The sequence below is a fragment of the Jaculus jaculus genome, chromosome 4, assembly GCF_020740685.1.
Source record: "Jaculus jaculus isolate mJacJac1 chromosome 4, mJacJac1.mat.Y.cur, whole genome shotgun sequence".
NCBI classification, from domain to species: domain Eukaryota; kingdom Metazoa; phylum Chordata; class Mammalia; order Rodentia; family Dipodidae; genus Jaculus; species Jaculus jaculus.
This window is the reverse complement of record NC_059105.1, coordinates 82,290,203-82,434,381: the sequence shown is the minus strand read 5'-3', so window position 1 is coordinate 82,434,381 and position 144,179 is coordinate 82,290,203. Positions and strand designations below refer to the sequence as shown.

At 38.6% G+C, this 144,179-nt stretch overlaps 1 protein-coding gene and 1 non-coding gene across 5 annotated transcripts; one reads left to right on the top strand and one right to left on the bottom strand.

Moving 5' to 3' along the window:
- Positions 1 to 5,314: 5,314 nt before the first annotated feature.
- LOC123460303 lies at positions 5,315 to 5,505 on the top strand. The gene has a single exon (XR_006636883.1). It is a non-coding gene; the product is annotated as a U2 spliceosomal RNA (small nuclear RNA).
- Positions 5,506 to 60,814: 55,309 nt separating this feature from the next.
- On the bottom strand, positions 60,815 to 132,138 carry LOC101617089 (cytohesin 1 interacting protein). Of its 4 annotated transcripts, XM_045147901.1 has the most exons (12): positions 132,016 to 132,138; positions 100,139 to 100,262; positions 98,618 to 98,757; positions 90,437 to 90,505; positions 89,993 to 90,152; positions 81,150 to 81,199; positions 80,918 to 80,972; positions 76,920 to 77,022; positions 76,632 to 76,725; positions 73,301 to 73,370; positions 67,290 to 67,356; positions 60,817 to 62,147 (listed from the first exon to the last, which is right to left on the bottom strand). In XM_045147901.1, exons 5-12 carry the CDS (start codon positions 90,146 to 90,148, stop codon positions 61,681 to 61,683), a joined length of 1,062 nt encoding a protein of 353 aa, XP_045003836.1. In that variant the 5' UTR covers positions 90,149 to 90,152; positions 90,437 to 90,505; positions 98,618 to 98,757; positions 100,139 to 100,262; positions 132,016 to 132,138; the 3' UTR covers positions 60,817 to 61,680. The 4 variants fall into 4 exon arrangements, with proteins under 4 accessions (XP_045003838.1, XP_004651913.2, XP_045003836.1 ...); XM_045147902.1 differs by lacking the exon at positions 100,139 to 100,262 and having other exon boundaries at positions 132,016 to 132,104; XM_045147903.1 differs by lacking the exons at positions 90,437 to 90,505; positions 98,618 to 98,757; positions 100,139 to 100,262; positions 132,016 to 132,138 and adding an exon at positions 78,014 to 78,071 and having other exon boundaries at positions 60,815 to 62,147; positions 89,993 to 90,072.
- Positions 132,139 to 144,179: the final 12,041 nt, after the last annotated feature.

The following is a 144,179-nucleotide window of genomic DNA, read 5'->3' as shown; positions in this document are numbered from 1 at the left end:
AGAAAGGAAGGAGGTGGGTACTTAGTAGGTTGGTATTGTATATATGTAAGTACAAAGATTGAGATGAGGAGGTAATATGATGAAGAATGGAATTTCAATGGGGAAAATGTGGGTGGGGGAGTTATTACCATGGGATATTTTTTATAATTATGGAAAATGTTAATAAAAATTGTGAAAATAAAAAATAGATTAATTAATTTAAATAAAACTGACACTAAAAAAAAGAAAAAGGGAGAAGGAAGGAAGAAAAAAAAGGAAGGGAGAAATACAAAAATATTTATATTTCCAGGGCCTTATACTTGGATGATATATTTCAATATTCACAAGAAACATAATGTTATTTACTATTAAAATACCTAAAAGGTGAACCAAAAACTATGGAAGAAGGTAAATCAACAGTAGACATAAATTAATTTGCCCGTGAGGATGGGTTAGTAAAGCTCACACCAGTTTCATTTGATTAGTGGTGTCTTTAAGCCTATGTAATCCTCTCAAATCGTACTATTTCTTTCCTTTATCCATGGCTCTTGGTACTAAGGTCCTCAAAAAAAAATGACATGGGTAACTGTCAAAAAATGAATAAAATAGAAAGAAGAAAGAGAGAAAGAAAGAAAGAAAGAAAGAAAGAAAGAAAGAAGAAAGAAAGAAAGAAAGAAAGGAGAAAAAAATAGAGAAGAGCAAAGAGTGAAAGAAGAAATTGGCTAGGATCCCAAATCCTCCTGTTTGCCTGGCTTTCTGGGCTGTTCATCAGGCCCTAGCTTTCTGAGCCTTCAGAACTCTGGGCTGGCAGACCGCCACTGATGACTCAGCATTGAGCAGCCTTCTGTCTACCCTCAAGCAGACTCTGAGACAGACCCTGCATTTATCATTCTGCTGCAATCTCCCAACTCTCCGACAACATAGGTCTCAATATATATGTATTAAATTAACTGAGGAGTCTAAGCTTATAATGGAAATCAGTAGCCCGTACACGTTGTGGAACTTGTGAAGAGCAGTACAAGTCTATAATCTAAGTCAGGAGAACAACAAAATCCATTTTTTTTTCTATTACTTCCAGTCTGGACTACTTAGTACTGTTCATGCAAGTCCATATCAAGACTCTATTAGAATTTTAAAAGAAGCCTTTCACTTGACTTGCCTCCAATATTAGCTTAACACTTTCAGAAGCAAATACTCTTTGTCATCTGCTCAATGGGAACTTGTTGTTGCTTACTTAATCTGTTCAGAAACTTTATGTGTATGATATCATTTGGTTGTAATAGCTATGAGCAAGCACTTTTTCTATCCTTAGTTTATTGAAGAGGAATCTGTGGACCCATATCCTCAGCTCCTTCTTCATGACTTCTGTTCCATTTCTAAACAGATTTGATTTCAACTCCGTTTTTCTCCCTTTCCTGCTCAGAACTGCTTGGTACTACATTGACTGTCAGTTAAATTGAAACCATATGGAGTAGTTCAACTTTCTGAGAACAAGAATGCTCAAGCCATAGTATTCTCCACAGTCTCCACTTTATCTGGCATCTCCAACATTAGCTCCATTCACTTAGATGTCTCATTCCCAACACAGAAGCCTGCCAGTAGTTCTGCTTCTGCTTGGTGGCCAGCTCCTGGAAGCAAGGCTTCTATAACTTTCCTACCAGTACTCTCTTCCTCCTAGGGTATCACGTGTCCTGGATTGGCTTATATCTGGATTACTTCACCATCCTCTGCTGATCTCTTTTGTGTCCTTCCATTGACTTTATAACCATATATATATATATATATATATATATATATATATATATATATATATTTTTTTTTTTTTTTTTTTTTTTTTTTTTTGGTTTTTCGAGGTAGGGTCTCACTCTGGCTCAGGCTGACCTGGAATTCACTATGTAGTCTCAGGGTGGCCTTGAACTCATGGTGATCCTCCTACCTCTGCCTCCCGAATGCTGGGATTAAAGGCGTGCACCACCACACCCGGCTAACCATATTTTTATAAGTGTATTCCTTGTAAAATAATTTCACTCTGTGCTAAATATTCATAGAATTTTTTTTTTTTCCTGGCTGAACCCTGACTGACTTGGTCTTTAATAAGAAGTAGGACTGAGGACTGTGCTCTGAGGTCCATCTCTGTGTTCAAAGAAATAACTAGCACAGTTCTACACATGGGTACATTTTTTATCATCTTAGATAAATACTCTTAGCAGGTAAATTTTAGTACTACATGGCCCCATAGAAGCCCAGTGCCTATACTTTACAGATGAAAAAAACTGAGGTGCAGAGATATTAAAAGATTTGTCACATGTAGCATAGTCATAACATAAACAAAATCTTTCTAATCACATAACAGGAAATATATTGGAATAACATATTAGCACAATGACAGAGAATTCTGGGAATAGCCATACTATTGAGAAAAGTTGGGACCCTCCTGATAAAATTAGAACAGATCTGGACAAGCATGAACTTCATGGGGCAAATTATGATATATATAAATTATATATATATGAGTAATGCTGTATCCTCTAAAATGTGTCAATATAATACATTTCAGTCTCTGTTGTTCAACATAGAAATGCTATTTACAGGTGTGAACTCACAGGTAGAATACAGCTTTTTTTTTTTTCATTAATACTGACATTATAGGGGCTAGGGAGATGGGTCAGTGGATAAAAAATGATTTCTGCACAAGTATGAGGACCTGAGTTTCCATTCCTAGAACACATGTAGATGTCACACTCCTGCAAGTTCAGCATTGTGAGCTAGAGGCAGGAAATACATGGGGCTTACTGGCTTGATAGTATAGCCAAATCAGTGAACTCTAGATTCAGCAAGAGACCTTGCCTAAAAAAATATAAGATGTATAACAATCAAGTCAGACACCCAACATCAAACTCTGGCCTCCATATGTAGACACATACACACACAAACACACACACATTCATACCACAAATACACATGCAAAAGTAAATTATAGGGCTGAAGGGATGGATGAGCAGATAAGATGTTTGCTCACAAAGCCAGAAGACCCAGGTTCAATTTCCCAGGACCCACGTTAGCCAGATGCACAAGGTGGAGCATGAATCTGGAGTTCGTTTGCAGTGGCTTGAGGCCTTGGCATGACCATTATCTCTTTCTCTCTCCCCCTCCCTCTTTCTCTCTCTCAAGTAAATAAATATTTAAAAATAAATTGTAAAAAGATTGCCATCATAACAGTTGGGAAGATAGCTCAGTAGGCAAGAGCACTTACTGTGCATAAAAAGCTATGCATGGCTGCACACACCTGTAACTAAGCACTGAGGGGAGCAGAGATAGAGAATTGCTAAGGCTCCCTGGACAGCTGGTCTAGCTGAAAAATGGAACAATCTCCAGGTTCAATGAGAAGCCTGTGTGAAAGGAATAAAGTGACAAAGCAATAGAGGAGCCTGCCCAGCATCTTCCTCTGGCCTCTACACAAGTGTGAACTGGGCACTTATGTTAGTGTACACATGTCGGGAGCCATAGAGAAAAAGCCTCTCCATTTTGCCTGGGCCTGATTATAAGCTGACTCATTACTCAGAAAGCTGCTCCATACAGCTTTCTGTTAGGTACTTCTGGAACGTTGGTCAGCAGTCTGCTTACAGAATCTTATCTTTTGCAAAAGGCCAGTTTATGGTCAGGATGTGAAGCCTGGTGAAGTCAGGATGTTAAGCCATTGAAACAAGATTAGATGAACACCTAATTTTAACTCTTCTAGGTTTCCTGACAATTCCAAAGCCCTAAACCACATCAGCCAGCTTACGCCCTGCCCCTCCCCCATTTCTTCCCCTATATAACCACTGTGTAAAAAATAAAGACTCTGAGGCCTTGACAAACATCTAGCATGGTCTCATTCTTGTGTCTGTTTGCCTTTTCTAATTCAGGTTAATTTCCCCTTGTGTCCTTGTTCAACTCCCCGCTGGCAGGGACAAGCAGTGCCCAAATGTGGGACTCGAGGTACGAAGTGTGACCTGGATGGTGCTCAAGTGGACGGCCATCCCAGCCATTGGACCGCCACCCCACCAGGGTGAGTGAAGGTCCACATAGAGGTCACTGCAGGCAGTCTGGACCTGTAATACAGACCTGCACTGTGATCGACGCAGAAAGCCTGCCTGTGATACTGATCCGTTAAGGTAAGCGACGAACTTTAGGCAAACAATTTAAGTAAAGACTGTTTAGTCAGATTTTCAAGACACAAGAACTGTGGGATTTCTTTTTGCACTTCTTTTCCTCCTTTTACTTTCGGTTGGTGCCATCACATGGAATTGCAACACAGTGACAGGGCAACTGAAGCCTCTTGGCTAGGACTACTCTCTGGCATTGGCTGAAGGTTCCTAGCTCCCTGTGCAAATCCCAACAGCCCGTTTGGGCGTTGGCAAAGACCTCCTATCTAGCCTCTCTTCCTACCAATAAACCTGGTTACGCAAACAGCCAGTAAATGTCCTTAGGACGGCTGCCAGTTCTTGAAATTGCTGACAGGCTTGCATCAGGCTCACTGGGGAATCCCCTATGCTGGCCGGGAACATTGCCGTCTGGTCTTGCCATTTCTCGTCTTTCCTTTTCTATCATGGGACAGACCCTAAGTAAGCATAAATTGTTGAAGGGCTTAAAACTTCTCTCAAGACACAAGGAACACGGGTTAAGAAAAAAAAAAAAAAGATTTAGCAAAGAGTAAAAAGGAGCTAATTGCCATAGTAAAAGATATTTTAAAAGCACAAGGAATTGAGATTGCTTCAAGTTCTTCAAGCATTTTTTTTTATTTTATCAGGAGGATATGTTCTTTTTATATGTATGCGTGTATGTGTTTATGTGTGCTCACTGTGCTTGCTAGCTGTGTCGCATTTATGACTGTTTGTGACTAAAGAGGTGAGATGGATGCAGGTGACATTCCTTTCTCTTCTAGAGAACGATTTCAAGGAAATCAAAGACCTAAGCATAGAAATTAAAAAGGAAAAGTTAAATGTCTTTTACAGAGTGAATTTGCCAGATATTTGTTCTAGGTCAAGTTCACCTTATGTAGAGGATTATTAAAAACAGCAAAACTTCCTCTAAAAAGGTAACTTATAATTTGTCAGATATTTTAAAAAAGATTGTAATGTCCTGTTACTTAAAAGGAGGAGACAACTGATCTGAATTCTAAGCCAGCCTGCCTCAAGATAACAACACAATTTGCCTTAGTTACTTCTAATAAAATCATTTCTAAGTGTGTTATTGGTATTAATGACATAAAATTGTGTTAAGACTACTTTCTTGTTAGTAATAGGATTAATCAATTTGATGTAATTTTTTAATAGCCTTATAAGAAAGATAATTAATCGTTTCTCGGCCTTTTGGCTAAGATCAAGTGTAGTATTCTTTCTTATCAGTTTAATATCTGATATGCACTCTATCTCAGGACAACATATTAAATGGATTTTTGGAGCTTGGAGTTGGAATAGGAGCTTGCTCCGTCCACTCCACGCATCGACCTGGTACTGCAGTACCTCTAGGAACAGTGCACGCCCTTGGGGGAATAAAAAAAAAAAAAGGAAAGATAATTAATGATGGGGTGACATGAATTGATTGAAGGAACTGGAAAGGAATTTTTCAATGATTACTTGTTAAAAATGCCTTTTGAGTGGTACTTTGATCAGAATGTTAAAGTTGTTTAAGTATGTAAATAAAGGTGTGCAGATGTAAAAAAAAAAAAAAAAGAAAATTTCAGGCTAAACTTAAACACCATGCCAAAAGTTAATGGCGTTTAAACAGTTTACAAACTTTAAGAAACAAAAAACTAATTTTCAGGCTAAAATATATTGGGATAGCTTCCTTAAGTTTTATCAAATTTAAGTCATGGGTAAAACATAAAATTGTTTTATGTTTATAAAAATTTCTACAGTACATAAAATCAATAGCTATCAAGTTTAATCCAAAATCATTGGTTGTCAAATAATGTTTTTTCTTTCAAAAAATTTTTTATCAAGGGTTATATTAATATTTAGTTAACTACTTTGGCTCAGAAAAGACCAGATTCTACTCTATTGTATGTAAAGTAACTGTCTCAATTTTTGCATCTTAAGTCCAGGGCTTATAACAAGATTAACTCTTAAGACATATTCCCTACTTTAGGGGACAGCCTCATGCTCAAACAATGGTCCTCATCTGAAATATATATATATATAATTCAAGCTCCATGGTTCTGTTTCCAATGTTCTCTGGGTAATTTGTACCCACATAGGTATCTGAACTAATCAAAGATGTTTTCACATAGGTGCTAAGACCTTATACTGTCTTACTTATTCTTTTCTGATAATTTCTAGGTTAAATTAGTTAAGTTTATAAATCAATGGTACTGTTTACAAGACTGGTAACAGGTTCAGCCTATATTTATAAATGTTAGATATTTAAAATGTGAGATGTGCCTACTTCCTATGCCTCAAATATATGGCTTAAGCTTCCACAGTACAACACAAACTTTAAAGATAGGACAAAATGATTTTAGAAGCCCTTGTGCCATTCTTTAACTAAGTCTATTTCAGTAATCAAATGTGCTCTATATGGACATACATCCAGGCTGGTGTAACTTCCTTTCTGAGTGTGTTAATCACCTATGTAAAAGCCAAAGCCAATTGGAATCATTGGAGTAAAAAGTAAAATATTTTGGCCTGTGCTCCCATGTCATGAGGCCACTGGAGATGATAGGACACTTCCACACTGACCCCCTGGTAAGTCACCTGTCTTCCTGACAGGGAGGATATGGAGACCAAAACAAAACTGGTATACAGTCTAAAACGGGAGAGTCACAATTGAGGATCAGCCCTCCTGACTTCCCAAGGAAAATTACTTGGCCAGCATGGCCCTGACTCATCCTAACAGTCAAGACTCCAGTAAACTATGGGGCTACTCCTGTGTCCCTAAAGTCTCTTTGGAGAACCATTAATGACCTCTAAAAATTAATCCTTAATTAACTTTTGGCTATGTGCATGGTCTTAAACACTCAGAGAGAAATGTGTAACCAAAGATAAAAAAAATAATAATACCTTAAATGTGTAAATGGCCCTTAACTTCTTAAATGAGCTACAGCCACGATGTTAGTGCAGGAACAACTTGCTGCAGGCCATATTGAACCTACCACCTCTCCTTGGAATACTCCTATTTTGTTATAATAAAAAGTCTGGAAAATGGAGATTTCTCCAGAACCTTAGAGAAATTAATAAGGCCATGGTACCTACGGGGGCCCTACAACCAGGCCTTCCCACTCCAGTAGCAATTCCTGAGTGATATTGTAAAATCATTATTGACCTAAAGGATTGCTTTTTTACAATTCCCTTACACCCTGAGGATCATCAGCATTTTGCATTTAGTTTACCTGTGGTAAATTTTAGAGGCCCTGAAGATAGTGGAGGCTGCAATTCCAAGCCAAAGGGTCACTTTTATCTCTTATAAAAAGCCTCTTCTCCTGGTCATTTGTGCCACTGACTTTACATCCACCAGGGTGTTTTGGCAGGATGGGCCCTCTTCTGGGTCTATTTACCATCTTCACCACCCAGAGTACTTACCCCTTACACCTTCTGGGTGGCAGAGTTAATAAAAATTGGACGTGATCAAAGCAAAAAAATATTTGGTAAGGACCCTAATAAAATCATTCTACCCTACTCCACTTCCCAAATACAATGGTTAATACAAAATGATGACGAATGGGCAACATCTTGCACCTCTTTTCAAGGATCCCTTGATAACCACTATCCTGCTAACAAGCTTCTCCACTTTCTAAGAATTCAGCCATTTGTTTTTCCTACATTAACCTCCCCCTCACCCCTTCCTCATGCCCCCCTAGTTTTCACTGATGGCTCCTCTAATGGAGTGGCAGCCTTCACTGTAGACAATCAAACCACTCCCCTACAATCTCCATTCCACTCTGCCCAACTGGTGGAGCTTTTTGCTGTTCCACAGGTTTTTCAACAACTTCCAAATACATCCTTTACTCTGTATACTGATAGTGCTTATATTGCTCAATCCATCGCCCTGTTAGAAACTGTGCCATACATAAAACCCACTACAAACACTACCCCTCTGTTTTTCTCCATTCAGCAGTGCATACATTCTAGACAACATCCCTTTTATATAGGCCATATCCATGCTCATTCTGGACTCCCTGGGCCTCCAGCCACAGTCAATGTCATGACTGATAAAGCCACCCAGCTTGCCTTCCTTCTTGAGCTTGATCCTGTGGCCCAGGTCAAAGCAGTTCACTCTGTACATCACCTTAAGGCTCAAACCTTGCATCTTCTTTTTAAAATCACTAGGGAACAAACTCTCCAGATAGTCAAACAATGCACAAATTGTGTCACTCTCCTACCCGTTCCCTGCTTAGGCGTGAATCCTAGAGGTTTAATTCCCAGTGAGATCTGGCAAATGGATGTAACACATGTTCCCTCATTTGGTAATCTTAAGCTCAGGCAGACCTTAAATTCTCAGGGTGGCCTTGAACTCACAGTAATCCTCCTACCTCTGCCTCCCAAGTGCTGGGATTTACAGGCATGTGCCACCACGCCCTGCTCTTGGCTACCATTTTTTTAAACAATGTGCTGTCTTGACCACATCTTTGATCTCCACTTTGCCTATGTCTGGGTCACTGTGCATCACAGCTGAAGGCAGCAGCTGTCATCTGCCCTTGGAAAGCCCCAGCAGCCTGGGTGAGAGATGCAAGGGAGAAAGAGCCACTTCTGTGTGAGGAGAGGATCATCAAACAGAGAAGTGATGAATATGGTCTGAATTTTCATCTCACTTTCATGTCTTTTTAGAAGTCTTCAATTCTTCTTTCAGTCTCTAGCACAAGAAAAATAGAGACAAAACAAAAATAGCCCTGAAAGCCTTTTGCGAATTCAGCCAGAAAAGCTTCAGCTTTTGTGAAAAATTCCAAAAGGTTCAGAGGCAGTCAGACCACGCAAAGCAGCGGGAACAGGCAAGGTCAACATGCTCCACAAGAGTTCTCAAGAAGCATCTGCTGAAGAAATCTTAATCAAAGATAGCTGACAAAGTGGAACTTTAATTTGAGATTTAAGTGTAAAACTAAAATGACTCTAAACAAAAGTGAATACTGTGAATAATAACAGAGGAACCAGACAGGAACTGATACCTGGCATTCATTGAAAAAAATGAAGACAAACATGAGCCTTTTCATGGACTTACATGACTAAATGTAATAACATATTGAGAAAAATTGGCCAGGCGTGGTGGTGTGCGCCTTTAATCTCAGCACTCGGGAAACAGAGGTAGGAGGATCACTGTGAGTTTGAGGCCACCCTGAGACTACATAGTGAATTCCTAGTGAGCCTGGGCTATAGCAAGACCCCACCTCAAAAAAAAATTTTTTCCTTGGCTGGAGAGATGGCTTAGCAGTTAAGGCACTTGCCTGCAAAGCCAAAGGACCCATGTAAGCCAGATGCACAAGGTGGCACATACATATGGAGTTTTCTTGCAGTGGCTAGAGACACTGGCATGCCCATTTTCTCTCTATATATGTCCCTCCACTCTCTCTCTCTCTCAAATAAGAAAGGAAGGAAGGAAGGAAGGAAGGAAGGAAGGAAGGAAGGAAGGAAGGAAGGAAGGAAGGAAGGAAGGAACTAAAGAAATTTTAGAATGAGAAAACCCAGTGACACTGTGAGCACTCAGAGGTGCTTGAGTGAGAGCACCTTCCTGTGCATTCACGATGGCCTCAGGAGGTGGGCATTATTACCCACTTGAGGGATCTGGAAGCCATGGCTTGCAGACTCATAAGCCTGCAATAAGAAGGGATTCCAGTGAGGGAATCATACAATAAGCATGTCATGTTTAGGGAAGAGATGCCAATGTGAATAATTCATGGGGGCACAACAGACAGGAGTCGGGCCATGTAGACCTATGCCCCCCAGTACAATGAAGTTGTATCTAACCCATGCTCATTTGTGTTAAAGGAGCATTTGGACAGTTCTGCTTTGTGGGATGATATGATCTAATTTATATTTTTAAAAGCTCAACCTGAATATGTGCAGGTGAGTCATTTAGGTATTTGAAGCACTCAGGAGTCTAGACACCAATAGTGGTAATGGCTTGCACTAGGCAGGTGGGTAGCAAAAATAGTAAAAAAAAAAAAAAAGGGGGGGGTCAGATTCAGAATATACTTTGGCCGAATGCTTTTTTAAATTTCATTAACATTGTACTTGAATTAGAAGAAACGAGGCAGCAATACTTCAGTTCATTTTCTGCTGGCTTCTGCATTGCATGGTAGGAATTAAAAGAAAATGTTAAAATTAAAATATATCCACATAACATAGTGTGAGCATAAGGAAGAGTGAATCAGTGGTTATAAAATTATAAAGCAGTCTATTGCAGGACCCCTGTAGAAACAAAAGTCAATGTTGTCTCTAGTTTTTGTAGCCCTTGTAAGAAAACAAGGGATTCTGGGAGTGTGGAATTTTCCATCTCCTTGTAGCATATGTTATTTCACTTCTACCCTTGTATTTTGCATGACAGCATAAGTTCACACTTTCATTAAACCTTCCCACCATGTAGCCTAATCTCAATTAAATATGGTCCATAATAATTATGGACAATGTAACAAGATAAAATTTGTGGAAAACTAAGAAGACCAAAAAAGGGTATAATGAAATAAAGGAGGAGGGGACCTGAAATGTGCCTAGAAAATGTAAAAAAAGTTCATTTCTAATCATCAGCTCTCTTGTGCTTGTGAACTGAGTGAGTTCAAAAGGTGACCAAGACTGATGAAGTGTCTTTGTTAGCAGATAAATTTAAACGAAGTCTCTCAAGAAAGGCATATTTATAAGTGCTCTAATGAGTCTCTCAATGAAAAAATTGAACTATTCTTTTGGTTCACTAAGTAAGTTCTCTTAGAAGAAGGAGTCTAGTAAGCTAACTTTTATGAAATGTTCAAAGAAAATCTCTGCAGAGAATTGGGGCTCTGAATCAGTACCATTGCCTTACAGGCCTTCCCCTCTGTGTCTCTGTCCTCTTTTTAGCTAGTTCTGGAGCTATGTATCAGGCTGCCAGGTCACAAAGATCTGAACTCATGGGAGAATTTGAAATATCAAATTGTCAATTCCTTGAATTTGTGGAGTAAATACTAACACCCAAAAGAAAAGTGTTGTTATCTGTGTTGGTATCACAGGAATGAAGCCCAGGAATCTTGTACTTAGTGAGAACAAAGTGGGATCCCAGGCTAAGTCCTTGAAGTACAAGTAACATTGTACAGGGATTCCCATGGTAGCTTGTACCACAAATTTCATGGTCCATGGCATTTGGTAAACCAAGTTAAAGCCTTATAAATAATAAAAGTGGAATTCAATAAAGATAACACAAAAGTGCATTGTAGAAAATTGTAAAAAATTTCTGGAAAGATGTCCTAGAAGTTAAAGGCAGTTGTTTCCAATGTCTTAAAGGTAGGTTCAATTCCACAGTGCCATGTAAATCCAGATACATAAAGTAGCCCATGCATCTGGAGTTCATCTGCACTTGCAGACAGCCCTAGTACTCTCTCTCTCGCTCTCACTCTTGAGCTCTCTGTCTCTCTCCTTGAAAATAAATAATAAATAATAAAATATTTTTTCAAAAGAAGAAAGGGGTTGGAGAGACTGCTCACTGGTTAAGGTACTTGCCTACAAAGCCTAAGGACAAGAGATCATTTCCGTAGCACCCACATAAAGCCAATGTACAAGGTGGCAAATGCATCTGGAGTTTATTTCTAGTGGGTAAAAACTCTGGTGCACCGATTCTCTCTTTCTCTCCCTTTCTCCTCTCTCAGATAAATAAACAAGCCAGGGCTGGAGGGATGGCTTAGCGGTTAAGGTGTTTGCCCACAAAGCCAAAGGACAGAGGTTCAATTCCCCAGGACCCATGTTATCCAGATGCACAAGGGGTACACACGTCTGGAGTTCATCTGCTGCAGTGGCTGGAGGCCCTGGCACACCTATTCATTCTATCTCCCTCTTTCTCTGTCAAATAAATAAAAATAAAATATTAAAAAAAATAAAAGTGGGCATGGTGGTGCATGCCTTTAATCCCAGCACTTGGGAGGCAGAGGTAGGAGGATTGCTGAGAGTGAGTTTGAGGACACGCTGAGACTACATAGCAAATTCCAGGTGAGCCTGAGCCAGAGTGAGACCCTACCTCAAAAAACCAATAAATAAATAAATAAATAAATAAATTTTAAAGTCAAATATTTTTAAAAATAAAATTGTAGGGCTGGAGGGATGGCTTAGCAGTTAAGGCACTTGCCTGCAAAGATGAAGGACCCTGGTTCCATTCCCCAGGACCTACATAAGCCCTAGGTGCACTAGGTGGTCCATGCATCTGGAGTTGTTTTACACTGGCTGGATACCCTGGTGTACCCATTCTCTCTACCTGCCTCTACCTACCCCCAATAAATAAAAATAAAAAATTGTACAAATCTTTACTTCTCTAAACCTTTGGGTAAATGCAATTATTCTGTTTAACCAACACAATACATCTGGTAAATCCTGAACTCTTTTTAGGCACAATATAGTTAATGGAAGAGACTGAAAAATGCCACACTCATATACTCTTAATTTCTCTCTGAACAGTTACAGAAGCTATGTCAGCAGGAAAAAAGGAAAACGATATGTCAGTTAAGACTGTGGCTATTGCTCTACTAAACAACCGTGAATGTGGAATTTACAATAACAAAACAGCCCAGGGAAATTGTATATTCCAGTTTGGATGGGAGACTTTCATTATATAAAAGTAGACAACAAGTTTTCCTCTGCTTTGATTGTTAGCTAGTACCAAAGTGCTAGTATGGAAATAGTATTTTATATAAACAGAAGAAAAAAGAACTAATATTCATAGATGGATGTAGTAGGCAGCTTCAGATTGCTGAAATGAACTTCCAGACCAGGCACAGTTATGGAGGAAGGGATATTTATTGAAGCTTACAGATCCAGGGGAAGTTCCATAATGGCAGAAGAAGCTGGCTCCCTTTTATAAGCCCCAACAGAGAGAGAAACCAACACCATGGCCAGCACAATCAAGTACACTTCAGCAACTCCAGGCAGACCTCAGGCACTCTGCATGTCTTTAGACTGGAATTCCCAATCTACCACCACACCTTAGAGCTAGAATCTAGGATCCATTCAGTGACACCTCCTCCAGCCAGGTGGCTGAAGATCTAAATTACTTTAATAAAATCCTGAATATAATAGGGACTATCTATTTAAACTACCACGATGGAAAAGGGTGATTTTTTAAAAAATACATATGTTTATATGTATTTGAGGGAGTGTGCATGGGAGAGCACACCAACAGGGCCTCTTGCTTCTGCAAATAAACTCCAGATGCATGTACCACTTTGTACAACTGCCTTTACATGGTGGGTACTGGGGGATTGAACTTGGGCTGCAAAGCTTTACAAGTAAGCACCTCTAACTGCTGAGACATCTCCTCAGCCCAGATAGTGGAGATTTAAAAATATATCATCAAAAGCGAGATTCGTGGCTGGGCAAATGGCTCAGTGGTTAAAAGAATTTTCTTGCAAAGCTGGCTGGTCAAGGTTCAATGCCCTAGCACCCATGGAAAGTCAGACACAAAAAGTGGCAAACATAACTGGTATTTGTCTGCAGCTGCAAGAGATCTTGCATGTACACACACACAAATAAATAAATAAATAAATAAATAAATAAATAGATAGATAGATAGATAGATAGATAGATAGATAGATAGATAGATAGATATTTTAAAAGCAAGATTATGTATTTTATGTATTATGGTTTAACCCATGTGTTTAGGCCACTTGATTGGAAAGAGCTGGGATTGAAATGAGAATTTGGAATGTGCAGTAAGAAAGACATCGCTAATCAATCACCAATCAGGTGACCTGAGGTCAGTTACTTATTCTTAAGGCCTCATTGTTCTTGACTGCAAAGTGAGGACTTGAAATCAACCTCCTAGGGCTGTTGGGCACCACCTTAGCACCTGATGGTTTCACTATGATACCGGGAACATGTTCATTCTCACAACACAGAGCCTTCACTGAAATAGTGAATTTTATGTGTTTAAAGAAAATCAGTACATACCCCAGAAATTACAAAACTGTAAGAATTCCATGTTTTCAGTTTTGTTTAAAATACCATATTGTCCTCTCTAATCATACTTGGAATGCTTTCTCTGTGACAGGAAGTTAACCATCTCTTCATACAAGTGTACTGCCCTTGTTACCTTACACACTCAGAATAGAAGTCAACGGGCTAGTCTTCCCATTTCACACAGCCTGGGAGAAGGAGAGTAAGTTAAAGTCAGAGAAAGCCAAGGCAATTTCTTGTCTCTCTATTTTATTTTCAGAGAAGATATCAGTGTTAGATAAGACAAATGTGGATTTTTAAGGTGGACTTTGTTGATTGGAAAACTAATTGGAATTATAGGAACTGCAGTATCTATAAACAAAGCGAAATTTTAGAACTAGAGAAAACATTTCTCAACATTCATCTCTTCAAAAGAGTTGTATAGGGCTAGGGAGACAGATCAGTGGACACGATGTTTGCCACTCAGACATGAGCATCGGAGTTCAAAGCCAAGCATCCATGTAAAAAGCCAAACACTTTAGCAGGTGATTGTAATCCCATCATACCTGTGGGCCAGAAGTGAGAGGAGACCGGAGGAATCCATGGAAAGCTTGTGGACCAGCCAGCTTAGTGAAAAAACAGCTGTAAACAGCATGAAACCCTGACCTCAAAGGAAGTGGGAGGTGATAATGGACACCCAAAAGTTGTTCTCTGACCTCCACATGTGTGCCATGGCACCTTTGTGCCTACACTCACAGGTACGAATGTATACACGTAAACACACATCACAATAAATAATAGTTGTGGATGCAAATGCCAAAGCATGACGATTTTTAAACATAATTAACCCTTCCTGAGCATTTCAGGGACTGGCACAGTACTGAGACTGATACAGAAAATAACTGAGTAAGTGAGAAAAATCAGGCCAAGATCCACTTCCGAGAGAGGGAGTGAACCTTTATTCATGTGTGGACCTCTGCTAGCTAGCCCCAGAATAAAAGAGAGAGGTCCTGAACTCAGCTTGTTCTGGAGTAATGTACCTTTTACATTCCTTTGAATTTTCTCATGCTTGAAGAGGGGAGGGATTTACATTCATGAGAGTAGGGTTCTGTTAACTAAGAGTAAGTACCAACACCTGTCTCCTGAGATAAGGTAGTTATATATTGTTCAAAGAGGTCAGGCTTGGAGTGACAGAAATTTTGTTAACTACCATCAGAGGAATCTTGCCCGTGGCAGTTTCAGAGGAGGGATGTGCAATATCTATTGTTTCACTGAAAGTCCTAGGTGCATTTACATTTCTTATAGACACATTGGTGATATTCCATCTAAACTAATATAAGCTAGAAACCTTAGATATATGGTATTTCTTCAATAAGACCTCACAGGAATAATATCTTATCATTCAAATATATGACTTAAGTGACAATTTTATCTCCATTTGAAAGATGAGGACATAGGTCATGATCATACAGCTGCTTGAGTATTCTGACATCTGAGTCCAAAGTCCAGGCTCTCTTTGATAATTCAGGAAAAAATCCCATGAGCTTCTGCTTGGCATCTGCTAACCAGATGCAGTCCTGGTAGGGCATAAAATTGAACCCTTCATAAGGAACAGTATGATGTGTGATTTAATCTAACAATTTGTCTTTCTCTTAAAAAAACCATAAAAGTCTTATATTGGACACTTTTGCTCTTTTAAAAAAGTAAACTTACAAGTTAAACCAGTTAACTGTAAGTTAAAGTATTTATAGACACCAGTTTCAGTAAACCTTGACCATTAAACTAACAGGAATTCTCCTGCTTTCAATCAACTATTTATGGAGAGATTAGCTAGCATTTACTTCATGCTTACCATATGCCAGCTTCTTGCACATAACGTGACACTTCATCCTATGAAATCCCTGCATATAATGGCTACTGTTATGTGAATGTCACAGCTGAGGTAATAGGCTCAGAGAATTGTCTCCTCTGATATCACAAAGTTAGCAAAAAATAGGGACAATGGTTTATTTTAGAGCTATGTGACTACAAATCCAAGTTCTTAACCAATAAAAACAAAATTACCATATGTTTTGCTCATTATGTGTTTCTTTGGCAAGACATTGATTGACCTCAATGAGTCATAATCTCTTCACATAAGAAAATAGAAATAGGGCTGGAGAGCTGGGTTAGCTGTTGAGGCACTTTCCTGCAATGTCAAAGAACCTAGGTTCAATTCACCAGGACCCATGTTAACCCAGATGCACAAGGAGGTGCATATAGCTAGAGTTTGTTTGGAGTGGCTGGAGGCCCTGGCACTCCCATTTTTTTTCTCTGTCTGCCTCTTTCTCTCTCTCAAATAAAAAAATACATAAAATATTTTTAAAAATAGAAATAATTCCATCAACTCTATGATTAAGACAAGAAGAAATAATATCTGTTACAGAGTGCTAGAGCATCCATACTGAATGGTAAATAAATGCTGATGAAAATCTCAACATTTCCTAATAATGTGCTTTGAATAGAAATGATAAGCTATAAAACAGAAAATCAAGGCATAACCACATATATAATCTATCAATTTCAGAGAAATATGAACCAAAATAAGGGAGAAAACAATGGACCAGTATGTTTTAAGTAGTCTAGAGAAATTCTGAAGACTATTCCAATGATATTTCATATAAAACCGAGAAGCATAAAGGCACACAAAGTCCCCAAAAGTCTCAAAGGCTAGCCCTAAGGAAGGCAAAGCCAACACTACTCAGAGTCTATGAAAGACTGTGGTTGAGGCTGGGAGACTTGACCTCAACAGCCAGCTGGAGGTAACCTGAGGAGGAGAAAAGTAAGAGAGAACAAAGAGCAGATTACAGTAAGAAATGAATATGCAGTTGAGCATGAACAAATAAAGAATGATCACTTCTAAAACCCGGTAAGCCAACAGGGTCTACTGAAACTAAAGATGGCCTCTTTCTAGTCTACCTGCTCACCCTAGAAGGAAATGTGTGGCACAGTCAAAAACAATGCCAATTGAGGAGGAGTCTTGAGGGAGCATTTTCTGTTCTGTCACTGCCTGCCCTCCACAGGACAACCAGGAATGCTTTCTTCACATTGTTCTTCCACAAAGTATGGGTGCCCATTAACTTCATCCTTCCTAGAACAGTAATGAACATGAATATTTTGGCATGAGATCTTCAACTAGAAGCTACAAAGATTTAAAAATCAACAAAAGGCTAAGAGCAAATAAAACATCTATTAAGAAATGAATGAAATAAAGCTTTTATGAAATTAAATGGATTATGAGCTGCAAAAAGTGATTTTATTTCTCACTATAGGTGATCAAGGAATAGAGAGAAATAATGAAAAGTGAGATTACACAGCTCATAAAAATGCATAAAAATCATAATCAACTAGAGAAATAATTGCCATGTAGAAGCAAGAAAAAATACTGGCTCTGGGCAAATATAGTCAAGAACTTCTGTTTACACCAGGCAGGAAAAACACTGAAAGTTTTAGTTCTGCAATGCTAGGGCATTCTAAGTAAATCCCTTTTATAATGTAGCTGGTGTTAAAAGAAAGCAAATGTAAACAAAAAGAATTTATACAGGAAAACAAGTGACCTGTAAATAAAGGTGAGGGAGACTTCCTGAGGACATATGCTAGTAATAGCCCTAAAAAAATATTTTGTCACTACCAGGAAACCATACTCACAAACATTCTCATTTGGGGACCACTGCCATCCACATGTGTCTCCTGGGAAACATGACTCCTGTCCTGTAGCTCACAGGGAGATTTGGCTTATCAAGCAGACATTGTCAGTTTTTGTTGTTGGTTTTTGGCAATGGTATCATAAAATTCTACATCCTAAAAGACACACTAAATGGTTGAACCTTCATCAGGTCCTTAGAAAGAACACCTGAATCACAGGGCCCTGGAGAATGTATGATAAAGACTAATCTTAATCTTCTCCTCTCTCTCTCTCTTTCTCTCCCTCTTCTCTCTCTTCTTTCTATCTCTTTTATATTACCTATTTTTTTTCTTCCTTCTCTTCTTGGGCACTGACCTGTAACTCCCAGTACTAGCATGTGGTTAACATCCACAATGAACTGTTGATCAAGAAGACCTACAAGGTTTCCCAAAAGTAGACAGATTTCTGTCAGACTATTTGATGACCCACCAAAGGTTAGTGGTAAGACCCTACTGCTGAAGACACCATATGCTCTTTGTACAGAACATGGAGTGACCTGGCTGGAATCTGGAAGATAGTCAGTCCTCAGTTAGTTCATATAGTGTCAGAAGGTGCTACATGAGTGGCTGGAGGAAAATGACCAACATCTGTCCAAGCAACTCATGGTCTAAGCTACTCAGCAGCAAACAAACTGATGTGATGCCCACACAAGTGCAGTAGTGTCACACAGCCATGGTGGGTAACCAGCTGCTCTTGATTTGGCTAACTGATCTGCTCTGTGGAACGGAACCCATAGCTGGAGCTGGGAAACAAGTCAGAACCATATCCAAAAAATGAGTCTGCTTTCCATTATCAAGCTTCCACCAATCATGGGCTTCAAAAGGGCCTACTCCTATTAAAATCTCTCTAAAATAATAATGGGTACCCCATTTATCTGGTGCTGACTTCACTCTCCATTGGAGCATTTGCTTCTTTTTTTCAGATGACCGCAGATCCTGAGGAGAGAATCAGCTCATCACATCACATCAGAGCCCCAGCTGAAATCAAGAGTAATTGCGGAAATGAACAAGAGTGCTGCTCTCTTGGTGAACCTGGTACCAGCACAGGGGTGAAGGAAAGAGACACAGAGAACACTCAACTCCTACAAAACCAGATATCCAGAGACATAGAGGCCCCCAAGACCTCATCACTGAAGTAGACCTAAGATGAGCCAAATATGGCTCAAACAAATTTGCTGAAGAAGGGGTAGAAAGATTGGTAGAGCCACATGTGGGGACATTATGCACAGAGACATTGCCTCTTACACATAATTGATGGCTAACCCCACAATGCATGACCCACAATTCCCAAAGAAAAGGGTCTCTGAGGAGGGGGGAGGACATTGAGGAGGTTAATGATGGTGCCAACTGGTTGTATACACACAGTGTGCATAACTAATAAAAAAATAAATCAAAAAAGAATACTATATGTAATCTAACAAGCGAATAAAAGGCCTGAGTTAATTCAATGACTGAATTGGAGACCTGCTAAGGAAGCCTTGATGCTGCCCAGAATTGTGACATACATGTGGAGAGCAGGCAAAAGGAAGGCTGCAGAAAAAAAGCTATGGCTATGTAGAAAAAATAACTTAGTGCTCTGGTAGGGTTGTTTTCTTTCTCTCTTTCTTCTTTCTTTCTTTCTTTCTTCTTTGGAGGTAGCATTTCACTCAACTAAAGGCAATCCTCCTAACTCTGCCTCCCAAGTGCTGGGACTAAATAATATTTAAATTGAATAATAATTATTAGTCCCACACCCAGAACTGATAAGGTTTTTTGCTTAGTTTTATCAACAATAGAGTACTTTACTCACAAAATGACATGACTTCTTTACTTTGTCCTTAGGAAAGATAGTAATTTAACAACTGTGTGGTGAATTCTGTATTACAAAATGGTCTCTCTTTACCTGGCCCACACTGATCTATGTATTCTCCCTGATGTCCTTGACCATTTTCTCAGCATATCTGAAATACTGAATATATAGGTGGAGACTAAATTAGAATCAGAGAATTATATTACGAGAAAGGAATTCTGGTCTGGGAATGTGTCTGAGGAATATCAGCATGTATTTGACATTGACAATCATATGAAAATGTGTGTAGCAATGAAAATGTAAAGAGAAGAGGACAGAATCTGAAGAGTGGCTCCAGTCTTTGGCAGAAAGGGGAATTGGAAAGGGAATTCTCAAGAATGCAGAAGTAGGATATCTCAGACAAGAAAGCATCTGCTTGAAAATGTAAAACTTTACAAAAAGCCTGAGAAACTCAAAAATAAATAACATTGTGCTCTGGAGATCATTAAGAGAAGTAAAACATTGAAAAATTACATCAGAAGAAAGCAAAGACCATGTATGTTTGGATTACATTTTCAGGAAGATTGGCTGTTAAAGGAAGGGGAAAGACAAGGCATCGGGTTCTAGAGGGAAAACCAATCAAAAGAAGATACATTTAGACATATGTGTACATGTATATACTTACAAGGATGCACACATAGTCATTCCTCAAGGTTTTGGGAAGATATCAAAATCTACAAATGTCCAGGTGCCTTATAGAAAATATTGTCAAATTTAATATAACATGCACATCACCTAATCCTTTAAATCATCTCTATATTATTTGTAACACTTAGTATAATGTGAATGCTCTGTCAAGTAGCTATCATACTGCATCATTTAGGAAGTATTGATAAGAAAATATCTGTATATGTTCAGTGTGATTGCCACTACAATAGGCCTGGCTGCATAGTGTATATCAGCACCAACATAACATTTATATTTTCAAATAATTTTTATCCATAATTATTATCTATGAATATAGAACTCATACATGCAGAAGTGCACATATCTACACACATAATATTTACATGTATGTGTGAATATATGTAAGTAATATACTTCTGCATATATACTGACATATATAAAACATGTAAAATTAAACCAAAAATCTCTACATCTAGAAATGGAAACAATGAGTTACCTTGGTGTGTGATTTTATTACTAAGAGAAGAATAATTATATGGCTCTTCAATTAACTAAATATAGACCAAATTGCAAACTCCTTGCATCAGCTAATGGAGGCCTTCATGGAGGATTATAAGATGCCAGCAAATAAACCATATCCATAATTTTGATTCTAAAATTAGCTACTGAAAAGCTCTGGTAACTTGAGATTTTACCTTAAGGGGTCCACAAAAGGAAGAAACAAACATCACGGAGGAGGAAATTTCATCCCAAGTGAAGAAGAGGTTTTAACATGTAGACTGTTCAATTCCACAAATTTGCTAAGCTTCTCTTAGCAGGGAACTATGGCAGATCCTTCTGACTTTGCCATGCCATCATGACAGGACACATCGATACCAGCACTGCTCATTTGAACAAAAACTTGAACTGCCTGATAACCAAGACCTCATTTTCTCTCATCTGATTTAAATATCAGAAAATGAACCAATCTTGAGTACTCTATGTGAAAAGTGTCTTATTTTGTATAAAGCAGTATAGAAGTTTAGTAATAGCGCTCTGTGAAATCAGAAGAAGCAATTAAAGCTGACTTTGGGCCCGCAAGTGGCTTTTCAGATTCTCTGTTTCTTTTTGCAGGAAGCTTTGAGGCAGAGCCACATAAGACGCCACAGCTCTCAGGGAATATTGGAAGGAAGATGAAGACAAGATCAGTAAATGCCAACATCCCTCTGTTAAATTGACCCAATTAGGGGCTCATGAAATTAAATATGATAGCAAGAGCTACCTCTGAATAAGATGGTGGATTGGGAGCTGCCTCTGTGTGATATATTGAAAGAGATTAATACAGATTAAAAAAAAAAAAAAAGACTGGACTCCAAAGAGAGGGAGACAGTTGGAAATTAGCAAAGGGAGTGATATGAAAACAGAAGATTGTAAAGAAACAACAGGGTGATGGACAAGTCTAGCTGCATGGGTCCCTGGCAGAGGGAGGACAAGAAGACTCATCCAAAAGTAGCTTGTTGCTCCTGTCTGAGGAGTCCCAAGGCCAAAGCCCTCTAGAGTAGGCTGCTCTCCAAATAAAAAATATCCAAATCATCAGATGCAAAAAATTGCAAAGCAGAAACACAAGGAGCATGAAAAGACGAGACAACATGACTGCCAAAACATCCTAATGCCTCAATTACTGAATTCAAAGATAATGAAGTGGAGGAAATGCCAGAGGAAGATTTCAGAAATTTACTTAGAAAAATGATCAATGACCTTAAAGCACACGTGAACAAGCAGCTGAGTAAAGTAAGGAACCAAATAGAAAGTAGACAGGAAAGGCAGCAACAACTATGGTAAATTCACTAAAATGAATGAAAACAGTCAGCAATATGTATAGAAACATTAGCAACATGAAAAAAAAAGAAATTTTGCAAGAAGACGGATATATTGGAAAAGAAAAAACTAAGCACGTTGGAAATTTAAAAAACCCAATGGATTAAATTTAAAACATATTGTGATAGAAGTCATCAGTGATAGGTAACCAAGTAGAAAAAAAAGAGCCTAAGAGACGGAGGACAACATACAGGGGACACTACCTTCAAGCATCAGTAAAGAAGTCAGAAAAGGGAAACCACTGAAATATGTGAATGCTTACATGCACTTCAAAAGCTGAACTCTTTTTTTTTTTTTTTCAAGGTAGGGTCTTGCTCTAGCCTAGGCTGACCTGGCATTCACTATGTTGTCTCAGGGTGACCTTAAACGCACAGCGATCCTCCTACCTATACCTCCCAAGAGTGCTGGGATTAAAGGCATGTGCCACCACGCCTGGCTAAAAGTTGCACTCTTGACTGACTAACACCATGGAAGAAATTAAAATGATCTCTGCAATTTAATGAAAATGAAAGAATTCATCTATTCTGAATTATTTTATATCTAGACGCACAGTTTTCTCATCATAATTTGCTGAACAAGGCCGTGTTTTCTCTAATTCATGCTTTTGACAACTATAAAAGTCTTTAGGTGGCAATGGCTGGATGGATTTGTTTCTGGGTCCTCTGTTCTAGACCATTGTTGCTCATGTCAGTTTTGTGCCAACGTCAGGCAGATTTGTTACTTTGGCTCTATATAAGACTTTGAGATCTTCATGGCACTTTCTCCATGGTAGCTCCTTCTGCTGAGGATTGCCTTGACTCCTAGGTCATGTCTTCTGCAAGCAGGGATAGTTTCACTCCTTTCCCTTGGTGACCTTTTTCTTTCTCTTGCCTTATTTCTCCAAGACTTGAAACAGTTTATGAACAGTAGTGCTCAGAAAAGACCTAGTTATCTTATTCCTGATTTTAGAGCAAATGTCTGAAACTGCTGGAGGAAAATAGGCAAAAGGCTTCAAATTTTGGCATAGGCAAGACAGTTCTGAAGAGGATTCCAATAACAGGAAATAATTTCTAGAATTGACAAGGTGAATAAATGATATTAATCTCCTGTCAGATGTCTAGGTGGCAAAGACTTTCTCTTATTCTTAGCTGCCTTCATTCTGCTCATTGTTTCTTCTGGTGTATGCAGGTTTGCAACTGCTCCTGCCTACTTCCTTCATGGAGCTCTCATCTGGCTTGATAAGGTCATTTATACATATTGCCTCTTGCAAGTATATAAATTGCTATATATATTCTGTTTTCTTTCACTGAGTTGCATTGATGAGTTTTCTAATTTGCTATCTTACACAGAAGTCCATGTCACATTTTTCTTATACTTCCTTGCTAGTCACAGTTTCAATCATTTATCAGTACCAGTCAAAATAGAGAGCAGTACTTTACAAAGTATGGTTCCTGGCTATTCATGTGAGATACTCTTGGGAACCTGTTGAAAATAGACTCTTCCAGGGCCTATTGGGCATAATGTCTGAGACTTAATGCCTGAAAATCTATATTTTAAAAAGGCTGCAAGCCAGTGCTAGTTGATTACTGTGGCTTAAGAGCCCCTAGCTGAGCTCATGTCTAGGCAGCAAGTTTCATATATGACTATTTACCCATATCCTGTTTAGTCAGTGATTCTGTCTACTGTTCACTATCAGAATAAAAGTTTTGCACACTATTGTAAGGACATCATAACTGTTTCTTTACAAAAAGCTAATTGGTAGCAGAATCTTACTAATTATCATCTTGTTTTCCCATATTTTTATTTTTAAATACTACACATTTTTCATTGTCATTATTCATTGATGGACAAAGATACTATATTAAAACTATTATTATAGTAACAGACCGAGTTACCTGACCAATTAGTTTCTTGACTATCCTCTATAGGAATAAGGTTTGGAGGCATATTGATCCATTTAGTTAACTTGTAGATGATTTAAGGCAAAATAATTATAGAATTTTACTTTCCAAACAATACATTGACTATTCTCTTTTATTTCTCCACTGTGCATTTGAATTTAGAGAGTAAGGTAGGAGTCTAATATGGCAAAAACTGGAGGACTCCTCCTCAAATAGCCATTGGAAATAAAAGTGGCTGATCCAGCCCTCTGCTCTGCAATCTGAGATTGTGCTGAGTCATTAGCACAATTTCATTAATGTGGCCAGAATGCATTCATACTATAACCACCAAGTAAACATTGGTGTAATGAATAGAAAGGCACTTCAACATATAGGCGTAGGCAAGGATTTTCTGAATAAAATTTCATTTGCTCAGGAAGTAAGACCAATAATCAATCATTAGGCCTCATAAAATTAAAAGGCTTACATAGAACAAAGGACACGGTCAATAGAGAAGCAAAGAAACAACCTACATATTGGGAGAAAAGATTTGCTAGTTGTAGTAGACAGCTTCAGGTTGCTGGGCTGAACTTTCAAACCAGGCATAGTTTATGGGAGGAATGGCATTTGTATAAGCTTACAGACAGAGGGGAGTTCCAAAATGGCAGAAGAAGCTGCCCATCATCACAGGTCCATGCAGAGAGAAAAGCCACCACCAACACCAACTTCAGGAATCCCATGGAAAGCTCTGGCACTTTGGGTATCTTTGGCTGGAAATTCCACATCTTTCCCCATTAGAACCAGACCCTAGGATCTGCCCACAGTGACACCTCCTTCAGCCAAGCAGCTAGAGATCTAAAGCTTTACTAAACCTAAATCTGTTGGGGGGACATCCATTCAAACCATCACACTAGCTATACATATATCTGACAGAAGATTAATAGTTAGGATATATTAAAATAAACTTTAAAAAACTAAATAATAAGAAATTAAGCAACCTAATAAAAATGGGCTAGAGAACTAAAAAGAGTTATCAAAAGAAAAACTACAGGCCAATAAACATCTAAAAACATGTTCTTCATCTTTAGCCATCAGGAAAATGCAAATTAAAACTACTTTGAAATTACATCTCACCCCTGTCAGAATGGCTATCATCAAGAAATCAAATGACAATAAATGCTTGTGAGGGTATGGAGAAAGAGGAATCCTTCTACATTGTTAGTTGGATGTAAACTGGTACAGCCAGTGTGAAAATTGGCATGCATATTCCTGAGACGACTAAAAATAGATCCACCATGTGACCCAGCTATCCCACTCCTTGGCATATACCCTAAGGACTCTACACATTGCTGTACATATACATGTTCATCTATGTTTATTGCTACTCTATTCAAAATAGCTAGGAAATGGAACCAGGCTAGATGCCCATCAAATGATAAATGGATACTAAAGATGAACTACATTTATACAATGGAGTTTTATTAAGTATAAATACAAATTAAATTGGGAAATTTTTTTTAAATATTTTATTTATTTATTTGAGAGCGACAGAGACAGGGAGAAAGACAGATAGAGGGAGAGAGAGAGAATGGGCGCGCCAGGGCTTCCAGCTTCTGCAAATGAACTCCAGACACGTGCACCCCCTTGTGCATCTGGCTAACGTGGGACCTGGGGAACCGAGCCTCGAACCGGGGTCCTTAGGCTTCACAGGCGAGTGCTTAACCGCTAAGCCATCTCTCCAGCCCTAAATTGGGAAATTTTAAGGACATGGATTAATCTGGAGGTAACCCAGGCTCAGAAAGTCAAACACAGAATGTTCTCTCTCAGATGTGGACCCTAGTTTCAAATGTTTATATTTGTATATAAGTTGGAATAAAAGCCAGTAGCAGAGGCCAAAAAGCTAGAAAGGCCCATGAGAGAGGGAGGAAAGTGGAGAAATACAGTAGACAAGTAGAGGAACAGAATACTGGGGTCAGGGGATAAGATGGAAAAAAAAGGGGTGGGAGGAGGATTTATCAAAATTAAAGACATTATGAATAAGCCATATGGAAACCTATTTCTTTATTAGCTAAAGAACATTTATGTTAAAAAAGACAGACAGCTTGGGCAGAAATACCCCATGGGGTTGGATGGTGCTGTGCCCATAAGCCATAGATTGTTACAGGAAAATTTCAGTGCCATGTATGGGATACCTTTCAGCAAGTTGCTGGTCAGTCTCCTTATGTCCCCCAAACATTGCAGACTAGTTCCAAGGCTCTTGGTTGCCCACCAGAACTGGACTGTAGCACCCTATTTCTGAAGACTCCACATGCTTGGGCTGCAGGTCACTGAGAAATCAATCTGGAGCATAGCTGGAAGCCTCTACCCTATTAACTAACTATCATGATTCTATAAAGAACTATACAGTTTTTTGAGGGAGAAAAGTCATCAATGGTCTTAGCTAGAATTAGACTCTGCAAGCTTTATGGCTAGATAGCCAGGTAAATATGCCATCTGGTACAATAGTGGCATGTCTGCTATGGGAGAAACCAGCTGTTCTATGGTTGGACTTTAGGCCCACTCTAGGGGAGGGAGCTCATGCATGGTATGGAAAATCAAGTCAAAAGCCTAAGGGCTGGGCAGGTTATAAGTTCTAGGAGGAAAACTACTACTATAACAGTCAGCTTCGGTTGCTAGGATGAAGCAGGCACAAGTTATGAGAGTAAGGGATTTATTTAAGCTTACAGATAGAGGGGAAGTTCCATAATGGCCAAAGAAGTAGTCCCTCCCCACTTGCCAAATCCACACAAAAAGAGAAATCACCACCAGCATAAGCAAGCACAGGACATGAACTCTGGACCAAACTCAAGCACCTTGCATACCTTTAGACCACCCCCACACCTTAGGGTTGGAACTTAGGATCTGCCACAGAGACTTCTCCTCCAGCCAAGTGGTTGAAGATCTAAATTACAAGCTTTAATAAACTCCTGAATATATTGGGGGGAACATTCATTCAAATTAATACAACTACTACTATCTGCCCTTTAAATGCTTATACTATGCCCATATATCCATACTACTCTCACTTTTGGTTCAAGAAGCTTCACTTTTCAGCTGGTAATAACCACTAATGAGACTCAAAACTCACCAAAGTCCCGAGAAGAAGTAAAAGTGGAGTGTTCAATTCCCTGCAAGGCTCATCAATCATTGTTGAAAGGGTGGCAGAAAGAATGTAAAAACCAAAAGAAGGGCAGAAGTGCTTCTGAATAGTCTTTCAGATTGACTCACAGTGGCTGATCTACCTACACAAGACCTATGTGACAGGAGGAAAAAATGACATCAAAATAGAGGAAACTACTTAGAAAGAAGAGATCCAGTGGAGGGGGATTCAGGAAGGGTAAAAAGAAACGTGGTCAGAGGTTATGATCATGGTATACTGTTTATATGTGTCAATACTGTAAAACAGTTTCAAAGGAGAGAAGGGTTCATACAAATTCATATGATTGTCTTAGATCAATAGTTTTATAGATTCCTTTATCATGTCTTATTTCATGTTTTAGCATAGATGATGTTCTTTCCAACCTTCATGCAATACTGTTCACATATCTAACTCCAGGCTGTACTGGGCTTATTTTAGGTTTGAACACTATTCCATTGTATGTACATATATTTTAAAACAACTCTGTGTTGATGGGCATTGAGATTATTTCAATATCATGAATATGATAATAATAATGCTAAAATAAAATCAGGCTTGCCCCTATCATATGACTTCGATTTCTACACATAGAGATAAACTCAGCAGTGAGACATCTGAATCAATTCTATGCAATTCTATTTTAATGTACTGAGGAAATTCCATGGTAGTTTCAGGAAGGCTATAGTAACCTACAATACTGCCAGCAGTGTCTATGGAAGGGCTTCCTTTCTCCACATCCTTCCCACACTGGGCATCTTTTTCTTTCTCATAATAGGTACAGTAGCAGGTGTAAGGTAATACTTCACTGTGGTTTTCCTTTACATTTCTCAGATGAGTAGAGAAAAAGTTTTTTGTATCTATGGTTATTTATATGTCTTCTTGGGAAATCTCCATTTGAGTCCTTTGGCCATTTTGAAAAGAGGGATATTTTCTGATTATTGAGAGGTTTGAGTTACTGATACATTTTGGATTTTAGTCCCTTAACCTAATGAATGATTTACAAATATTTTCTCCCAAAGGATGAGTTTTCTCTTCACATTTATTTATTTATTTATTTATTGCTGTGCAAAAGTTCTTTTTGTTTTTTGTTTGTTTTTTTTTTTTCATTTCATCTAATCCTTTTTTGTTTCTATTTTGTTTTCATTGTCTGTGTTTTTGGTGTCACATCCATGAAATTTAAGGACTGAGAAAATTTGTATATATTTAAAAATTGGGCACACTCTCCTGTAGCTATTATCAATCTGATGTTGGCCAGGGGGTGATGTCTACCCTCTGCTGATGCTATCATTTTCCCTTCCATTGTGGAGCTTCCGCTCAAACCTGCAAGCCAAAATAAGCCTCTTTTTCGCACAAGCTGCTCTTGGTTGGGTAATGCAAACCTGACTGCAACAGTAAAGTGGTACCGAGGAGTGAGGTTGCTGCTAAACACCTAACTGTGTGGTTTTGGCCTTTTGGAGCTGATTTGCAAGAGGAATGTGGAAAGACTTGAAACCTTGACCTAAGAGGACCTTGCAGTGTTGTAAGTACAGCTTGATGGACTATTCTGGTCAGAGTTGAAAGACCTGAATGCAGTAAGAACTATGGACTGCAAGGTTTGGCTTATGAGGATGAGAAAGAGCTTTTCTTGGACTGGACTAGAGGCAAGTTGTGTGAAAAGCTTACTGTTATTGCCCATGTCCTGAGAAGTTGTGCAGGGAGGCTTTGCATAGAAATGAACTGGTGTGAGCAGAGGGATATGGCACATAAAAAAATGAAATTTGGGGGCCTAAATTGCTGCCTATTCACCTGCAAATTGTTTGAGAGATCACAATCTTGAGATTGGGCCCACTGACCTGCATTGGAGCAACAGGAAGTACGTCGACTCTTTTGGAGAGGCCTGAGTGCTCAAGGAGTGTCCTGTTCTTCAAAGTCTGCTTTATTCACCACTGGATTAACAAATTAGCACCCTACCTGGTATTGTGGAGTATAATAAGTGTAGGAAAGAGAGGTCATTGAGTTTGCAACATGGTCTTGTGTTTTGGAAATCGCCATGGGCAGTGTGAATGAAGCAGGTTTTCTGGTCGCCTGCATAGAGACACCATGGGGCCATGAGGATGAACCTTGGAGAAGCCAGGACCACAACATGGCTGCTAAGGAAAGCAGGACTTTTCAGGACTATGAGTAGCCTAGCTGGAGAGGTAGAATTGAAATAATAGAGACTTGTTGCTGGTTAGAATTATCAGACTTGGAGATTTGTCACTAAGTAGAGTTGTTGGACTTGAAGCTACAGAGTTTGATGTTTGCCCTGGTTGTTTTAAATCTTGTATTGGTTGAATATTTCTTTGCTATGCCCAATGCCATATTTTGCAGTGTGAATGTTTATTCTCTGCCATTATGAATTTTGGGGGGAATTTTTAGTATTATGGCTCAGTTAAAAGGCCTTGGACTATGGGGATGTATGAACATCCTTGGAATTGATAAAAACTATGGGAACTTTTGGGCTGGAGAGATGGCTTAGCGGTTAAGCGCTTGCCTATGAAGCCTAAGGACCCTGGTTGGAGGCTGAATTCTCCAGGACCCACGTTAGCCAGATGCACAAGGGGGTGCACGAGTCTGGAGATTGTTTGCAGTGGCTGGAGGCCCTGGTGCGCCCATTCCCTCTCTCTCTCTTTCTCTATCTGCCTCTTTCTCTCACTGTCTGTTGCTCTCAAATAAGTAAATAAAAATAAATGAAAAAAACAACTTTTAGTTATAATATAAAAACAATGAATTTATTGGAACATTGTAATCTGAATTGATTAACATATTAATTCCATGGATAAATACTGTGATTATATTGATATAATTATATATCATACAATTAATATGTTAATTTATTTATCATATGCTAATTGGTATATTTTTCTCTCTTTCCCCATGCCTTTCCCTGTCTTGCCCTCTTTTTCTGGTCCCCTCCAGATCCTGAAATATTAAACAATGTATTTTCTCATACACAAAGGTATGCATTTAAATCTAGGTTGTACACATGAAACACTTTGTTTTCTGCATTACCGTCTATTGTTTCCCTTATCCCTGCATTTAGACCAGTTCCTCCCTGCTCATTGTCATTCTTATATTTTCATGCTCTTTGTAGATTGTACATAGGATTAAAATTTGTGGGCTGGAGAGATGGCTTAGCGGTTAAGCGCTTGCCTGTGAAGCCTAAGGACCCCGGTTCGAGGCTCGGTTCCCCAGGTCCCACGTTAGCCAGATGCACAAGGGGGCGCACGCGTCTGGAGTTCGTTTGCAGAGGCTGGAAGCCCTGGCGCGCCCATTCTCTCTCTCTCCCTCTATCTGTCTTTCTGTGTCTGTCACTCTCAAATAAATAAATAAAAAAAAAAGAATTTAAAATTTGTGATATTTCTCTTTCTAAGTTTAAATTATTTCAAACAACATAATGGTCTTCAAGACCCATCCATTTGCCCACAAAGGTCAATTTTTTTTCTTTTTTCCAGGTAGGTAACATTCCATTCTGTATATGTTCCATAGTTCCTTTATCACTCATCTGTTGATAGACATCTAATGTGGCTCTATACTTAGTCCAGCAGTAAACATAGATATACAAGAAACACTGCATGTGGACTATAGTTTATTTGGTAATATATCCAGTAGTTTGCTGGTAGTTCTAGTTGTTTTTTAAGTAACTCCCATACTAAGATTCATGGTGCATATGCCAGTTTGCATTTCTACCAGTAATGTATAAATCTTTTTAACCACATCCTTTCTAGCATTTTTTCTAACTTGTTTTCTTTCTTTTTATAATTAGTTTTGTACTCAGTGAATACAGTCAAGTTGGTACCATTGTTAGCCTGATCTCCCTCCTCCTCCTGGCCCCTCCTTGTTGAGGTATATGGGTCATGCATTGTGGAGTTAGCCCTCAGTTAAATCTCTCTGTGTATCGTGACCCAACATGTGGCTCTCACATTCTTTGCACCCCCTCTTCTGCAAATTTCCCTGAGCCATGTTGGGTTCATTTTAAGTGTGCTTCATTGATGACGTCTTAGGAGCCTCTGTTTCTCAGGATATCTGACTTGGTAAGAGTTGATTGTTCTCTGTGTCAATCTCCTTCACCCTTGTGCTGGTACCAGGTTCACCAAGAAAATGGCACCCATGCTTGTTTCACCACTTATTCTTAGTTTCAGCTGGGGCCCTTTTGAGGTATGATGGGGTGGGTCTCTCCTTAGGATCTGCAGCTATCTGAAAAAGAGAAGCATAATTATCCAAGAGAATAAAGTTAGCACCAGATAAATGGGATAACAGTTAATCTTTTTAGAGAAAATTTAATAGGTGTAGGCCCTCATGTAGCCCACATTTGGTGGTAGCCTGATAATGGAGAGTGGGCTCATTTTTGGATATGGTTCTCACTCTTTCCCAGCTCCAGCTACAGGTCCCATTCCACTGAGGGGATCAGTTAGTCAAATCAAGAGCAGTTGGGTTCCCTCCATGGCTATGTGCCACTATTTCACTTTTGTGAGCATCACAACAGGTTATTTGCTGCTAAGTAGGTTAGACCGTGAGTTGCTTGGACAGATATTGGTCATTTTCCCCCAGTTACCCATGTAGCACCTTCTTGCACTAGACTCACTGTCTGGGGACTGATTCTCTTCCAGATTCCAGCCATGTCACTTCATGTTACATGCCAACCACATATGGTAACTTCAGCAGTAGGGTCTTAACACTAAACTTTGGTGGGTCATCAAGTACTCTGACAGAAATCTGTCATTCTTTTAAGAAACCTTGTAGGTCTCTCTGATCCAAACCTCATGTGGATGATAGCCACCTGCTTGTACTGAGAGTTACAGGTCAGTGTCCATAAAGAGAAGAAAGAAAAAGATAAGTAATATAAAAGTATAAAAGAGAGAAAGAGGGGGGAGAGAGAGAGAGAAAAGCTATAGAAGATTAAGGTCAGTGATCATCATACCCTCTCCAGTGCCTTGTGACTCAGTTGTTCCCTCTAAGGGTCTGGTGAAGGTTCAACCATTTGGTCTGCCTAGTAGGATGTGGAATTTTATGGTACCATTGCCATTGGGGTCCAGATTTGTGTCTCCCACACCCTCCCTTGACCTCCCCTCCCTCCCCACCCACCCTATTGTCCAGTCCTCAGCATCTTTGGTAGATTCAGGTTAGGTGCTGTAGATGAGTAAGACTATGCAGTGATTATCTTTCTGTGATTGGGTAAGTCCATTGAGAATGATCTGTTCCAGGTTCAGCCATTTTTCTTCAAATTTCATTGTGTTGCTTTTTCTTACTGTTGTATGTAATTCCATTGTATAGATATACAACATCTTAGTTATCTATTCTTCTAGTGGGGGACATCTGAGTTGATTCCAGCTCTGAGCATCTATAAACATGGTTGAGCAAATCTGTCTGGGCTGAGGCTTGAAGGTTTTAGGGTAAATGCCCAGTAAGGGAATAATTGGGTCTGTTGGCAACTCTATAGTCAGCTTTTTTAGGAGTCTCCATATTGCTTTCCAAAATGGTTGTACCATCTTATATTCCCACTAACAGTGGATGAGGGTTCCTATTTCTACACATCCATACCAGCATTTATTTTCATTTGATTTTTTTGATGTTTTCTATCTTTACTGGGGTAAGGTAGAATCTCATAGTTGTTTTAACTTGCATTTCCCTGATGATTGGGGATGATGAACTTTTGCTTAAGTGTATGTTTGCCACTTATATTTCATCCTCTGTGAACTGCCTGTTCAGCTCTTTGCCCCATTTTGTGAGTGGGTTGGTTGACTATTTATTGTTTAGGTTTTTGAGTTATTTGTATATTCTAGAGATTAGGCCTCTGTCAGTTGATTATTCAGCAAATATTTTCTCCCATTCTGTGGGTAATCTATTGACTTTGTTTATTGTATGTTTGTCTGCAAAGAAACTCTTCAGCTTCATGTGATCCCATTAGTTGAGTGATTGTTTAAGATCCTGTGCTACTGGGGTTTTGCTCAGGAAGTCTTTTTCCATTCTTATATCATGGAAAGTTCCTCATATATTTTCTTCCCATAGTAGCTGAGTTTCCAGTATTCTATTGAGGTCTTTTACCTATTTGGACTCCAGTATTGTGCATGTGTAAGATGTGTGGATCAAGTTTCAATTTCCTGAATATGGTTATTCAGTTTGTCCAGCACCATTTGTTGAAGATGCTGTCTTTTTTTTCCCCAGCCTATATTGTTAGGGCCTTTGTCAAATATCAAGTAGCTGTAGTTGCTTGACCCAACATTTGGATCCTCAATTCTATTCCATTGGTCTATACTCCTGTTGTTTTGCCAGTACCATGCTGTTTTTTTACTATGGCTTTGTAATATAGCTATAGATCAAGTATGGTGATGCTTCCAGAGGTATTTCTTTTGCTGAGAATAAGCTTGGATATCCAAGGTTTTCTGCCTTTCCCTATGAGTTTTATGATCATTTTTTCTATCTCTGTGAAGAACAATGTTGGGATTTTAATTGGAATTGCATTAAATCTATATGTTGCCTTTGGTAGGATTGCAATTTTCACAATGTTAATTCTGCCTATCTAGGAGCATGGAAGGTCTTCCATTTTCTCAAGTCCTCCTCAATTTCATTTTTGAGTGTTTTTATGTTTAAATTATATAGATCTTTCACTTCCTTGGTTAACATGATTTCAAGGTTTCTTTCTTTCTTTCTTTCTTCCTTTTTTTCTTTCTTTCTTTCTTTCTTTCTTTTTTTCTTTCTTTCTTTTGGTGCTATTGAAAATGGGACCATGTCCATTATTTCTTTCTCTTTATCTTTGTTATTTACATACAGAAAGCTACTGATTTTTATGCATTGATTTTGTATCCTGCTACTTTGCTAAATGAATTAATCACCTTCAAGTGTTTTAGAATGGAGTCTCTCAGGTCTCTTACATATAGAATCACATTGTCTATGAACAGAGATAACTTAACTTCTTCCTTTCCAAATTGTATCCCTTTTATGTCTTTCTCCTATCATATTGCTTGAGCTTGGACTTCTAGTACTGTATTGAAGAGCAGAAGTGAGAGGGGACAACCCTGTCTTCTTCCTGATCTTAATGGCAATTCCTCCAGTCTCTCCATTAAGTATTATTTGGGCCTTAGGAGATTTGTATATTGCCTTTATTATGTTAAGATATGAACCAACCATGCCACTTCTCTCCAATGTTTTGATCATGAAGTGATGTTGTATTTTTCAAAGGCCTTTTCTGCATCTATCAAAATGATCATGTGGTTTTTGTGTTTAGCCATGTTTATTTGGTGTATTACATTGACAGGTTTCCATATGTTGAACGACCCATGCATTCCTGGATGAATCCCACTTGATCAAGGTGGATAATGTTTTTGATGTGTTGTTGGATTCGGTTTGCTAGGATTTTGTTCAGGATCTCTGCATGTAAGTCTATCAGGGAAATAGGCCAACACTTTTCTTTTCTTGTAGCATCTCTGCCTGGTTTTGTAATTAGGGTGATACTAGCTTCATAGAAGGAGTTGGGGAGCTTTCCCTGCTGTCCAATTATGTCACAACTTTGAGAAAGATTTGTTTGAGTTCTTCTATGAAGGTTTGATAGAATTCAGCTGAGAAGCCACCTGCTCCTGGACTCTTCTTTTTGGAAAGGATTTTTATTACCTTTTCATCTTAGTGAGTAGTTTGTTTAGGAGATTAATCTGATCTGAGGTTAGCTTTGGCAGATGATATATGTCCAGGAATTTATCCATTTATCCATTTCCTCCATATTATCCAGTTTTGTGGAGTAGAGGTTTTTGAAATAAGTCCTGATGATTCTCCCAATTTCACTTATGTCTGTTGTGATATCTCCTTTTTCATTTCAAATTTTGTTAATTTGAAGCATCTCTCTTTTTTTTGGCTTAATCAAATTGGCTAGGGGTTTGTCAATCTTGTTTATTTTTTCAAAGAACCAGCTCTTTATTTCATCAGTTTTCTTAATTGTTTCCAATTCATTAATTTCTGCTCTGATCTTAATTATTTCTTTCCATCTGGAGTTTTTTGGGTTGGATTCTTCTTGCTTTTCCAGTACCTTTAGGTGGATGGTTAGGTTATTGATTTGGGATCTTTGTTATGAAGGCAGTTAGTGCTATGAATTTTCCCGTGTCCCATAATATGTTTTGGTATGATGTGTTCTTGTCCTCATTCATTTCTAGAAATTTAACAATTTTTTAAAAATTTTGTCCACTAACTATTTATTGTTTAAAAGTGTGCTCTTCAGTTTCCAGGAGCTAATGGGGTTCTTGTTGGTCTTTTGTTGTTAATTTCTAGCAATATAGCATTGTGATCTGATATCAGGCAGGGAATTATGTCAATGTTCCTGAATATGTGGAGGTAGGCTTTGTGACCCAGCATATGATCTATTTTAGAGAATGTTCCATGGTCTGCTGAGAAGAATGTGTAGTCTGTGGATTTGGGATGGAATGTTATGTAGATGTCCGTTAGGTCTAAGTGATCTATGGTTTTGTTGAGCTCTCTTATTTCCATGTTGTTTGTATTTGGATGATCTGTCTACTACTGATAATGGTGTATTGAAGTCCCCAACTATGAGGGTGATGGTGGTTATTTCTGTCTTATTGTTAAGTAGGTTTTGTTCTATAAACTGTGGTGCCCCTGTGTTTGGTGCATAAAGATTTATGATTGTGATATCCTCATGATGGATTGTTCCCTTGTTAAGTAGAAAATGGTTTTCTTTGTCTTTTTTTATTACTTTTGGTTTGAAGTCTATTTTATCAAATATTGATATAGCTACACCTGCTTGTTTCTTATTCCCATTTACTTGGAATATTGTTTTCCACCCTTTCACCTTGAGGAGGTGGGGTGGGTTTCTTGAAGACAACAGATTAAGGGGTCTAATTTTCTGATCAACCCTGTTACCTTGTGTTTCATTATGGGTGAATTAAGTCCATTAATATTTAGGGTAATGACTGTGAGGTTTGGTTTGATTCCTGCCATATTGTGTTGGTATATGTGGTTTGGTGTTTTCATGGACTTTGAAGTTTTTTGTGCCTTCTCTCAGCTTGGTTATTGTGAAATCCTTCTTGTAGTCATTTGAGGTTGATTATTTGATTCTTCTGTGTGGAGAATTTCTTGAAATACTCTTTGTAAGTTTGGTTTTGTGTTCATATAATTGTAAAGCTGAGTTTTGTCATGGAAATTTTTTCTTTCACCATTTATTATAAGGGATACTTTTGCTGGGTAAAGTAGTTGGGGTTGGAAGCTGTAGATTCTTAGACTTTACAGGGTTCCATTCCAGGCCCTTCTGGCTTTCAGGGTTTCCATTGAGTAGTCTGAAGTAATTCTAATGGGGTTACCTTTAAAAGTGATGTGCTGATTTTTCCTAGCTGCTTTAGGATTTTTTTTTCCTTTGGTGTTAGTGTTTAGAGTCTTAATGACAATATACCTTGGAGTGTTGCTCCTTTGGTCCAATCTGTTTGGAGTTATGTTAGCTTCTTGCATCTTGACGGGCCTTTCTTTTGAGTGAGTGGAAACCTTTTCTTCGATTATTTTGTTCAATAAGTTCTCCATGCCTTTGTTCTGCATTTCTTCCCCTTCTGGTATTACCATGATCTGGATATTAGGGCATTAAATGCATCCCACAATTTCCTCATGTTCTGTTCACAGAAGTTTTTGAACTTATTGAAACTTTTGATTTCTCAAACTGTTTCTTTTTCTTGTCTTCCAGATCAGAGTTTATATCCTGCACATGACTGACTCTAATCTTGAGAGCTTCTAAAGAGTTTTGGGCTTGTTCAATTGGGTTTGCATTTTCTACTACTTTTCTATGTATAGTTTTCATCTCTCTGTCAAGCTCCCTTTTCATATCATTTTCTGATTTTCTTGATGCTTCTTGGAATTCATCCTTGCATTTCTTTATGTCTTCATTTAGCATTGCCAGTTGATTTTTGAGGTCCTCTTTTTTTCACTCTCCTTCTTATCTCTTAACTGTCTTTGAACTCCTTCCATTTTCTTATCTATTAGGTCTAGTCTATTGATGGCAGCATCCACATGATTATCAGTCCTTTGTTGCTTTTATGCAAGTTCTACCATAGGTTGGTCAGCATTGCTCATGGCTTCAATTTGGTGTTCTGATCCTAATGTCTCTTCTATGTTTTGATTAGAGACATTCATTGTAGGACTGGGTGATCTTACTGGATTTGCTTGCATTTGATTTTCCATGTTATTTCTTTTGTGCTGTGGTCTGCACACCACAGTGTATGGGCAGGGAGAGTAGAGCTGTGGTCTCCATGGGAAGTGGTGCCTCTTGGGGGAGCTGGCCTGAGCCAGCAAGCAGGTAAGCAGATGGGCACAGCGGTCCTGAGCTCACATGGGGTGGGCATCTCAGCCTGAAAAGCCTAAAGTTCGTGATTAGTGGGTGACTGAAGCAGTCTGCGCACTCACATGGCTGGACTCTGAAGCAACCTGAGCTCACACACGGCAGATAAGGGATTGGGCCTGAGCTGGCACAGGCAGACGGGCAGAGTGAGCCTGAGCTTGTGTGGGCAGGTGGAATGGACCTGAGTTGGTGCATGGATTGGTGGGTGGCTGGAGCAGCAAGTGGGCAAATGGGAGAAGGCTGAGCTTGCACAGGTAGATGGACAGCACGTGTGCAGATGGAAGATGGATGGATTGAACCTGAGCTTGTGCAGGACAGTGGGCAGAGCCTGCCCTAGGTCACATGTGGATGGAGACAGCTGGGTGATGGCCCCTGCTATGTGAGGCAAGTGGAACTATGCTGGCCTGGGTCCCCTTTCCTACAGTAAGTGTGGGAGTATTCTGAGGCTGGGACTATGGCTATGGTGGCTGCTGGGGGGGACTGGGGGACTGGTGAGATTGAGGGAATCAGCTGATTCCCTTTTATTCCCCTCTGTGTCCTCCCACTGGTGATCTATTAGAGATTGTTCTCTCCAAAAGACCCAATGAACCCTTAATGCCTTGCCTTTCTTTCCCAGGGAGATGCCGCACAGTAAGGCAGTTGCCATCTTGACTGGAAATCTCTGACTTGTTTTCTTAGTATTACCTATTTATATTTACATTTCCCTGGGGGCTCAGTTTGTTTACATTTTTTTTTTCCAAACTTTATCAGTATTCTTTCTTTTTATAAAATGTTCAATTCAGTTGTCCATTTATAGACTGGATGATTTGCTTTGATTTAAAATCCAATTTTTCAATTGCTGGGAATACCCCCTATTTTGTTGGAGCCCTTTTCAGGTATTTCTTTTCTATTCCTCTATAGTGACGTTCTTCCCTGTGATTTCTTCTAACAGTTTCAAAGTTGTTGGTCTTACAATGAGGTTTTTAATTTACTATGAATTTATTTTTGAGCAATGTGTAAAATATGAATATTGAGTCATTTCTTACATTAGGATAGCCAGTGTTTCCAGCACTATTGGTTGAAAAAGATGACTATTCTGTGTTATTTTTGACACCTTTGTAAAAACCTAAATGGCTGAGGCTGTCTGGGGTTTTACCTGTGTTCCATATTATATTCCATTGGTCTACATGTCAGTTTTAGTGTCAGTACCATGCTTATTTAATTGCTGTCTCTATAAAGCACAATTTGAGATCATGTATTATGTTACTTCTAGCAGTGCTCTTTCTGCTTAAAACTTCTCTGCTATTTGAGGTTTTTTTTTTTTCCATAAGAATTCTACAATATTTTTTTAAATCTGAGAAGAATATCAATGGGAGTTTTATGGACATTTCATTGAATTTGAAGGCTAATCGCAACTACATAGCCCTTTTAACAATATTAATTCAGCCAATCCAAAAGAACAGGAGATATCTGCTAGTGCTTTATTGAATTTCTTTCTTTGGCATTTTAATTTTTTTCTTTGTAGATGCCTTTTACCACCTTGGTTAGCATTGTTCCTTGTTTTTTACTTGACCATTATTTCAAAAATATTTATTTTATATATTATAACATGTTTTCCTCTTATCCCTTTACCCCAACTTCCATTACACTAGGGACCCTCCTCAGTAGGCTTATGGTATTCATTATGCAGTCATGAAAGCCTCAGTCAATCCTTGTGGAGTATCAGTTGTGAGGCATGCCTCAGGGTATTCCTATCCATTTTGTGGCTCTTGCAATATTTCTGCAATATTCTCTGAGCAATGATAGGCCTGTTGGAAATCTAATGTAGTGTTGAGTTCTTTGTAGCCTCGGGATTTCTGTTTTGATAGGTTTTGATTGACCATGGTGTCTATGACCATCACCCTGGAGCTGGTTGTCAGGCTTGCAGTAAGAATAGTATTCATGTCTCTGCTTTCTCTGCAGTTTCTATTGAGCCCTGACAGATGTGGTAGAGATGGCAAGCCTCATGGTGAGCAGTTGACTATCTTCTTATCAATAGATCTATGTTCCACTCTGTCTTATATGTCATCTGTAAAATAAAACTGATTCTCCTCCCAAGAGTTAGAACAGCTTGGCTTTAAGGGGGTATACAAAGTTGTTTTGCAACTTTGAAGAAAGTGTTTACTAGTTCTAAGTTTTCTGGTGGCATTCTTAAGGTCTTTAAACTTTAGGATTTTGTTGTGTTTTAAATAGGGGTTTTTAATACTTTTCTATTTGTAGACCTTTTATTCTTTATTTTGCCTTATTGCTGTGTGTAAGACTTTAAAGCATTATGTTGAGCAATAGTGGAGAAAGTTGATATCTTTGTTTATTTCTCAATGTTCAAATAAATGCTTTCACTTTCCCCCATTTTTCTAACATTAACCATAGTCTTTATTATGCTGAGGTATGGTCCTTTTACTTCTAGTTTCTACAAGGCATTCATCATAGAGAAGTTCAGCATTTTTACAGGTCTTTTCTCTATCGAGAAGATCATGTGATTTCTATCCTTAAGTTTATTTATGTGTTATGTTGCATTTATTGATTTATATATCTTTAAACATCTTTGAATCCTTGAAATAAAACCAATTGGTCATGGAGTATGATCTCCTTAATTTGTCTTGCAAATAGTTTCTTGAGAATTCCATCTGTGGTTACCAGGGAAATTTATCTACTATTCTCATTTTGTGTTGTTGAGTGTCTGTCCAATTTTAGTATCTGGGTCATAAGGATTTCCTAGAATAAGTTTTAAAGTATTCTTGCCTTTCCTATCTTGGAGATCAATATAAGAAGTATTGGTGTTAACTCTTCCTTAGAAATTGGTAGAATTAGGAAGTGAGTTCAACCAGGTCTGGGAATTTGTCTGTATACTTTATGACTGCATCAATCTCAGTGCTATTGATCTGCTTAAGTTGTTTATATGACTTGTTTTTAGCACAGCTTATGTACCTAGCATTTATTAATTTCTTCTACATTTTCAAGTTTCTTAGAATATAAGTTTTGGAGGTATTCCCTAATAATCTGAGTTTCATTAGAATCTGTTGTATTGTCCCATGTTTTCATCTTTAATTTAATTTTAGTATTCTTTTGGTTCATTTGGCTAAAGGCTTTTGGATATTTTATGTTCTACAAAGAATTAACTTTTGTTTTAGTTTTAACATTGCTCTTTTTATTTACAGTTCACTAATTACTACTATGATCTTCATTATTTGTTCCCATTGACTCCTCTTAGGCATTGTTTATTCATGTTTTTTTCTGATCTTGCAAGGTTAATTCAATTATTAATGTGATATATTTATGACTTTTTAGTGAACAAATTCACAGGTACAAATTTTCCTCTTACAAAAATAAATAAATAAAGAATTTCCTCTTACAATCATCTTTGCAGTATACCAAAGATTCTGATAGTTCTGCCTTCATTTTCATTTGATTCTAGGAATGATTTCCTCTATAATTTTTAATAATTAATAGGCATCCAAGAATGTACAGTTTAGTCTATAAATTTTTGTATAGTTTCTGTAGCTTCCCTTACTAATTTCTATTATTCTCCACAATGATATGATAAGACACAAAAACATTTTTATTCTTTTGCATTTTAAAAATATTTTTATTTATTTGCAAGCAAAAAGAGAGAGAGAGGAAGAGAAACAGAGAGAGAATGGTTTCACCAGGGCTGCTTGCCACTGTAAACTCCAGATGCATACACCATTTTGTGCATCTGGCTTTATGTGGGTACTGAAAATTTGAACCTGGATTGGCAGGCTTTGTACTAAGTCATCTCTTCCTTTTTTGCATTTCTCAAGACTTTCATTAAAGTCTAAAATGACATCTATTTTTCAGACTGTTTCATGAGCTGTAGATTCCATATTGATTGGATGAAATATTCTGTAGACATATGTTAAGTCCATATGACTCACAGTGTAGTTAAATTTTGAGGTTTCTTTGTTGAATCTTTCATTTTAATGACCTATCTAGAGATGAGAGTGAGCAGCCAAAGTCACCCATTCTTATTGTGTCACAATCTAACTGACCTTTCATACCACTGCTGCTTGCTATGAAATTTGGAGCCCCAATGTTCCCTTACATTTATAATTATTATATTCTTCACAGATTATTCCCTGTATTGATATATTATAGCCTTTATTATCTTTTCTGGTTGCATTTTGAAGTCTAGTTTATCAGACATCCTAAGAGCTATGATGGCTAGTTTGGTCTTTGCTTGCTTGATTAATTGACTTACATCCTTTAACTCTTATACTATGAGTACCTTGCTCATAAGTAGTGTTTTTTGAAGACAACAATTATTTGTAATTTTTTAGTGCAGTAAACTACAGAATGATAAGTGCTAGTATTAAGCTACATAGTATCTTTAAATTGGAAATTTGAGGCATTTAGTACTATAAATTTCCCTTAGAGCTGTGTTCACTGTGTCCCATAAGTTTTGATATTTTTTGTTTTTATTATCATTAAGTTTGATACCTTTATCAATATCCTTTCTGATTTCTGCAGCAACCCATTCATTGTTAACTAGTGAGTTGTTCAGTCTCTAGGAGTTGGTGTATTTTCTGTTATTACTATTGTTGTTGATGCCTAGCTTTAATGAACTGTGGTCAGATATACTGCAGGGGATTGCCAAATTTTCTGAATTTGTGGATAAATGCTTTATGCCCTAATATATGGTCTCTTTTGGAGAAAGCTCCTGGAGCTGCTGAGAAGAATGCTTATTCAGTAGAATTAAAGTGGAATATTCTGGATATATCTGTTAAATCCATTTGATCTATGATGTTGTTTAGCTCTATTCTGATTTTGTTTCTGATTTGAGGAACTGTCTATTGATAATAGTGGGGTACCCTACTATGATTGTATTGGGATATATATCTGTTTTATGGCCTAGTAAATTTTGCATTATAAAGTTAGGTGCATGTGTTTGGCATATAAGTTTATGATTATAATATCCTTTTGTTGGATTACTCCTTTAATGAGTATGATGTAGCCTTCTTTATTGGTTTTTATTACTTTTGGTTTAAAGTCTAGTTTGAAATCAGTATAGCCACTTTTGCTTGTTTCTATTTGCTTGCAATATCTTTGGCCATGCTTTCACCCTTAGATGGTATTTAAGTTTAATTGCAAGGTAGGTTTCTTATAGACAGTAATTGGATATGTTCAGTTTTCTGATGTGGCCTGTTAACCTATGTCTTTTGATTAGACAGTTGAGTCCATTAACATTTAGAGTTATAATTGTGAGGTGTGAGTTAATCCTTGTCATGTTGAAGGTTTTGTGGACTTTGGTGTTTTCTTGGTCTTTGCATGCTTTTATGTTCATTCTAGTTTTGATTTTTCTTTTTCTCTCCTTGTGTGTTTATTGGATTCCATCCTGGGTGGGAGGATTCCACACAGTATTCTCTGTAAGACTGGCTGGGTACTCATGTAATCATATAGCTAGTTGATAACATGAAACATTTCCTTTTCCCCTTCTATTATAAGGGATAATTTTTCTGGGTACAGTAGTTTATGTTGGCAGTCATGATCATGTAACTTTTGTAATATAGTCCATTCCAGGACCTTCTGGCTTTTAAGTGCTCATTGAAAAATTGGAGGTAATTCTGATGGGCTTATCCCTCCCTGTATATAATGAGGTATTTTTCTTTCTTTTTTTTTTGTTTGTTATTATTTAGTTATTTGAGAGTGACAGGGAAAGAGAAAGAGGCATAGAGAGAGAGAAAATGAGACACCAGAGCCTCCAGCCACTGCAAACGAACTCCAGATGCATATGCCCCCTTGTGCATCTGGCTAACATGGGTCCTGGGGAAGCAAGCCTTGTACCAGGATCCTTAGGCTTCACAGGCAAGAGCTTAACTGCTAAGCCATCTCTCCAGCCCTAATGAGGTATTTTTCTTTTATGGCTTTCAGTATTCTCTTATTTTCTGTGTTGAGTGTTTTTGTTTGTTTTTGAGGTAGAGATTCACTCTAGCTTCGGCTGACCTGGAATTCACTATGTAGTCTCAGGGTCTTCTCAAATTCATGGTGATCCTTCTACATCTGCCTCCCAAGTGCTGGGATTAAAGGCATGTGCCACCACACCTGGATTGTATTTAGTGTTTTGATGACTGTGTCATGAAGTGTCTGTTCTCTGGTCTTGTCGATTTGGTGTCCTGTGTATCTTCTGTACCTAAATCAGTCTTTCTTTTTTAAAGCTGGGGAATTTTTCATCAACAGTTTTGTTGAAGTTATTCTCTATGCCCTTGTCCTTTATTTCTTCCCCTTTCTGTATGTCTATAATCAGAATATTTGGTTTGTTTTTTTAAGGTGTCCCAATGTTCCCTCATGTTCTTTTCACACATTTCTTTTTAAATTGATAGTGTTTTTCGGAGTCCTGGTCTAATTCTTCCGTCCTGTCCTCAAGTCCAAAGATTCTGTCCTCCATTTTGTGTACTCTGTGGTGAGGCTTTCTTGGGATCCTGTTATGATGGTTATTTCATTTCTGCATTTCTGTTTTCTTATGTTCTTCTTTAGCCTTTCTATCTCTTCTTTAAATTCCATTTTCATTTCTTGATTTTGCCTTTTTAAAGTTTTTTGGGTTTTTTTGTTTTAAATTTTTTTGTTTGTTTATTTTTATTTATTTGAGAGTGACAGAGAGAGAAAGAGAAAGAGGCACAGAGCGAGAGACAGGATGGGTGCGCCAGGGCTTCCAGCCACTGCAAATGAACTCCAGATGCGTGCACCCCCTTGTGCATCTGGCTAACATGGGTCCTGGGGAACTGAGCCTCAAACTGGGGTTCTTAGGCTTCACAGGCAAGCGCTTAACTGCTACACCATCTCTCCAGGCCTTTATTTTTAATTATTTACTTGAGAGCAAAAGACAGAGAGAGAAAGAGGCAGAGAGAGAGAATGGGCACACCAGGACCTCCAACCTCTGCAAATGAACTCCAGACACATTCATCCCCTTGTGCTTCTGGCTAATGTGGGTCCTGGGGAATCAACCCTCGAACTGAGGTACTTAGACTTCACAGGCAGGTACTTAACCACTAAGGATCTTTCCAGCCCTTGATTTTACCTTTTTATGCTCTCTTGTCATTCATTTCTAAATTTAGATATGTCCTTGTTGAACTTGTTACACTGGCCCATGATTCTCCTCAAATTTCTTTAGTCTTCTGTTGATCTCATTTTTGACTGTCTTTGATTTCCTTAAGCCATATATGGAGTTTTGTTTCATGATTCTCTTTGGTTTCCTTCAGACATAGATTGAGTTGTTTTTGTTGGTTTCTTTTATTGATACTTTGAGTTCTTTTTGTTATCTTCCTTCCAAGTCATTGAGCCAAACTTTGATAGGTAGTTTGAGTTCTTTTTGCCACTTTTCTTCCATTTCTTTGGCCATACTTGGAATTCTTGTTTGATTACTCCTTGACCAGATTCTCCCCATTCCAATATCCATTTTTCCATGTTCTCATTAATTTTGTTTAAAATGCTTGCTGGCATTTCATTTCAGGCTTCTATGTTTTGGATTTCCTCTAATCTTTCACTGGAGGCTTCCATTGTGGGACTAGATGATCTTGGTGGAAATCCCTTTTCTGGGTGTCATATATTGTCTGTTTTGCCTCATGGTCTGCTCATCTCAAGATCAGTTGTGTTACAAAGGCTGCAGCAACAGTACATTTTGTTCACAGTCTGAGTTGGGTGGCTTGGTCTAAATTGATGTAAGTCAGAATGATGACCAGCCCTGACATTCAATTTCCCTGATAGGCTAACTAACAATGGCAGGGTCCTGCATGAAGCTGAACTTTAGCTGGAAGGTCCCCACCCACACCCCAGCCACCTCTAAATGGTGACCATCCCTGTTGTGCAATTTCTTCTCTAGGCCAATTCACAATAGTGGGGCCCTGCTTTCAGCTGACCTTCAATTTAACCTTCCCAATCCATATGGTAGCTGCCTCCCTCTTTATTAATTATTTATTAAAGGGAGGACAAAACCCAAAACTTGGGGTTCATTAATTCTTGGGGAACCCCTTCTGAACCTGGAAATCCTACATTAACACATGTGGGGATTTGATGGTTCAACTGTCACCCCACTTGGGAATAGGAAGTCAGGTCAAAGGAAATGGGAAGTCATTCCTACAGTCATGATGTTACAAAACAAAAATAACAGTCTGTTACCCATAACTATATTACTTTACTCAATATTGTCTTGCTTGTAGTTTATCTTTTTCTTTCCACTGTTGGCTTTAGAGAAAAGAACTACAAAACAGGAAAAATGGCAAAAATAAATATGCACCTTTCAATAATAATTCTTAATATCAACAGACTCAGACTCAATGCCCCAACCAAAAGACATAGGTTTGCAGACTGGGTTAAATAGCAGGATCCTTCAATTTGTTGCCTCCAAAAGATGGACACTGTCTTAGGGTGAAAGGTTGGAAAACAGTGTTTCAAGCAAATGGGCCTAGAAAACAAGCAGGGGTTGCCATCCTAATATCTGAAAAGGTAGGCTTCAGTCCAACATTAGTTACGAAAGATAGGGAAAGTCAGTTTGTATTGATTAAAGGCACATTCCAACATAAGGACATTACAATTCTAAACATATATGCACCTAACATGCAAGCCCCAACTTCATCAAACAAACACTATTAGAACTAAGATCACAGATAACACCAAACACAGTTGTAGTGGGTGACTTCAACACCTCACTCTCATCAACTGACAGGTCATCCCAGCAAAAAATAAACAGAGATGCATCTGGGTCAAATGAGGTCATAGAACAAATGGACCTAACAGATATATACAGGACATTTCATCCAAATGCTGCAGAATATACATTATTTTCAGCAGCACATGGAACATTCTCAAAAATAGACCATATAATAGAACACAAAACAAATCTTAACAAATACAGGAAAATTGAAACAATTCTTTGCACTCTATCAAATCACAACAGGTTCAAACTACAAATCAACAGCAATAAAAGCTATAGAGCATACGCAAAATTATGGAAACTAAATAATACAATACTAAATGATGAATGGGTCAGTGAAGAAATCAAGGAAATTATAAAATTCATAGAGTCAAATGATAATGAGAACACAATATACCAAAGCCTTTGGGACACAATAAAGGCAGTCCTAAGAGGGAAATTTATAGCTTTAACTACCTACATTAAGAAACTATAAGTGTCAGATGTAAGTACCTTAGTGCTTCACCTTAAAGCCTTGGAGAAAGAAGAACAAGGCAAACTGAAGATCAGTAGACAGGAAGAAATAATAAAGCTCAGGGCAGAAATTAATGAAATGGAGAGACAGGAAGAAATAATAAAGATTAGGGCAAAAAATAATGAAGTAGAAACCAAAAAAAGAAGCCAAAGAATCAATGACACAAAGAGTTGGTTCTTTGAAAGGATAAACAAGATTGATAAACCTTTAGCAAACCTGACCAAGATAAAGAAGAGAGACAAATTAATAAAATTAGAGATTAAAAAAAGGCACCATCACAACAAATACCAGAGAAATTCAAAAAAATCATAGGAATATACTATAAGAACATATCCAATAAGTTTGAAAATCTGAAAGAAATAGATGATTTCCTTGATTCCTATTATCTACCTAAATTAAATCAACATGATATTAACCACCTAAACAGACCTATAACAAGTATTGAGATCTAAACAGTTATCAAAAATCTCCCAACTGAAAAACATCCAGGCCAAGATGGATTCATTTGTGAATCATGAAAGAATTAACACCAATGCTTCTTAAATTTTTCCATAAAATAGAAAAAGAAGGAATCCCATCAAACTCCTATGAAGCCAGCATCACCCTGACACCAAAACCAGGCAAAGACTTCTGGCCAATATGGTGACTGCCTAGCTGTGCTGCAGCTCCTGGGAAAAGAAAGGCAAGACGTTAAGGGTTCACTGGGTCTTTTAGGGGAGAGCAATCTCCAATAGATTTCCAGTGGGAAGGCACAGAGGGAGGAAAAACAGGGAATCGCTGATTCCCTTTTGGGCAGGTAGTCCACCCCTCCTCCCAAGTAGTTGCCTTATCCATGGTACCACTCCAAGCCAATCGATCCCTGCATGTGGAAGCTTAGACTGCTCTGTCCACTTGCTCACTTACTGCTCTGGCCACCACAGGTTCAACGGGTCCAGACATAAACAGGGAATGGTTGATTCCCTCGCAGGTGAGTAACCCACCGCTCCCCACAAGTAGCTGCTGTATCCATGGTGGCACCCTGCGAGCCAATGGATTCCTGCCTTTGGAAGCTTAGACTGCACCACCCACTCTCTCACGTACTGCTCCTGCCACCGCACGTTCAGTGAGTCTAGACCCACAGCAACTGCCGCTCAAGCTGAGATTGTGTCTGTTGCTTGCGCCAGCTCAGGTGCCATCCCTTAGTGGACTGACGCTCTGGGTGGCCGCCATTGTCCTTGGCGGGGGAGTGCAGACTGCTTCCAGGTCCCAGTGTTCCCACGCCAGAGTTTGGGCTGCTTTGGCGCTTGGTGCCTCAGTGCCCCTCCTAGCTTGAACACAGGCAGCTTTGCACATTAGCACTTGAGAGATTGGGCAACTTTGGCGCCCTGGCTAGGCAGTAGATTAGACAGCTTTAGCAAGTAAGAGCCAAAGCCCAGGCTGTTTGGCAACTGCCTAAGGGTGCCTCAGATTCCCACTGTGCTTGAGCCCAGTCTGATCCACCCACCTAAGTGCCTATATACTGTAATTGGCAGACCAAAGCACAAAAGAAATAGCCTGAAAAATCAAATGCAAGAAAATCCAGTTAGATCACCCAGTCCTACAATGAAGATCTCAAATCAAAACACAGAAAACTCATTAGGATCAGAACACCAAAGTGAAGCTATGAGTAATGCAACATTGACCAAGCTACTGGTACAACTTGCAGAAAATCAACAAAGGACTGATAATCATGTGGTTGCTGCCATCACTAAACTAGAACTAATAGATAAGAAAATGGAAGGAGTTTAAAGAGAGTTAAGAGATAAGAAGGAGAGTGATTAAAAAAAAGAAGACCTCAAAAATCAGCTGGCAATGCTAAATGAAGACATAAAGAAATGCAAGGATGAATTCCAGGAATCATCAAGAAATCAGAAAATGATGTGAAAAGGGAGCTTGACAAAGGGATGGAAATTATACATAGAAAAGTAGTAAAAAATGCAAACCTAATTAAAAAAGTCCAAAAATCTCCAGAAGCTCTCAAGAATAGAGTCAGCCATGTGCAGGATAGAAACTCTGATCTAGAAGACAATATGGAAGAAACAGTTCAAGAGTTCAAAATTTTCAGTAAGTTCAAAAGTTTCTGTGAACAGAACATGACAGAATTATGGTATGCACTTAAATGTCCTAATATCAGGATCATTGGAATACTCAAAGGAGAAGAAATACAAACCAAAGGCATGGAGAACTTGTTTAACAAAATAATTGAAGAAAACTTCCCCAGTCTCTTAAAAGAAAGGCCCATCAAGATACAAGAAGCCAACAGAACTCCAAACAGACTCGACCAAAGGAGAAACTTTCTAAGAGATATTGTCATTAAGACTCTAAACATTGACACCAAAGAAAAAATCCTAAAAGCAGCTAGGGAAAAACAATACACCACTTTCAAATGTAACCCCATCAGAATTACTTCAGACTTCTCAATGAAACCCTGAAAGCTAGAAGGGCCTGGAATGAAACACTGCAAAGTCTAAGAACCTATGGCTTCCAACCCAAAATACTCTACTCAGCAAAAGTATCCCTCATAATAGATGGTGAAAGAAAAACTTTCCATGACAAAACTCAGCTTTACAATTATAAGAACATAAAACCAAACCTACAGAGAGTATTTCAGGAAATTTTCCACAGAGAAGAAACAAATAATCAATCTCCATTGCCTACAAGAAGCAGATCATAATAATCAAACTCAGAGTAGGCACAAAAGACTTCAAAGTCCATGAAAATACCAACCGATATATACCATCACAATATGGCAGGGATCAAATCAAATCTCACAGTCATTACTCTAAATATTAATGGCTTTATTCACCCATGAAGAGACACAAGCTAACAGAATGGATCAAAAAATTAGACCCCTCAGTCTGTTGTCTTCAAGAAACCTACCTCACCACTAAAGACAGACACCTCCTCAAGGTGAAATGGTGGAAAACAATATTCCAAGCAAACGGGATAAGAAACAAGCAGGTGTAGCTATATTAATATCAGATAAAATAGACTTCAAACCAAAAATAATCAAAAAAGACAAAGAAGGCCACTTCCTACTTATCAATGGAACGATCAATCAAGAGGTTATTACAATCATAAATATGTATGCACCAAACACAGGGCACCACAGTTCATAAATAAAACCTACTTAACAATAAAACAGAAATAAGCACCAACACCATCATAACTGGGGACTTCAATATACCATTATCAGTAATAGACAGATCATGCAAACAGAAACTCAACAGGGAAGTAAGAGAGCTCAACAAAACCATAGATCACTTAAACCTAACATACATCTACAGAACTTTCCATCCCAAATCCACAGACTACACATTCTTCTCAGCAGACCATGGAACATTCTCTAAAATAGAGCAAAAACTAGGTCACAAAGACTACCTCCACATATTTAAGGAAGATTGACATAATTTTCTGCATGATATCAGATCACAATGCTATAATGCCAGAAATCAACAACAAAAGACCCACCAAGAATCCCAACAACTATACAGCACACTTTTAAACAATAAATGGATAGTGGATGAAATAAAAAATAAAACTGCAAAATTTCTAGAATGGATTGACAATGAGAACACATCATACCAAAACTTATGGGACCCAATGAAGGTGGTCCTCAGTGGAAAATTCATAACACTCAATGCCTTCATAAAAAAGACAGAGAGGTCCCAAATCAATAACCTAAACATCCACCTAAAGGCATTGGAAAAGCGAGAAATATCCAACCCAAAGAGCTCCAGAAGTAAAGGAATAATTAAAATCAGAGCAGAAAATAATGAATTGGAAACCAAGGAAACAATTAAGACAATTGACAAAACAAAGAGCTGGTTCTTTGAAAAAATAAACAAGATTGAAAAACCCCTGGCCAATTTGGTCAAGGAAAAAAAAAAAAAGAGAAACTTCAAATTAATAAAATTCAAAATGAAAAAGGAGAGATCATAACAGACATAAGTGAAATTGGGAGAATCATCAGGACTTATTTCAAAAACCACTACTCCACAAAACTGTATAATGTGGAGTACATGGATAAATTCCTGGATGCATACCATCTATCAAAGCTAAACTCAGAGCAAATTAATCTCCTCAATAAACCCATCACACTCATGGAGATTGAAAAAGTAGTAAAAACCTCCCCCAAAAGAAGAGTCCAGGACCAGGTGGCTTCTCAGCTGAATTCTATGAAACTTTCATGGAAGTACTCAGAGCAATCTTCCTCAAACTGTGCCACATAATTTGAGAACAGGGAAAGCTATCCAACCCCTTTTATGAAGCTAGTATCACCCTAATTCCAAAACCAGGCAGAGATGTCATAAGAAAAGAAAACTACCAGCCTATTTCCCTGATGAACTTAGATGCAAAGATCCTGAACAAAATCCTCACAAACCAAATCCAACCACATATCAAAAGCATTATCCACCTTGACCAAGTGGGATTCATCCAAGGAACACAGGGTTGGTTCAACATATGGAAATCTGTCAGTGTAATACACCACATAAACAAGGTTAAACATAAAAACCACATGATCATTTCAATAGATGCAGGAAAGGCCTTTGACAAGATACAATATTACTTCATGATCAAAACATTGGACAGAATTGGCATGGTTGGTTCATATCTTAACATAATAAAGGCAATATACAAATCTCCTAAAGCCCAAATAATACTTAATGGAGAGAGACTGGAGGAATTCCCATTAAGATCAGGAACAAGACAGGGTTGTCCCCTCACCTCTGCTTTTCAATAAAGGACTGGAAGTCCTAGCTAAAGCAATAAGACAGGAGAAGGAAATAAAAGGGATGCAATTTGGAAATGAAGAAGTTAAGTTAGCTCTATTTGCCAATGACATGATTGTATATGTAAGAGACCCAAGAGACTCCATCCCAAAACTCCTGAGTGTGATTAACTCCTATAGCAAAGTAGCAGGATACAAAATCAATGCACAAAAATCAGTAGCCTTTCTATATGCAAATGACAAAGATACAGAGAAAGAAATAAGGGACATGATCCCATTTTCAATAGCAACAACAACAGCAAAAAAAGAAAATACCTTGGAATAATGTAAACCAAGGAAGTGAAAGATCTATACAATGAAAACATAAAAGTCCTCAAAAAAGAAATTGAGGAGGGGCTGGAGAGATGGCTTAGTGGTTAAGCGCTCGCCTGTGAAGCCTATGGACCCCGGTTCGAGGCTCGGTTCCCCAGGTCCCACGTTAGCCAGATGCACAAGGGGGCGCACGCATCTGGAGTTCGTTTGCAGAGGCTGGAAGCCCTGGCACGCCCATTCTCTCTCTCTTCCTCTATCTGTCTTTCTCTCTATGTCTGTCGCTCTCAAATAAATAAATAAATAAATAAATGAACAAAAAAAAAAAAAAGAAATTGAGGAGGACTTGAGAAAATGGAAAGACCTCCCATGTTCCTGGATAGGCAGAATTAACATTGTGAAGATGGCAATCCTACCAAAGGCAATATATAGATTTAATGCAATTCCAATTAAAATCCCTACAGTGTTCCTCACAGAGATAGAAAAAATGATATAAAATTTCATATGAAAAGGCAGAAGGCCTCACATATCCAAACATATCCTCAACAAAAGAAATTCCTCTGGAGGTATCACCATACCTGATCTAAAGCTATACTACAAAGCCATAGTAATAAAAACAGCATGCTACTGGCATAAAGACAGGAGTATAGACCAATGGAATAGGCTTGAGGACCTGGAATTTGGGTCAAGCAACTATAGCTACTTGATATTCTACAAAGGCCCTAACAATATAGGCTGGAAAAAAGACAGCATCTTCAACAAAAGGTGCTGGACAAACTGGATAACCATATGCAGGAAACTGAAACTTGATCCACACATTTCGCCATGTACTACACTCAAGTCCAAATGGATAAAAGACTCAAACTAAGACCAGAAACTCAACTAGTACTGGCAGAAAATTTAGGAAGTACTTTCCATGATATATGAATGGAAAAAGACTTCCTGAACAAAACCCCAGTAGCTCACGATCTTAAACAGTCACTCAACCAATGGGATCTCGTGAAGCTGAAGAGTTTCTTTACAGACAAGCATACAATAAGAAAAGCCAATAGATTACTCACAGAATGGGAGAAAATATTTGCAGGTTATCCAACTGACAGAGGCCTAATCTCTAGAATCTACAAAGAACTCATAAATCTAAACAGTAAAAAGTCAAACACTGCACTCACAAAATGGGGCAAAGAGCTGAACAGGCAGTTCACAGAGGAAGAAATACAAATGGCAAACACACACTTAAGAAAATATTCATCATCCCTAATCATCATAGAAATGCAAATTAAAACAACTATGAAATTCCACCATGTCCCAATAAGGATAGCAAACATCAAAAAATCAAATGAAAATAAATGCTGGGGAGGATGTGGAGAAGTAGGAACACTCCTCCTCTGTTGGTGGGAATGTAAGATGGTACAACCACTTTGGAAAGCAATATGGAGACTCCTGAAAAAGCTAACTATAGAGATACCAACAGATGCAGTTATTCTCTTACCAGGCATCTACCCTAAAACCTTCAAACCACATACCAGAGAGATTTGCTCAACTATGTTTGTAGTGGCTCAATTAATAATAGCTGAGAGCTGGAATCAACCCAGATGTTTATCACTAGAAGAATGGATAACTAAGGTATAGTATATCTACACAATGGAATTCTATACAGCAGTAAGAAAATGACACAATAAAATTTGAGGAGAAATGGTTGAACCTGAAACAGATCATTCTCAGTGAACTTACCCAATCACAGCAAAAAATTGCCACATAGTCTCACTCATCTACAGCACCTAACCTGAATCTACCCAAGATGCCTTACATACCCAGCACACATCTCATGGACTAGACAATAGGATGGGTGGGGAGGGAGGGGAGGGCAATGGAGGGCTGGGAAACACAAATCTAGACCCAAATGACAATGGTACCATAAAATTCTATTCCCTGAATGGCAGACCAAATGGCTGAATCTTCACCAGGCCCTTAGTGGGAACACCTGAGCCACAAGACACTGGAGAGGGTATGATAAAGACCAACCTTAATCTTCTACAGCTTCCCCCTTCCTCTCCCCACCCTCTCTTTCTCTTTCTCTCTCTCTCTCTCTCTTCTCTCTAATTCTTGTATCTTAGTTATCTGTTTCTTCCTTTTCTTAGTGGGCACTGACCTGTAACTCCCAGTACCAGCATGTGGCTATCATCCATAATGAGCTTTTGATCAGAGAGACCTACAAGGTTTCCTAAAAGAAAGACAGATATCTGTCTGAGTACTTGATGACCCACCAAATGTTAATGGTAAGACCCTACTGCTGAAGACACTGTATGTAGTCGACACATAAAATGGAATGGCATGGCTAGAAGCTGGAAGAGAGTCAGTCCCCAGATAGTCAGCGCGTCTAGTGCCAGAAGGTGCTACATGGGCGACTGGGGGAAAATGACCAATATTTGTTCAAGCATTTAACCTACTTAGCAGCACATAACCTGTTGTGATGCCCACACAAATGAAATAGTGGCACACAGCCATTGGTGGGGAACCAACTGCTCTTGATTTGTCTAACTGATCCCCTCAGTGGCATGAGACCCATAACTGGACCTGGAAAACAAGTCAGAACCATATCCAAACATAAACCTGCTCTCCATTATCAAGCTATCATCAATTGTGGGCTACAAGAGGGCCTACACCTATTAAATTCTCTATAAAAAATAAGGGTTATCTCATTTGTCCTGGTGCTAACCTACTTTCCATTGGAGAATCTGCTTCTCTTTTTCAGATAGATGCAGATCCTAAGGAAATAGCCACCCATCATACCTCAAAAGGGCCCCAGATGAAACTAAGAAAAATTGGTGAAACAAGCAAGGGTGCTGTTTTCCTGGTGAACTGGATACCAGCACAAGGGTGAAGGGGATCAACATAGAGAAAATTCAACTCCTACCAAATTAGAGAGCCAGAGACCCAGAGGTCCCCAACACATTATCATTGAAGCAAACTAAAAATGAACCCAACATGTCTCAGGGAAATTTTGTGGAAGAGGGGTGGAAAGTATGTCAGAGCTACATGTTGAGTCATGATATGCAGAGACATTTATCCTACCCATAACTGAGGGCTGACTCCACATGCATGACCCATATACTTTAACAAGGAGGGGCTAAGGGGATGGGGTAGGTAATGGATGAGCCTAATAATGGTACCAACCTGACTGTATTTGCTGAATACAATACTAATTAATAAAAAATAGGCAAAGATAGAACAAAAAACTAAAATTACAGACCAATCTACCTCATGAACATAGATGCAAAAATTCTCAACAAAATATTGGCAAACAGAATATAAGAATATATCAGAAAGATCATTCACCTTGAGCAAGTAGGCTTTATCCCAAAGACAAGGGATGGTTCAACATACACAAATCGATAAATGTAATACATTATTTAAAAAGACTGAAGGACAAAAATCACATGATCACCTCATTAGATGCAGAAAAAGCATTTGACAAAACCCAACATCACTTCATGATAAAAGTCCTACAGAGACTGAGAATAGATGGAACATATCTCAACATAATAAAGGCTATTTATGATAAGCCTACAACCAACATAATACTAAATGAAGAATATCGTAAAGCTTTTCTACTAAAATGAAGAACAAGACACATGTCTACTGTCCCCACTTTTATTGAATATAGTACTGGAAGTCTTAGTGATAGCAATAAGGCAAGAGATACACATAAAAGGGATACAAACTGGAAAGGAAGGCATCAAGATATTTATTTGCAGATGAGATGATTCTATAAATAAAGAACCATAATGACTCTACCAGCAAACTATTAGAGTTGATAAACACCTATAGCCATGTAGCAGGATACAAAATAAACACAGAAATAAGTAGTCTTCCTATATGCCAACAACAAGCACACAGAGAATGAAATCAGAGACTCACTCTCATTCACAATTGCATCAAAAATAAATAAATAAATAAAGTACCTTGGAATAAACCTAACCAAGGAAGTGAAGGATCTCTACAATGAAAACTTTAAAATACACAAGTGCGAAATTGCAGAAGATACAAGGAAATGGATGGTCATCCCTTGTTCTTGGATCAGAAGAATAAATATTGTGAAAATGGCAATCTTACCAAAAGCAATCTACACATTTAATGCAATCCCAGCAAAATTGTAATGGCATTCTTCACAGAAATAGAAAAAAAATCCAAAAATTCATTTGGAAGCACAAAAAAAAAAAATATCTCAGATATCTCAAACAACTTTGAGCAACAAAAATAAGGCTGGTGGTATCATCATACCTAATTTTAACGTATACTACAGAACCATAGTAACAAAAACAGCATGTTACTGACCCAAAAACAGATATGTAGATCAGTGGACGAGAATAGAGGACCCAGATGTAAGTATGGGTAGCTATAGCCACCTGATATTTGAAAAAATGACAAAGATACTCATTGGAGAAAAGACACCCTCTTTAGCAAATGGTGCTGGGAAAACTGGATATGCATCTGTAGAATGATAAAAATAGATCCTTATCTGTCTCCGTGCACTAGAATTAAGTCCAAATGGCTTAATATCAGGCTGGAAGCTCTGAAACTCAACACATTGGTCTTGGCAAAGACATTCTGAATTTAACCCCAATTGCTCAGGCAATACAACTACAGATTAACCCCTGGGACCTCATAAAAATTACAAAGCTTTTATATGGCAAAGGACACTGTGAATAGATCAAAGAGGCAACCTACATAATGAGAGAAAAATCTTTGCCAGCTATCCATATGATAGAGGATTAATATCTAGGATATACAAAGAACTCAAAAAATTAAATAATAAGAAATCAAACAACCCAATTTAAAAAAATGGGCCATGAAACTAAATAGACAGTTCTCAAAAGAAGAAATGCAGATGGCATACAAACATCTCAAACAATATTCTATATCCTTAGTCATCAGGGAAATGGAGATTAAAACTACATTGAAATTCCATCTCACTCTTGTCAGATTGGCTACCATCATGAAAACAAATGACCATAAATACTGGCAAGGATGTGGAAAAAGAGGAACCCTTCTACACTGTTGGTAGGAATGTAATCTGATCCAGCCATTGTGGAAATCAGTGTGGAGGTTCCTGAGACAGCTCAAAATAGATCTAACATATACCCAGCTATAGTATTCCTAGGCATATATCCTAAGGACTCATCTTACTACCTTAGAGTTACTTGCTCGGTCATATTTATTGCCGCTGTATTCACAACAGCTAGGAAATGGAACCAGCATAGAAGTCCCTCAACTGATGAATCGATAATGAAGATGTGGTATATTTACTCAATAGAGTTCTACTCAGCACTAAAGAAAAATGAAGTTATGAAATTTGCAGGAAAATTGATGGATCTCAAAAGGATTATACTAGGTGAGGTAACCCAGACCCAGAAAGCCAAACGTGACATGTTCTCTCTCATATGTGGATCCTAGGTACATATGATTTGACTTCTGTGTGAGTAGGAAGAAAACTCAGTAGCAGAGGCCTGTAAGCTAAAAAGGAGATATAAAGGGAATATAAAAGGAGGGAGAGGGGGACTTAATAGTCTGCTGCTGTTTGGCTAAGTGTATATACTATGCTCACCAAACTGCCCAGTAAGCACTTCTCTTAATGTTCATACCCATATGTTAATGCTACGCTCAGTTTTGGTTGGAGAAGTTCTCTTTTCAGATGGCAGTGACCTGGAGATGACTCCGAGGGTACCATGGTGCTGAGAAGAAGTGACAGAGGAGTGCTCAGCATTGAAATATCTCTATCACACCTCCCAAGGTTCAAGGTCCATTGAAGAAGAGGTGGCAGAAAGAATTAAGAGCCAAAGGAAGGGTAGGTCTCATTACATCATGCTCCTCCAGACACAAAATGGACTGGACATCCATGACCTCACAGTGCTTGACATTACCTACACAAGACCATCATAATAGGAGGAAAAGATCATGGCATCAAAATAGAAGAGAGACTTATTGAGAGGGGTAGGGGATATGATGGAGAATGGTGTTTCAAAGTGGAAAGTGGGGTCAGGGAGGGAATTGCTATGGGATATGGTTTACAATCATGGCAGTTGTCAAAAAATTAAAAATTAAAAAAAATGATAAATTAGTAAAGCCCCCTCCCCCAAAAAAAGATAGAAAGAAAAATGAGCTATCATGAATTGTATGACCATGAGGAAATTATTCTAACAGCAACCAGAGAGAGTTTTAAACTAAATATCGCCTCAGTCAAGCTTTTAGATGACAGCTAAAAACTAGACAGCCCCTTAATTGTAGCTTTTGAAATCCTGAGCAGACCCAAATACTCTATACTCAAATTCATGACCCAACTAAGCCTCTGCATTTGTAGTAATTTATTGAATTGCAATGGAAAATAAACAGGAGAATAAAGTCTCAAGTAAATAAGTAATTTTTGACTTGACATATATATGGCTTGGGATAAAACCCAACGTCTTGCATATGCTAGGCAAGTGTGCTGCCATGGAGCTGTGTCTCTAGCTCTGTAATGTCTTTTAATGGTCTCAGAGGACTACATGTCAAGAGGTTGCTCAGATTTAAAATTAAAATCTGATTTTAAAACAAGCTTTTTCATTTATGGCAGATGAAAATGGAGAAGGGGGAGGAAGAAAAGCTCTTACACTAAAGAATAGCATTCTTTATCTCCAAAACTTATCAGGTCAGGGGAGATAGCTCATTCAGGAAGAGGTTGATCCCAAAAGCCATATAAAAACCAGGTATGGTGACACATGGTTATAATCCCAATGCTAGGAGAGAAAGATATGAACATATACCTAGGGTTCACTAGTTAAGCAGTGGAAAGTTCCAGGCCAATAAGAGGCTTTGTCTCAAAAAAGATACACAGTATCTGAAACAAAAGTATGTAGGGTTGTACCCTGTCTTCACATATGCACCCATACACACATGTGCACATAAGTACAAACAGATACAAATACACATATACACATATAAAAGATGATAATTCATATTTTACAGTCTATATGTACTAAAATGGATATAAAGGACTTGTGATTTGAAGGGATAAATGTAGCTGTTTATTAGGTAATATACTTTGTATTCAGTTATAAATACACTTCATGATTAATGCATTCAGATTGTATCCCAATTTATTTTATTTTAAAAAATTATTTATTTGATAGGGAAATAGAGACAGAGTAAAAGAAGACACAGAGACTGAGTATGGGCATGCCAAGGTCTTCTGCTATTGCAAATGAATTCTGGACACATGTGCCACTTTGTGCATCTGGTTTTGCATGAAATACTGGGGAAATGAACCCAAGCCATAACGCTTTACAAGCCAGTGCCTTTAACTGCTGAGTCATCTCTCCAGGCCCCAGTTTCTTTGGTATAACAAACCAGAAAGTGATGAGTAAAATGAATAAAAGTTAATTTCAAAAATGCACTTATTGGGCTGAAACGATGCCTTAGAGGTTAAGAAACTTGTCTACAAAGCCAAAGGACCCAGGTTCAATTCCCCAGGATGCACATAAACCAGAGGCAATAGGTGGCTGAATTTGGAGTTTGCTTGTAGAGGCTGGAAGCCCAGCTGGCCCATTTTCTCCCGCTCCCACCAATTAAATAAATAAATATAAAATCAATATAAAAATGTATTTACTACCTGTTTGACAGTGTATTATTTTAGCCACGTAATTAATTAATAATATGCTTGACTCAAACTTGGTTTATCAAATACAATTCTAGAAAAGATTGTTTTCATAACACACTATTAGTCATTACATACTTGAAAACTTTGGAATCAAAAAATAAAAGCTTCTTTTGAAGATTTTCCCCATAAATTATATGCAAGTGAGTCACTGGGTCCCAGAAGATTTTTTAAAGTCTCAATCAGGTCAGATGCAGACTGAAAAGCTATGTGAAATTTACCCACATTTCCATTAAACAGCTTTTGTGCAAACAAAGCATTGCTTGCCCTTCCTTCCTGTACTTTGGTTAACAAGCTTTGCTCCCCAACCCATAGCCAGAACACAGATCTAACTTTTGACCCCAATTGTTCTCATTATAGACTAAAATGATTCTTGCTTTATCCCTTCCCCACCCTCATTTGCATTTGACCTTTACTGTTATACAGAAGTAGTACACTTGTGTATTACAGCCACATGAGAAGCAAATGACCTATGATCTGCTTTCCCAGATGGTCTGTGGTAGGTCAGCAAGCATTTTTTCACATTCTAAAGGCTTTAACATCATTTTTAGCCAAAAGAATGTATCACTTTTCACTGTATTTTGTGAAAGAGTTAATATGAAATATTTCATTTATATAAACTTATTTTTAACATGATAATCCTATAATACAATGAGAAATAAGCAATGATAGTAAGTCATAACTGTTTTGCAAGCTTTTGTGAAAAGTAAACATGTTATTTATGTAGATATTAATATGTGTATCTCTGAAAACTTGCTTAGGGAAGCCAGAGTAAAAAGCTCCCCTAAATGTTTGGTTTGTCATGTACAAAGACAACATGCTAATGTCTACAATTTACATTTTACGTTTTTCTGTCAGAGAGATGAGAAGTATAATGGTGGAAACTATATGGAATCAACAAAAGGGGAAAGGATATCAGGAGATACCAAGAATATTGGCTAGATCCAAGAAATGCTTCTGATCTCAACCTTTTCACCTGACAAGCCATGGAACCACCGAACATCTTTGCATTCCTGACTTCCTAGCTGCACCCTAACACCAATGGCTCCAGGATCACAGGCAATGTAACTTCAGCCTATCAGGCCCTCTATAAATGGTAGGCAGGGTTGTTAATATGCAAAGGAGTTTTACATTGCCTTTCATCTGAATAGTTTTCATGCCATCCATGTGGCTCACCCACATGGATGCTCTCCCCCTACCCCCACCATACAGAGAGAGGAAAAGAGAAAGAACTTAAAAATCAATAATGACTATTTTTCACATAGTCTAGATGGTTTGCATTAGGATATTGTTAATGAACAGTTATATCAATGGAAGAAAGAAATCATGGACTTTAATGGATATTGAAATAAAAAGTACAGCATGACAGAAAAGCTAAAACTAATGTGATACAGACATAAATAATAGTTTAAAAGACTGTTGAGCCAACTATTACTTGAAATCTATAGTGAGGAATAAAGTGAAAACACACAGGAGGAAACCTCTTCTGATTTTTGGTGTTTTGCACTTTAAATATATATAACAAAATTAAAAATAAAATCCCAATTCTGTTGGTTCCTGAGAGTTGTGGATTATCATTAATGTTCAGGCAGAACAAAAATAGAAACGGCAAAAAAATAATGACATGCCCATCCTTTTTGTTTAGACTCTCTACAGAAAAAAAAAATCTCGTCATAATCTTCCTCTGCATTTATCTCAGACCCCATCCCCATGGTTCCCATGAAGTTTGGCCCCTTATATTCAGTCTTAACCTCCTGCTTTATTGTCATTGTGGTTGTAAGAAAAGCTGATGGTTATCTTTCCACAGTTTGAACAGAAACATTTAAAAATTCTTTATTGCAAAGACTACTGAGTTTAATTAAGTAAACATAAGTATCAAATTAATATATGGAAAGCAAACCTGGTAAGTATATTGCCACTGCCTATTCACATTAACTCCAGAGTTCTCAACTTTTCACATGTGAAACCTGTACAATAAATAGTATTCCTACTTTTATAGGCAGCATTAGATGAAAAGGCTCTTGTGTTTGTTCATTACAGCATCTACTGTCTTACTTATTTTCCCTAATGTCCGCTGTTCTTCAACTGCACTGGTTAAAAATGATTTAAAAAGAAAAATCAACTATGTAAGAATTTCAATAAAGGTCACTGTTGCTGTGAAATGGGTGTCAGTTTTGCAATCAACCTGCACTTTCTCAGTAAGCTGGGTGGATCCAGGCAGCCTAGAGAGAATGGAGAAATAAGCCAGTTTTGAAAATTTCTCCAGAACCCATCAAAAACGACTCTCTTCCTCTTCCACAGCACGATGAAGGCCTGGAATGAATTTTAAAAGTTGCTTCCGGACACTTCCTCTTCTGCTTTTCCGGGGCAGAGTCCCAAACATGCTTGAGTAGTTACCCTCCCACAAGGGAGACAAGGACCCACTGCTGGTGGCACTGATGCTCCGGTTCCTCCTTGAAGAAATGCTCCTCAGAAAATCATCCCCATCCTTGGAGACGAAGCATTCGTCATCTGTGCTTGTCTGCCTGCTGAAGGCACCCCTACCCAAGTCCTCGGATACGCATGTCTGCCAGCCGTCCTCGCTGTCCACCGTCATGGAGCTCAGCCAGCTCTTACAGCTACTCTCACTGGATAGTCGGTTCCTATCCTGAAGAGTTGTCCCTGGCTCAGAAGTGTTTCCAAATAAAGACGTGTCATCCAGGTCTATGTTTTCCAAACTTGGGAAGCTAGCTGCATCACCTAAAACACAGAGAACAAAGTCTACAAAAGAATGGATTTCATGTTAAATCCCTACAAATTGACCAAACTTTCTCTTTAAAGAAGACAAAAGAGACTGGAAATGTAGATCTATTGGAAAAGTGCTTGTCTGACATGCTTGAAGCCCTAGGTTTGATTTCCCATATCACATAATCCCACTGTAATACCAATACTGGGAAAGTAGAGGCAGGAGAATCAGAAGCTCAAGGTCATACTTAGCTACATAGTGAGTTCTAGGTCAGCCTGAACTACAAAAGATCTTTTTTCAATAAAGAAAGAGAAAGAAAGAAAGAAAGGGAGAGAGAGAGAGAGAGAGAGAGAGAGAGAGAGAGAGAGAGAGAAGAGACGAGACGAGACGAGACGAGACGAGACGAGACGAGACGAGACGAGAAGAAAGAGAGAGAGAGAAAGAAAGAAGGAAAGAAGGAAGGGAAGGAAAAGAGAGAAAGGAGAACAGTAAAGAAAGAGGAGGGGTAGAGGGAAAGAGAGGGGAGGGGAGAACAGGCAAAAAGGAAGAAGAGGGAAAACAAATACTTTGTACCTAAGACTTTACTCTTGTTCATGGACTAGCTACTAAAGGAGAAGGTTGTGAAATTTCCAACCTTAGAAGCAGTTCAGATACAATGCTTCATGCTCTGGTTTGAGTCAGGAAAGTCCTCCAAAAGTAGTAAGGTCTTCATCTCCAGCTTGATGCCACCAAAGATGGTGAAATCTTTAAAGGTGTGGCTTGGTGAGAGGATTTAGATTATTGGGGTAGGATTGAAACTGTGATATCCTGGTCTCTTGTGCTTTCTCTCCTTCACTTCCCAGACAAGCAGAACCATTTCCCTCTATTACAAGCTTCTGCTATGATGTGTTCTCACAGGCCCAAAGCAGGGACATCACTCCATGATGGTCAGAGACCTTCAAAACTGTAAGTCAGAATAAACCTTTCCCTTTATAAATTGATTTATCTTCGGACATAGTGACAGATAGTTAAGTATACTTCATATGAGAACAATTCAGTCCAACTCAAAGTATGACAATGTGACCTTTGAATCTCTAAATGATAATTTCTTAAACTTACATGACCCTGGGTCCTTTTATTAAAATACTCACAGAAATGGGGTTAAAATATAAACATATGGGGAAGTGCTGTCATAAATTGTTCTAACTCTTCTAATTCTGCCTTTTAAAAACAATTATAAATTTATTACAAAACTACTTAACATATATGGAAATACAGTCATGAATCAAAGAATTCAAAGGTGTTTTATGAGAAAAGATCTTCCAGCCCTGGTATTTCAAGTTTTGTGTTACAGTAGTTAAATGTTCTATGATAGTGCTGTCCTTAGAAAGAATCCCACATAATAGGTTACTTGAGAAGCTGAATTTTATCTACTTGGCCAAATTTTCCCACCAACCTTTCATAACTTATATCTGGGATCTACAAATTCAAATGTGAATCACCCACACTGCCCCGCCTTTTCCTTTCTACTTTAGCTGGCAAACTACTAAGCAAGAAATTTGTGATACTGGCCCCAGGAAAGCTTGAAAGAATGTGAGTCTGCTTCAAGAAAGGTGCAGAGCTCCCACTTACTGGGCTTTACTGGGTGTAATTGTCTCTCTGTTTCCCTATTCCCTGACTGACAATCTAAACACAAAATAACTGCTCATTGGCCCACGAGGACTGCCAGGCTCCACAAGGCCTGCCCTGAAGTGACAGTCACAGTGCTGTTCATTGTGCAATGAGCTGATCAATTTCCCTTGATTGACAAGCAAGGGCTTTGTAAAATCTTTTGTTCTGGATGTTTACTCTAGTTCAAATCAAAGAAAGCTAATGAACTCCCTCAATCCCTAAAAAGACACAGTGTCATTTAAAGCTACTGCTGTAGACTAGAAGGAGTGCCGACATGCACTGTGCCGTCGGGACACTGGAGGATGGAGCCAAACGTTTCTAAGACACCCTTATGTCTATGAAAGCCAGGAAGTGTTTGAGTAACAAGGCTACAAAAAAGGGTTCATGTCTCTGTCTCTCCTAAAAATTTCTGATTTCCAAAAATCTATTATGAAATTTAAAAATAGTTACTGAAAGGGCTGGGTATGGTGGCACATGCCTATAATCCCCACCTCAGGAGACTGAGACAAGAAGTTCTCAACATAGTAAGTCCCAGTCTCAAAAACATAAATAAAAGTATACTGAAATCCACAACAAAAGAGAAGTAACTTGTACAAGTTTCAAACATGTCTAGTTTTAAAAAAAAATAACAACAGGCCTGGGGAGATTGCTCAGTGGTTAAAGGTACTTGTTTGCAAAGCCTGCTGGTCTGGGTTCAATTACCCAGTACCCAGGTAAAGCCAGATGCATAATGTGGCCCATGAATGTATCTGGAGTTTGTTCATAGTGGCAAGCGGTCCTGTGTGCCTATCCCATTCTCTCTCTGTCTCTCCCAAAATAAATAAACAAAATAAATTTTTAAAACTTCAAATCAAATCTTTAACTGATAAATTCATGACCCACTAAGAATTAAATTGTATCTATGTGTAAGGAACTCTAACATTCAATTTTCAAAGTGACTGTAAGAAAAGCAATAGCTAACTGTCTGGGGTCTGGCTTTCTTCTAATTCCAGCCAGGTCTCTCTGTGCTCTGTGTCAGCAGTATATGGTGTCTTCAGCAATAGGGTTTTAGTTTTTGCCTCGGGAAGACATGGGAGGATAGTTCCTAGAAGACGTTAGTTAACCTATATAAAATATATATATATAAGATATATAAAAAATATCAAAAATATCCAGTGTTATTAATCATCTGGTTACCACAAATCAAACCACAATGAGATTTAATCTCCATCCTACCAAGAAGAGAAAAGATAAAATATGATGAAGATGTGAAGAAGAGAAAACCATTTCACAATGCTACTGTGACTACAAATCAGTGCAGCCATTATGGAAAACAGTATGGTGGTTCCACAAATAACTCAAAATAAAACTGCTCTATGATCCAGTAATTCCACAACTGTGTGTGTGTGTGTGTGTGTGTGTGTGTGTGTGTGTGTGTATCTCCAGCAGGAATGAAATCAGTTTATCAAAGAGAAAGATATAACCCCATGTTCACAATTACCAAGAAATAGAAACAATCTAAGTGTCCATCCACTCATGAGTGAAGAAATAAAATATTTTGCATACACACCATGGAATATTATTTGTCCAAGAAAGATGAATGAAATTCTGTAATTCATGACAACATAGATTGAAGTAGATATTTTTATGTTAAGTGAAATAATCAGTGCAAAAAGACAAATACAAATGATGTCACTCAGACATGCCATTTGAGAACACTGACCTCATAGTTGTTGAGAGTAGAATGGTAGTTGCCAAGGACTGGTGGAATGAGGGAGTGAAGTCACTAAGTGACAGGTATGTAGGCATGAAAAATTCTTCTGTGCTATACACAATTGGAAAATTATTGATGACAGTAAAATTGTATTTAGAGGGCTGGAGAGATGGTTAAGCCACTTGTTTTCAAAGCATGATGGCTTGAGTTTGATTTTTTAGTACCCATGTAAAGCCAGATGCACAAAGTGGTGCATGCATCTGGAGTTCATATGCAGTGCCCATTCCCTCCCTCCCCCCCTCCTCCCTCCCTCCCTCTCTCTCTCTCTCTCTCTCTCTCTCTCACTCTCTCTCTCTCTCTCTCTCTCTCTCTCTCTCTCTCTCTCCTTGCAAATAAATATTTAAAAATTGATTTTTAAGCCGGGTGTGGTGGCGTATGCCTTTAATCCCAGCACTCGGGAGGCAGAGGTAGGAGGATCGCCTTGAGTTCAAGGCCATCCTGAGACTACAGAGTTAATTCCAGGTCAGCCTGGAACAGAATGAGACCCTACCTCGAAAAATAAAAAACAAAAAAAAATTTGATTTTTAGTCTTTCACTACAAATAAATGATAAAGCCTTGAGTCAATAGGTATGTTTAAGCTGACTTTAAACACTACACAGTGCATGCATGCACCAAAACATCACACAGTATCCATTAATATGTATCATTCTATGTTTTATATCTGCTTTAAATATTTTAAACTATTCTACAGAATAGTTATTATATTATCAGATATTCTTTGTTATACATGGAGACATACTATATATCATGTCACTAAACAGGAAATAAGTTATGGTTAAGCCCACATAGCTAGAGATTTTAATGAATTGTTTGCACATAAAAGTTCATTACTGTCAGATATGGTAGTGCATTCTTGGAATTCCAGCACCTGGGAGTCTGAGGCCAATATGTTGTCATAAGTTTGAGGTGCATAGCAAGTAACAAGCCATCCAGAACTACACAGCATGATTCGCTACCCTCTTTGACACAAACACAAAAAAGTTTAAGCTGTGGATTGTGGCACATGCCTTTAATCACAGCACTCGGGAGGCAGAGATAGGAGTATTGCCATGAGTTCAAGGCCACCCTGACACTCCATAGTGAATTTCAAGTTAGCCTGGGCTAGTGTGAGACTCTACCTTAAAACAAACAAACAAACAATAGTTCATTCATCAAGTTGCACAGCAAAGAGAAAAATAAACAAACTTCAAACTCAACACTACCATACATAATGCATACAGTGCAAGAGATACTAATCTGACAATAATCTTACATGCCTGACTTGGTCCTGGAGCTCATAAAAAAATTTTTCTTCTTCATACACGTAACTTCTACAACTTATACAAATGTATGTGCTCTAAGAAGTGTGTAACCATTCCAGTTTGAACAGCATCTAGAGTTTCATACCCCTTATAATCTCTTGTCATCTTCAGAATTCTAAGTCATTTGCTGAAGAGGTAAAAAAATGTCAGACAAGGCTTCCAACTGATCTTCTGAAATGGCTAGATAACTCTTGCAGTTGCTTGTTCATGTGTGTGCACAGGTTTCATGGGTTCTGGTATACTTATGTGCTGTGCATATGGAGAAGAGCATGTGGCTTGACTTACCCTCCTCCAAATACACAGGTCATTCCAAAATTCATCCCATGGAACTCCTTCATTGTTGATAATCAAAATTTTTATTGTAATAGTGATAATCTTAAAACAACTTGGTAACAGAAATGTTGAACGGATGATTTGTGAATGTGGTTTGTGAACAGGAAATCACACTTACCATGAAGCAGGCGTTGTTCCTGTAAATGCAGAGACCTGAACTCCACCCATTTTTTCTTCAAGGTTTGCTGTAAGAAAGATGAAAAAAATGTTCTAATTACTAGGAATTCCCAAGTGAGAAAGAAATTTAATTCTAGGTGTTAAAATTTGTCATGAATTTTCCCCTCATTCAAGTGCTACCAGTCTCTCGCATTCTTTCAAAGACTTCTCTTTTTTTTTTTTTTTTTTTGCCACAGGAGAATACAATACTAATTTCACAAGAATCAAGAAGTCTTCTTCTGAAAAACAAGAGAACCAATGTTGTTTCTGTATTTTTATTCAAAAATATTCTAGAACTAGATAGTTTAGGTTTAAAGAACTACCAGGTTTTTACATATTTAAAATAAAGACAACAATGGAACCTAAATCCTGTGAGCCTTGGGAGGATTAAAAGAGTCAATGCATGTAAGTATTCATTAAATAGCATTATCAACCCATAAGTCTGAGGCACTGAAATGGATATGTATGTATTTATGTATGTATGTATGTATGTGTATGTATGTGTATACACACACACACACACACACACACACACACACATTACTTCTATTTATCTTCTATACCAAAAACAAGCACCAATGACAAAAAACACACATGCTCCTTGGTGGGCTAAATTAAAAATGCCACTAAGCTCTCTGACTTCTTAACTGCCTCCTCCCTGGCTGACGCAGCACCCAGAGAATGACTGTTGTAGGAACACTGTGACCACGCTATAGTCAAGCAGTAAACAAGGCTCAGCTTAGCCCACAGCATGACCCATGACTGAGACAGAGAAAGTTGAAATAAGCTGGGAAAGCCACTGATAAGATGCAAGGAACCAAGCCAAATTTTCTGCTTGAGAAATAGACCATGGATGAACATCACGCACTAAGAGTTAGAAGTAGCTGAGAACAGCTGTTGCTACCAATGGCACCAGGAAGTCACAGCATCATGATTTGAGCCAAAGAGTGTACCTACTCTCCAGGGAAGATGTGGAGCAGCCAGACCTGGTGCTGGATGGGGAACCTTGAAGCACTGTATAGACACAAATGTCCACCTACCACAAGGAGTTGAAGAAGTCACTGACACTCAAGGGATGTGGTCAGAATAAACCCCAAACATCCTCAGGTGTTTACTGATGAGATAGTCAACATAAGTAGTGCATGAGTGTCCTCCAAGCAAAAGAAAAACAAACAAGTGTCCAGGAAATACCAGATCAAGAGTGTTTATAATCTCTAGGGAAAAAATGATATTAATGTTCATAAGTACAAAAAGTTAAAAGAAAACATGAATAGATAGACATGAAAAAGAAATTACTTGGGCTGGGTGTGGTGGTACACTCCTTTAATCCTAGCACTCTGGAGGCAGTGGTAGGAGGATCACCATGAGTTTAAGGCCACCTTAAGAGAATTCCAGACCAGCCTGGACCAGAGTGAGACCCTACCTCGAAAAACCAAAAAAAAAAAAAAAAGGAACACTTGACAATAAATATAAAGTACATTTAAATGCCCAATAGGAAGGATACATTCTATAATGCAAATAGCTAAGAATGTTACTGAAAATATCACTAAGGAAGAGGCATTATCAAGAGATGCTAACATTTCCCTAACAGAATTCCAGAAGATACTGTAGGGAGTGGTAAAGAACGTATCACTAAAAAGATGGATGGATAGTTTTCATACACTGAAGTCACATGACTTTTGACCAGAATAAGACTGTCAATTTTAAACATAAATTAAGATATGAACCTGGGCCAGGCATTGTGGCACATGCCTTTAATCCCAGCACTCGGGAGGCAGAGGTAGGAAGATTGCCATGAGTTCGAGGCCAGCCTGAGACTATCTAGTGAACTCCTGGTTAGCCTGGGCCAGAGTGAGAACTTCCCTTAAAAAAACCAAAATAAATTAAAAAATGAATGAGTAAATAAATAAATAAAGGATACAAACCTGGACCTAAATAAATTGTGGCAAAGAAATAGCCAGAAAAAGAGAAAAGTTACCATAATCTAAGTACTCATTTTTTAATAATTTAAAAATAGAAAGTCTTCAAGAAAAAATTACCAAGAAAAATTAAAACGTTTATTAACAAAAGCATAGCTGTCTAAAACTGCTCAAGAGCTTGCTTGAGTATTACTAACAATGAAGAAACTGAAACTGTGGTTTAAAAGCATTCTCTCCAAAAAGAACCCAAAGTCCTAGTGATTCATACTGTATTAACAAAAAAATCCTACCAGAAAATGAAAAGAGGAACAGTTGCTAGCTCACATCACAAATTCAGTAAACTTGATACCAGAACTTTTTAAAGTAGTCTAAGGAAATAAACTATAGGCCAGCCAACCTATAAAGAAAGGCTATTTTCAAAGCTCCTCAAAAATGGTAAATCAAGCCTGTAAGTATATAAACATGATTATAAATTTCAAGTATACCATGTTCAGTTATCTTCAAAATGAAAATGTAGTTTTTACATTAGAAAAAATGAAATGCCATCATATGGAAAAGTTTTTTAACATGAATATTTGAGACTATTTTATCAGATGTAGGAAAACACTTAATAAAATTAAATACATATGCATAATAAAATCTAGCCAAAAAAATGTGGTATAGCATGGAGTCTCCTCATCCTGAACTATGTTAATAGACAGATCTCCATTCCCAATGTAAGTGAATTGAAAAATTTTCTTTAATGGGCAAAGTAAAGATGCATGGACCACCATTTTCACTCCACTTCCATGGTAAACCTAAGCCTTCATAAGTATGATAAAAGTAAGAAAACAGATGTGATACCATTTTTACCATCATTATCTTCATAGAACATCCAAAATAATCTATAAAGAATTTACTAAACCAGGCATGGTGGCACATACTTTTAATCCCAGCACTCTGGAGGCAGAGGTAGGAGGATCATCATGAGTTTGAGGGCAACCTGAGATTACATAGTAAATTCCAGGTCAGCCTGGGCTAGAGTGAAACCCTACCTCAAAAAAACAAGATGAAATTGCTAGAAATTATGTTTTAATAAGATATTTGAATATTAGCAACAGCATAGAAAAAATGACTCATGTTTATACATTCACAATAATTAAACATTTTCAGGAAACCATAAGAATACATTCCTAAGGTACAAAAGACAAACTTTAGCAAATGGTACATAAGATCTACCAGCCTCACATGATCAGGTTTTATTAAAAATGTAAAGCAAAAGAAAATCAGTAAAATGGTTAAGGTAATTGTTTACTAAGAAAATGCAATACTGCCTACATATCTAATCTCCTTGGCTTTGACCGATCTATGTAACACATGGTAGAAGTCAAAGTTCTAAAATTTATTTATGGAACTTGATAATTTGAAGCATTATCAAAGAACCAGGAATGCCTTTATCCAACCAGGTAACAGTATCTATTATAGATTGAATTGAATATAAGCAGATTGGTCAATGGGTCAGAATAGAGAGCTAGTAAGCAAATACATACATACTACATACATTCATGGTTCAATGCAACAATGGTTCTCAGAGAACTAGGTGTTAATATATACAAAATAAAATTTGAATTTCCCTATACTTGATAGTATACATAAAAAGCTTACTTCTGGATAAATTAAGGGCATAAAATTAATAAATTAAGTGTAAAAATATAAACTTAATAGAATTAAGTGTAAAACTATAAAAATTTAATTTTAAAGATGTAACTTAAACATTACCTATAATAGATCAACATATAGACGCTATATATATATATATATATATATATATATATATATATATATATATATCAAAAGTGTTCAAAGTGTTAAGGAAACAAAACTTACAAACAGTTAATCTAGAATAATGTTGATTCCTTAGAAAATCTGTTTGTCAAAAGTTACAAAGAGAAGACATATTTAATACAGATCTACTCATCATCATTGAAGAGAGTGCTATGAAGAACAAAACAAATGCAGGTGAGGAATAGAATAAGAGAAGCAATAACAAGTGCATTTGGTGGAGCTCAGTAGGTTTTTTTTTTTTCATTGCTGGCTAGTCACAATATATACTAGTGCTCTATAATGTTTTATTTGATAAAAGTATCTAAAATCAATAATAAGGAAGTTGGATTCTTAAATGGACATTTGAGGCATGATAAGGTCCAAGTTATGATATGGAATACAACAGAAATACTGAAATGTTTATAAATTATAAGAAAAAGTAACAGTTAAATATGTGTATTAAAATTTCAGAAGATATTCAGACTAAAAATTGTTTAAAGGATAGAATAATATATTCCCAATAAGTACTTTATTAGACAAAATATAAACCTACATTACATAAAATCACTGTTTTCTATACTTTTTAATAAAAAAACTGAAGACTTTTTATTTTAACATTATAAAAAGATGTTCACCAATACTACTTTTTGAAAAAATAAATTTGTTTTGGCATTTAGAAAACTGTAAATATAATATAAAACACTTTTTACTCTGTATAAAATACAATGAGAAAATATTAGAAGCATTCTTTAAAAGTTAAGAATAATATTACTACTATTTACAATATAGAGAAGATCTTAGCCAATGCTATAAGATAAGAAAAATAAATTATTATAAATTAGTACAATAAGATAATGAGACAAAATTTTTATGACTTGTAGATGACTTATTACCCTACATAAAAAACCAAAGAGAATCTATAAAATTATTATTAGATTAAAAGGCCCAGCATGACCACTTTAAAATTTCATATAAAAATTAACAACAATTTGTGGTAAAATAAAAGTATAATCACATAGTAAGAAAAACTAGAGAATTGAAAATGAATATAATAACAGATATGAAAATATATGAAGGGCATTATAAGATATTCTGAAGTACAAAAATATCTGAATAAAATGACTGAAATCTTATATTCAATGTGAAACAAAATGAAAGCCATAGTTTAGTTAATCATGTCTTTTTAAAATGCAATTCAATTCCTATCAAAATTTGAGCAGTGGTGTTTCTTTGAGGAATTTTAAAAGTTAAATGAAAAAAATTACAGGGATGGACAAAATGGCAAGAGTGCCAAATCCAATGTTAATGAGGTGCGGGGGGAGGAGATTGCTGATGAGCTGAACATGGTGGACAGAAGGTTACAAGAACAAAATATCAACACAGTGAACCTGAACCCTAAAATTAAGAAATGCATACATCAGAGGAAAAGCTGATCATTGACAACTATTGACCAACAATGCATAAGTAAGTAACCTGCCTGTATTAAGCCAGTCCCTTACAAGCTGGCCACATGACCACCCCTCATCCCCTTACGTTGGTGTCATGCGGACTGTTGGGGCAATGAGGGATCTGCAGGGCTGTGATGCCCACACACCCTGAGTGTCTTGTCTCCATCACTTGAAAGAACCTCACCAGCCTATAAAACTGAGATTGCTAAAGCCTTCAAAATGCCATCCTGGGGAACTTTAGCTGAACACCCTGCATGATGCACTGTCACATTGAAGATTTTCTTTCCCCTTGAAAGTTAACAGTGGTTTCCCCCACTCCCAATGAAAGCAGATGCAAAGACAGCCACAGAATTACTGACCTACAGTCAGCTTTAAGAATGGTGTGGAAGGAAAAGACAGAAAAGAGAAACCTGCAAAGGCAAAAATCCCAGGACCACCAGTACAGGAATGCAATACTTGAGAAAACGATGAAAACAGCAGCTCTTACATTTCACTTTCTCCCCCTCTCCCCCCCAAAAAAATGTAAATCAAGAGAGGTGACAGGTGCATCAGTGAACAGTTCAAGTAACGTGCTTCCTGCACCTCATACTCTCCTTGAAGGAGGAAGGAAGAAGTGATTTATAACCAATTCACAGAACTTGATTCTCCTGAAAAGATAATTGCATGGCCCTTGATAATTCAGCAGTTTAGACTCATCATGACATTTTATCTTCAAGAGCTATCTCAATCCCTCAAACATCTTCTTCCTACCACTCACACATTCAAGAATGAAGAATGCCCCTCACTGTATTAAATCAAATTACCTTTAAAGCCTGCAGCTTTTCTTCCAGCTCTGCTCTTCTGTGAATCATTGTTCCATGAAGAGTTTCTATCCTGTTTTAAAGGGGGAAGGCGGGGGGTAAAGAACATGAATGATTCATTTAAACAAACAAGTACTATCCTTATGGACATTAGGAGCACAGAATATACTAAAAATGTGTCATAAATGTTATACTTCTTATACCACTTGAGTATTGCGTATGGATACTTGAGTATCTGGACCCATGCCCGAATTTCTGACAACATGGAGAAAAAGAAAATGAGAGGAAAACTTCCTTTGAAAGAGTAGAAAGAGCCTAGTTAATATGTAAACTCTAGCCCATTTTATAGAAAAATACTGATGGTTGCTCTCTACTAGAATTTATTCTCATTGGAACATCCTGAACAACTGTGCTCATTTGGGGAATACTTACTGAGTGTCTACTGTGTGCAAGGCTCTAGATACCACACAGTGCACTGAAGTAATGGACTTGAGACCTGACAATAGTGAAGGCAGCATATTATTGAGATGGGGATAATCAATCCTCTTGAGACTTCTGGGAGCCGTTACCTTAGTAAATTGCCTTATCATGTTGGAAGAATAGCAAACAGAGCCAGTACAAGTATCAAATAACAAGCATTATATGTTTCATTTTGAAACTTTTAGTTTAAAAACTATAGCCTTAGGATTATCAACATAACAGTGTTTTTTTCTTCCTACATAACTGCTTTTCTAAAATTTGAAAACTTGTTCTATCTGGATTTGGGGGTTTTTTTGCATTCATGTTACAGATCATTGTTTTGACTACTAAACAATCCATTTGAGTATAACAAATTTCACCTGTAACTCATGTACCTAAGCATTTTTATAATATTTGTTCAAATTCCCCCTGTAATTATATTTATTAAGGTGAAAGAAATTTCCCAAACATGCTAAAACATTAAATATGGAAATCAATTTTCTTCTATTTCTATTAGGATCATATCTAAAACAATGACATGCACACCAAATCTTTTGTTCTGACTAAAACCATCTTGACTCTTTGAGCAGTAGAATCCCAGTGAAGCTGTTTAACCAGAACTCATAATGTTGATCTACCCTGTCCAAGTACCAGATATGTACAGACAAAACTGTAGACATGCATGAGCTTTTCTCCCCAGCACCTGTTCACTTTGTCTCAGGTTTTATTGACTGATGGTTTTCTAAGAACCAAGTCTACCTACTACCCCTTATTCATACGTAATCTTCTGACTTTGCCCATGTAGACTATATCTCTCTGACTCAAACCACTAGTATTTTCTCTTGGATTCCACAGAGTTCCTACTTTTGGGATCCAAGTTTCTTTGTGACAAGAATATCTCATCTTTTCCCCTGCAGTCCTAAAATTCAAAAAGCTGGACTGAGAACTACTGTCACCTGTCACCTTTCAAATCTTCTCTCTCTCTCTCTCTCTCTCTCTCTCTCTCTCTCTCTCTCTCTCTCACACACACACACACACACACACACACACATATTCTTTGAAGTATCACCAGAGAGCATCCAAAAGACACTACGGTGGTTTACATTGAACAACCATAGGTCCTGGCCTCCACAGCCATAGTCACATGATGTTAACAAAGCTCTTTCACCTCAAGCACCTCATCTAGATACAGGAATAAAACTCCCACAATAAAGCATCTGTGGAGAATGAACTGCACCCTATAAGATCTACATCAATCAGAATGAGAGCTAAATTCATGGGCATGATCAAGGAATCCATGTCTGCTCTCTAACAACTTTGTCTTAATTTATTGTAATAAACTGCCACATGTACCAGCAGCTGATTTCACAGGATTTCTATCTGACTTTGGGAAAGGTCAAACCCACTTTGGGGACTCAAAGACATTTCTCTGTACTGAAATGCTCCTATGAAAAGCTCATATTGCTATCTTCTCTCCATGTTTAATCTCAGCTTCAGTTTCAGCATTCAGTCTCATCCTCAGAGAAGACTACTTTGAACATCTAAGGTAAACTAGCCACCTTATTACTCAATGTTCTCCACCAGTACACTATTGTACTTCTTCATGGCAGTTATCCATAACTGAAAGATAAAAAAATCAACATTTTTCAGGATGTCTTTCTTAGACATCTCCTTATACAATTGTGAGATTTCTAAAAATCATTATCTTTGCCTTTTGTGAACATATTACAAAGCAAGTAACTTAGTATTGGCCCAATAAGTAGGATTTTAATGCAAGAGTGAATTCTGCTTTTGGTGTGTGTGTGTGTGTATGTGTGTAAAATGCTATGTGGGGGACATTGTATATGTGTCTAATGCACGTGTACATGCTCTGTGGTGACTCATGCACCAACCTGTCATGGGCTGCACTTGCCTGTAATGGCCAGAGCAGGGTGTCTTGCTCCATGGCTTTTCTACCTATCCTTGTTTGGGCTGCAGTTTCTACTGATCCCAGAGCTTGGCTGTTGGTTACTGTGAGCTCTGGCAGTTTCCAACTCCTGATCCCCTACAGTACTAGGGTTAATGAAGCAAGTGGCCACACACAGCTGTTTAACATAGGTTCTGGAGACTCACACTCAGGTGGTCTTAGGCCCTCATCTTTGTGCAGAAAGTGCACTTAACCACTGAGCCATTTCTGCAGCCCATGAATTCCATTTTCAGTTGCTTATTAAAGTCATATTAGGGCTTTGGAATGTGACAAAAGCCAGACAATGCTGCTTGTTTCCTCAGCTAGGCAATCACAGCTATTTGGGTGCCAGTGAGGCTCCATATGCACCCATTTTCTTAAGATTATTAATGCCAAATCTATAGTCGAAGAAACCAATATCTTTCTTCTAAGTTTTTCTCATGGTACATGTGAGTATGTGTGTTTCAGGATAGGGAGGGTTGAGCAAACTTTTTTCTTTCTTCCATGTGGAACAGTAGAAAAAAATGAGTGGCTTGTAGCATATGAACTCAGTTCTCTGACCTTTAATTTGTTATAGCTACACAATTGTGTCAACCATGGAAATTGGACCACTTTTTCTCAACCCAAAAACAATGTGTGCCAGTTTCATTGAATTAGTATCTAACAATCTATCTGTAAATGTTCCCCTCCCACCAAGACCGTTAGATGTTGATATCCACTGACTGCGGATGTTGACAATATGCTCATGACTGAAGAAACCTTGAGAAACAAAAGAACCGATAAAAACGTTTGTACTTTTCTCAAAGCTGAGGTCTGTTGCTGCCTCATTTCTCGTGGTCCACAAACAAAAAACCTATTCACTCCCTCAGCAGGCACCATCAGACAGCAAAGCATCTTTTGAAGCCCTGCAGAAGCTAAGTGGGTATTTACGTTAGGAGATTTCCAGATGATCGGATCAGGTCAACCACTTGTTTGTGAGAAAAGCCTTCTGTGCTCATGCCATTGATGTTTGCAAGGACATCACCTGGGAGATGCCAAGAAAAATGAGTGTTAAATTGGTTACTTAAATAAAGCTTCCTGACGTACCAATGAAGCAAAACAAGCCCACTCCAAACCTTAATGTTACTCTAGAAAATTCAAAACAGCAATTACTTCCCGACCTTTGCTGTCAAAAAGTTTTCTTGCTATTTAAATGGCTCATATGCAAAGTTGAATTACCAGCTTGGAGGCCTGCACAGTGGGCTGGGCTGCCATCCTCTACTTTGTAGACCAGAGTCCATATGTCTGAGGAGCAGATATTCCGGTTCTGGAGCCTGTATGTCTGTAGAATGTAAGTGGATACATAGTTACCCTCCAAAAATTCAAACATATTTGCCAAAATTTACACTCCCAGATAACTTCGGGTTCAGAAAAAGACAGTTTCAAAAAATAAGGTGGATGCAAGTAAGGAAATGGCTCAGTGGTTAAACAAGCTTGCTTGCAAATCCTGCCTGCAACAGTTTAGTTCCCCAACACTCACATAAATCCAGATGCAAAATGTGGCTCAAACATCTGGCATTTGTTTGCAATGGCTAGAGATTCTGGCACAAGCATATGACCACACACACATGCACTCACACAAACAAATTTTTTAGAAAGGTGAAAAGCAATTGAGGGAGACACCCGAGATTGACCTGTGGCCTACACATATGTTCACATGTACCCCTACACACACATGCGCTCCCCCACACACGCACACAAATATATCTATATATAATCATGTCACCATAATTAAGTGGCATAATAGGCAGCTACAAAGGACAGTTTGGAAAGGCTTTCCTAACTGTAAGTTGAATCAAAGGTAACAATTGGTAATTCTGTCAGACAATCTGTAGCCAATTCTATTCATAAAAAAAAATCTTGCATGAGAACTAAATGAGCTTAGAATGGCTCAAAATTTTCTATTTTCAAGCCTAAGAGACCACCTGATGATATCAACATTGTGTATTTATTAAATAAAAATTAAGCTTCTTTATTTCTGAATGGAATAAAAACAATGGTAGACAAGAGCAAATTAAAAAAAAAAAAAAGTGCTTCTAGCAGGCTAAAGCACTCATTACAAGAGAGCATGAAACAGTCCATCCAGCAAGCGAGATATACCAACAATGATCATTTTAAATCAGAGTTCTACAAATAATGACAATCTGCCCTGTGTTTATTCAAAAGTGCTATAACTGACTCAATTACTTTCATGAGCACACTTTTCTATGCCTGCCATGAATTCTCACCAGTTTATCAGTCACTCAATTAAATTAGAAAATGTTATGCTTCACCTCTTGCCTCAATTTGGCACAAGTAGTTGGGTGGTACTGGGTTTTGTTGTTGTTTTCCCTGTAAATTGTACAAAAAACACTAAGAAAATGCTAGCTGTACATAGTACCTCAGCAACCTCAAACATACATACTTTTCTTTTTAATACACCACAGCTATAAGGTCTTGTTCTGGTTAGAATCAAAACCAGTGTTTAAGTCTTTCAAACAACTGCTTCCTAAAAATCAAGCCACATTAGGCTTTCTTGAAAAATTAATGTCTGGGGTGGATGCTTATTTTCCTTTAATTGATAATCCTCAGGTATCATATTTCAGTGATGTGCAAGTAACTTGTAGAAACTTGATTCTGCTAAACTCTAAATGATTTTTCCCTAATCTATAAGACATTTAGTCCCCATATCTTTAAAGAAGAAATACTTTAATCTCTTATATAATACAAGTCCAAACTGTTTCAGAAATCCTTTCAATAGCTTTCCTGCTAGAGACCTACCTATAGCTTACATTCTTCTAGAGAAGAAGACTGGTCCAGTTCATGTGCTACAAGAACCCAATATATAACTGACACTCCTTTTTAAAAACCACTATTCTAGAGCTAGAGAGGATGGCATTTGACTGTGAAGCCTAAGGACCCAGGTGTGACTCCCCAGAATCCACATAAGCCAGATGCACAAGTTGACTCATGCACACAAGGTCGCACATGCACAAAAGGTGGCATATGCATCTGAAGTTTGATTGCAGTGGCTAGAGACTCTGGTACACCAACTTTCATTCTCTCTTTCTCATAAAAAGCCCCACTATTCTAATAATGCCCCTCCCCAGTACATACCTTCTCTCCATTCCCAGTGCCATTCCCAGTGGTCAAAGGAAGTCCAGTGCAGGAAAAATTTATTGATTAATTTATCTCACAGACACAAAAGTATACTACAGTTATAAGTCTGGAGATAAGACATGGAGAGAGAGGAAAAAAACAGATCCCCAAATTTACAAATAAGTACCAGTCAAATTCTCTCTTCTTTATCTTCTGTTCTCCCTCCACCTCTTCTTTCTGCTCTCTTACCTCCCTGTCTTCCATGACAAAAGCAAGTGACAGAATGACCTCTTTTCTCTTTATTTCTTCCCTCCTTCCTTCCTTCCTTCTTTCTTTTATCCCTTCCTTTATGTTCTTCCCTTCTTATCTTTCCTTTCTTTCTTGTCTTAGGCTTTATCCCAGGCTAGCCTAGAACTCACAGCAATCTTTGTGCCACAGCCTTTGAAGTACTATAACTAAGATAATAAGAAAAAACTACCACCACTTGCTCACCTACATTTCTTAGAGACATAAAGATCAAAATATCCTTTCTTATACCTCATAACCTTCATACTAACACCTATCATTTTTATCATTGTTTGATCTTCTACTGACTTCAGACATATTTATGAGGTCTTTACATACAACCTTTTTTAAAATCCCTAAGGACCCAATCTGTGAGGAATAGCAATAATATGAGCTCAGGCGTACATGTGTCTGAATTCTATATTCTTATCGTTGTATAGTATTACATGAATAGAATAAAACTCACAGTCATGGAGAACCAGAGAGGAGCATGGACCTGCTTTCTCTCAAGCCATCATTCCTCTAGTAAACTGGAACCAAAATATGGACTTACAGACATAACAAAATATGGCACACAAGGTTCTGTCTGACCTGCATAAATGTCCCCAGTTGTTTGACATTTTGCCTTACTGAGGTCGCTTATATCTGCTGCATCCTGAGGGTGAAACCACTAGTCTAGGGTGATCTCCAAAGACTCCATGGCTCCATGACCTGTTATCTATTAATGATTATGACTTTGGTTCCACACACAAAGAGTACTTATGACATAAGAGAAATACATAGGAAGCTGTGCTGTGTGTCATAGCCAAGTGGAAAAAAAAGGATAGGTAATTGTATATACTGTACCAATACTCAAGTTAAAAGAGGTAGTTACAAACACTGAGTGTCTCTATAAGAGACTGGGGAATTCCTGATCTGACAAGGGTACAAGAGAGTCCTATACCTCTAAAATCTAATGGATCTCACTGATTTTGTGGCAAATTATAGGTTCCATCAAATTTAAAAGTTTTCTGAAAGCAACACCAAAGTTAGTAACTAAATTCTGGTGTATGTTATAAGAATATGACTAAGGAAAGCACATCTAGGAGAAACACAAGACACCAGGAAAACAACACCACCTGAATTTCGACTACTGCACTGAATCAGACTGGACTTCATCTGAACTCTTTTATTATATACAAATAGGCAACAAATGACAGGAAAAATTTGTAGACAATTACACTGAAACCTCTGGAGAATTTTAAATATCTCTTATAGAAGTAAGCAATTCCTCTGTAGAGCCAAAGGTTCTTAGATTTTTCAAACAGTAAATATAAAATGCTGCCATTAAGTGGGGGGGGAGGAGTACAAATTTCTCACATTCAATAGGAAATATTTGGTAGCAATAGCAACAGGAACTATATACAAATATAGCATTCTGTATATACAAATGTATATTCCTCCAATTATTTCTTACCAAACAAGACTTAGAATCTGATATATCTAACATACAGTACAAGAATATGATTATGAAAAACACATTAAAGTACAAATTTGTACAGCAGACTTCTGTAGAACTTTAAAAGCTACTTTGCTCTCTTATTTAAGATACTGCTGATACTGAGCATTTCTATCAGGATTAGACTTAAGGAAGACTGCAATGCAATTGAGTCCAAGGAGTGCACAGCATTTGATAAGTCTCAATGTTCCATCCCCCAATAGGAGAAACTTGCTGAAGCCACTGACAGATGGCCAGACACTGAAGCACACACATAGCTTCCATGGTCCATGTTGCTTTCTACTTTGAAAATTTAGAAAGTTTAAACCTTGCCTACCTGAATTTCAAATCCAAATGTTTCATTGTCTTGCTTTTCCACAGTAACAAGCTTTCTGAAGTAAAAATTAAAAAAAAATGTTTAAGACTACATGAAGATCAAGGTATAAATTTAGCATTAAATTTAATTATATGGGGTGTGTGTGTGTGTGTGTGTGTGTGTGTGTAATCTGGAGAGTTTATGTTTCTAAATATCATGATGAGAGACTAAAAAACTCAATGAATCTTTTTACCTTTGAGACCAGGAAAAGTCACCCAAGGAAGTTGATCTGGTCAAAGTAAACTGAAAAAAGAAAAAGGAGTTATGTCAAGATCTTTAAGCTATACCCCCAAAATGTCCTAAGTGAAAAAGGACTTTGTTCTTCATTACCTTTTTGACCTAGTTCCTAGGAAACTTATATATAAGGTCAATGATTTCCTTTTCTATTGACACCAAAGGAGAGTTGGGAATGAAGACTTTCAGCCATTCCATTTAAAAGATCAGAAGCTCAGATAGTAAGATAATGTGGAAAAAAGTTCATGCCAGGGAACAGAACTCCAAGGATTTGAAAGATCACCTCACTATAACTTTTACTGTGCTCAAATTAGCTTCTAAAAAGGAGCCATCACAATTAACAACCACACTGAATCCAAAGAGCTATTCCATAGAATGATCAGTCTCCCTTGTTGTTCATGCTGTGTGAAATACTAATAAACTGGTTGCATTTGTTGTGATTGCTCAGTATCTTACTGTTTTTAGTAGGATAAGGTAAGCTCTAAGGAATGAACTTGTACACAGAAACATGATTCAGGTGAAACCAGGACTCAAGACCTCAGTTCTTAGTATTTATTTTCACAATAGCTTTGGAAGAATGTAGGAAGATTTCCTGCCAAGAAAGGAAAGCAACCTCAGAGTGCTATAAATAACACCGCCTCCACTCCTCTGCACATTTTGGAAAAAGTCATATAAACAGAAGCTGTTAGGGCAACAAAAGGGAACACCTCATTCTTTAGGGATGGTTTTTAATGTTGTTGCTCTGGTGTTGGTGGTTTTGTTTGTCTGGGAAACATTTAGTAGATGTTAATTATTAATCAGCCCTTTCTCAAAGGTTGGCCCAAGGACTGTAAACATAAACTGTGCCACTAGCTAAGCCATGGTGTTTAACCACAAACTTAATGTGGTAATCATATGTAAGCAAATAAAGAAAACAGTAGGAGTTCAAGGCATTGTCAGTACAGATATGATAGGAAGAGGGTAAAAAATACAAGTAGAAAAATACCTAGAAGAAATTAGTGCCTACGTAAGAAGTTGCACAGAAACCAAAATCACAGAAAATTCAAATTTCCAGGTACCAAATGCCAACAATTTCACACATGTTTTGGAATGACTCAGTGTTAGGAATTAAGCCACCAGTCAGTAATGTTATCATAATGCAAAGGTAAACTTAACCCACATATTTGGTGTCAATTAATTTTTTTACAGATCTCAACTCACTAATATCACACTTTTGTCTGCAGCAGGATGGCTCATATCCAGAAGGATATTCTAGACTTGCTAAAAGTCTGCTTTAACTTATAAGGCCTAATTATGAGATATGTCTACAGCAATATTAGTGAACTAATATAAACTGTTGTTCCTAACATGCTAACTAGGATGGGAGCCATTCAGTTTTGCTGGTGGGCTGCCTTCTTGTGAATGGGCAAAATGAAGGTAATATCTACAAACACTGCCAACATTACCTCTACATCATATTCACATTTATTGAGCTCATTGGTTATCTTCATTTGCTTGTGTTGCAACCTTAGTACTAACTGTAAAGTACTTAGGTTGGCCATATTTACTTATGTCATCAAAAACCATTGCTCAGACAAGGGGGCGCACATGTGTGGAGTTTGTTTGCAGTGGCTGGAAGCCCTGGCGCACCCCTTCTCTCTCTCTCCCTCTGCCTCTTTCTCTCTGTGTCACTCTTAAATAAATAAATAAATAAATAAATAAATAAATAAAATTTTTTAAATATTTTAAAAAGTCATTTCTCAGGACTTATATTTTAAAACAATATTATTTTTAACATTTTATTGATAAATTTAACATTTCATACATTTATACATATACATAAATTTCATACATATACAAAATGTATCTTAATTAAAACCTCCCTGTATACACTTTTGTCCCCTCTGCCCCATCTCCCTTCTACTGAACCCCTTCTTCTTTCCAACTTTAGTCCCTCTTCTATTTTGATGTCTGTTTTATTTTATTTTTATTAATATTTTTTTGTCATTTTTATTTCTTTATTTGAGAGTAACATAGAGAAAGAGGGAGAGAAAGAGACAGATAGAGAGGGAATGGGCGCGCCAGGGCCTCCGGCCACTGCAAACGAACTCCAGACGCGTGCGCCCCCTTGTACACCTGGCTAACGTGGGTCCTGGGGAATCGAGCCTCCAACCGAGGTCCTTTAGGCTTCACAGGCAAGCGCTTAACCGCTAAGCCATCTCTCCAGCCCTGTTTTATTTTATTTTATTTATTTTGCCTTTCACTTTCATCTGTAATAACATGGTAATGGGCCCAACACTGTGCAGGAAATGACAGCCACTATGACATCTGAATGCAGTGTCCATGTGTCCAGAAGACAAATTTTGAAAGCGCCCTTCCCCACACTTTGCTTTTACATTCTTTCTGCCACCTCTTCCACAGTGCTTCTTGAGAGAGTGTGATAGAGATGTCTCATATGGTGCTGAACACTTATCACTTCTCATCATGTTGATGAGTTTTGAGTTGCCCCAGTAGTCACTGCCAATGGCAAAAGTAACCTTCTCTGACCAAAAGCAAGAATAGCACTAGACTATGGGTCTATGACTTTTCAAGCCAAAGGCTTTTGACTAGGTTTTTTGTATGAGGCATGAATTCCTTCCAATAGAGTGGGCCTCAAATCTAATGAGAATCATTGCTTATTCTTATAACAGGCATAATACTATTGTCCCAGCAAACACATCTTGGCTGGATGGCCCGTTTTGTAGTTTGCTCTGAAGGCTGGGGAGATGACTCAGTGGATAATGCACTTAGGATGTAAGCTGGGGTATCTGCATTTGATGCCAGAACTCACGGAAAAATCCAGAAGCTATAGTGGGTTTCTGGAATTCTAGCACACTGAGGCTGGAAGTGAGGCAAGAGACAGAGATAAAAGAATTTCCCCGAAATCTCATGGCAAGCACAGCAAAGATCAGCAGAGTGAAAATCCAGAGAGAGAAAAACCCTAGTTTAAACAAAGCAGACAGGCAAGGACTGACCTGGAAGTTGCTCTCTGACCTACATACATGTCCAGTAGCATGTGCATGTCCACACTCACACACATGTCCACATAAAAACACACACAAAATTGAAAAACTACTCTTGCTATCATAATTCCTCACATTATTTATATATTCAAGGATTATATGTATATATTTATATACTTACATGAAGGGCATATTTGATCAAATAATTTTCTTCTACAGATCATCATCTATACACATTGGGCTTTGGGAAGAATATACTTGTTTTCTTTTCTACTCTAGTTCTTATCACAGGGCCCAGAATAGAGTGGGAAGTTAAAAATAGCAAAACAGGAAGACAGAAATAAAGAGGCAGGAAGTGAATAGTGACGGGAGACCTCAGTTAGCATGTTCATGTTGGGAGGAAGGTGCTCATCTACTCTTCAGCTTTGTCTTTCATTAAATTAAATGCTTATAAAACAAAGTGAAAGGTAGTTAGAGAACATGTGGTGAAATTAAAACTTTTTAAACATATTACAAGATTTAAAAATGAAATAAAACAAACAGAATAAGGAGTAAAATGACTCAAAACCAGCAAGAAGGTTAGAAATAGGGCTATAAGAAGCAAAGAAAAAATATAAATATATTCATGTACAACTGCTAAATGAATGAATGATGGCAACATTAATTAGTTACCTTGAAAACTTCCAGCCTTCACCCTTTAAATGCCCTTCTCATAGCCCCATAACCATAGCATTAATAGAAGCCTCCATGTGTCCTCCACCTCACCTTCTAAGTCAAAATCATCCTGACCAAACTCAAAGCTGGAAGTCTCATAGGTCCACAGATCAGTCATCTGTATAAAAGGGAACATCCTCCACCACCTCCGTCTAACCTTTCTGCCCACCTACTTAGCTAAAAATGATTACATTTGCCCAATTCAATATGAAGAGCACTCCTATGACTCACATAGGTTATCAAAGACATACTCAAAAAAATTAACACTGTCAAGTTGTAAATTATTTTCAATCCTGGACATGTCAGTGAACATATAAATAAAAAGCAACCTAAACATCAAGTACCACTAAGCTCTCTCACATGGGCCACATCTTGATAAAGAGCCTATTTGTTTTTGATGTAGGCTGTCTGACAATGGGTGAGTGGGTGGGTGTGATATGGAGATAAATTCAGAGTTTGAACCAGCCCAATCACTAAACTCTGTGTGCATGGTGTGCCCCTTTCCCTGGCTTGAGCAGCCCAATTTGAAGATATGGTCAGTGGAGTGAGTGCTGCCCAGACTGTCCTCCCAATCAGGCTTTCTGAATTACAGTGAAGGCACCAAAAATCATGAATGAAGAGCTGGTGTGCAATTCACAGCATATGCTGGCAACAGCTGTCTTTTATTACACATTATCTAATATGAGAAATCTCAGTTTAGCAATTTGGCAGGCTTGCAAACTAGACATTCGGTCCTGTCTGCTGAACAGACAAAACTCCTTAGCTCCTCACTAGCCATGAATCTAATGATGTCTGGGCTTGGACTTAGGATGGCTCTTCTGTTTTTAGTTAGATGACTTCACAGATAGATAGTGCATTAATATTCAACACACAATGCTTCCCGCTATGCAGTGATTCACAAGTCTCTCTTCAGTGGAAAACTAAGCCCAAATACTACAGCTATCAGACTGCAAAAGAGGGGAAATTTGCAACTCAGCCAGATAGAAAGCCTGCCACAGAGAAGCTCAAAGTTCACCACTAGCCTCTTCTGCTGCAACATGTCAGACTGTAATTTTCTTCTCCTGGCCCCTGTACCCATTCCCTGCAAGAGATGGGGGTTCAGTAAAGGCAGGATACTGATTCACTGGGGAGGTTCTTGTTATCGTTTTTATTGTTTGTGTCAATATGTTGTCCTTGACTTTTTCCAATCCCCTACCTCTCTTTTATTCCCCAACTGTTTGATCAACACAGTCCTCCCCTACTTTTTTCTTTTTTGTGAGTTAGGAAGGAACATTAATATAGCCAGGTTTGTCAGAATATTCAAATAATATGAAAAATAGAACTGATTTCAACCTCCTAACTTGTAACTACCATTATGGAACCCAAATAGAATATTACTTTTCCCAGAAAGTTCTGGTTGTGGCCCCAGGGACTCTTTAATGAAAAAAAATGTTTTGAATATTAAACCATAGATTTATGGCACAATAGGGATTAAAGAATATTTACCAAATTCCTTCATAAAGAAATGAATAGTTTTCTACCTAAAAGCACCATGAGGTGGTCAAGATCCACTGGAGCAGGTAGGAGCCTGTAGAACTGGCGCTACCTCCAGACAGGCTGCCAGAAGCATGGAGAAAGCCACCACGGGTAGAAACCGGCCCAGAAACATGCCCAGTCTAAGTCCTGCACAAGGTTCCTGAAAATGCATGTGAAATCAGCCTTCCAAGAAGCTGCCTATTTAGTAATAATTTCATGACTAAAAGAAGCTTAGGCAAAGACAGTTTGTGGTCATCCCAATGCACCCCAGTGCATAGCTGAGCTTCATGCCTGTGTCAGGCTCCTGGTTCTCCCCACTCCACTCCATTAGGTGAAAAACACCTTCTGAAAACCCTTCAACCCTTGTGAAAGGGGACAGTCAGGCATAATAACTACTCCTGTGTCATCACCACATGTATAAAGACTGATTTTATTTTCTTCTATTACCTTGCTTCATAGTTGCAGGAATATCCAACACTACATTCAAACTCAGAAGCCTTACTAGAGTGCCTTGCACTTTATACCAATGTAGATATTGAAGTAATGTGCATACACATAAATCTATTTTTAAACAATTCTGTGTGTAAACACTCGATCTATTCTGAAGATTCAGCTGAAGCTAGAAGGCAACCAGATATAGCTTTGCAAAAACTCAAGCCAACAATAACAAGAAGTGTGAATTGTTGACATCAGCCCTCAGAGTGTGGAAAATAGCAGCAGGCAGAGAAACACCTGCTCCTTGATTAACACATAGGGATCTCATTGCCTGCCATTCAGTTAGTGCCAAAAGGCTGCTCTTTCCCTAAAATCCAGGTAAGGAGTAAATGTCCATGTGGAAAATCATCAAGTGTTGGCATAAAATTTTCAATGAATTCTCATTGATGATAAGTATATAGAATAAGAGGCTTGTTCAAGAGGCTTGGTTTGCTTTCACCTAAAAGCAAGTCTGTAAGAGTAAAAATATAAGCTGTTAGATTAGGGGAAATCTGTCATGTAATAGAGTGAAAAGAGGAAGAGAAAAACTAGAATCAATAACAACATGTGCATAAATTAAGTGATATGGGGAAGTGGGTGTAAGTACACACACACTCATGTGCACACAAATATTTCATGTGCCTAAATCCCATTTTATCCTCTTTTAATAATTAGTCTCTCCTACTGATTTTATTTAATTCATCCCATCTTACTCAATCTTAGAACCACACGTGCTGCCTCAGACTTCGGTGTTACTGATGTTCAGGTCTTTGTCTCCTCTCCATTATCTCATTTCCTCTTCTGAAACTACATGAAAGGGCCTCCTTCTCCAGTGTCCACCAACCCACCATATTTCTAGAGTAAACATCCTAAATTCTCTGCAGCTCAAACCCATCTGGTGGTTCTCTGTGCTGGTCAATTACAGCCCTCTCTCTGTGTCCATATTCATTATATTCAACAAACCACAGATAAAAAATACTCAAAAAAGTATTAAAGCCATACTGAATATGTACACTTTTTCTTGTTATTATTTGGAAAACAACACAGGATATTTATGTAGCACTGCTAATGTATTGGGTATTATAAATAAGTACTCTTGTAGTTTGTATGCAAATGTCATTCTCCTTACATCAAGGGTAGTGGTGGTCTTGGAATCAAGGCTTTGTGTAGACAGAACACAATTACAGTATTTTCTCAGGGGGGAGTAGTCCAAGAATTCTGCAGAACAGTCAAGCTCTGAGTTCTCTCCTCATTCCTCCTACACACAGAGGAATTTTCTCACACACCAAATGCCGTGCTGTTATACAAACATGCTTCCCCCTGCCCGCCACCACCGTCAGGCACCAGCATCTCTGTCTCTTCATGAGTTACTTCCTGCTCCAAGAATACCAGATATCACATAACTTTGTTTTCAAAGACATTTTACATACATGTGACATACATCTTGATTCCCCTCCCAAATTGTAAATCGTCTCCAAACAGGAAATATTCCTTTCTCACCTTTCTACCTCCTATAGGTGGTATGATGGCTTTCAACTTGTAGATAACTCAGAAGCTACTTGGTGTGCCAAAATTACTAGGCTGGAAAGCAGTTATGGAAAGGGGCCCAACCTAATTCAAAAACTTTACAGTCTTCTTTCATAGTAGGTAATCTACCAAAAGATTGTTGTCAGCCAAACCAAATGACCTATATTTAGTCTGATAGTTCATGGCAAATGAAAAATGGACTGCTTTCTATCTGAAAACTGAATTATGATGCTAGTGTTTCCTACATCTCATCATATGAAGTGATTCAAATATCTATCAAATTTTCTATCATGAAAACACTTCAGGCTAAAATCTTGGCAAGTTATAACCTTAACTTCACTATAAAAAAAACAATTAATTAGCTTTTTAGAACACTGGATAAAAATTGTGACTCTGTCTGTCTTGAAATTAGAAGCATTCAGAGCAGAATATGACAGACACCCAAGATTTAAGGCCACAAATTCATGCTTTACATCAATTTTAAGCATCTTGTCCACAATTATTATCTCTCAATTCAAATATGTACTTTAGACATTATAAGAAGTTAAATGATCAAATTATGAAATTGTATACAGTTAAGTTCTTTTGTACATATTAGAAATTGAAGAATCAATAATGAGAATGAATAATTTAGACATAGATATTTTTCCAAATAATTTTTCAGCTCTAAAGAAATACTCTGCAGATTGACTTAGGCCTCTTAGTCCCCACAATGAATACCAGCAATCCAACCAAAGACCCTCAGCAGGACTGGGGTTGGGGTGAGGGGGTCTAAGAGTACAACATTTTTATTTAAAAATCAATAAATAATTAAAAAATTAAAAAGAAGTTTAAATAAAGCTTTTTTATTGCCTATTAGAAATGTACTATTAAAAAGGAACAGGGCTGGAGAGATGGCTTAGCGGTAAGCCTAAGGACCCCTGTTCAAGGCTCGGTTCCCCAGGACCCACGTTAGCCAGATGCACAAGGGGGCGCATGCATCTGGAGTTCGTTTGCAGTGGCTGGAAGCCCTGGCACGCCCATTCTCTCTCTCTCCCTCTACCTGCCTCTTTCTCTGTCTGTTGCTCTCAAATAAACAAAAATGAACAAAATTTTTTTAAAAAGAAGACTTTTTGTTGACTGTGAGCCACTGTGACTACCAACAAAGGCTGGGAGGGAAAGAATCAATGAAGACACAAAGGGGGAAAGATCTGAGATGCACATGCTGCTTGCATCCATGTGAGCCACCTGTAAGATTGCGGTGTTCAACGCCTTTCATCTTACTCAAGCACCTACGCTCATGGAAAGAAAACGATGATTTAACTTTCTCCTTTTACTCCACTCCTCCGTCTCTGACTAGTCCACCGGCATGTCCCCTCATTGCTGCTTGCCCCTACTCTCAAGGAGAATGAACTTAGTAGGCAGAATTTGTCCTCCCAAAAGGTTATTCTTTTTTGATTATGAACGCAAATGATTTAATCGAGGACTGGGGGGTGTGACTTGGAAAGAAAGACTTCATAGAAAGATAAAGAGGAAAATAGCATCTTTAGTGGAAAGACAAGCAAGGATATCTCTTTGCCCTCAAGGGGAGACATACAAAACAGCAACATACCTGCTTTCGTCCCCGAGGCAAAGTAGCCACAGTGTCTGCCAGCATTTGGATCCTCCTGTTGTCGTCCATGGTAAGGGCACCTGTGAGTGTGGAGTATGAGCTATACGCAGTACCAGCGCAGAAGTCCGCCAAGTTGCCATTGCTGCTTTGATGCATAAGCCTTGGTAAAGACATTGTGAGCCCAGGTTACTCGAGCTAGCTAGCACATGCTTCAGTAGTCCTGCAGGACGGGGGAAGCGAAATGCACAGCCCTCTGACAAGTAATGAGAAGGAGCAAGGCGGAGAGAACCCACGTGACTTCTGTGGTTTGAGGTGCGTCTCACACAAACCCAATCTTGCAGTTCACTCCCTCCCTCCCCCGTAGCGTTCTTCCTGAAGTCCCTGCGAGAACCTCAAGCTCAGTAGGTGTTTTTCTTTAAACAATTCAAAACATAACCAACTTACGTTTTTCTCCCTCGAATAGCTAGAACTCAGGCTTTCAAGCCCAATGGCTTGTTGTATTCAAAATGCCATCTGCCATTTTTTTAAAGAAGAAAAGAAAAAATAAGTAAGTAAAAGCTTCCACAGGCTCTGTCATTTGTTTGTACCCATGATCTCATTTAACATGAGCAGTGCAATGCCAAAGTCAGACTGTGCCAACATGCATTTCTTGTGACAATAAGGAAGAATGACAGGGGCTGGTCACAATGTCCTCTCATCAAGAACTTACAGTACCCTTTCTTGAAGTGCACCATAACTCATTAATGCTCACCAAAAAGACACTCACTTCTATCAGGTACTTGGGCTGTAGCCATTGGGCTGTAACATCCACCTGGTTGCCCTTTCACTACCATGTCCTTACTAAAATCAACCATTATCTTTATAAGGTATAAAGGGAAGGAAAAGGCAGCACATTTAGGGCGTGATATTGCAGACCTTAGACTGACACTGGCCTTGGCATTAGCATGTGTCCCAGCAAGAAGGTAAAAGGCAAACAGAGACAGCACAAGGAGGGCCGTTGGTCCATCACAAAGTACTCAAAATCATAGTTGCTTTTTTTTTAAAGCAGGTCCATGAGTGGGCAGTTTTGAGATAGCTGCTTTTACAGAGAAGGGCCAAGAAATAGAAGGCAGAATCAAAACAAAAGTCACAAAGGGAAGTTTTATTACCACAGAGAGTCAAACAGACTTCGAAAAATCATTTTGAGGGTCAATACTAGAATGTAAATGACCTAAAAAAGCTCTGAGCTAAAATGCAATGTGTGTACTGGATGTCAAGGTACATTCAACTCAAGCTAAATTGACAGGGGTCAACAGTAAAATCTTCAGAATTACCAAAAAGTAAACTCTGAAATTTTTAAAGACCTATTACAGCATCTATTACTATTGGAATCAGGTTATAACAGAGAAAAAATAATGCCTCCAAAACATATAAAATCTAAATCAGGGATTATTGATACATATTATTTTAGAGGCCAGGTAAGTAATATAAATGTGTAATACAAACTGGTAGCTGAAAACTAGATCAATCACAATGACATTCATGTAGTAAATGCACACACATATATGTATATTAGGAAGTTAAACTGATTTCAATTTATCACCAGGTCATGATACAGATAACAATATTATTCAAGGACATCAACCCCCCTGTCCTTTATAAATTGTACCCAGTGGGTTGGAGAGATTTCTTAGTGGTAAAGACGATTGCCTGCAAAACTAAAGGACCCAGGTTCAATTTTCCAGGACCCACATAAGCCAGATGCACAAGGTGGTGCATGCATCTGGAGTTCACTTGTGGTACCTGGAGGCCCTGGCATGCCCATTTTCCCTCTCTCTCTCTTCCATCCCTGCTTCATCTTTCTCTTTCAAGTAATTAAATAAAAATAAAATATTTTTTAAAATTGTACCAGGTTAGATAAATATGATAATATTTCAAACTGTCAAATCAAATTGTACATTTGACTAACATAACATGTATGGCCAGTGACACACTAAGTTTTATAGGTGAGCACTAAAATTATATCAATTCAGTGTTATAGAGATCTTAAACTGTACATTATAGAAATCAGTCATTAAGCAAAAAAATTTGGAAAAATTATTCATTACATAATTTATGAAATGTGTTTAACATGCAGCCCCATAACTATAACATTAGAATATATATATTAATTACATAGTACCTATTAATTACATATTTATGAGGTAGTCAATTTTTATTGTCTTTTTGATTAAGATTATGATTTGATTAAGATTATGATTATGTCATAGTAGTTATTAAATGTTTTAAATAACATCCCAATCAGAACTATCATTTGCTATAAACTTGGCAAAACACTTATTTTTTTTTTTATTTACCATGTTCTTCCAAAACCCAATGGGCTGGAGAGATGGCTTAGTGGTTAAGGAGCTTGCCTGCAAAGCCAAAGGACCCAGATTCAATTTCCCAGGACCCACGTAAGCCAGATGCATAAGGTGGCATATGCATCTGGAGTACATTTGTAGTGCCTGAGGGCCCTGGTATGCCCATTCTATCTCTCTCCCTCTTTCTCTCAAATAAATTAAATAAATAAAATTTTAATTTTTTTTTTAAAAAAACCATTAAATCTTTGACTCACAAAAGTGTTCCACTATTTAGAACTTCTTTTGTTCTTGTTTTAGAATTTTCTTCAGAAAATATAGCTGCCTGAACACCCTTCTCTTTTAGCTTCCCCTTTATTTTGAAGAAGGGATTCAGATCATCTACAACTCATAACGTTTTACTGTCCACAGGATAAATAAAGTGAAGAGTTCCAAGTTCTCATCTTACTGCATTCTCAACAAAGTTCCCATCGCATTTTTGAGATCTTTCTACTGAAACAAAGAAATATTACACTTGGGTTTTCATTAGTTGCATAAAAGTCTATTGATCTGCCACCTCATTTTCAGTAGACTAAAAGCTATCTTTTAAATTTATATTTCCAACTTTACACATAAAAATTATTCAATAAATTTTCATTAATAAAAAAAAGGCTATAGGGAATTAGATGGCAAAAAAAAAAGCAGTAATGTCCAGAAGCATCCAGGGAGAGAAACAACGGGTATGTAATATGTCCTGATGAGACCTTGTACTCCAAATTGCTACCATATTCTCTGATGGTGACCAAGCCATGAAGACAGATCTCTCTAAGAAGTTGCCTGCCAAATGCTCTAACATTAATATTCCATTATTTGTGGTGAACTTTTCTGTTATTTGGGGCATTTTATTTATCTGTAGGCAAATACACTTGGAAGGAATAATTTTTAGTACAAATGTGGTGAAACCTGAGGGTTGGAAGATGGAGAAGCTTTGGTGGTAGTAGACAAGAGGGATATGTCATGACTCCAGGTCATAGAAAGGTAGGAAGGACTTCAAGAAAACTTGACCAATCTGTAAAGCATGCATTGGAACACAGAAAGGAGGTTGGCTACAAGGTTCTGATATCACACAGCCAGATTCACATCCTGGCTCCCTGCTCTAAGATTATAACTGATTTGTGCCCTCCAAAATGCACAGGTTAAAGTCCTAACTCCCAATGTGACTACAGTTGGATAAAGGGCCTATGAAGATGTCATAAAGCTAAATGAAGCCTTAAGAGCAGAGCCCTTACCTGATAGGTACAGTGTCATAATAAGAAGTGATACAAGAGATCTCTCTTTCTCTCTTCCATGTGAAAACACTGCAAGAAATCAGCCATGTAGAAGGCGGGAAGACAGCCCTCACATGTGAACCAGTCAGTACCTTGACCTTGAACTTCTCAGCCTCCAGACCCTGAAAAGCAAAATTTTTGTTGTGTAAATATACCCAATGTATGGTATGCATTATGTTGTAGTATTTATTGTGATATGGTGTTATCCTGCAGCCTGGGTAATGTACTCATTAAACCTTAGTGTGGCAGTTTGATTCAGGTGTCCCCCATAATCTGAGGTATTCTGAATGCTAGGTTCCCAGCTGATGGAAATTTAGCAATTAACACCTCCTCGAGTCAGTGTATTGTTGGAGGTGGGCTTGTGGTGTTATAGCCAGCTTCTTCTTGTCAGTGTTTGGCACACACTCCTCCTGTTCCCATTGTCCCTTTGACCTTGGGCAGGAGGTTATTTCCACCCTCTGCTCATGTCATCATTTTCTCTTGCCATCATGGAGACTCCTCTCAAGTCTGTAAGCCAAAATAAACCTTGTTTTCCCACAAGCTGCTCTTGGTCAGGTGTTTTCTGCCAGCAATGCAAACCTGACTGCAACACTTAGTTTTCACATATAAATGAATGCTTTTAGGAAGGAGCAGATGTGAATCTTTGTATAACACATAGTCCAAAATAGTTATTACTCCTGAATTGCTTTCAAGCTGTAAGCATTTAACAGGAAAACTTCAAAGGAAATAAATTATCTACATGATTTGCCCAATTCCAAAATGCCCATATGTGCAGCAAGGCCACCCTCATCCACTCTTGAGAAGTCTAACGATTAGAGTACATGTGCAGTCTTGGCAGTAGTAGGTCAAGATGTGCTCACAAAGAATTGTTGGAGCATTGTTGAAAGTTTTGGATTCCCATTTGTTCAATACAACCTTTCATCAGATTGAACAGCAGAGAGGAATAAGTGGGTACTTAGAAATGAGATTGCTTTTGTAATACTATGGTTTTAAGAGAGTTGAGGCTTTTGACTTTATTCAAGCAGTGTGACATTATTGGCACAAGAAGATCTTGGAGACTATTAAAGCATTTCATTTTGTTTTGTTGGTTCACTTTCTTGTTTTATTTTAAGCTTTGTCTTTTTTATATACAGGAAGTCTGATTTTAGCTCATTGATGAAGAAGAGAAGCAAGTGAGTTAATGTTGTGCAGACCAAATTTAAATATTGAATTTACATAGGTAAATTTAATTTTGTAAGGTTTCTCTAATAGAGGAAAGCTCACTGATTCTGACAACTTTGTCATATTTATCACCTTTGAATTATCAGCCTGAGTGAATGGATGTCTACTTTCCCTGAGTGAGTGTGATGAGAAGCACCATTGTTCAACATTAGCAGATTTCTTTATGCTTTTTTAGAACCTGAACTCTACTGTACTGGGGATACAGCTGAAAAATTAGCCACTTCAGGAAAGGGAAATAAGAAACAGAGCTGATGAAGCCCCTGTATCAGAAATCTCTTTGTGTCTTGCTGGGTGTGGTGGTGCATGCCTGTAATTTGGAGGCTGAGGTAGGAGAATTGCTGTGAGTTCAAGGACACCCTGAGACTACTGATTCTACATAGTGAATTCCAGGTCAGCCTGGGCTAGAGTGAGACCCTGCCTCAAAAAACAAACAAACAAAAAGAAAAAGAAAAAAAAAGAAAGAGAGAGAAAGAAATCCCTGTGTGGATAACACAAAATAGAGGCTTGGGGTTATAAATACATGGTGTGTGCATGTGTGTGAGGGTACATAAATGTGCACATTCTTGAGGAGGCCAGAAGACAGCCTTGGGTGTCATTCCTCAGGCGCCATCTACCCTTTGTAAAACGGATCTCTCTGGCCTGAAATTCACCATGCAGAGCCCTAGGAATCTTCCTGCCTCCACTTCCCCAACTCTAGGATTACAAATGGGTGTCATCACATCTGGCTTTTTAAATATGGATTCTGAGGAGGAAATACAGTTCTTCATGTTTACAAGCTGATCACTTTACCAACTGATCTATTTCCTCAAGTATGGATATATATGTAAAATAAAAAGAAAATAATTTTACAAGTAACATTTATAATAGTGAACAGTAGATTCTTAATATATGTTCAAGGAAACATTTTTCTGATCTATTCAGGTTTAATTCAATCAAATCATGAAGTTGTGGGTTAATTACAATATCCTTCCAGAGATTAAGTCACTCAATTTATCTGAGGCCTCAAGTCTCATCAAGTGTTCTTTCAAGTGTAAAAATAGGTCGTCAGATCGTCCCACATTCTTGAAGCTCTTATCACCTAAAAACATCATTGGCTGCATTTATAGAAGTTTCACTTGCATTCTTACCATATCGGGTGTAGGAAAGCAATCTAAATAAAATGAGTATTAGGCAAAAATGAGTCTCTAACAGGATTTGTGTTAAGGGTATAAAGTAGTATGTGGGTCACTTGGAGACATGGATAGGTGTGGGGTTTAAAAAGCACTTTTGCCCGTGTATATCTTCAGATTTAATCAAAATGCTCTGACAATACATCAGAGTTTAATTTTTAGAGGAAGTCTTTGCAATAAGTTTAATGTGTACCTGTCAGGATGAAAGGAAACCCCTTAAATTACCTGGGAAAGAAGAGGGGAAGATGCCAAGGGATGGCATGTAAGAAAAAGTCTGAAACTCTCAGCCCTGACTTGAACCACCATAATTCTGTTATAAATTGCTTTAGACTATGTCCCCACCATGCCACATCATTTATTCAGTGTATAAAGATAAAAATCCAATGAAAGAGAAGGCTTACAAGAGAGAGCAAAGAGGGTGTACATAGTGTAAGAACAATAACCTATTGACTAAGTAACTGTAACTAAGTGTTGGACTAACAAGTTTCCCAATAACCACAGACATAGTTCCCTTTTGGAGGAGTAAAATTGATGCGGGGGGGGGGGGTACTCCTTTTCAACACAAATAAAAGGCAAGCAGCTAAAGGAAAACTCTTAGTTTGTCTAAAACTTTTCTGAAGCAATCCTTTTTTGCGAATTTGTCAAGACAATGGCAGAGAAGTTTAAACTGAACTGAACCAAACCACATTTACACATTTGCATCCAAAGACAATTGCCCTGGGATATGGATCCGCCTTTTTGAGCAAAGCCAAGGCTCTAAGAGAAATAGGACTGTTTGGCTTTCTGAATGGCATCTAAACGTCTCCCACATGCTCATGTTTTAAATGCTTGGCCCATGGCTGGAAGTGCTGCATTGGGAGGCACTAGAAGCTTTGGGAGATGAAATTTAGCTGATGTAGGTCACCTGGCCATGCCTTGAAAGCTAGAGAAATTTCTTCTGTCACTGCCTCCGGTTTTTCCTAAGATGAATAACCAACCCTACCTGCTACCATGGCCATGACATCCTGCACACCACAGACCTGGGTGGAGCCAGCCACAGTGACTAATACCTCCGAAGCTGCAAACAAAAGTAAGTAATGCCTCCCTTAACATTGCTCTTGCCAGGTATTTTAGTCGCAATAATACAGTTATCCACTTACTACCTGAGTGTTCTCCTAACATGAACACTGTCATGCATTTGTTAGCCATTTTAAAAATTATTTTCATTTACTATTATTATTTGAAAAAGAGAAAGAGGCAGATATATATACAGAAAATGGGTGTCCCCGGGCCTTCAGCCACTGCAAACAAACTCCAGACACATGAGCCACTTTGTGCATCTGGCTTATGTTGGTCCTGGGTCCTTTGGCTTTGCAGACAAGCAACATAACTTCTAAGCCATCCCTTCAGCCCTTATTAGCTATTTTTTTAAAAAAAAAATTTTGGCTTATTTTTATTTATTTATTTGGGAGCAACAGACAAAGAAAGAGGCAGAGAGAGAGAGAGAATGGGTACACCAGGGCCTCCAGCCACTTCAAACAAACTCCAGACACATGCACCCCCTTGTGCATCTGGCTAACGTGGGTCCTGGGGAATCGAGCCCTGAACTGGGGTCCTTAGGCTTCACAGGCAAGTGCTTAACCACTAAGCCATCTCTCCAGACCACTGTTAGCTATTTTTGAAGTCCCTCTATTCATAAACTATTTAAGAATAACTTGATAAACTAAAGATTAGTAAATATTTTATGAATTTGTATTGTCATAAAAACCATGAAAGAAATGAATTATTTTAATCCCACTGTATTCGCTGCCTTCTCATTGCTGGAGCAAAATACCTGGTAAAAATCAGCTTAACAGGGGAGAGGTCTACCTGAGATTATAGTTTCAGGTTATAGTCCGTCATGGTGGAGAGGGCATCCTGTAAAGAGCACAGTGAGGAAGCGGAGAGTGATAAATGCTGCTGTTCAGACAGCTCTCTCCTTTTATGCAGTCTAGGACCCCAGTTCATTGAATGATAACACCCACAGTTAAGGTGGGTCTTCTGACCTCAATTAACCAAATCAAGACAATCCCTCACAGACATACCCAGAGGCTAACCTAATACAGGTAATGCCTCCAATTTTGTTTGCCTTTTTCCCTTAAAGAAAGTTCACATATGTATACGAACATACAAATAAATGACAAAAAGTTGAAAGTAACCTGTGAATCTTTTAGTGAAGGTGTGGAAAAGATATAGAAAGAAGAGAAAGATGACTTTAAACATTTATGTTATAGATGACTTAAACCTTTCAGATCAATTTTCTCCCACACATTATATAATTATAATTAACTTTCAAATTATCACTGACTCACAGATAATTCTTTTTTTTTTTTTTTTTTTTTGGTTTTTCGAGGTAGGGTCTCACTCTGGTCCAGGCTGACCTGGAATTAACTCTGTCATCTCAGGGTGGCCTTGAACTCATGGCGATACTCCTACCTCTGCCTCCCGAGTGCTGGGATTAAAGGCGTGCGCCACCACGCCCGGCTTCACAGATAATTCTTAAAAGCTGATTTTATTTTGTTGGTAATGATATCATATGGTTTGATAGGTCCTCATTCTTGTTATGCTTACCAATGAGAATTGTAGGTTTATCCAATGTATATTTTGTGTTGACACACTACAATTTTATTTTGTTTGGTGGCATTCTTCTTTATCACTTTATAATTTTCTTTCAATCAATAAAATTCTTCCCCAGAAGTCTTCTGAGGTATCTGCAAAATAATACATTAAGGGAAAGAAAACATCAGAGACCCTTAATTAATTTTTGCATGCATGTGTGTGTGAGTATGATGTGTGTGCATCTGTGTGGGTTTATGTGAGTACCCATGCACATGTGCATGCATGTGGAAGCCAGAGGTTGGCATTGGGTATTTCCCTCGATCGCTCAGGCCATCAAATTTTATGAGCACAAAGAGCATTGCCAAGGCTAGTGAAGTGCCATGTTTCTACTTTGGCCACTCTCTCTCTCTCTCTCTCTCTATCTCTTTCTCTCTCTCTCTCTCTCTCTCTCTCTGTGTGTGTGTGTGTGTGTGTGTGTGTGTGTGTGTGTGTGTGTGTGTGTTGGTTTGACTTCATAAAGTTATATGTCCTGAATGCTAGGTCCTTAGCTTGGGCAATTTGAGACTTGAAGCTTCCTGGAGGCAGTGTCCTGTTGGAGGAGGTTATGGGTGTTATAGCCAGCTTTCCCTTGCCCGTGTTTGTCACACTTTCCTATTGCCATTGTCCATCTGATGTTGGCCAGGATGTGATGTCCACCCTCTGCTCCTGCCATTATTTTCTCCTGTCATCATGGAGCTTCCCCTCAAGTCTTTAAGCCAAAATAAACCCTCTTCTCCCACAAGCTGCTCATGGTTGGATGTTTTCTGCCAGCAATGCGAACGTGACTGCAACAGTGTGTAACTCATTTTTCTTAAGTCATCTCTTACCCTTATCCTCCCCCACCACATTCACATAGGTCCATTTTAAAACCAAATCTTTCCTCAGAATTTGATGTAAACAAATGAGAAGTGACTGTGTTCTTCCTCTTCCCCTAACTATCACAGAGTCCCTCAGGCTTATCTTTTACACAATTTAGCCCTTGTACTTGGGTGTGGGCAGTCAACCCACAGAATTGAGAAAGTCTTTTGAAAGCAACTTCTTAGAAAGCAAGAGACCTGTTTGGGAACTGGAATTTAGTTTGATACCTGGAACAACAAAACACCTACATGTAGCCTGGGAGATTTCCCTTTTGAAAAATTCCATATTCTTTGGTCTGTCCTTCTAAGTCCTGCCTGTTCTGATAGAAGCCATGACCTCATGTCACACCATACCTGTCATACTGCCCTTTCTTCTGTTCCTTCCATAGAAAGCCATTTCTTCTTGGGATGTTTATGCTATATCTTTCTTCTGCTCACAACACTGAACTCTAACTCAAGTTCACTTCTGATGTCTTATGTCTCCATTCAAATCCAAGCTCAAAATGAGCTGGAGAGGCCCCAGTTAGACCCAATGGCTAGAGAGCAGTATTAAGCCACATGCAAAAGCAATGGATCAAGAAGCATTTGGTTACATTTCCCCATATAGCCCTCCCTTCAATTTGCTCCCCATCGCTACCTGGAGTCACTCTTCCACCTGTAGAGCAATTGTCTTTGATAGTCATGAATGAATCATCAAAGAAGGGTCAGCAGTAAGAAACTGATGGAACATGCCTTGTCCTCTCCATTTTTGTTGCCACAATCTAGAAGTATGTTTGTATACATAGCAGGAGGAACAGAAAATGGACAATAAGGTAACTTCCGTGAACAAGAATTTTTTTTTTTATTTTCTTTCTTGTCTGCCTACTTATAAGTTATTCTTGTGCCTGTGTGTATATGCATATTTGTGATACAGGGATTTAGGGTGCCTTTGAGAACACTGGAGCCTTATCTACATCTTTGTTTGGGCAGCGGGAGTTAAGATCTCAGACTGCCATGGTCACCCAAAACTTCCACTGAGTCAGAGGCCTACATATCCTTATCATATATCCTTATCATATGATTTATGACAAATGAAATACACAGACCACACTTTTGTTACAGACCATGGGGAGACCTAATTAGAAACCAGAGGAGAGGCAATCCTCAGATAATTATCTAATCTAGTGCTGGAAGGTGCTACATGAGCTACCAGGGGAAAATGGCCAACATCTGTCCAAGCAACTCAAAGTCTAAGTGACTCAGAAGCAAACAACCTGACATGATGTTCACACAAGTACAATAGTGGCATACAGCCATGGTGGGTAACCAACTGCTCTTTGATTGGTAACAGATCCACTCAGTGGAAAGGAAACCATATCTGGAACTGGGAAACAAATCAGAATCATATCCAGGTAATGATTCTGTTATCCATTGTCAAGCTCCCACTAACCTTACTCTATAAAACTGTCTAAGCCCTGATAATTTTCTCTAAATTAATAATGGTTGTCCCATTTAACTGGCACTGACTTCACTCTCCATTGGAGAATCTGCTTCTCTTTTTTAGATGGAAACTGGACATAAGGAGATAAAGGACCCAACGCACTCCACCCCAGCTGAGCTGAAACCACAGAGGAACTGGGTAATGAACAAGAATGCTGTTCTCTTAGTTAAGTTGTATCAGTAGAAGGGTGATGGAGAAAGATACTGAGGACCCTCAACACCTACCAAATCAGACATCTAGATGTCGTAAGTGCCTATCACTGAAGTAGACTTAAAATGCTCCCAGCATGGCTCAGGGAATTTTGAAGAAGAGGGAGCAGAAAGATTGCTAGAGCCACAAGTTGGGACATTTTGCACAGAGACATTGCCTCTCCTCCATAACTGACTGCTGCCCCATAATGTATGACCTACAAAACCCATGGGGTTGATCCCCGGTGAGGAAGGCCTCTTCATAAAAGGGGCAGGGAGGAGGGAAAGGACAGTACTAACATGTGATGTTTACATAAAAATATGTCCATATAAACCCAATCATATATTTAAAAAGAGAAAAAGAAATACACAGACCAGAGGATAAGATTTTGAATATTCTATTAAATTGCAACTAAGGAGAGAGAAAGAGAGAGAGATGTCTTACAGCTACAGGAAAGGAGTGAAAATACAAGGTTTCTACCCATCTGAGAAGAGTTTCCAGGAAATGGAAAAGTCCATCTGAGACCTAGATTGGGGTCTTTTATGGGAAGAGAGACTGAATGGTACTCTAGTCTTGATGTCAGGTGTCTGGAGTCAGGTTTTCTGGGAATGGGCAATTTTTCTAGGTATCATAATCTTTCCAAGAGGACCTTCTTAAAAGCAGGTGGAAGGATTCCAGGGGCCAGAGATTAAAAAAAAAAGACCTGACCCTTCTGATATTTCTGACTTGGAGCATAGAGGTATAACCTATATTCTCACCCTATAGGCTCAAAGACATTTCTCACTTCTATTTTTAGAGGAGGGGAGGAGGAGCCAAATGCCCTTGACTCAGCCCTTGAAGTCTCCAATTTGCAAGAGGTCAGAAATGGATAAGGCTTTCCCTAGATCTGTTATTCCTTAAACTTAACCCAATTCTCTCCCTAGAAAGGAATTACTCTTTCCTGGAGGATTAAGATTCCTGGAAGGACAGATATTGGTCATTTTCCCCCAGTTGTTCATGTAGCACCTTGTGGCACTAGATGAGCTAACTGTCTGGGAACTGACTTTCTTCCAGATTCTAGCCAGGTCACTTCATGTTCCATACCAACAGTATATGGTGTCTTTGGCAGTAGAGTTTTACCATTAACCTTTGGTGGGTCATCAAGTAATCTGACAGAAATCTGTCTTCTTTTGGGAAATTCAATACTCTCAAAGACACCCCAAATTCTCATATTGCTTGTGTGTGTGGATTCATGTGTGTGCAGGTACATATGGGTATGTGACAATTTTTTAAAATAAATAGAACTTTTCAGTTACTTTCAGAATCAAATGCAATGCAAGAAAAAACATATTAGTCATTTCTATCTGCTCGTGACCTTGAATAGAAGCCTGACTTATAGTAGGAAGCAAGACAATTCTTAAAATTACTTAGTTATTATTTTATTATTTATTGAATTATTATTCAATAGACATAATACACAGTATTATTCCCTGGACAGAAACTAATACAATGTCCCTTTGTCCACAACATTTACTAGAATTGCCAGTAGGAAATACATTACATCTCTTTGTTTCTCACTCATTCACTTGCTCTCCTCCTTAAAGTTATTTAAATTTTGAGGCTAGAGAGAATAACTCAGCATCATCCCATGCACTACCTTTTATCTGCATGTGAAAAACTAAAAACCAGAAAATGTATCAGTCTTGCCCAGAGAAACAGAGTTATTTAGTGGTAAAACTGAGTAGATTACATGTTCCCCTCAACTTGAATTTTGTAATCATTTACTAAGTGTATAACCATAACAGCTAGGCAACATACTACATGTGTTTAATCTCATATAAGCCAGAAGTATGGCACTATATTTATTTATCATTGTCTTCCACCTGAGGACAGTGGAACTAACATACTTGCCCAAGGCTACACAGATTAATACCCAGGACAGCCAAGATTAGAATCCAGTGATAAAAAATTAATCAAGTTACAATTCTGTTACTCCACAATGGTCCTAAACTTGTGAGGATGGAAAATGAGTCAGATATGACCCCTGTCCTCATGTAGACAAAAAATCAAGAGAATTAAGATATTTTTATAAAACAAATGATTCTATAAAATTATATGGATATACCAAAGAGTGTCAAAGTATTTCCTCCCTTGACACTTACTTGAGAGCCTTAAGAAGTTATAATCTTAGCCGGGCATGGTGGCACATGCCTTTAATCCCAGCACTCTGCAGGCAGAGGTGGGTGGATCTCTTGAGTTTGAGGTCACACAGACTCCATAGTGAATTCCAAGACAGCCTGAGCTAGAGTGAGACCCTACCTTGAAAAGCAAAAAAATAAAATAAAAATTAAAAGTGCTATGATATGTACATGTGCAGCTCTAGTGTCATGAGGAGTGTAAAACACTGATTTTATCTGTTATAAGTGGAACCGTGGTTCATAAGAGGGGTATGTTGACATCTTAATGTTTAGCTTCTGTAATTGTTCAGAAGCAGGATCTTTGCATATATAATTATGATAAATGGGAGCCATCAGAATGGACTCTGATCCAACATGACTAGCACTTCTAGTAGAGAAGAACCTCGTGTGAACACAAAAGTAGATATTTGCAGTTGCAAGCAAGGTGCACCAAGCTTTGACAGCCATCACCACAGGCTTGGAAGAAGCAAGGAAGGAGTCTCCTGAATCAGGGAAGCTATGCCCTGTTGGTGCCTTGATTTCAGACTTTGGACCTCTAGAATTGTAAGAGACTAAATTTCTGTTGGCTTAAACCACTAAGTTTGTGTTAATTTATATCATAGTATAAGATCGATTTCTACTATTTAGAGAGCAGAGAATATTAAAAGAGAACCAGGCATGGTGGCAAACCCCTTTAATCCTAGCACTCAGAAGGCAGAGATAGGAGGATGGCTGTGAGTTTGCAGATGCCTTGAAGCTACACAGTTAATTCTAAGTCATCCCAGGCTAGAGTGAGATCCTATCTCAAAAAGCAAAAACAAAAACAAAACAAACAACAACAAAAGAAAGAGAATGTGCTCTCCATTCAAAGCATAAATGACTATCTGGCTCCTCCTACATCTGGATCTTAACTCAAAACACAATAGAATGTATTTGAAATTTTGCAACTATAAGCAGAGTTGTGGTAAATTTAGCAACAGTGATGAAACATCCTATTTCACTAATAAGCTGGGAGGAGAGAGTAACAAACAGGCTGTGGAATGAATATAAAGAAGCCTGGGGAATTGGGCATATGGTCTAGACACTGAGATTAAGGGACAACCAGCTAAGACTTCTCCCTTCTGACCAAGTGAAAGGCATTGTGTCTTCTGTTATGGGTTGAACTGTGGTTCATTTAAAAAGAAGAAGGAGGAGGAGGAGGAGAAGAAAGAGACATATTGAACTCATGATCATTAGTATCTGTAAAAATAGGCTTATTTAAAAATAGTGCCTTGGGATGGAGGGATGGCTTGGTAGTTAAGGTGCTTGCCTACAAAGCCAAAGGACCCAGGTACAATTCCCCAGGACCCACGTTAGCCACATGCACAAGGGGGCGCAAGCATCTGGAGTTCGTTTGCAGTAGCTGGAAGCCCTGATGTGCCCATTCTCTGTCCCTCTTTCTCTGTCAAATAAATAAATAAATAAATATAAAAAAAACTTTAAAATAGTGTCTTTATAGATGTGATAAACATAAGTCATTAGGGAGGACTTTGATTTAATGTGTCTGGGCAGACACCTGACTGACCTGCCAGAGTCAGCCAGGGAATGACCCATCTCTCTTCTCAATAAGTGTCTTATCAGTGTCTTCATTTCCAGAATGAAGCAAAAACTATTTTTATTTCTGGTGGCAAAGAGAAGTTTGTCAAGATAAATCTAGAGGAAAGGGGAAGCAATATGACTTGGGATCAGTGAGTAAGAGCACACTTGAAAAGGCTTGAGGGCCTGAGGTCACTTGAGTTTGATTCCCCAGGACCCACATAAACAACTGGGCATGGCCACACACATCTGTAACCCCAGTCCTATGGGGACATAGACAAGAGAATCCCTGGAGTTCTCGAAATCACAGCTCTGAACTGAGAGAGAGAAAAGCTCGTTCTTGAGAAAGTATGTGGGTGAGTGGGAGGTAATCAGATGAATGGTAGAGGAAGGACACTTGATATTCTCCTCTGGCTTCCAGTTGCCTGTGAGTACATCTGCACATACACATGCATACCTCACATACAAATACATATACAACACCATACTACATATACTATACATGCACACACACACAAAAATAAAATAAAAAATACTAGAAGACAATGGCAATTGCTTAGGCATCTTGGTTCCTTCCCTAGCTATAGCACCTGCTACCATAGATTAACAAGGTCAGTGGCAGTTTCAGGTATGCTTTTCCAAACAAGCAATACAGGGAGAAATACCACACTACTGTTACAGTCAAAATAAATTAGATGATAAATGAAGAAGATCTAAGAATGCAAAATATTAAAATTAGAGGTTTAGGGTTGGACAGGTGGCTCAGCAGTTAAGGTGCTTGCCTACAAAGCCTAAGGACTCATGTAAGCCAGGTGCACAAAGTAGGGTAATGTATCTGGCGTTCATTTGCAGTGGCAGGAGTCCCTGGTATGTCCATATTCAATCTCTCTCTCTCTCCTTATAAATAAATAAAATATTTTTAAATAATTAGAAGTCCTTAGATGATGGTAAAATGTATCACTCAACTTATACTTCCTGATACCATATTATGGTCTAGTTCTGCTACACCATCCATAGTGGAGGTAGCAAGATATCCCAAATCCAAACAAATACAAAAATAAAAAAATAAAAAGCCATCACTTTATTCAGCTGCAGAAGAAAAAGTTCAGACTCCTTCAGAACTTTTATCATGCCTCCCTCACTTCATCCAGCATCATTTCAGAGCCACATAACCTCTGTATGTGTCCCACTTAGGCAAAAGTAAGGGCAGCTTGTTAAGCATGGGCTCCTATGTCCTTGACCAAGCTTCTAAACTGATCTGACCTGTGCTTCAGTGTGATCTGCTGTAAGGCAGGATCTTCATGGGAAACAGACATCCCAGCAAAGAGTAATTGCTCAACAAGCCTCCAGGACCTGTGTTACTGTGACCCACAGCCTCCATTCTAGTGACTCTGGGCTACTTTGTTTCTGGAACACACATGGTTCTTCCAAGTTTATTTTGATAACACACACCACTCACCTGGATCCATCCACTTTGCCTTTGCTGATACCTACTCTTTCAGGCCCAACTTCAGTTTCCTGTCCTTCACAAGCCCTTCCCTGATAGCGTAAGCATCTATGAGCACCTCCCTTAAAATATCCAAAGTGCACCTTAGGGGTCTCTCCTGCTGCTCAAACTATGTATATTTGTCTTCCTTCCTGTGAGTATCACCCCTTTAGCCTCAATCTAAAAGTGAGCTCTTTTCTCATTCATTTATATCCTCTTAGAACTTAAATGAGCAATGCTTACATCAGAGTTCTCAGAAAGCAGTTGATGGTTACAACAATAACTTGCTCAAATTTCCCATAGCTAATTTATTTTTTTCTCAGTGATTCGTTGCTTTGGATAATGTAGGTACATACTGAATAATACTTAATTTGCTTGTAATATTTAAGTGTAATTTATATTTGCTGGATCGTTTGGCTTAACTGCAATGAGTATGAAAATAGCTTTGAAAGCAAAACTCAAATACAATAATAATAATACACATTTCCATTATTCTTTTGATGATAAATAAAAATCAGTTAAAATACGCAGCACTGATTTGTTCCCTGCTTTGGAAGCAAAAATCCCACAGTTGGTATGCCCATAAACAGCAAGAGGTATCCTAATTTCAGAAATGTAAAACTGGAGAAGGTATGTCTGAAAAATGTGGAAATAGAACTAAGGATTTTGTCTCCCAACACAGCCTTCTTTATAACCCAAGATGTACATGTATTAAAGTGCAGCGATACCAGACACTCTCAGCCAGTCCTGTACATCAGAACATACCTTCTCATCTCATTTGTCTCAGATTTCTCTTTTTACGTAACAGGACCTCATGTTTCATCACTTCTTCCTCTGAAATGTCTGACATCTGCCTCCACCATGTTATGACCACCAACACCTTTCTAGTTCAGACGTGAGGCTCTGCCCTCAGCACAACACAACAGACTGCAAATGTTGTCCCAATGTACAGTCTCGTCAGCCTTCCATGTCCCTACCTGAACATACTGAGTCCCCATAACTATTGAGTGATGTTGAACTTCTTAGCCTTACATTCAAACTCATCTATAATTTAATTTTTACATACCTCTTCAGTTAATTTCAAATGAAATAAATTGGCTCTTGGCTACAAGATATCAGAGCTTTCCTTTTGATAATTTGCCTATCATAGTCATGCTTAAGTATCTTTGTTTAAATTATTCTTTTAATTAAACTTCCTTTCTATCCCTAATCATTGAAATTCCATCCATTGTGAGGGTTTCACCTCATATGTCACTCCGTCTGTGGAATAACTCTTATGACAACAGCCATAATGTCCCATTACCACTCCTGTGCTCCTATATGATTTAACTATTTGCTTTACTTACACAGTCCTTAACATATTACCATAGGCCACACTTATTATTTGCATAGCCATTCAGAGAAGGAGCCTCATTTTATACATTTTTGTGACACTTCCTCATAGGCTTAAGCCATATTCTTGCTTAGTAAAATTACTAAATAAAATATTTATTTAGAATAGGCAATTCATATTATTATATCTCACAATGAGGTTTCTAAGGCGATGTGAAGGGAAATGGAGTATATAAAATGGCAAAACTAAGACTTTTATTTCAAACTATTTTATTAGTTCACCTGGCAGGGCACTCAGCAGCTTGGTAGGAGAATGCTGGGTATGTTTAGGGAAGCAGTGGAAGCCAATATAGCCATTGTTCCTGAGCAATTTGTTTTGCTTAAACAAAGTAGAACAAGTGCAAAGTTGAAATGATAAATGCTTAACTATTTGGGGAGTCCAAAAGAACAATAAACAAGGTACACACAATCACCCAAATCCCCATGTCTTAGATTAGCAGCCTCTGAAAAAGATGTTATCATCTATTTTACAGGACAAAAGGATGCTCTTTCTTTCTTTCTTTCTTTCTTTCTTTCTTTCTTTCTTTCTTTCTTTCTTTCTTTCTTTCTTTCTTTCTTTTTGGTGTTTTGAGATAAGATCTTGTGTACTTCCTGGTGGCCTTGAACTTGGTATGTAGCCTGGTCCTCCACCTTCAGAGTACACCAACATGCCCAGCTGTGTGGATGTATCATATGTCTTTTCTGAGAGCAGTACAACTTCAAGGCCTATGATAGAACCTCAGCCTCAGCCTCACCCTATTCCACAGCACTGAAGAATGAAAATGCAGACTGTGTAAGAGTTGTGTCTAGAGAGCAGCAGTCATTACTGGCCAGGACTGATGCAAAGTCTTACTTGAACCTCAAAGAAGTACCCTGATCATGGCTGAGCACAGAAAGGATGATGTAACAGCTGCTTGCCAGAGCACTTGTGCAGTGCTGTGAGGGACAAAGACAGCAAAATCTATCACTGCCTCTTAGCCACCAGCTCAGAAACTGAAGCAAAGGACTGCCAGGTTGCATGGATCTGTCACTCCTGTCTCTGATTTCATACACATCTCCATAGCCTATGTGTAGAATAACACTCATAGGTAAGTAGATTGCTAAGACTCCCAAGCCTTCCTTATGCTATTGTATGTCCCCCCCCCAAGTTATAGCTGTCTCAAGATCAAAGTATGCTCCTGTCCCATATTTTTTCTCATTCATCACATTTGTCAAAATCTGTAAATATATACATGCAAATACACAACCATGGAGGGAATGTTTCCTTCCCTCTTCATTCTAGATGACAGACTCAAATCTTGCCATACCTCAAACCAGGGCTAACATTGCTAGCCTATCAAGTATCTTCCCTTCATAGTTTACTAACTGGCTTTTTTAAGAGATAAATTTTAGACAGATGTTTTTAGAAATCTTTTCCAAAATGTAGAGATAGCCATGATTCCTTGTATATACTGCAATTATCTTTGCATTGTCCTGTAACTACTGATACCTGATGGATCTAGTATGCTGATGCCTTTGAAATTTTCAAAGGTAAATCACCTTTAAATTTTAAATAGTTCACTGTACATGTACCATTAAGGAGTTTTTTCACCCCCATGTGTCCCTTGCCATTTGCCTTTCTTTGCTTGATTTCACTTTAGAAAATTTCCCAAGAACCTGGAAAAAAAGCAAACCACCTAAACAAACTCCTTGGATTGATATATATATAAAATATGTTTATATATTTATTTATATATATGTATTACTTGTATTGGATGAGAAGGGTATTTGTGGACATACAGACAGGAAAAAAAAAATAACCTTATTTTCCAGTGAACCACAAATCTAAATTTCCCTTTCCCCGTTTTTGAAATGTGATTTCCCTGAGGGCAAGAAGAATGCTATGGAACTTTTGCTTTCTCAACAAGCCCTGAGCTCCTCTTTGCTACTCTCCAAGTGAGTAGTAAACAGTTAATTATTTACTTGTTCACATGGGCTCCTAAAGGACCTGAGTGCTGACATAAACACTAGTCTATGTAGCTCAAATTTTAAGTATTATAGTCTGAAAGGTGTCTGTAGATTTGTAATTGTCATTCTTCCTCCTTTTGATTTTTAAAAAGAACATATTGTATCTAACAAAAACTCTAACAGAATTTGCAAAGAAACATGCCAAATTGGAATGTAAGCCAGGTTTGAGAAAATGTAGGGAAGACTTGAAGAAAACCAATAGATGTCACAGAAGGAATTGAACTTGCAATAATTTTTCTATTTTCACTTTTTTCTTTTTCAGAGTGGATGTTTGAACATGACTATGATTAAGAAAGATACTATGGGCTCTGAAATGGAAAGGAAAAGAGAAGACAAGTGCTGAATCCAAATGGCAACATTATACATTGAAAATAATTCCCCAATGCTATGAGTATTTCACTCCCAGCCTTAAAAATAGTCTTTTCCTTAACAAAATAAACTCCACACAATCTTCATATCTCTTCTTATATCCTATCCCTAGAAGATGAAAAATCATTATAAAATTTGAGTTTGGAAGACCTTCAAAACCACCTAATACAATGCCCTCATTTTACTGGCATGGACAAAGAGCTGTAGCTTGCTTGGAGTTGAAGTAACTCCTCAGAAGTAGCTTAGGATAAAGCACCATCCCTCTGTCCCACAGACTGTCATTCTTTCCGTCAAACCACATTACCTTTCACTGGATCATCAACTCAACTAGGCTTTTGTCTCATCTTTTTGCATAAACCTACCTTCCAACTTCACTCATTTTTATTGTCTTTCAATTCACTTCTAAAATTTTAGCATGGCATAAGATAGCATAACTGTTCAACAAAACACAAAATATACAATTAATTTGTTTATGATGGCCTCACAGTTCCAGCCCTCTAGCTTTACTATTTTTCTGTTACTCCTAGCAAAAATGATTCTTTGTTGCTATTTCCAAACTTAAGACCAAATTCTCATGCATATTTCTGGTTTTGCTCTTTTCCTACGCCTTTTCCTGCACTACAGATCAGATTGCTAAGATTCTGAAACCTGACACAAGAATCGTTTAGTGCTCAATCCTGCTGCCTACTGCCTGTCATCCACCCATCAATTCAAAAATGAATATGTACAAATGTATTTCATGGGCTTGGCAGGACAACTTTTTTAAAGACTGATTGATTTTACAACATCTACCAAATTTCCAGAAATCTATTCCAGCACACACAAACAACCCTCAATACTAAAACAGAATTATAGAAGAGCAAGGAAAAAAAATAAGTTCCATTCATCAGGTACATAGAAAGGGCCCAGTAAAAATAGACTTATGAGAAGTACTGGCTCCCCTGTTGTTGTCCTTTGCAATGAAATGAATCTGGGAATTGTTTTTAGCTTAGTTGTTTGAAATAAGGAAGGGAAAATGTTAGAAAATAGATTGAATCCAGAATTTCATTGGAAAATAAACATGTCAAAGCAATAAAAACTCATTAAAAACATTATGTACACATGAACTGCATGTCCTTCTTCATAAGAAGCAATGATTGCACAGATACAGAAGGAGTCTCATACTCAAGTGAATAGTCTCCCTCCAGAGCCTTTGAGACAATTAAACATTAAAAGCATATATAGATATTGACATAGTCTCCTTCATGTTTTTTTGTTCAGCATTAGTCTTCTGCAAAGGAGGAATTGGAAAGTAGTCTTTACAAAAATTTCATATAATATGTTGCCTAGAAAATATGCCTTTTACTCAAGAAAATTAGCCCAAAACATAGTTATTATAATTTATAACTGAATAGTTAGAATATATATATATATATATATATATATATATATATATATATATTTACCCAAGTATGCAAAATCCTCTGTAGATTTTAAAGATATAATCTACAGATTAAAAACATGTACATTAAAAGACTAAGATTTTTTTTGTTGATTTTTTGAAGCAGAGTTTCATTCTGTAAGAAAGACTAGTCTGGAACTCACAGAACTTCTATTAAAAGGTCAGTCACAGAAATTGCTGAATATCTTAACAAGATGAACTAGTTCTGATTTGGGTGGTGAAAAGCCAGCTTCCCCCACTGAGCTTACCTAACACTGGGGAAATTTAGTATGGAAAATAATTGTAGGTGAAGGAAGTCTCAATCTTAGCCTGCCTTAAGTGTTGAAAACATGACAGAAGACTCAAACAAAGAAGTCATGAGAAAGTGGAGACTTCAGCAATACAGTCAGGTGTGATCAGGTCACCATAAGATTTCTGCTACTGGTGTTTTTACTACCTACTGGAGGGAAGAATGCAAGTTCTCAAACATCTAGACAAGAACAAATAGTGATGTTGAGAGATGTGTGAAGGGGCATTTGCTAGAAGGGAAGCACATTCCACACTGGAAGGACTGGGAAGGGAATGTATGGATCATCTGAAATTTACCAAGTTGGGCAACACATTTGGGACAGAGGACTGGATGAAATCTGGCAACTGCGCAGGAGAACTAAGCAATGCCATCAGTGATTGCCTAACTCTATAAAGGTTCAAGAACATGGGGAAAGGAGAAAATAGACTTCTCTACCTACATATGGGGGGAGAGGAAATGGTCATGACCTGTCTGCTTGCTTTTGCTAGAACACAGCATCATAAACTATCAGTTTGTAGGTCACAGTTCATGCCAGACTAGCCTAATTATCTTTGGCTCCTTTATAATCTGGGTGCATGTGGTAAGGATGGTTGGTAGCTTTATAGAACTCAGTCTCAGTGTTAAATATAAAAAATTTACCAAAAGATTCTTATCTACAGAATAGTGGAAAACTTTGTTCCATGGTGATGAAAGGGTCCAGTAGCGAAGGTAGGAAATGGTCCCCTTCCTGCTGCATGCTTCATCTGACATGAAACTCTCATTGGCTTCAAAGGAGACCTGTGTCCCAAATAATAGCTAAGCAGCAGGAGCAAAAAGCAGTGCTATTACAAATAGCATTACCAAAAATTAGATAATACTAGAGGTACTGATGGGGAAAATGACAAATTATTCAAAACTGAAAGCAAGGTAACTGAAATATTGATACAAATTGTGAGGAGAATCCTCTGAACACTGAAACCTTTAATAGGAAAAACATTTAGAGCCAGACACAAGAAAAAGCCTTTCTCCAAAAATCTCAATTTTATAATTTTAATACACAGTTTTTATTATGCTAAATCTCAAACTAGCTTACACATCCATTGAACCCTGTCTGTGTAAAGAGAAAAACAAACACTGTTGTTTTCTCTTCTCATAAATATACAATACAATAGAGCTCAGTTTGTAACAGAGATGAAGAAAATGAAGACAAAATGTGTGCCTGTATATACCAAAATTTTTGAAAATTCCCATGCAGTATATTGGGAAACAAAGATATTACTAGGAATTTGTGACTCTAAAGTCATTAGAATTATTAAACTCACATATAAAAGAACAGATTCTACTTATCCAAACGTTGAGGAAACTGTGTTATTTTGGGGTTTTTGCCAGTTATATGTTTTAAACATCCTTTTTGAAATCACATTTTGGTTTCTTTTAACTTAAAAGTATGATTTGAGTAATTAGATGCCAAGCCAGCCATACATTTTCACCACATTTGTTTTACAACTCTATATACAGAAAAACTTAAGATGATGCTCTGGATTCAACTTAACTTTTTCCCAAAGAGAATCTGTGAAAATTCAATTTCAATGAACTCTATTTAACTGAGGCATGCCACCTGCCTGGCTCTGAATTGTGGGGAAGTGGTGCTGAACCTGGCAAAGCCTGGGTTCTGACCTCCTGAAAACCATCCATGAAAACAAACCCATGCCTACCTCTATAGATGATCAGATAGAAACAGAACAGATCTAGCAGTAAGTAAATTTCTTCTTTAGATGGGAACAGGGACTAACTTTAAGGTAAAAAGACAATTTTATAGAATCAGTATAATTTCAACTGTTAGAAAGAGTGCCCACAGTGCAAGAGTAAGGAAAGGAGAACAGAGGAAAAGAGAACATAGGAGAGGAGAGGAAAGGAAAAGGAAGGAGAGGAAGGAAATGGAGACAGAGATGGAGAGAATAGAAGGAAAGAGAATGTAGAGAGAAAGAAAGGAGTGAGGGACAGAGGGATAGAAAGATGGGTAAGTATCAAATTTGGTATTTGAGTATGGTGTTCAAAAAAGGTGGATGGCTTAAGAAAATTGTCAAGTACCTTATCAGGAATCATCCATGAGGGTCATGTCTATCATACTAAATACTTTAGACTTGATTCAACTATAAATGAAAATTACCAATTTTCTGAACAGAGGCATGAGTTAATGAATTTTAGGGAAATTGATTTAGCAGTAGGTTTGTAAGATAGATGAGGAGAGAGAGTTGAAGATAGTTCAGTGTTGGGCTCCTTCCCGCACAGGTAGTGCTGAGGGAAGAACCAGGCCTGCTGGCTCCTCCCTAGGGGTTGAGGGGATGATGAGCTTCGGACCACCCAGAAACCTCTCCTGGCCACAGGAGCAAAACCACACTGAGTTGGGAGTCCTTTCGAATCAGGAACTCAACTTTATTGTTATAGGCTGGTGTTTATATAATGTTGAGAAAGAAGGCAGAGACTTTAGGGTGGGGTAAGATGTAAGGGACTCTAACTTCCTGTGCGGAAGTGGCAGGCCAGGGGCCATTTGGCCCCCGGCTGAGTTCTAAGTGCCCACAGGCAGGAATTCTAATTTCCTGTGTGGAAATGGCAGGCCAGGGGCCAAGCCCCCTGCTGAGTCATAGCTGGGCGAGGCAGTTAGGCTCAAGAAGTTCCACTAGGCCTCACCTCACCATCTGGGCCTCTCAAGGCCCAGCAGTTCAGCTTGGTCATGATACTGGGTAATACAAGCTTATATCAGTGACAGTTGAATGGGACAGGGTAAAAAGCAGAAGCCAGAAGTGCTACACAAGGACAGCCAATGGGATTCTGAGCTGCCAGGGGCTGAGGAGCAATGACATTGGGACCCATGTTCTCAGAATACAGGGTGCTCTCCTGAACAGTGATGAGGGCAGTCAGCATAAGCTTTGGTCTCTGACCATAAGTACATTACTAACACTGCAGTCAAACCCCAGAATGCAATGCTCAATCTTAAAAATTCCAAAACTATATCACAAAAGTCTTTTCACCCTGGACTATCTAATTTTTACTTGGTCCTACTCTATAGGTGCCATTGACAGCAAAAAGTGAACAAGTGCCAACATCTTGTAACTTTCCAAAGATCTTAACTCTGAAAGCCACACTAAATATACAGCTTCAACTCTACTAGATAATTACAGTTCTATCCCCATCGGGTCAGTGTCCCATCAGAGGATCTGACCCAAGTATCATGATGTCACATGATGTCATGAAACTCACGTTGGAGTTTTTCCCCCTCCCTGCATCAACCAGTGTTACTATAAAGCCATACTCAACTGCTGAATTTTATTAGTAGTGGTCACTTATGGGCAGGCAGGTGAAGTTAGCCTTGAAGGACATTTAAAAAGTAGTATTTCAGGAGAAGAGATCCAGAGCATCCAGAGCCCACACAGGCCTGCAAAAGCAGCCCTGGCAGCTCCGCTAAGGGCAGCGGTGGTGGCGCACCAGAAAGCTGCCAGGCTCAGATCCAGCCACAGGAAAAGCCAGGTGCAAGAGCTTCCACTCACACCAGCGCTCTCTGCAACTCAGGAAACGTGAAGGGAGAGCGGCAGTGAGCAATGGAGGAGCAGACCACGAGGTAGAAGGACACGTGGAACAGCGAGAGAACCAGAGCAGCTGCAGCTCCCTCCCCTCCCCCACCACCTGACTCCAGCTCCAGTGAACAGAGCAGTGAACAGAGCAGTGAACCTGGAACCCGGCCACACCAACTTGGGCTGACAGCGGGACCCAAGCAGGAGCAGAGTCTGGCAGCAACATCAGCGGCTCTGGCACTGGTAACAGCAGCCCCAGCAGCAGCAGACCCAGTAGCGGCAGCAGGGGCAGACCCAGCAGCAGCAGCTTCAGTGGCAGCAGCAGCAGTGGCTCCAGAAGTGGCAGCTACAGCAGCAGCAGCAGCAGCAGAGACAGCAGCATCAGTGGGCCCAGCAGCAGCAGCTTCAGCTGCTGACAGACCCAGCAGAGGCACCTTTAGCAGCAGCAGTTCCAGCAGCAGGGGTGCTGATCAGCAGGGCCACAGTTGCCAGGCTCGGTTTGCCCCACAGGAAAAGCCAGTGCCCAGCTCCAGAAATCAGAACAGCAGCCCGATGACCCAGGCAGCAACTTGACTGAGACCAAAATCATCCAAGGTAACTGGGATTGCACCAGGGAAGGGTATCAGTTGGTCACAAGCTGATTTGGATCCCTCAATACACCAGAAATCTTAACCTCTATGTTGATAGAGGATCTGGTTGTTATAATAACTACTCTGGCATACATACCTGGGGCTGTTTTTGATTGAATGGGTACAGTGTTTAGTTAAATTTTAGAATCTACCTGTATTTTATTCCACTCAGCCTACTTGAATACTCCAATAGCAGGGAAACTCAACCCCTAGGAGCACCTTTGTAGATACTCTGAGAGTCTTAAGAGCCACACCTAACACCTTAAGCTCCTACCCTGAAAATATATAACATCAAATCAATTGCTACAGCTAAGAATACCCAGCTACCTAGAAAATCCAAGCATTAACTTAATCCAAGATGCAAAAATATATACATTATAACACAAGAAACACTAAAAAGCAAGATGATATAAATCCACCTAAAAGTATTAATGCATCAGAAATGAACTCCAGTGAGAATGAGTTAGAGGAAATGCCTGAGAAAGATCTCAAAAGAATGATTGTAAATATGTTCAAAGAAGTCAGAGAACAAATCAAAGGAATCAAAGAGGAAATCAAAGGAATCAGAGAAGATGCAGGACACCAATTTAATGAAATAAAGAGGGAAATACAAATATAAATAATAAAATGATGATTAATATCTAGGATATACAAAGAAGTCAAAAAGTTAATTTAGAAGGAATGAAACAAGCCAATCAAACAATGGGCTATGGAGCTACATAGAGCATTCTCAAAGGAAGAAATACAAATGGCATATAAGCATCTAAAAAATGTTCTATGTCACTAGTCATCAGGGAAATGCAGATTAAAACTACATTGAGATTCCATCTCACTCCCGTCAGATTGGCCACCATCATGAAAACAAATGATCAGAAATGTTGGCGGGGATGTGGAAGAATAGGAACCCTTCTACACTGCTGGTGGGAATGCAATCTGGTCCAGCCATTCTGGAAATCAGTGTGGAGGTTCCTAAAACAGCTAAAGATTGATCTACCATATGACCCAGCTATAGCCCTCCTAGGCATATAGCCTAAGGACTCATCTCATTTCCTTAGAAGTACATGCTCAACCATGTTTATTGCTGCTCAATTTATAATAGCTGGGAAATGGAACCAGCCTAGATGTCCCTCAACTGATGAGTGGATAATGAACTGTGGCACATTTATACAATGGAGTTCTACTCAGCAGTAAAGAAAAATGAAGTTATGAAATTTGCAGAAAAATGGATGGACCTGGAAAGGATTATACTAAGTGAGGTAACCCAGGCCCAGAAAGCCAAGCACCACATGTTCTCTCTCATATGTGGATCCTAGCTACAGATGATTGGGCTTCTGCGTGAGAATGAAAATACTTAGTAACAGAGGCCAGTAAGTTAAAAAGAAGACATAAAGGGAAGAGAAAGGAAGGGAGGAGGGTACTTAATATGTTGATATTGTATATATGTAAGTATGATGATTGTGATGGGGAGGTAATATGATGGAGAATGGAATTTCAAAGGGGAAAGTGGGGGTGGGGGACAGAGGGAATTACCATGGGATACTTTTTATAATCATGGAAAATGCTAATAAAAATTAAAATAAAATAAAAATAAAAAGTAATATTTCAGAATTTTAAAATAATCATAAATTCTATTAAAAGAGAAATATACTTTATATACTGAACTCCTGCGTGAATGGAAGAGCCGGAGCAGGCAGCATTGCGCATAGCTCTCTCACAAGTAGCGAGAATACCTCAGCAAAGACTGTGGGTAGCGTGTCAGCCATGTCCTCCATGTAATCCTAGTTGATTACTAGATCAAACACAGAACATGTGAACTATGGAGCTATCACAGGATGCCAGACCCAGCTAATCCTAAAGTGTGTATTCTCACTGAGCCCTGTCCAAGCTGCTGATATGTGGGTAAAATTAATGTAGTTCATCATGTTAGCAACAAAGTATTGAGAATATATATATATATATATATTGACCAGACAGTGTAAAGGTATCTTTGAACATTATAAAGGTCGATTCAGGCCAAGTATGCTCACAATGACCAGAGCATATATCAGAAGAAACTTGAAAGTTTCTCTAAATACACTAAAGAGTAACAATAGTTACTTCTGTGAAGTGACCCTGGAGTACAATTGTTTTGTTTATCCATCTCTTAGCATGGTTTATTCCTTACTTTATACAGATGCTCAATTCTGTGATATAAAAAACAGTTTAAATTTGAGCAAAAATGGTGAGATGTAGGAAAAGCCAAAATATGTACTGTGGGTGCCCTATACGGACTGCATTAAGCCAAGCTATTGAGAAGAGCTGCTGCATTTTATCTATGTGTGCCTCAGTTTTTGCATCTATGTCAAAATACCAGAATTGTAAGGGTTTTATAAAAATTAAATTACTGTAGAAATACTTCACACAATAATAAGCACTCAGTAAGTATTACCAAAAATTTCTAAGAATAGGCTGGAGGGATGGCTTAATTCTTAAGGTGCTTGCCTGCAAAGCCTAAAGACCCAGGTTCCATTCCCCAATACCCATGTAAGCCAGATGCACAAAGTGGCACATGCATCTGGAGTTTATTTGCAGTGGCTGGAGGCCCTTCTGTGCCCATTCTCTCTCTCTCTCTCCCCCTCTCTCATAAATAAATAAAATAAAATATTTTTTTAAAAAATAGGTGGGCTGGAGAGATGGCTTAACAGTTAAGGTGTTTGCCTGCAAGGCCAAAGAATCCAGGTTTGAATCTCCAGGACCCAAGTAAGCCAGATGCACAAGGGGGTGCATGCATCTGGAGTTTGTCTACAGTGGTTGGAGGCCCTGGCATGCCCATTTTCTCCCTCCCTCTCTCTCTCTCTCAAATAAATAAATAAATATGTATGTATATAATGGTAGCTTTTAAAAATACTTAAGGAACCTAGAGCTGCAAGTCATCAGCATGGCATGTGGACAGAGGCCCAAGTGGCAGAATCAGACTTGCTCAAGGAAGAAACTATTATTTTTCATCAGATCAAGAAGAAAAAGCAACCAGCATTCTTCAGGGCTGTTGCAAAGGAAGGGAATGGAAGGTTTTGAAAACAATATTATAACTTCTGTAAATGTCACACTGACTTCCATTTTCCAAATGCTAGCAGACCACTAGTAAATTTATACCTTTCTGCTCACTTCCCCCTTCTGCTTCCCCTTCTTCACGGTTTCCACTGGGTGTGACAAGCTGTCTGTGCACATCACAGAAGACCAAGGAACCACAAAAGGCCAAAGCAGAGTCAAGCTTGCAATAGTTTGTGTCTATCAAATGCTTAGTATTTCCCAGTGTATTGGGTATTCCCTAGGTATTGCCTCAATTATGTCAAAAATGCACATGCCATTCCATTTGTTTTCCTATGTGGTCTTCCATTCAAATTATGTTGAGTGGAGTAGGTCACACAGAAGGTAAAGCAGGGTCATTTACTTTCTTCTTCCCCAAAATGTCCCATGTTCTTAAAGTTTACAAAACTTTGCCACAATATGAAGGACAGGAGAGGTTTAAGGAAAATGCTGGGGGTGGAGTTGCCCATGAGCTTACACAGTAGTGAGCATAACGATAGTATCTCATCACAGACAGCGAGCTTGCGGTTATAATTTCAGGCTAATGGCATCACCATCGTCCTGCTTGTAAATTTGAATGAGCAATGAGCAGTGCTGCTCTGACTCAGGACTTGTGCTCTTGCTTCCTGTTTGGTTTAACTTAATCAAGTATCTTAGAAACAGATGTCATTATTTCAGCCCTTGAAGTATGGCTCACCTCAACTTCTTTCCTGGTGAGCCTAGTGCTTCACCTCATGGAAATTTCTACAATTTCAGGAAAACAAAATTGTATGTGTTTTTATCTTTATCTTAGGAATGATGTCAGCTTCTCAAACTACAAAATGGCACTCAGTTTTCAAATAGCTTTCTGAAGAATAGAGAAGTTATGCTAAGTATTGTCAAGGGATAGCTTGTTGACTGTCATTAACTTAGCCACTTTAAGTCCTACTTGATATAAATAGGGTGAAATTAAATAAACCAAGAGCTTGACTAAATACCAAGATGTCTTGGTTCTCTCTATGTAGTGAATTTAAATGAATGTGTGCTGAATTATAATGACTATGATAAGAAGGCTATACAAATTACATACTCAACACCCTCAATGATACATGGGAATGATTATATAGAGTCATGAAGAGTCCTTAATTATCTTCATATAAAGTTCTTGAAGGAGAAAAAATATCACCTACAATTATTTTGTGACACTGGGAAAACTAGTTAAAATCACCAGCAAATGAAATATCCACAATATTTATGTAATACAACAGTCAGCCCTGTGTTTTTGAGACCATTTTCTTATCTTTTTGAGAAAGAAAACTACCTCCAGATAATAGAACTGATACCTGTGAGGTACCCTTCAGTCATAAATCATCGGCTTCTACAGGAAGACCACTCAGGGTGGCATAACTTCATAATAGTAAGAAATAAAGCTCATGTATCCCATGGACTGTGGCTAAACACACTTTATATTCTTTTTTATTTATTTATTTATTTATTTGAAAGTGACAGCGAAAGAGAGAGATAGAGAGAGAGAACGGGCGCGCCAGGGCCTCCAACCCCTGCAAACGAACTCCAGACGCATGCGCCCCCTTGTGCATCTGGCTAACGTGGGTCCTGGAGAATCGAGCCTCGAACCTAGGTCCTTAGGCTTCACAGGCAAGCGCTTAACCACTAAGCCATCTCTCCAGCCCCACTTTATATTCTTAATCTACCAAGCCACCAGTTCTTCTCCATGAGCTGCCTCTTCAATGTTGTAGAAAGAAACAATAGGACTCCTGCTCTAATGTCAACATCTAAGCAACAAACATCTGGCTGGCTACCTTACCCATTTGCCAGAGTGTACTCATAGCCCTGCCCAGTGTAGAGAGGAAGGATCCAAGCCTCTTTGTTTTGCTCACTTCTATCTATGAGCAACAAACTTTTCAGTTCCATATCGTGCAGAGATGCAAACTGAATGTAAGAGGTCACGAACATGGTGCTCAGAATGGTGTCTGCCCCCACGGTAGAAGCTTATTGCACACGAACCCTGTCATTTCAGATCTAAACAGCTGGAGCACTGGAATAAAAATTTCTCATTTTGTAACAGAGGGAAGCAGTAAATAAAAATTATTTCTCACAGAAGAAAAGTTTCCTTCTTCTAATAATAAGACTGACAGAGCATATCAAAAGGTCAGTATATTTCACTGGACTCCAAAGTGATATTGCTGTTAGTAATTTTAATCTGATGGTCTAAGTACTCTTTTCCCTGTCTCTGACAGTGATGGCTTCCCATGTAGTATTTTAGAATAGGAATTTGCAAGCCTAATTCCATAACAACAAGCCTCCAACAATAGCAGAAACAATAATAATTAAAACAAATGAAAACCAGTGCTTAGTGACTCTCTGCTCTAGAACAGAGTGGCCAGGATTATAGCTCCTGGTTTACTCTGGAATCAGAAACTCTTTCTCTTCTACTTAGGACCTACTTGTTCTAGAAGACAATGTGCTTTCCTTGAAACCACCATCAGGCCCATCTGACAGTCTTGGTCATGTAGCAGCCATTTGGTCTCCAGAGCAGTCAGCTCTAGCACCACCCACAGGCTTTCTGAGTCGAGGAGCAACAGTAAATGGTTATCTGTGGTACTTTGATATTAAGAATGGTGCATTTGTTTTCAAATGGGTTCCACATGCTGAGAATGATGTTTGATGATCCAAAGACCCCTAAACTCTCTGAGCCTTAATAACCTGAGCTATGAAATAATGACAATAATATTATTGGGTTTTTCTTTTCCTTGGGGCTGTTCTGAGGACATGAAAAGTGTCTGGGACAGAGCCTAGCATAACAGTAACAGTAGTTCCATAGTGGCAGACAGCAGAAGCAGCAGTTACATCAGTGAAGACATTGGCATGGTGGGGAGGGGGGCGATTAGAACAGTGCAAAGGGTTGAAGCAGAGACCTGGAGCATGGCATGTTCCATGTTGCTCAAAATCAGCACGCCATCTGGGGCCTGCAGTAGGTTGCTATATTGGAAGACATCTGAGTCACTGAAGGCTGTTTCAATGCAGAGCAGAGATGGACCTACAGAAGGCATCCTGGAGAAATGATAGGTTCAGTCTTGGTGGCACAGGCCTTTTCCAGTGAGGCTACTGGAGCCCATTCTGGAAAGGCACTCATCCTGCATGAATCACCCAGAGAAGTGAGGCCTATTTTCAGACCTGGAGCAAGTCACAGGATCCAGTAAAGCACATTCAGGTTTTTGTTCATGAAATCACTGTTTATGTTTTTCTTTTTAACTTATATTAGATAACACTGACAAGATGCTCCCAAAACTTCAACAATGTCTTCATTGTCATGATCAATAGAGGTAAGAGGTGCTCATTATACCATTGTTTTCCAGAGCCAGGCCAGGCTTGGTTGATCTTCTCTGCTCTTTTGTCCTGAGAAGGGTCTGGAAGCAGGATACCCGCCGCTTAAAGTTCTTCTCCTTCTTTTTAGAGAACCGTCCCTAACTATTCTTTCCAAAGGTCGCTATGAGCGTCCTTCTTGTCACGATACAAGAGATCTTTCTTACCACACCATAATCTCTTTCTTGCTTATACTCATTAGTGTTTATGAGGGCTGAAGGTTGAAGTCTCATTTTTCTCATTCTTTCACCTCTAATATCTAACAGTGTGCCTACCCAAGGTTGTTGATTCTCCCTCCTCTTCTCCCTCTCTTCTTCTCTCCTTATCCCCACTTCTTCCATCTCCATTCAATGAATGCATGAGCTCCAGAACTACAGGGAATGGCACTAGAATATACATCAGAAATTAAGGGCAGATTTGATTCCAAGAGCTAGGAGAGTGCCAGGTGAATACTTCTCCGGGCTTCTAAACACACCTTGTGACTACAGAAGCATCTGGACCTACTTGCTCACATTCCAGTTTTAAATTAGCATATCATGAAGCTGGAGAAATGACTCAAAGGGTAGAGCAGCTTGCTTGCAAAGCCAGGCAGCAGCAAGTTGATACTACTCAGCCCCTTTGTTAAGCCCAAAGCAAAGTTGTGCATACGTCTGTGATTACAATGCACCGACAATGGAAGGCAGAGTCTGAAGCACCTGAAGCCTGTGGACTCGCTGGCCTGGTTTTGCTGGAAAGAGACCCTGGCTCAAAGAAAGTAGAAAAAGAGTACAGACAACTAAATCTTGTCCTCTGATCTCCACACATACTTGGGCACAGGCACATACACACACACACACACACACACACACACACACACACATGCACACACAAATGAATAAGGTAAATTTTGCATTTTATAATTTTCATCTTAACTTGGAAACCTGCAAAGTGGAAAACAAAATCCCAGCTACATGACACATAGGAATGTTTCCCTAAGAGTTCACCAGTCCAAGGGATGTAATGTTCCTGTTCGTGAGTTCAACACCATTTGCTTCTGAAGGTATGGCCCTTGGGCCATAGTTTTGGAGGCCTCCAAAATTGTCTTCAGAGAGAAAGAAAAGATGGAAGAAGAAAGTGTGAGTGGAGGAGTGGGAAGCCATATTCATCATCTCCTTGTCTCAGCACAGCAAAGCAACCAGAGAATAGATTTTCCATGGTGATTAATGATCCAGGACTCAGTGATACCCTGCTTTCTAGATCCAAGAACCAGTTTCTCATATCCTGGGTGGGTGGGAACCCAGTGTTTTCTTCCTGAGATGGTGTGGAAAGAAAATGCTCTTTTCCATATACAAGTAGTTCAGTGAGGACTCAATAAGTCATAGTTTTAAAGTATTTTGTTTACTACAAGTTTATTAGGCATAAATAATTTATGTTAACATTTTAACCAAAATAATATGGATAGCTCCTAGAAAGAAATGCAAGAAAATGCACTCTTTCTACCAGGCCTACATTAGTTGTTACTTACTTATTATTGGAACTGGGCTTAGGTGGTAATGCTCAGGACAGTGTAAAGGAAAGCAGATGAGCCCACAGAATAATGTGAAAAGATAGGCAGAAACTGAAAGTATAAACTTCAGTGTAAACACCAGGGGTGCGTTCTGATGAGGACAAGTGTGTGAGGGTATGTCCCTAAGAGCATTTGCTTAGCATCAAGTAATCCAGGTGATTATAAAAGAAGCATAAATTCTCCTAGCCATGGATCAGAGCCTATAGGCAAGAACAAAAGAAATATACCAAATTCTTCCAGAGAAGAAAGATGTTTGAAGAAAACAGTTAGGCCTTGAAATTCTTCTAAGACATTTCAGAAAGTACAAATGAAATAAGGGTAAGGATAATTGGAAAGTTCCAAATCAATAGACTATAAAAAAATATAGTAATTATACATAAGCCAATTATATTTTATTTTGTTTTTACCCCTACTTCCAACTTATAATTTAGCATTAATTAGAATGTCCAACAGTAATCAAAATATAGAGACTATGTTAGACTGACTTGTTCCTTTGAAATTATCTTAGGACATTTTAGAGATCATGTTTTACAGCTATGTAACCTATTTTTAAATATGTAAGTTTGGTCTGAGAACTCGAATATTTTAGAGAAGCATTGTCTTTCATCAACAGAGAGAAGTACAGGTCATTCATGGCCTTGCTGTTGCCCTGTGTGCCCTGAAGGAGCAAGCCAACAGTGCTAATTGTCCTAATATTTTATTTGTTCTAATGTCCATCCCAACTTCACCCTTGTTTCAGATACAATCTCAGCATGTGCCTCTCATCACTTCTAGTCATCTGCCCTTTTGTCTTTGTCTCAGAATTCCCCTCTGTGTTTTTTTTTTTTCTTGCTTACTTTGAATAAGTTTTCTGACACTTTTACCTCTGTTATAGATGGTTTTTACAGTAAGCAGGACACCACCCCCATCAAGTCTAACTTGCCAGCTTATATTTTGTGTGTTCTCTGATTCCCATTAGTTAGTTTAAAAGCTAAGTGAAGTTGTGAGCCCAGGAAAGTATGTTCTAGGAAAGCAGAATCCAAGAGACTGGTGTTTTCTAGGTAACAGTCATTACAGAATTGCATCATTCAATACAATAACTGTGAAGTCTAGTTCCCTGTGTACTGAAAGGCCTGTATATTCATTGTCCAGGATAAGATTTCCAAGAAGCGTGACCCTTTTTTTCCCTTCCCTAGTCATTACAGGGTATCTCTGGGTATGAAATAGAATCAGAATGTAGATAATTAAACTATGCCTATGACATGCTGAACAATCTTTGTAGCATGAATACAGTCATGTAGAATGTTCTGCCCCATGCAAGTGATAAAACCTGCTCTCTGCAGTTACCTCTGACTGCTTATGACAATATTCATAATACAATTAATTTTAAATATAGTTTACTTCTAAAAGCAGTCATAGACTCGCAAAAAAATGAGTGCAAAACTCAAGAGGAATTTCCTATGCCCACTATCATCATAGGCACATAGCTTCCCCCCACACGGCCATCCTGCACCATCATGGTACATGCTCCAACTGTAGACCCAGCCTGTCATCACCCATTCCATATCTCACATTAGCATTCACTCTTGGTGTTATATATGCTATGAATCTTCACAAATATGTAATTGTACATATTTGGAATGTGGCATCATAAGAATAGTTTCATTACCCTAAAAATTTCTGTGTTCTATCCACCCATCTTTTCTGCCCATTTAACTCCAGACCCCTTTACTGTGCCCACTTTGTGTCTCTACCACAATGACAACCTGCTAAAGGCACACAAGTGACTTTTCAGATCAGCTTGTTCATCTTAATCATGTGCTTTTAAGGCTCTGCTGCGGCTTTTCATTGCCCAATAATATTTCAATGTGGACATAGCAGAGTTCGTCCATTTACCCACTGAAGGGCATAATTTTGGCAATTGTGAATAAAGCTGTTCCAAATGTGTGTAGATGTTTTGTGAGTATGTCTCTGACTTATTTTGAATATATCAACAACACATTGCTGCATACAATTATGGTAAGAATATGTGTAGCTTTACAAGAAACAGAATGGTCACACTTGTGTTCAAATAGCCTTTGCCAGTTTGTATTCCCAGCAGCTGTGATTGAGAAGTTCTTTTGATCAACATCCTCACCAGCATGTGAGGGCATTTTGATCAGTGTTTAGTGTTTGTAGCACTATGACAGTCTTGTGGTGATCTCACCTCATCTTAATGGTCATTGCTAATGACAAGTGAAGTTCAAGCCCTGTGCATATGATTCTACACCATCTCTTCATCTTCTTGGTGAGATGTGGACCCTAGCAGCAGAGCAATGGGAGATGATGTTATGAATGTGATCTTCCTGCAGATAGACCTACCATTGATGCAGCAGCGAGATCTCCAAGGTCATTCTGAGAACTGCCACAAAGATGGTTGGCATACACAGAGCCTAAGTATGCCAGAGCACACTTATCAAAGAACAGATGACAACTGTATTATTAGATATGAGAGATGGATTTTCTTTTCTCCCCAATCCCTGCTCCAAATCACTGTAAACTCTGGAGACTTTGAAGAAGGAAAGTGAAAGAAGTGAAAGTCTCACAGAGGGAAGGCACATCCCTATTGTCTATCATGAAGCTTTACTCTTGATTAATGTGTGATAGTAGAGGAAATATCTTTAAACCAGACTCAGATGAAAACTCTCATAACACTGAAGTGTTTTTGTTTTTTATAGAAAAACAAAACCTTGACTACCATTAAGATGAAGTGGAAATTTGTTATAGCTTTTAAATAATTGGAGAGAAAAAACATTGTGTGTATATATATACCATAGGCAAGTCTAGAAACTCATTAATAAAAGTAACAAAACAGTATGATATTGACATTAGGAAGAAATGTAGCCTACTGTGTTCCCAACTGAAAACAAGAAACAGGCCTGCAGCTGTGAATTCATATTTAAGGGCAACCTCTGTACCATCATTACTGATGGTACATAGAATAGAAGATACACAGTATATTGGTGGTGGTGGTAGTGGCAGGAACACACAGAATAACAGACCTACATTATTACAGAAGTAGAAATGGAGGTTATAGAATAAGAAAGGTATGGATTCAAATTTTGGTTCTGGGGCATGGGAAATAACTCAGAGTACTTGCCATGTAAGAATAAGAGCCTCAGATGACCTGACTCACCCTGAGTTCAATTCTTAGCACCCATGTAAAAAGCTGTACATGGTCATGCATGCTTATGACCACAGTCCTGTGGGGAGTGGAGAATGGAGAACCATAGGGCTCACTGGCCAGCTGGCCTGACTGCCAGATTCAGTGAGAGACTCCATCTCAGGGAAACACATGGATGAGAAATAAAGGAGACACTAACATTCTCTTTTGGCCACCAAACATGAGCACATGGGGCACACACACCTACACACATCACACATGGTACTTACATACACACACACAAAAAAAACAATTTTTTTTGACTGCAATGTCTATTGGTCCCATATTTAGGTGAATGACCCCACTTTATCTAATGCTTTGTCCTATGTAAGTGGAAGCATAAATGATATTGCAGAGACATACAATTTAAAATGCTTAAATGAGACTAGAGGATGGCTTAGCAGTTAAGGCATTTGCCTGCAAAGCCAACGAACCCAGGTTCAGTTCCCCAGGACCCACGTTAGCCAGATGCACAAAGGGGCACACACATCTGGAGTTCATTTGCAGTGGCCGGAGGCCCCTGATGCATGCATTCTCTCTCTCTCTCTCTCTCTCTCTCTCTCTCTCTCTCTCTCTCTCTCTGTTAAATAAATAAATAAAAATATTAAAATGATTAAATGTATGCTCTTCAAATAATTTTGAAAGTTTATTAGGGGAAGATAGTATATCATACACTTCTCCACATATCAATAAGAATTTATGAGTATTATATTTCATTTGAGTTAATTAGATAGTAACAATAGATACAATATGTACATGCACTCAAATTAATACAATAATGTGATAAAATGGTCCAGATAATAGAAAAAGGCCATGAAAAATCATAATGATGTCAATTGTCATCAGAAAGGCTAATGTCTTAGTACTTAACATACATAAATATTGCTAACTAGAAGTTTTGCAACTTTATGTACCAGGAGAAGAGCCCAAGTCAGAATTGGGAGTACAGACACAGAATGGCTGGAAGATGTGATGTGTTTTCACAAGCAACAAAAACATAAACATGACATGGTTGCCATAATCTTGTTGTCACTAATGAAGCTAATCTAGACTTATAGAAAGAAAACACTGTATTGCATTACCCAACAAAAATTTGATTTAATCACCACCTATTTAATGTATCCCAGCTCCCTTCCTCTCTATGAACTATTTTTGTTTTCATCTATTACTTCCATGAAGGGCGGGAGGCAGATGTGAACACATCTCAGAACATGATACATCTCACTTTGCTCTCTTTTAGCCTTTCTCATAACTATTTTTCTAAGGAAAATCAAACAATTGATTTATTACTATTGTATGATCAACTATAATTTCAATTAAGTGCACCATCTTTGTTGCCCATTTCTAGTCTTAGAACGGTGATAAAATATGTTTTCTATTCTATCTTTATCCATTGTTGTTCAGTCTAGGGTCTGTCTATATATACTGACCCAACTAGTCTCCTTATTGTTGAGACCCTCTCTATGACAATTTTCCTAACCACAAAGGGCATCCCTGACATTCCTTTTGTAACATTTACTAAGTGCATTATTATGCTCCAGTTACACTGCTAATGAACTTTGCATACCTTATTTCTTTAAATCCTTTGAGGTAGATCACATTGTTCTCTTTTTAAAAGGTGGAACCTGAATTTTAGAGGAACCAGTGTAATTAAAGCCACTAGGAGTTAAACTCAGGTCCGAGTAGCACAGGTGCTCCCATGTAGGCTGTCCTGACTCTCTCAGAACAGACTCCTGGTCCTACCTGCACTGGTCTGCCTTTTGAGATAAACTAGCAAAACCCTAAAATCTTCTTTCAAAGTGAGGCCCTCCAACTGGCTACGGTGGCACACTCCTATAATGCCAGCACTAAGGAGATAGAGGCAGAAGAATCAGGAGTTGAAGGCCAGCTTGAGCTACAGAGTCCTGAAGACAGTTGTAGATAGATGATAGGTAGGTAGGTAGGTAGGTAGGTAGGTAGGTAGGTAGGTAGGTAGGTAGGAAGGAAGGAAGGAAGGAAGATAGATAGATAGATAGATAGATAGATAGATAGATAGATAGATAGATAGATAGATAGATAGATAGATAGGAGGATGGATGTCTTAATCCTCCAATTTGTACCCATTTCAAAGCAAAGATTCCCAGAGACCTAGTCTCCTAACCCAGATTGGCAGGTCAGACCCACAGGGGCTGAGATCTAGGGCTGATCTTTGATGGCTCTACAGGAAAGTTACATGCATCAACAGCTGAGATCGTTATGCTTTGTCTTTCTACTTAGATACCAAAAGGAATTCACAAAGGCTTCCTGGAAACAACATTCTGACCTCTAGTGGTCTAACCCAAAAGTGAACCTCTGATGTGACAGGGTTAAGGAAATTCTTGGTCTTTGGAGCTCATCTTTTGACTAGAGACTTTTTTTTTTTTTTTTTTTTTTTCGAGGTAGGGTCTCACTCTAGCCCAAGCTGACCTGGAATTCATTATGGAGTCTCAGAGTGGCTTCGAACTTACGGTGATCCTCCTACCTCTTCCTCCCAAGTGCTGGGATTAAAGGCGTGCTCCACCACGCCCGGCCTGAGACTTTTTTGATTAAGGGTAAACTACCTGGGGCTGTGCTCCAAGTACCTCTCAGAACTCTCTCACAGGGAACATCTACAAGCAAGAAATTCACAGACTTGACTTGTTTTATAGTAGCCACACAAAGGGATTGCCATTCAATTAAAATGTTTACTGACTGTTTTTTGCAGTTGATGCAGAGCTACAAGGAGCAGAGTTTCTGTCCTTATAAAAGCCAGGAAGAACATAACCAGTACCCCAGCCCCCACTCACTGCCTCTCACTTGTTTGAGTACTAACTAGCTCTCAGTTAATTTAAAATTGACTTCTTACCAGCTCCTACTTTTCTCTTAGAAAGAACTTTCAAGCCAGTCCCTTGTCTTTGCCATTCTCTTTGTAATGTCAACATTCCTATGTTTATTAAACCTTTCTGATTATGATAAAAAATTATTGACATGCCATAAACTCAACATCTCCCTTGACAGAAAATATCTCCACCAGCAAATCCAATGACCACATACTATGAAAATAAATAATTAAAAAGAACTAGTAGCAACAAGAAATTCAAAATATTTAGGAAAGAAAACCCAAAAGGGCCAGCCAACTTAATTATTAAACACTTGAATAAAATGTCCCCGCCATTAATTCCTTCAATGTTTTGTTATCTTAATATATACCACTTTATTAAAATGTGTTTACTCCTTCCACTTTCTCAAATAAAAGATAATATTCATCATGAGAAACAATCCACACTTTTCAAACTCAAATTTACCACAGAACTGTAGCTGACAAGCGTACTGAGAACTCTGTGGTCTCTGGGGCAGAGAAAATGAAGGTTATGTCTACTCTGTTCTTGGGAATTCACAGCTCCCTTGCTATGCCACAGGACAGACTGAAAATGGTCGGCTCTTATTCATTCTGGCATTGAGTCTTTCCACCTATCCATTTATTTTAAAACATGGACAGATACTCACAAATACAGGGGGGAAAAAACATAACCGCAAAAATTCAGTGGTATGTGTGTGAGTTCCAAGCCCGGGACAAAAGGGAAATCATTCTATAATGAATCAAATGGAGAAAGAGACCATTTCTTATCAGGCACCACTCCCAAATCCATGTTTTACCTGTGGCCTTAAGTAGACTGTAAACTTTTAGCATTTCAAATGGTACTTATTAAAAATATCTACAAATTTTACTCTACTTGCTTTTGCTTTCAGGTATATAATGATTGCATTTCTGTTGGCAGGAATTTTTCATTTATAATTTTTGCTTTAGAACCTAAAGGTCAACTTTTGGTTAACTTCATGGCATTAAATTAAAGTCAGATTTAAGAAGCAAAACAGACATCATCTTGTGGTCTATTGCTTTAATGGTATACCATGTTGAATTTACCCACAAGACATTCATTTCTGGTCCTTAGAAACAATTTAAAAGAGAGAGCAAATGTGCCACATGGACAGCAACCACCATATAAATATGTATTATGGAAAGTCTCCCGCCCACAAAGAAACACTCATGTTCTAGTTTAGAAAACAAGTGATTCAAACTTGCAGAAAATAGGAACCATTTCTGCCTATAAGGCTAGATCTGCCACGGGGAGCCATTGGATTTATGTTGAGCTTCCAACCAGCTCTCCCTGGGTTACTTTGAGGGATTTATGTTTGATTAATTAAAAGTTAATATGTTATAATCTCCAAGATAAAATTGTCGTTGAGTTTTCTCAAAAAGAATGCCTGTTCTCCATAGAAAGCACAGCTTTTGTTCTCTAAATCATATTCTACCTGTGTAATCATTGAGGTGTAAAATCTGAAGGAAATTTTTAATAGTAATAAATGCACAGGAAATCACTGCAGCTTTGCCCAGCCATACAAGGAATAGAACCCTGTTGTTTGTAATCAGAAATATATTTTAAAATTGAGTGGAAGAAACTATAACAGCTGAAAGGAAAAGAAATTTGGCTTGTAGTTTGAATTTCTTCCAATACAACTATATAAGCTTTTGCTGCCAGCTACTAGTCAGAGTATATGTATAGTCCACTAACTCTGAGACAGCAGCAGCTTTGGAACATATTCCAGGATATATAACCCCTCTGTCCTTCCCTTCCAGATCTAGTTCAATGTTGTCTTGTAAAGAAAGACGCCTGTGTGTCTTATAGTTCTCCCCTGACTGGCCATACATGTCCATCTCTCTTTACTACAATTATTCTAATAGATATCAGTACAGACCCAAGTTTCACTTCCCCAGAGTCTCCTAGAGGTCTTAAGGAATTTTCCCACCATCCCTACCTGTGTTGTTGTGCTGGATCGGCTAGAGGAAGGCAGGAAAGACTGGGCTGTGGGACAGCCAAGCCCTTTATGGAGGGAGGTCACAGCACCAGTAGCTGGAGGATGGAAAGGTGGAGGAATTAGTGTGCCATGGCAAACATGTTACAGTGCCAACAAAAACATTCTTCTTTTATTTTCCAAGAAGTTCAAAGTACTTTGTAAACATTAACTCATGAAGCCAAGTAGTCATGGAGCAATTATTACTCTAATCCACCCTTAAGATAAAGGTTTTGCAAGCAAAATAAAGGAGATAGCTTGATATTTGCTTATTTCTCAATAGTTTTTGAGCACCTACTATGTGCAGGTCATGAAAACTACATGGATTCCAGTGGGGCTCTCAGGCTGGTCCTGGTTCTTTTACTTGTCCACTTGGGGCACTCAGTAACAGTCTATAACTATTCATTTCATGTACCTATCTTTGCCAAATTGTTTAATGCAATGTGCACCATTCTTTAGAATGCTCATAATGTGATCAGTGCTGAGCAAACACACAGAAGGAAATCTTTAAGTTACTGGTAAATCTCATTTACAATGATAGAAATTGAATAATATAAATTTAAAGTGCCTCTTTTGAAGGAATCCTAAACAAAGCATTAGTGTGAAAAATTCTTGTCTCTTTGAGTGCTGGTGTAATTCCTACAGGAGTCCAGGAGAATTAAGATCAGTATTATCATGCTGAGCAGTTCATATAAATAATCTACATCTATCATGAATCTGACAAGCAAGCATGTTTGGTAAAGCAGAGTCTATGTTATGGGGTCTTTTCTGAATACCTTATGTGATGAAATGGAAAATTCAATATAGTAAATGATGAAGGCCATGTCTAAACCCTTCTCAGGCAGAAACAGAATGTAGGGTTTATTGTTATCTGTGATAAGCTGCCTAAAATCACATGAAGGCCTAATGAATCAAAGGGATTTGACCTGTTGCCTTATAGTGAAACAAGATGAGGATTCTACTCTATTCAGAATGTCACTAGTTCAGGTGAGTTTGGACCTAACACAAAGGCTGCTAGAGGTCTCACACACAGAAACTTACGCATATTTTAAAAGTTAGAGGAAAGTACAATGCCACTTATAGCCCACATTTTCTCCCTAGTAAATGCTTGCCTGACAGAATAAAAATCTCATGGAGGTAAAATGTTGATCTGTCACTCAAAGCACATGTACCTCATAAAATTCAAACTTTGCATCTCTGCAATTAAATAGCATCTTCACTCTGTCCCAAACTAGTTTTCCAGCCTCAACACTAACTTCCTTAGCACATTAGTCAAGGCACACAATTTCATAACATTACATTTTGGTTTTCTGGGACTCTCTGCCTTGGATCCTGCCCTTGCTCAGGACTCACTCTCTCTCCTAAGATTTTTAAAGACAAATTTTTTTTAAACATTTTTTCTTTTTTTTTTAATTTATTTATTTCTTTATTTATTTGAGAGTGACAGACACAGAGAGAAAGACAGATAGAGGAAGAGAGAGAGAATGGGCGCGCCAGGGCTTCCAGCCTCTGCAAACGAACTCCAGACGCATGTGCCCCCTTGTGCAACTGGCTAACGTGGGACCTGGGGAACCGAGCCTCGAACTGGGGTCCTTAGGCTTCACAGGCAAGCGCTTAACTGCTAAGCCATCCTTCCAGCCCATTAACGACAAATTTTAAAGAGAAAATGACTTTAAAGACAAATGCTGGTCAGGTAGAGGCAAAAAGGAAACTCTCAAGCATGGAATGTAAATTAGGAAAGCAATTATGGAAAACAGTATATAAGTTCCTCAAAAGAAAGACTTAGCAATAGAACTTTTGCATGATTCAGTGATCCACTACTAGGTATATATCCAAAATAAATAAGGAAATGAAATGAGTATGTTGAGGAGACATCTGAATTCATATGTTTATTACAATACTGCTCATACTAGTCAAGAGATAAATCAACCGTGGTACCCATCAGCAGATGAATGAAAAAAGAATATGTGGAGTGTAACACAATGGACTGTAACTTAGCCATAAAAGTAAAAAATGACATTTGCATCAACATTGGTAAAACTAGAGAACATTATATTAAGTGAAATAAGTCAGTGACAGAAAGATAAATACTGTATATTCTCATAATTAAATACAAAAGCTAAAGTTGATCATAAAGAAGAGAATAAAACAGCAGTTACCTGAGGCAGGAAAGTGGTGTGAGCCTGGGGTGGAGACAGGATGGTGAATGGGTACAGGACCCTATTGGACAGGAAGAGTAATTTCTAGTGGTCTCTAACATATTAGGATAACTATGGATGATGATATTTAATTGCATATTTCAAAATAGCTTCTAGACAGAATTTTGAATGTAACCAGTACAAAGAAATAAGTGTTTTGTTTATTAATTTGTCAGTTATACTAATTAGAACATTATAGATTATATAATTATGTATGCTATATTATATATTGTATATTATAGATGTAACAAAATGTTATACTGCATCCCATAAGTATATACAACCACCATGCTTAAATTTAAATAAATAAATTAGGTAAAAAATACAGAAAAAAGATCAGTTCACATCTGGTTATTTCTTTCCAAATTCTCTTATGATCAACTTATTATTTATTTACTAGCTTAGATATCTAATTGAAGGCTATTTCATGCTTAGAAATCTCACCGTATTCCTTTGTGGCTTCTGCAGCTACTGTTAAAACTTTGTTGAATGTGAACTTTCTAGAACACATCAATATAACACTTGCTGAGTCAGGAAGTGGTCAATTACATTTGGGTTTACTCTTAGCTGGATGCTCAAATGGGATTTTTTAAAACCTTTTATTGAGCAGATCTACCAACGAACACAATAAAATCAATTGAACAGGTTAAGTTAAAAACAGATCCATCTTGTAATCAAAGAGTGACTACATTCATCTCAGCATCACTGTCACTCAGCTCCTCACCCTCAAGAGCTGGGTGGTGCGCTGTGCCCTCCGTTACAATAATTGCAGTGAAGCGGCCCCGTGCACCTGCAGGACTGCAATCAGAAGACAAGATGCTGAGCGCCCACAGCAGTGGCCGTGCTGGCTGAAACTACTTCCTGTTGTCAAATTTGAAAGGAGAGCAGAAGAAAAGGATCCAGAATAAAAAAAGGAACAAAGGAAAGGAAAGGAAGTGATTGATTTCTGTAAAATATTACTCTTAAAATTAATGTTTGCCACTTTTAATGAACATGAAAACTATAGATCATAATGGCAGGCATTTGAAGAGAAATACTACTTAGTAACAAGGTTGTTCTGCCCAGAGTGTCTTACAAAAATAAAATTATTATTAGGGCATCCTTTATTCTTCATACATGTTTAGAAAGATTTATTTTATTATCTAGATTTAAATTGGTGTTTTAGTTTTACTGAAACTAAATTGAAGAATATCAATAATTCAACAATGTTGCTAACATGGTGCACTTAGTTCCCCTAGGTGAACCTGAATACTGCACATATACTTAAAATCCTGCCCTTGTGAGCACAGGAATATGCTGTGGCCATTCATCTGATCTCAATGCAGTGTTTTAAGGCTGGTCCCACCTCTTTCCCAGAGAATTAACATCCATTCCAGTAGTTTAAAGATTCTCTTGGGATTCTTTCCATCACATCATGACACTATCTGCATTCTTTACATTATTACATTCATCTTTAATTGTTTACATTTCTTTAAAATATTGCCAATACTTTATCAAAAGAGGAATGCATTTTATTCACAGAGATTTTTTTCAAAGGATTGTTGGAAATCTTCTCAGAATCAAGACATTATGTAAGGAATTCATTCCCTGGTTAATTAAACCTCATCAACATGCAAATAGATATTTATTTTCAGATAAAGCTAAACACATCTAACCTTAATTCATTCATTTCTTTTGTAGAGGATGCAGATTCATGTTTCCAGCCAGTGCCAGCAGAGGGCAGGCTGCTCCTACCAAGGGCCAGCCAAATCATTACAACTCTGGCAGAGGGTGTTAGCTACCAGAGCAATAGTCTTGACCATACAGACTTGACTTTAGGCTTGTTGGACATGGCCTTGGAAACTTCAGGAAATTTTTGGCTTTAGAGCATGCCCACATTTTGTGTGGGATTTCTTGCTTAAAAAAACATGGAAAGTAGCAAACTTTATTACCTGCCTGGCAGATCTTGCTGAAGAATCCACAGGGAGAATTAGTGTAAAACTCTGGTTGTGGGCTGTCTCAGGTCACTGCTAGAACATGTACCTGCTCTGTTCTGGCCTTAAAACGTTCCCTCTCTCTAGCCCTTAAAGACACTTAGGCTGGAAAAGTAGCTTAGCAGTTAAAGCTGCTTGCTTGCTAAGCCTAATTGCCCAGGGTTTGATTCTCCAGTACCCACATAAAGCCAGATGCACAAAATAGCATATGTGTCTGGAGTTTCTTGCAGTAGCAAGAGGCCCTAGAATACCCATATTCATATACCCATATTCATATTCTCTCCTCTCTTGCAAATAAATAAAAATATTTTTTTTTACAGACTCTTAACAGTGCCCCACCACAAGGCCTCCTGTTTCTCCCAAGCCCAACTCAAGAACCACCTCACCCAGGAAGTGTACGAAGGTTCTTCCTAGTGGCTGTTGTTAAGAAATGTTTGCCATGTAAACTACTAGATAAAGTTGTGTAGTGGGTATTGGGCTGAAAATATTATCTCAAATTCCTTCTAGCCTAGCTATGAGTAAATGCTAAATGCAAGACAACAAAGACAAATCCATAGCTCGTGGGCAGGATCAGTGCTTCTGAGAGGACAAAGTGCAGTCCCTTTCTATCCTAGAATTGTAAAACTATGGACTAGAAGTGTGTCGGCATTGCTGCGAAGGCTTCCAGGGCAGGGAGAGGCAGTGCTGGCAGGAGGACTAGGTGGTTGGGCAGAACTTGCATGACCTCTAACCCACCCACCACCCAGATGAAAGCAAAGCTCTTTTTACCATTGTTCCTTCTGTATACATTTGGATTCTCGTGACTTCCTTTAAAGAGAACGGATTTACAGAAATAAGCAAACACTTTACCCACTAATAATTACAACTGTAGCAAAATGATTTTTAAATATGTTGAAAACCACTGGTCTAAAATCTAAAGATCTATCTGTGACACAGAGAAAAAGCTTTCCCTAAGGATACTTGGCTGGGAGTTAAGTGCTGTTAAATTCTATTAAGAAGGTTACAGCTACTGATGGGTTTTATTGTAAGCACCTGTTAATGTTTGTTTTTCTATAAACAAGCCGAAATGTTGAGAGCCAGGTTTTGTTAGCCCTTTGATGGATTGGTAGCTGTCAGACTCCTTTCCTTGTGCTCTGCTGCTCTGAGCAGGGAGGTGTCACCTGTGCAGCCCCTCGTTTGGTCCCTGGTGGACTGTCAGCATGGCATCCAGACTGCTTTGAACACTTTATGGATGCACGAAGGAAGCTCCACTTCAATTTCAGAGGCTACTGCAACCACTACTGCTGCTGAGGCAACAAAGTTCTATGTCAGGAAGCTTCCTTCAGTCCAACTGCCTCAGCCTGCACCATGCTTGTCGCCTCCAAGTAGCCTTTGCTGCTGCTGCTGCTCCAAAGGGACCTGCCCCTGCTTGCTCAGAGCAGCTTAATAACACTTCCCAATTAGGTCAGAAAGAGGAAGAACACTACCCCTAGTGACTCAGCAAAATGCCTATGATTGACAGACAAGCTTGGGGTTGACTAGTCTTTATGTAAGGTTTGCATTGGTGGAAGAGGAAATTGTGCTGTAGTTGGTGAAATTGTAATGCAGGCACGGGCTTGCTCATGCTTCTTCCAGCTATAGAAGCAGACCACTGGACTCCTCTCAGCTAAGTTTAGGATCACTTTGGTAATAAGGGCTTCTTCCAAATGCTCATTTGACTGTTGGAGCTTTCATCACAGACAGAGCAAGCTGACCTGTTTGTACGAAAAGCAAACAAAGCCATGCAGCCTTTTGCCCTACTGGTGGCCGTAAGGAGATTGCTATAGGTCCAAGGAGGAATACTGGGAAGATTCTGCAAAAAAAGCTGAGGCTGTGGAAAATAAACTGCTTTAAAATTCAAAGGTGGAAGGCAACACTACAAAGACTGTAAGCTCTGGCCACTTGAGGAGTTCAGGAGCCCTGCTGACTTGGGAATTGGGGAGTTTCTTTGAGAGCAATGGAGTCTCTCTTAGCTTTTGATTGGGCAGTACATCAGGAGCTAGGGTGCTAACTACTCATAGTCACACACCACAGAGTAAGTGGCCTCTGAGTTCCTAGATGGTTAAATTCTAGAAGATTTTATAATAGAGCCTGCAGAGCTTAAAGAAGGGGAAGAGTACAGAGCTCCTAACAACCAAGAGGAGGCAGAAAGGGGGGTGGTTCTGAGAAACATCCTACTTAGAGACTTCATTTGGGGTCTTTTATGGGAGTTCACTGGGAGGATGAACTGCTTAGTCTAGTCCCAACTTCAGGAGTCTAGGTGTCACCAGGTTTTAAGGAAAGGGGGTGATCTCATCTCTTAATTCCCTCTCCTAAGAAAGGAAACACTTCTTTAGGGAAGAAGAGATGAGAAAAGACCAGACCCTTCTGACATTTCTGGCTCCTCTAGTAAAGTGGAGGTTGTAAGGATTCCTTAGGCAGAAAGAGAAAATGGAAAGCACAGATTATATTTTACAGACTCAAGTAAATTCCTTGTTTGTATTGTCAAGAAGCCCTATCACCCCTTAATGGTCTCACTGCAAAGGGATGAAAACCCAAAGGTCCTGATAATAATAAACATGCTTGAAACCATAAGCCTATCAATCTTAAGGCCAGAGTTACAAAGCCTATAGGTTTGGAAGGCTTGGGGGCCTCTGGAACTTGGGTGTGTCAGAGCGAAAGGCTCTGCCACTGGCCTGTCTTTGATTTCTGCCTGCATGAAATGATATGTCCTCCTACCAGATAGTTGTGATATTTGTTCCATGAAGGAAACCAAGCCTGGAAGAGGAAAGATCAGTCCAGAGTTTCAGCTGGTAGTTGAAAGCACCAGACTTTTGAATCCTGTTTGGCCTTTAGAAGCCTACCACTAAAAGATGGAGTTGTGTGGCGTCTGAAGGAGAGGAGGGATTAAAATAAAGACATGGAGGCCTTTGTCATTTCAGGACACAGCAGCGAAGCCAGGAGCTGCTAGCAAAGATAAGACATAAAGTTGCTTCAACAGGATGATCCACAGAAGAGTAAAGTCACATTTCCCCACTTACTGAATACTACTATGTGTAAGGTACTGAGCACTTGTATAGAGTAGTAAATGAGATAGACATGACACCTGGAAAGATAACCATTAATTATAATTTGATAAATGCCATAACAAGTAATTACAAGATACCTAGAGTGATCAACAGCAACTCCCAGATGACTCACTTGGTCATAGTCATGTTCAAATAACAACTCAATCAGTTGTCCAGGAGCATAAAATCCAGCCAGACTCTCCTAGGCCCTTTCCTCATTTTCACTGCAGACTGTAATTCAGGAAACCACACTGCATTGAGCAATCAGGGCTTCTCAGTCTGCTGCAGTCTAGACAGTTTTTCAGTCAAAGGTTTGTCTTTTACAACTTTGGCAATTTTGAAGGGCATAGACAGTGGTTGTATAGAATAACCTTTAATTTGTGTTTGTCCAGTGTTCCCCAGGGTGAGAAGAAAGCTGTGTGTTCTTGGAAAGAGCATCACAAAAATGACGCCATAGCCTCCTTGGTGTATCAGATCGAGATGCACAGGACAGCATTAACTTGGATCACTTACTAAATCAGTGTCATCAAGTTTCTCCGCCTACTTTCTTCTGAGATTATGCAAATGTCTTATTTCCAATTATATTTTTACACAGTCGGTTGAGCATCCCTTGGGTCTTCCCTAATACAATTATTACTGTGGCATTCACCAAATGGTGATGGTACATTTTTGCTGTTCCTCTCATACTCACTCTTTGGAATTCAGCTGTAAGGAAGACCTATTCTTTCCGCCATTGATTTATTCAACTATCTGTTTGTGTCAGTCCAAACTCCTGTGTCTTCTGTGGGTTGTAATCCCACGCTGTCACGTGTTGCCTTGCCCTTCCCAGATTTGGCAGCAGGAGCTCCTTTACATTGGCTTCTCATCCTGTCCATGCACTGCCATCATTTTTGAATACATACTTTCTGGCACCAAAACCAATATAGGCTTATCTTGCATTTTCTGTTTCCCAGCCCTGTAATCAAACATTTTCCTGAAAATTGGTAGTTAGAAATCAAGTTCTGGCATGCTCATTGCAGCCAAGGTGTTATCCAAAGTAGACAAAGCTAGGAAATAGAGAAGTACACACACACCCACAAATACAGACACATCTATGTCTATTTATTTGTTGTTGTGGGATGTTAATGCGCGCGCGCGCGCGCGTGTGCGTGTGTGTGTGTGTGTGTGTGTGTGTGTGTGTGTGTGTGTGTCTGAGAGAGAAAGAGAGAGAGACGCATTAGTAGGCACTGATGTGGCACTCCATGCCCTTGCCTGTGGTGGTTAGAGCAGAATATAAGGTGTCCCACTCCATCGCTCTTCCTCCCATTTTTATTTTAGCTGAAGTCTGACTGATCCCAGAGCTTGCCTTTTCATTTTCTTTTAGGGGCTCCAGTGACGTCTGGGGTCTCTGCTACCCTCTGGAACTGGGGTTACAGGTGAACATGGCCATGCCCGGCTGCTCATGTGTGTCCTGGGGATTGAACTTAAGCAATCTCTCAGGCCTTCCCAGGCCACCATGCTTGCACAGGAAGTGCCCTTAACTGCTGAACCATCACTTCACTCCTATTTATATTTTTATTAACACAAATGTATCTAGCCCACTGTATATTGGATATCCAATATACAGTGGGCTAAATACATTTGTGGCTCATTTGTTCAGTCTTAGACCATGTATGAAGCAGTGTCAGAATTGCACACACACACACACACACACACACGCACGCACGCACGCACACACACACACACCCCTGGGGGGGAACATTTACCTAAAAGGATTCACTATGTGTGTGCAATACAGCTCTTTAGTTTGGGTTGCTTTTGATTGAGTTTTATGCTTTCTTTTTTTATCATATTCATCACGGTCATAGTATTCCTTTGTAGTGCAGTTAGAACACTGGTTAGTGTTTGCGTTCTGTCTGGATTCCCCAGCATCCCAGTTGATATTATTTTTGATATGTGAAACATTTTAAAATATTTATTTATTTGTTTGCAAACACAGAGAGAAGGGGAGAGAGAGAGAGAATGGCATGCCAAGGCCTCTTATCACTGCCAATGAACTCCAGACCTATGCACCACTTTGTGCATCTGGCTTTATGTAGGTATTAAGGAATTGAACCAGGGTCATCAGGCATTACAAGCAAATGCCTTAACTGCTGAGCCATCTCTCCAGCCCTGTGAAACTTTTTTTTTTTAATTAAAAGGAAAGATACAGGAAGAAGTTGTTAGAGAAATGTCTCTGCTTACCCTTCTACCCATTTTCAGCCCCCAATTCCTGTTCACCTCTGCAGGTAATAAGTCATGTCAATTCATAGTTTATCCTTCGTATATGTTTTATGCATGGGCACAAATAAGAAACTATGTGCATATTTTCTTATAACTATTTCTTACCTGAAGTTACCATTCAAAAGATATAATTATTGAGGGGGAGGGTGGAGAGGTGGCTCATCAGTCAAAGGTGCTTGATTCCAAAGCCTGTTAGCCCAGATTCAATTCCCCAGCACCCATGTAAAACCAAATGCACAAAGTTAACCATACATCTGGAGCTCATTTTCACTGGAAAGGAGGACCTGATGTGCCCATTTCCCCTGTCTCTCTCTCTCAGTCTATCTCTTACTGTCATTCTCCTCCCAAATAAATAAATAAAAATATAAAATATATAGCCTGGAATGAGAAAGAGAGAAGGAGAGAGAGACTAGATGGAGCCAAAGGCAGAAGGGACAGGTCCACTCATGTACTTGCTTACCTGTTCTTAAGCAGAGGTTTGCTTTTGCTACCACCACCACCTGTGGACATCAGACCATAATCTCTTTTTCTGAGGAATCCAACTTCATGGACTTAACTTCCAGTCTGCAGACAGCTATTGTGGATTTATTCAGCCTCTGAATGTATACACCAATCCAACAAACTCATATATTAGTTTGTGTATGCACCCATGCACATATACTCACATGTGTCTATTCTGATTCTCTGAAAAGTACTAATCCAAAAGGTAAAGGCATACATAACTTTCTTAGATATTCCTAAACTTACTTAAAACAATTTTAGGACCTATTAATGTCCAAGTCCTACCCCAAAAATATTATCATAATTGGCCAAAGTTGGAAGCCATTAAATAGTATCATTTTACTTAATATTTATGTGTTGAGACACAGTTTGCATATTATAAAGACACACTCTAAATGTACAAGTTAGTAATTTTAAAATAGATTTATATAGCTGTGTAAACATCACCAGTATTAGCATCTTGTCAAAATTCCCTAGATGATATTTTTTCAGTGCTGGGCAGTGAACCTGGAACTAGGTAGGCACTCTGCCACAGAGCTACATCCCAGCCCTCACTGAATAGTTTTAGAGAAGAATTTAAGATGATTAAATGTGTATATTGTCCTTAGCACTTTTGCTACCACATGATATCACTACGAAAGGCCAGTCTGCTAGTTGAGATCTTTCTACACTGTGGTCTCCTATTGTTTTACAACCAATGAAATCTGTTTCACACTAAACAAAGGCATGCAGCTCCAAAGTCATTGCTCATGCTTCAAAGCCAGACTGGAAGAATGGGCTATACACTGTATATTGAATGGAGCTTCCCAGCCCAAGTTATACCTTCTCTAATCCAGCTCTCCTTTCATAGACCAATGGGATGAAGCCAGAGCACTAAAATATCTTTGTGTCTTATTTAAAGTGGGCATTTTATTCATGCACCCTGTTCTTCTGTCTTAATAATTGATTGACCACAACTCTAGAAAAGGGCAAGTTGACATTTATTTATGTATTTATTTAGAATTGTTTATTTATGAGAGAATGGGCACACCAGAGCCTCTAGCCAGTGGAAACAAACTCCAGACACATGTGTCACCTTGTACATCTTGGTTTAGATGGGTTCTGGGAAATCAAACCTGGGTCCTTAGGCTTCAAAGGCAAGCACCTTAACCACTAAGCCTTCTTTCCAGCCATGACATATTTTTTTTAAGTACAACCCATCTGAAACAGCTTTTTGAAGTAGAATGGTTCCTCGCACACAGGCTCTTGTATGAACCCAATCTGGGAAGTGGTGCTTGTTTTCTATGGGCTGTGCTATTTAACCTAAGGTTGAACTGATGGCTATGATATAAGCTGGAGGAACACAGACAGAGGACAGCACCTTGCAGGCCAAGCACACAGCCCAGACAAAGACCCTGCAGCGGAAGCTGCAAGCCCAGAGACATAAGGGTGGGAATGGCTGCTAGACGAGGCTAGACTGAGGGCATCTGGGCTCTTTCAAGCCTTAAAGATTTAGAAAATCTAATTTGGTCCTGATATTAAAATCAGCATAATTTTAAGTGGTAGATTAGGAAAGATTATGTGGGTTTGTGAGATGTGATAAGATATATTGGAGATAGTTCAGTGGCTGCAACAGAGAAAAGAGGCTGTCAAGAGTAGCTTGTGTGACATCAATTAGAAAACTAATGTGGTAAACCAAGGAGAGGTTATTATTACCTTTTGTAAAAATTGTATTGGTGGCTGAAGATGTACAAAAACAATAGATGATTGGCAGAAGAGAGAGACTCTGAGACTGAGGAGAATAAAGGAATGAAGGGTGGCTCAGGTTGACAGAGTATACCACCCAGTTCTCTCCTTTTTGCTGCTCATTCCTTTGCTGATATCAGTATCAAGCACTCCATCATTGTCTCCATCCTACCATTATTCTATTCATTTCATTTTTTTTTTGTGGTCCTGAGTGAGTGGCATCTTCAGCCTCCTCCCCACAATCCTTGGTGATGGTAGATTATCCTTCCATTAACCTAGTTGTTCAGTCCCTTGGATTCATTTCCTTCAACCATTTTGTATTCCATGTCCCTTCACTACTTATTCTCACAGAAGTGCCTTTGATATATCACTGGTCATCAACTGATATCCCTGTGTAATCTTCT

Coding starts and splice junctions, on each gene's coding strand:
- LOC101617089 (XM_004651856.2), bottom strand. CDS start 90,166: ATGTCTTTACCAAGGCTTATGCATCAAAGCAGCAATGGCAACTTGGCG. Junction 81,200..89,992: donor TGCCTCGGGGACGAAAGCAG/GTATGTTGCTGT, acceptor TTCTTTTTTCAG/TTTACTTTGACCAGATCAAC. Junction 67,357..73,300: donor AAAAGCTGCAGGCTTTAAAG/GTAATTTGATTT, acceptor TCTTTCTTACAG/CAAACCTTGAAGAAAAAATG.